At 35.5% G+C, this 144,179-nt stretch overlaps 1 protein-coding gene across 4 annotated transcripts; it reads right to left on the bottom strand.

The window, feature by feature from the left end:
- Positions 1-45,392: 45,392 nt before the first annotated feature.
- On the bottom strand, positions 45,393-143,872 carry LOC112604406 (zinc finger homeobox protein 4). 4 transcript variants are annotated; one of them, XM_025353434.1, is made up of 5 exons: positions 143,786-143,872; positions 108,509-111,660; positions 104,289-107,131; positions 99,913-103,105; positions 45,393-47,070 (listed from the first exon to the last, which is right to left on the bottom strand). In XM_025353434.1, exons 2-5 carry the CDS (start codon positions 111,591-111,593, stop codon positions 46,073-46,075), a joined length of 10,119 nt encoding a protein of 3,372 aa, XP_025209219.1. In that variant the 5' UTR covers positions 111,594-111,660; positions 143,786-143,872; the 3' UTR covers positions 45,393-46,072. The 4 variants fall into 4 exon arrangements, with proteins under 4 accessions (XP_025209219.1, XP_025209218.1, XP_025209221.1 ...); XM_025353433.1 differs by lacking the exon at positions 143,786-143,872 and adding an exon at positions 119,558-119,866; XM_025353436.1 differs by lacking the exons at positions 45,393-47,070; positions 143,786-143,872 and adding exons at positions 97,778-97,994; positions 119,558-119,866.
- Between the last annotated feature and the right edge of the window lie 307 nt (positions 143,873-144,179).

Below are 144,179 nucleotides of genomic sequence, written 5' to 3'. Positions count from 1 at the left end.
TCTGTGGACAACAAAGAATTACAAATTTCTGTCACTGCATGTGATGGTTTCGATTCTTCTTTATTATATTTTTTTTTCATCTCCGTCTTTTCGAGGGATTAATTCGGTTCTCCGGGGGATTATGTTTTTCAGATTTTTACGACAGGCCAAACTCTACCGTTTTGGCGATTAACGATTTTAATATACAAAAGGTGGGAGTCCCAAGGACCAGCTGCACACACCGCGAACAATAATTTTCGGCCAATACAATAGACGGACATACTCGGGGATGGAAAATGATTGATCAAAAATCGTATAAAATGAGCAGAAAAAAAAATCTGGAAAGAAAGAAAAGAAATCATATTATATTATATATTATTTATATTATTACATGTGCGAGCAAAGAACAAACATATATAATAATATATATATCGCGGTGTATATTATTCTGGTCCAGGCCCAGGCAGTATATTTCTCTTCTGCTCGACGATCGGGTGTGTTTTATTGCTCGAATTTTATATATGCGAACGACCGGAGTTTTAAAAATCGTAAAATCCGTATCGCGTGTACTTAAAACCGAAGCGGTTTTTATTTATGTCGTGAAGGGGGACGGAAAAAAAGAGGAGAGAGAGAAGGAAAAATGTATACTATAAATTTCACCTTCCGACGACCAGGTGCAGCAACGCGCGATGGAATCCCTTTGACTTTAATGTCCATTATGTCCTTCGCCGTGGGACGTGTTCTTCGTGTGCATATCAATGTACGCCCCCTCCAGAGTATTGTCATTTATAACATAACATATAGGTATAATTAATTTTTTCTCGGTCACCCAGCAACGATTGCGATTCAACGTTTATCCCATATTCCCATGCAAACACGAATCCAATTGTCGGTCGGAGCCGATCTCTTGTGGCGCGCGCGTCGTAAACACAAACATACCATATCTACGTTATACACTTACCTATATTATCAATACAATATGTTATATATTTATTTATGTTCGATTTTCCACACATCACCGCCGGTTCTTCGCTTCCAACATCTACCTTTTATCGTTCCTACCCCCAATACACGCCCACCCTAACGATCGCCGTTAAATCCTTTTCCGCTTTTGGACATGATAGATTCCGAACAAATTCCTGCAAGAGAAAAAAAAATTAGTTTTGAAACGTTGACGCGTTTATACGTAATATTCGTGTGGTAGACTCACCGTTGTCCGTGTCGTACATGCAATGCAACATTTGAATCGATGGAGGTCATAATCCTTCTTCTTTTTAAAAATTATTTATGCGTACCCTTTCTAATTTATCATAGCCATTTTCTCTTAAAAAATGAAATAATAATATAACAAATATATTTTTAAATCATATTATTATATATAAAAAAATTATGATTACTACCTATATGAATTGTTAACAATTACATATTTTTATAATTAAAGCATAATTTAGCAACAAATTAATAATAATTTAAAGAAGAAAAAAATTAGACAGATGAATTATTATTTAAATGTTTGTAATTTCCTGGAATTGTTTTTGTTTCTGCGACCAGAATAGAATCGGCAACTGGTAAAACACATATAGTGTGATCTCCCTAGCCTTACTTTCACTTAATAATTCAGCACACAACGCTATTATAATTTATATTGATGTCAGCTAAAATATCGGCTAAGTCCTTTAATATCTAGATAAAAATGAACATAATGTTAATCTAAAAAAATGTTTAAAGGACAACAGACCCATCCTTTTTTTATCATGTCTTAACCAATATTATTTCCGTCTATAACCTATTAAAATATTAATTGTATCGCGTACATCTTACGGGCTGGAGCCTGGAGCAATTACAGGTTGTGAGGTGCGAAAAGAAAACGGATAACACATCGTCGCCGTATTTCGCGTGTAACATCACTTGCGATATTCTTGGCGGGAGCACAGCGTGAAGACAAAAGGTCGAAAAGAACGACGAACCAAACGAAATGCCACAAATATGTAATATATTATGTAGGTATTAAAATACATACAATATTTACCATTCACTTTTGAGGAAACGCATCGTGTACATAGTCAATACCTACGTACACCTTGTAACCCATTTAAGCAGGTATTGTAGTGCTTACGCAGGGACTCGCGACGTTATTTCGACTAGTCATCGGACGTCGGCTGATGTTATCTAAAACGAATTGAAACTAAAATAACGTTCAATATATATATTATAATATTGCTCGTAGCTACAAACACGAAACAATCAACCATCACGTTTGTACAAATGGAAACCGTCTATGCCGTGTTATTATTGCTATGTGCATAACGTATAAATATATGTACCTATTTAGATACATAATATTTATTTTTAAATTTCACAGTTTTGTGTATAAACAAAATTTTAATTGAACATAAAACGAGCAAAATCGATTTTACTACTCAAAACGTTCTATTACATTAATAATATTTTATTTTTTAACGACTATCGATAAAATGATGCCGTAATTTGTATATTAAATTTGTTACGTATACAGTTTCTCGATACATTTCCGGCTTATATAACATTTGTTTTCAACAATCCTTTCTAGACAATAATAACTAACTAAATTCGTCGTTATTTATAGCATTAGAAAATATACATATAATTTAGGTATTCGTTATATTATTGTTATACTGGAATTCATGGCCGTTTAGAGTGAAATGAATTGAATAGTTCACATATTATACACATATAATTTATTTCGGTTTATCAGTATATAGGTACATATTATAATATGTATTATTACAATAGGGCATTACATAACAAAAATTGTAATGAAACGCGAACAAAAACAATTATCTCGAGTACTTTTAAATTTAAAACAATTATTAACAAAAAAAAAAAAAAATATGTATAAATTAAATAAATAATATGAATAAGTTATGATATTATTTTTGTCAATATAAGATGTACATATATATAATAATATAGGTAATAATATGGTATAGCCGCAAATGGCTCCACGCACATGACGTCACGAATGGGCGTGACTCATACGTAGAATAAATTTTATTATTATATTATTCCCCGCACAAATACGTAAAAAAATATAATGTATAATCCCATTAAACTATAATAAAATAAATTAATTTTCAATTTTAACACGTTCGAATTTATCACTTCTTTTATCGACATTAATACAAAACCAATATATACACATATACGGTAAAGCTATACGCCCGTGTTACATAATAGTATATCGTCTATAATATTACAGTATGTACATAGTACACCAATATCGTTTTGTTTGTTTTGAACCCTTTGTGATATCGAATAACCCGGGCCGAGCGGTCTGTGTAATATTCTAATGAGCCGAAACGCGTTTCCGTAAAAAAATAAGTATCGACTAGACCATAATACGTGTGTAAAGAGCGGAAAAAAACGAACTGCGAACACAAAAAACGGGCAGGGTTCGTATTTTTAAAATTTTTTTTTTCTTTTAATAAATCAAAGTAAAAATGATAACAATATATTATGATCACATATCATTATGAGCGTTGGAAATTTAACGCGCATAAATATATACATCTATGCGAGCGTACACATTACGCTCGGTCCAATAACGAAATGCGTCACGGGTATATGCATATACAATAGATATGTATGTGTGCATGTGTATATACGAGTGTACTCACATAAAAATATAATCCAATGGATTTGGGTGGAAATGAGCAAATAGTTCAAAGGGTCTACACACATCCTCCCCTTCGCGGCGTGTGTGCGCGTGGGCTCACGCGTGTGTGTGTATACTATATGCAGATATACACCATCATGGTTCACGGCGTCGTCGCGCGAGCCACCCTTGTCTTTTCACGCGCAGCGCTCGTATATAATACGCGAACTATACACATTTTGTATAAGTAATATATTATTATATTGTATTGTAATTCACGAACTTTTCGAAATGTCAACGATTTAAGTAATCATATTTTAATATTTTACTAGAAAAAAAAAAAATAAAACGGTTTTCTGTTTGCAGTCCGTGTGCATGTACGTATATAGTGCGTGGTGTTATTTTCGATACATAAATCAAAAACGTTACATATATTATATATATTATATACGTGCGAATGCATTGGTGTTGATAAAAACTGTGTAATATACAATGCCCTTGTTATGATATAATAATATTGTAGTTTTACTTCGAATACTCGAAGTCTAATATGATATTGCCGTATGTGAGTACATTGTTTTCTAAGGTCGTGTAAAACGAGCGAACCTACCATAACATAAACTGGTATGCATACATGTATATAGGTATTATTATAGGTTATAGATAAGATTTAAGTTCATATTAACTTTGTATATATATATGTATATGATGGGTAGATGGTATCTGGTATAACTCATGTCAATATTTAATCCAAAATGAGCTTATTTTTTAATTCATAATTAATAATGTACCGACTTTGTATTTTTAACTCGTCTGTAACGGTCTATGTGGCTATAAAAACGCTTACGCGCAAGCAAGTACACTAAATACTATAAATACTAGTGTACCACACACACGCGTATCGACGTATAAATACAATTGCAATGTTTCGTGCGAGAAACGATTTAAGTTTTAAATGAGAATAATCTCATGCAATTGGGACGAAAGCAAAAATGCAACGAGTAACAACAAGGTATGGAAAAAAAGCTACGATACCCTAAGCAATTTGGATAAGTGACTGGATACTATAAATATTTTGTCGGGAAAGGACGACGGCTGACAGTAATTATTATTATTATACGGCGTTTAAAGTTTTTAACGGTTTTTAGTGTTTTTCACCCTACAAGACCAGTACAATAATATGACACATTTTAAGTATACGAATATACCTATATCCAGTTGACGTTTATTAGTGAATAAACTCTACCTATAGGTATTATGCTTGCAAAGCGCAACTACTATACTTATTGACTATTAAATTGTCAAAAAAAAAAAAAATCAAAATCAATGTCGTAATAAATTATTTTTCTTTTCCGGCAATATGTATTATCTAAAATTTAGAGGTTATTAAATAATTAAGATACTAAGTTTTTAGACGTATAATTTTTAAAACGGTATAGATATAGCGGTTTTTTTTCAATTAATCAAAAATCAATAAACGAGCTGGTAATTCGAGCGCTAGGTCAGATAAACTTGAAACTATAGTAGTGTTTCACATTTTAATAACCAGTAAACAGCGTGTTTCTATAATATGTAATATAATAAAATGCATAAGATAATATAGGTTTAGAAAAACAGGAAAAAAATACGGTATTTTGAAAAAACAAATTAATAAAACATATTATTTTAAACATTTAACACATAAACGATTGCGTGTGTGCAGAGCCCGTGTGTTCGTAAATTGCTCGACGACAGAAATTTCAAACACGTTAAATAAGTATGTACATAAGTAGGATGTACAATGATGATAGTAAACAAAGATTGTTGTATGGAGACTTAATGCATGGCAGTGATGGTACACGGCGGAGGAGGCAAGTCTGTACTCGGTCGCAGGTGAGTGTTAAAAAAATAGTCATCGGACATGACTCGATTGGCAAACGTATTGAATGAAAATCCGATTTAATAAACGCGAAAATAATTCGCGTTATACACGAATAATCGTACGTGTATAATGACAAAATGAGATCTATACATGTATATAATAATAATAATAATAATAATATGTACGTGGAAAAACGTGAGATCGCGGCGAGAATAATGTATACATGTGTGATGTGTGTGTGTGTGTTTGTGTGTGTGTATTTGTGGAAGACAATGCGACAGGCGAACCGTCATCTGCACCAGGCTTTGGCACCGAAGAATGCTGTGCCGCCGTTGTCGCGCGTAATGAATGGGGACAATCATCGATCCTCTGGGTTTATCGGCTAATTATATAAAGGGTTATCGTTTCTCTCGATCGCGCGAAATTCACGAGGAAAAAAATTTCCTCTCCCGTTTATATAATAAACATTATAAACATCAATATAATATAATACCTATACAACGCACAGCGTTGTATTAAAAGCCGCGGGTGTAGGTACGCACTATAGAAGTGTGTATTTATATATATATATATATATATAGGTATATCCCCTACGCTATATATACTACTTAAAACCAGGTAAACGCTTAATACACGTCTATATATAGGTTCATATGTATATATACATACGAGTACATACATACTTATTACCTGTAACCAGGTGTACGAGCCAGTCGTGCCGATACCTCAGCTCTGCAGTCTCGCTCCAGTATAGTAATTTCCGTCCAAGTGCATATATACTTAGACACGTATAATGAATGTTTTATCCGTAGAGTGCAACCACCGTGCTGGACTTTTGCGGGCACTAGAAAACCGCAAAACGCAGTTCAATACGTCTAAACTAGATATGTATTATATTAATTATTAGGTACCTATATATTATAATATATGCGCGGTAATTCCGTTGTACACCATGGTTATAAAATACTCCCGTACGAATAACCGTTTAAATCAAACCTATATCTCATCTTCACCACTCTCGAAATTCATTTTTACAATAATGATGATAATGAACGCCTGTGCAAGATCACCAGCACATCCGTCCCAATCAGCCTTGATTAAAAGGTGATGAATACTTTTGAAAATATGTACAATATCGTGTAATAATGTAATATATTATGATACCGTAACTTACTGCAGCATTTTGTAGAATGAAAACATTTTTAAGCGGTTCTATAGTGTAAAATTCACTATTTCTACAGTTAATTTATGTATAAACTAAAGGGCTCGGCCAATAGCTCGGCCTCTCGACCTAAGAGTCACCCCACTTTATATCTTGAACTTTAATACCTGTTATTTAAAATATTAAAATTGCATGATTACTAAAAAAATATTAATTTTTACAAAATGTTGAAGATGTAAATATTTAAAACTTTTTTCATGTAATAGATATGTTTAATACATAATAAAGAAAATAAAGATTATGTATATTAAAAAAAAAAATAGCTAAATATTACACTACGACCAAATCACTCATCGCATCTTTATTAAAGACATTATCTCTTAAGATTAAAAATATTTTCCGTACTGTATAGTTGAAAATATAATATTTTATAGTGATCGTAGATTATAAATTGTTAAAATTGTATACTATTATGTCCTCCGTTAGGAATACGAATATACCAAAAAATCAAGTTGTTTATAATATAATATCTATTACCTATACCTATAGGTTCAAGACTGTTAAAGATACGGTGTATAATATTATTCATAGAAATCGCTAAGGTAACATTTAAATTTTCACCATGAAACAAAGTACTAGTTCATAATATATATATAGCCAAGGGGTAATTATTCATTAATCATAAGAATTCGTTTTAATCCAATATTATCACGCGATGCAGTTAAAATCGGTTCATTGTTGTAACGTTAATAAATGCACAAAGAGAGAGTTTATAATGAATCGTTTTATGTTTTCAGCCATTAGCTTCATTTTAGCAATTAAAAATAAACGGATTTGTTTCAATTATAGATTTTTTACATTGCACGCTTAAAACAAGATAATATAATATAATAGTTACTGGTTTTACTTACTCCGAATGACTATTGACGCACTGCTGTAAATCAATAAAAGTAGGTACCTGTATTAGTTTTATTTAATTTTTTTTTTTTTTTAAGTAAACGAGATGGACATTTAACTTGATTTATATTTATCTCGTTATGCGTAGACTTTAAACCATGTAAATATGTAAGATATATTTAAAGAGAGATTTTAATTTATTTTTTTTCAATTACTTTTTAAAATAACCTTTTATTAAACAAAAAAAAAAAAAAAAAAAAAAATGGCAATCTAGAAAATGCGACTGAAACTTCTGTATTTTAATGAATTTAAAACTAATGAAAAGGGAGAAAACTTTCTTGTAAATAATAAAAATGTTAAAAAGTTAATATTTATAAATACAGCAGTTCATACTCAAAAGTTAATAAAAATAATAATTTAAATTCAACGAACCTTAAGAGAATGAATATAATCATCAGAAAAAAAAATTGAAGAGGTATCTATACTGTAATAACAAGAAAGTTCATTTATTCGATGGAACGCGAATGTATCCACCTTTGAGCTATCCGACATCAGCATGGAAACTACGGCTTTGTAGTAATTTATACATGCGTAAAAGGTAAAATTATATAAGAAGTTATTCGTTAAATCGACGATGTAATAGTTTTTTTTATTTTTTTGAAATTAAAAATAATGAAAGGAAAACCCCGAAGTTCTAAAAATTACGAAATTAATCAACAACAGCGTAGGCATATAACCTATACCTACGTGGAAAATAATAAAAAATTAACTTGTAAGCGAGCCATTAATGTAGGTACACTGTATCCATAGGTAATAATAATATTATGTACACTTTGTTTATTACAATATATTGATAAATAATAACATAATATATAAATATACATGATGAGTAAGATAGTAAGTGTATATATTATATACAGTATCGATACCCACACATGGACCTACAGCGAACCATGAGTACATTTTGGTATAAAAACGTTTTCGGAATAGGCTATACGAGTACATATTAAAATTTTTAATAGTTTTAATAATAATGACGTAGAATGCATAGAATATAATCATCGTTCTTGTTATTACGCTTCCAAGCTATATTATGCATCGGAGACCGGCCGCCGACACAACCGCGCGCGCCTTTATAGGTATATTCTAATGTGCACTAGAACACGTTCGTTTAAGCGCCATCCCTGTAATTATTATCAATTCCGAATATATTCCATTTTGAGTATATTTTAAATCACATTTAATTACTGAAATTAAAATGCACACGGACAAATGATTAACCGGATATTCCAGTATTCAATGTCTCGAAACAATGATAGCAATAATTATCCGTAATTCGTCCGGTGCGATAATTAGCCGTTTGCACTTTTACGAGCGCTGTTATGTAATGCTATGTATAAGAATAAGGAAAAAAAAACGTGATCAAGTCCGCCTTTATTTCTAGGGAGAAACGACGATAATTATTATTCCAAAAAAATAAACAGCCGAAGAAAATAATTATAATAATAATAGTTGATTATTATTACATAACGACCAATCGGAGCACAATAAAAAAAATTTTGGAGCATCGATAGATTATAAATTTCTGAATATACTTAAAACATATATAAGTACATACATACACATACACATCACTACTTATGAGCATACGACGTGTAAGTATGTACGCAGTGTTAGTATGTAATATAATATTACACACGCCATTCGGTTTTAATTATCCAAGAATTTTATATAGATATAAGTATAATGTTATAGTGACGCGGATAAATATAGGTCTTCTAATGAATCATAATATAATAACTTTATACTGTAACGCATGGGCACACGTGACTTATGAATTATTCAGTCAAAATATATCCAACGGGTAGGTGGAAGTTAGTATCTATAGAATATAACATATAGTAGCATAGGAAAAAAACTCTATACTACCTTTATGATATCAAGCCTAGAAAACTGTGTGGTTTGACCGATTCGGTTGTATGGCTGTTTCCGCAATACGCATAAACAAACGTACCTATACCCTCAGGTCGGTGTTTAGGTTTATTCTCAGAGGCTCAGACTTCAGACCTAAAATTACAAGCGAACAAAAAGTGCCATTTCTATATTATTCTTTTTACTTTATTCTATAGTGATATCGACGTTTTACGTTGGTATTATACTATACAATGATTACAATGTAAGCTAAGATTTTTGTAGACAATGGCTATAGTCACTAAAGTAGTTATTATAAATAATAATGATAAAAAAATTAATATTTATTATATTATAAATCGTATTGTTTGAGCCTGTTGTCGGGTTCAAATCGTGTTTATCGAAGAGACGAAGAACCAAAAAGAAGTAACCTAATTTTTTTTCGTTTTCCAAAATTTCATTACATAATGTATTATGATGATCATATTATGATTTTGCAAGTCTCCACAAGCGTCTCTACGAATTATCATCTGATGACTGAAATATAACGCGACACGAAGAAAACCGTTTAAAATCGGACGAAACCTCCAAACAATGACGTTTTGATAAACGCTCGCTAGACTAATTGAAAAACATATACGAAGACGTAATTATGTGTATCGAATTTCCCATCCAAATGACGGTTTGCTTCTGCTGCTGTAGGTTATACATCGTCAGCCTGTTAACTCTTTGTTTGCCGGTCTCGAAAAACACTAAACATTGGAATCCGACTCGCAGTCGTCGGTGTAAATCCCCCGTCCTCTGTCGCTTGTTTCAATTGTTTCAAACAACAAAATATATTATTATTCGTGTGTTATAAGTCCCAAACGATTGTTTTTAAATACTGCTAATTATTTACTTGTCGAACACACGAAAAAATCATCTACAGCAGGCACGTGTCGTCTGAAAATCTCGACGAATAAATAAAATAGGTAAGTACTCGTACGTCACTGGCGCTGAAACGAAAAATGTATAATAGTTATTTTCCAACACCGAGTACGCCGGCCGTAAATCATTGAAAGGGTATATACCATACCAGCAGGCATCCGAATATATGTACACTGTATATTATAATAGCTACTTAAACTCGTATATTATTGTAAAAGTCTGAATCTCGGTGGGAAAATCATGTCATCAATGCTCAATAATATAATATATACCCAACCTAATAATAATAATAATGTACAATACCGAGAGCGATTGGTTTGTAGATCGATCAGGATTAATCTGAGATCATGTACAGCGTACACGTACCTATATGTGTCGTCCGAATTGTTCGGCTGCCAAAACTAACGTCTTACATGTTATAATAATTATTACTATATGTGTATGTAACAGAATCGCCTCGCACTTGTGGCGTATACCTCTTATACGTATATTATAAAGTGTGACATGTTACGTTAGAAATAATAATGTAATATATTGTGTTGACCGTGTGTGTACTGCACGTTGCGTAACACATGTATTACGCGCGTATAATAGACGCTCCAGAAATCGTCAGCAATAAAAATGCCACGAAACCCCACGGTTTCTAACTGTAAAATGATCAAACAATGGGATGGTTGAGATTATCGGATCGAACGGGTCTCCGTCATATATATAATGTATATATGTATAATGAATGTATTTATATAGGTACACGAGCGTGGGATCTATGGGTGTTTCAGTGAACGAGGAATCCAACGGGCTTAACCACACGATATATAATATTTATTATTTTTATTCACTTATATATATATAAGATAAATCCAGCGTCGCAGACATGGCAGCAAACGGGTAAACGATTTTTTTGCTATTTTTCCGTTATATGCACACATAGTATATATATATATATATATGTATTGTGTACATATACATACCTATATGGCTATAATTTCAAAACACAGCCTGCAACCGTTTACTCGCATACGATTTGTCATAAATTGAACTTATTTTAAGCCAACACGCTTGAGTGTGGAGTAATACGATTAAACACGATTTAATTTTTATAAAATATAATTTAATATTCTGTATACGATACGCTGCAACCGTTCTCTAATTAAAAATGACACAAACATTGATTAGGTATCCATATGATATACCTACTATTATAAGTAGCAGAAATAAGATAATATATTAAGTGTCGTGAGTTAATCGATAATAATTAAAAAAAAAATGGGAAAATGTATTGCATTAACGACGGTGAGAGTTGACAATTTTTCAGTGTGATGGGTACCAGTTGTAAAATCTACTAAAATATTTAAACATCCGTCAACTCAATTGCTGGAAAATATTAAGAAAAAACGATTTAGAGACACTAGGTTTTATATTATTGTCAAAAAATAAAATATTATACAGTATAAATAGAAAAAAGTACTCAAACATTATACAGGTATACCTAGTTTACAAATGTACTTTAAATGACCAGATAGGTCACATGGATTTCACCGATAATAATAATTATGGACTCATGCTACTGCTTTTAAAATAAATATGAACTAAAACTATTTATTTATATATATCATAAGTATAAATAGTATAACTGCTTAAGTGTTGTATAGTTGAAATTATACTTATACATTTATACAAAAAAAATAATTCAAAAACTTATTCGAGAAAAATATTTAGTGAATGCAGTTTACAAAAGACAAATAGTTTACACATTTTTTCTGGTGTAAACATTTCCAAACACCCACTTAGAGATTTTAGTTACTCGCGATAATTCATCTCAGTTTGTCATTTGATCTACCGAGCCGAGATCAAAAATGTGATCTAATGATTGACATTCTTGTTACTTAGCTCGAGTCTAATCAATTTAATAAATATAAAATGTTACCCTATTATTGCTATTTAAAGCTTTCGAAATTATTATTATTTTAATTCTATACATACACCGATAATTATTGTGAATAAAAAAAAATATAGTAGGCACATATTAATATTTATTTAGTGTTACAGCCTTTAAAGAAACTATTATTCAAATAAACTGTAAATGTTTATTCTAAAAAAATCTAATATTTATTTTAATTGAAACAACAAATTTATATTTACATAAATTAGTAATTATTATGATACGTTTCCTTGATATAATACAGTTGTTATCAACGTATATACTTTCTGATAAATCTTAAATTTTAATGACTTGCGTTTAAATAAATATAATTTAATAGAAAACAGAGGAATAATTAAGTCAAAGTCAAAAAATATTGAATGCACTTGAAAAATGATTACCAATAACTGCAACTGTAAACATTTCTTGGTAATAAAATATTAATTAATTTGTATAACTTATATAACTCATATTTTGTAATCAGTAAAATAAATTTATTACTCATTTTATAGAATTAAATTTGACCATAGAAATTGATGGTGATTAGTGATAACTGATTACAATAAAAGATTAGCTTTATGAGTTACAATATAGATTTAAAAACGACCTATTAAAAATATGTTGATAATTAAAATATAAGTTTGTCTAAAAAATCTCATTGTTTTTATAACTATTACTTAGTTTAAATATCTTACATAAAATTTTATTTCGATGAAAAAAAAATGCAAATATTTTGTCATCTTTATAGTGCATGAAAACCGCTATTATTAATCCAATCTTTTTTTAAGAATGCACCGATGACCCTTATCAATGATTAAATATAAATTCAGTATATACATAATAATATAGATATGCACGGACCACTGCAGGTTAGATTAGGTTTGGTTAATCATATGCGCTCCAGATTCAAACTTCTTTTGTGTAGTTTATATTAACTGATCAGGAAGTATTGGTTATGTTGCTAAAGTTTTGCGAAAATGTGAGTATGTGACATAGCTTGAGTATTCCGTGTTTCGGAATTGGTTCCAATGTCAAAAATTCTGACATTCGAATTTATTTAAAAATGTACAACCAAAAAGTTTCCACTGGTGTTTTTTTGACATGATATTTTACGATTATTATAAAGCGGTCGCCTTTTCGGAAGCATTGAGTATAATGAACGTAAAATATTCATTATTTACCTATTTACTATATTTTTTCATTTATTTGGTATATTGATTCTGACGTTAACAAGTCTTTTCGTATTTAGCTAAAAACTTTATAAATGTCTAAACATGTTCACAAAATTATAAACAGTTTTGATTTTTTATAAAATGATACAAAATATTTTTTGAACGACAAAACAAAAACGAATTATCTAAATTGTATTCATGTTTTGTTAAATTAAGAGACTATAGAATTGGTTTCATTTATTTCCTATACAATAAACACCATTCAGACAAAAACAAAATTGTTTTTAAATTGTTACGCTTAATATAATAATAAATATTAATTATTAATATAAGAAAAATGTATTAAAGTAGTTGCAATTTTTTTTTAAAACAATTTTTTTGTAATCTAGATATCTGTTATCTATCTATATTTATCTATAAATACATTTATTTAGAATACAATGTTTATGTGTAAACAATCAACTTTGTCTATCACAGTCATGATTTTGAAATTTGGTGCATTAGTAATGAATATACCCGAGGATATGCACCACGAAACCAAATTTTTAAATTTAGCATTTTAAAGGAAAACTTGCACAAAAACTAGTTGATTTACGAAGACCGAATATTTTTTTGTTTGTAGATAGGGTTACCATTGGTTACAGAAAATAAAACAGTTATTATAATTATTGGACATAATTTTAGATTTGTATTTTATATTTGATTAAAATAATCTAAACAACTATGTCAAAAATCTTGCAACTTATATTTAACGGAGTTTAAGAAAATAAAAATTCAATGGATTTAATTTTCACAGTTAATGCCGTGCAGGATTTGCTATAAAGTATTTAGTAACTGGTGTACTATCGAATAGTGAAAACTATTGATACTCGCACTACTTATATCTTTAAGATAACATAATCACAGGTTTTTATCAACAAATTTTTATGCAACTATTAATTTATCCTTAGGTAAAAGACTAAAAATCAATATTCCGAAGTACGAAAATCGGTGTCACGGACACATTATATTACGATACTACCATACATAATCGTCTTATAGCGATCACGAATAATATATATTTATTTTAGTTAACAATATACAGTTACTCGTAAATTTATTTTGAATTAGATATAGTTAATGTTTTAAACAATATTAGACTTCTGATTTATTAAAGGTAACTTTTTCAAGTAAAAATAGTAATATGAAAAAAAAAAGATCAACTTATTTTTTTTAAATATATTTAATTTTCGTAGAACTTCATCAATACTATTGTAAATTATTATTTTTATAATAATTACTAATCTACTACTAAGAAGAAAATGAACAATCATTTTGTTTGACCACGTCATACAAATTTGTTTTCTATAAATTAATAGCGAAGCACGTCGCTTGTGCTTTTAGTTATGAGCGTATAGAGATGTCTAATTTGCATGTACAAAACATATTTACTCCGATAAATAATTTTAAAATGTTACGAAAAATTTTGAAACTGAAAAACGCGTCTTGTGTTTATATAATAGGTTAGCCTGAGAAGATGAAAAAGCACAAGAGAAGGGGGGAATCCATCTCTCCCAGCCCAGATAATCATCATTATAGCGATTCGCTGTCACATTTTATTATGTACCGGTGTCTGACCTATACCATTATCGTGTAGACAAATATCATTAAACTTTATAGAATTGACGTTAATGAATTAAAATACTGACAATTACCTATTGCTAAAAAGTCAAACGCACGTATAATTATGTTGAGCAATGATCGTTTCTATATTTGTAATTATTTCGGTCACACGACTATTGCATCACCGTTGATTATAAATGCTATATATTAAATTGTCTATAATCAATCGCTATTATATATAAATATATATACATATTATATTATGGCCGATTTATTTCTTTGGATACCGTGATAAATTTTTGAAAATAATAAATTATTATCATGCCTCGAGCTTAAGTATATATTATTCGCATTTTTCGTATGACAGAGACATATTCAACATTTTCACACCCCGGTGTTAATTATTTTGTCACTACGTCGTACACATTTTAAATTTTGATTATAAAATAGAGTCACATAATATCGATTATTGCAATTTTCTGGCTACTATAATAACACTCGTATGAAGATATAGAGATTCCTATTTCTTGTCACCGCACAATTTATAATATGCTCTCTTAAATATAAATAGCATACATTTTACAATTTGGTTAATGATAAATGTGATTTATTTTTTTCATTTAAATTGATAAAATTAATTTGTTCATAAAAAAAAATAATAATAGTAGTGAGAAAACCCAGATAAGTCTACAAATGAAAAATACTTTACAATTGTAAAGTTTATTACAATTTTATGAAATATATTTAGAATATGATGAATTAACCAATAGTGTCTAGTATTTTCATGGAATAAAAATTATAAGAATCTAAGTATAAATAGTACCTATAATTAAAAAAAAAAAAATCAAACCATTAAAATGTTTTATGATCATTCAGAAAAATTTCAAAGACTGGAATTATCTGGTTTTTCAGCAAACTATTCGAATACAACATTGATAAATCAATAAAATTCTATTTCCAACATAATTTCGGTATAATATTATTCGATATAAAATATCGCTAAAAGTAGGAAAACAGCTATTTACCTATCTATAAGTATTATTAAGTAATATTAATAATAATCCAATAAGATCGTCATACATGAGTGTTTACATATTATTATTATTTATTACAACGCCGTCACGGTCACTATAACATACAAGTTATATATTAAAACGCAATAACGATATAATATATTATAACATTAAATATATATATATATTATATATATATCAAAATAGAATACCATTAAACCCTGATGGCGTCGGGAATTCATAGCAGTGACGGTTTCATAGAGAAGAATCGTGAGGGTGGAAGAGATGGAGGAGACGTGATCTGGTTTTACTCGGACCACATACACCGCGTTTACCAGAGTATTTAACTTGAATTATTGCCCGCGGATGGACGTTCCGACCGACTGACCTTACGAGGGCGGTGAGATGCTACCACCGCCACCGCCACCGCAAAGGTCAAAAATTTCGTGTTCGCATAGTAGCGACGACACACATTAAAGGCGGACCGGTCGAAATTAAAAACGTGCCTCGTACAACCCGCTTTTAAAAACGGGATCCATTTTTATTAAGCTCGCATCAGAGTCGAGTCGTTATCCACCGCAGTTACCATTATTATTAGTATCATTGTATGTGTTGTTTAGTATGTTAGCTAGCGGCCGCACACATTACCACACTGGACGCTGTACAGCACGACCGTTAACGGTCGTAAAATGTTAAAAATTCTCCGTCTCCGTCATATATATATGATATAAAATAATTTAAACGAGCCACCTCGTCTTCTTCTGCAGAACCAAAATGACGAGATCCCGAAAAACATTTCTCGTTATTGCGACCCTCCGCTGTGATATAGACCACCAAATACAAAACAAAAAAAACCATTTTCTCTCCATCATCATCGCCACGTTCTAAATTATATGACCAATCGTGATTCGTGATAATGTTATATAATATAGTGGTGACGAATCCTCGGATGTATGCGCATGATTCGGATATTTCGATTATTTCCATATAATGGATCTCAAATTTTGATTTTGAGAGGGAGGAGATGACGACGAAAAGCGTTAATATTAGAACAACGTACAACGCGTTTCTGAGCAAAGCACTAATTAAACGGTTTAAATTTATGGTGATTATAATAATATGTGGATATATGTACATAATAATATAATACGATAAACCGTTGTCCGAGACTTATTGCTTTTTATGCCGACAGCCCGTGATTGTTGTTCTCGGAAACGTTTTGCATTCGTGTGGTAAGCGCAGTTATATTATTTTACAATCGCATATTATAAGAGTTTGACTGGGCGGCAGCGTAGGGTTGGCGGTCAAACATCTCTCAAATAAACTATATTGCTAATATCATAAATTATAACACAAGAAGTATCCGAGTCTAGCCTAATCTATAAACACGGCGAAATCTCTCCAAAAGTCCGTCCGGTAAACGTTACTTAATAAAAACTGGTTTTGAGCAGTATGAACAATAATATATTATTATTACTATAATGCAACGATGGTATTATATCCTAACGTCATCCGAAGATGATATATAAGGTGATACAACAATAACACGATGCACGTCCCTCTTTCCAACAACGGAGTTATTCAAAATTTGATTTTTTGAATTTTAAAATATACCTACTCAAAACCAATATTTTTAAATTCTTGACAATTTTTATACTATTATGGAATGTCCTGTGGGGACAAATTTTAGTCTTTTATTTAAGCTCTCCTCTTTTTTCTGTTAATTATTTAATGAATAATTCAATAAGCATTTCAAAATCAAAATTTGAACAAGTAGGTAGTTTTTGACTTATTTAACTTTATAAATACTTATTAAGAATAACAGGTCCATGCTGTAATGGGTTTGGAAGGTTATAAGGAATGGGGATATGGTGGCTTAAAATGTGAGTAATTAATATTAATCTATCAATATTTATAGTTTGATTAAATAGCCTAAACATGATGAACACTTGATTAAATATTACATATTATATTGTATTTATTTTTAAATTAATTTAAAAGATTTTTATCCTTTGTAAAATCATTATAATAAATGAAAAAACACTTGGATTTTGAATTGAATATATCGAAATTAAAAAAATATCCACTAAATGTTTAACGATAAAGCATGTTGTTCTTGCTTAAAAAACAGAAATTTGGATCATCACAGGATTGTCCTTAAGTTATACACAAAAATCTCAAAAATTTAAAAATATAGTCTTTATATGCATATATTTAAAAATCCATTATTAAACGAAAAAATAAAGGTGCAGAGCATGCTAAGTGATTCAACTTATAAAATTTACGGTGTGCGAATGTGTATGTATTGTCCAGTCTTCTTGAAATCATATAGGTAATAATAAAAACACAAAATCGCATTATAAAATGAAAAATTGTGTTTTCTGAAAATCACCGGAACGTACGATTCGCATTTACGTGCACTTGGTGTTTGGCGTGGACATGACCGATAAATAATACATAATAACATTACTATAACCATATCCCGAATCTACGAACTTGTGCATCATACATCAAACATTAATAAATTAATATTACATAAACACATTACGTATAATATGTATTTTAATATTATATTTTGGATATAACGTCGCATTAACAAAAATTTATCGAACAGATGGTACGATATACTTACGTTATACCCCCAATATTAATGATATTATATTTTAATGAATCGAATGAACAGAATATTATCGAGAGTTCCGGAAACCGAAATATTGTGCCCACGAAAAAGAAGAAAAAACTACCCCAACCCTATGCGAACAATGGACGGCATTCAGATCCGAGACGCCTATAACATTATTTAGGTCAGCGTATATAGTAATAATAGTAATAATAATAATAATAATAGTAGTCTTAAAAGGTTGAGAATACCTCAAATGATGAATATATATATTATGTACAATGTGTATACAATATATACGCATGCTGCTAAACAGCTGTTACAAATATTATCTATTATTGTTTCAAAACCACAGTGGAACTATGTACACAGTAAAAATTATGTTATAAAAGTATACTCATAGTTCAAAACTTATATATTTTATGAATTTATTACATTACAATGATTTATATTATGTAGATTGTTTTTCACGACGAGAAATGTTCAAAACTCATCTCTCGTTTACGACGACCACCAGCTAACACCAAAACGTTATATTATGACGATTATTTGCTCGATTGTGTGTTGGCGCTGATACGAGTGCGCTTGTATACTGGCCAACTATTTATTATTATTAGGATATATACCTACACATAATACACATTATATTAAACAGCACAAACGAGTAGCTGACCGCCGTGTCTTACCGTGAACCGCGATTGGTATATAGAAAGGTGTACAAGTACATATATAGGTATTAGGTATATACACGCAATTGACCCTATTCGATGATATTAATTATTATTGTGTTATTCACTAGACAAGTTTTAATAATGTTCTTTGACATTTCGCAATAACAGCATTTTTAATTTTTTTTTTTTTTTTTTAATACTTAAATTACCGAATGTCTCTCTTTCTTTCTATATATATGTATACAATACGTTTATTTCTGTATGCGGTTATTTAATAACCTGAAACTCGGCGCTAAATGTCAACGTACCTCCAATATCTATAATTTTATGAAATCACAACAATTATGAATATTATTAATTATTATTAAACGATTATACGCTCAAAACATGAATAATAATTCATGAAGTGAATAATTAATGACTTTTAAGGTTTATACGTATATAAAAACGATGGTTTTTGATGTCCGTTATAAACTTTGAGAGCGGTTGAAAAAAATAAATTTAAAAAAAAAAACCGTTTAAAAACTCTTTTAAAATAAAATATATTATCGACAAATAACAAACTATATACTCGTACTGCAAGAACGATATTACGAGTTAATGATTTTTCTCTTCTCATTCCCTAACCTAACCTATGCCGTACATAGTATATACGATTGGCAAATAATAACGTCATGGCTATATTTTTTCTTGTGAAGTCTCTGCCGCAATTTGATTTACACTTTACTCATATACAATCATCATTCGTTAAGCTTTATCGAACACACTATATTATATTATATCGTCCGTTGCTCGCGACATAATTATTATAATTTTGTATAGGTATCACGGTAAAAAGGATACAAACATGTGAGAAGAAATCCGTCCTCGTGATTTAGGTGTACCATTTAGGTCACCGACGTAAACAAATCATTTTTGTTCCTGTCTTTTTCGCTGTGTAATTTAGAGTGCGAATTCTTATTAAAAAAAATAACGTCGTCGTTACAACGCGTTTCATAATATACCTACATGTCCGTTTATATTCGAAAACTTTATCGTCAACCGTAACAGAATTTTAATTTATTAACAGAGAAAAAAATTTACGACACACTGGTCTTCGTGGTGTGTACCTAATGTGTATTATTATCGTCAAACGTGGTATCTCGATTCGCGACTCTCTTATTATCATTATTATTATTATAAATGTATTACGAGAGGTACAATCGTTACACTTATTCGCCGTAGACCAACAGTGCACAATTTATTTTTATATGAACTCAAGAAATATTCTCTTTGACAACGTTCGATATCAATTATTATTGCTATTATAAATTACATACATATACGTTGGCGGACAATTTGAAGAACAATAATGCGTATAACATACAATGACATTTTTTAGTTTGACGTGTACCTAATACGCGCCGGCGTGTTACGTAGGAAGGACGATAATCCGATGTGTATATGTGTGTGTGTGTGTGTGTGTAGATATATATATATATATATTTTCACATTTATTATAATTATTTTCTTATATATAAAATCCTTATTACTTCGAAGTATTCCCAATGTACATTCAAAAACCCGTGACCAATCGGTAATTTCGTGCCGGTTGATTTTCTCAAGGCACAATTCATGAAATCATCGATATCGCGGTATTTGTTGTATTTATTCTTTATTTTTTCCCCGGCAAACCGTCCGCCGTCGATGTGTGATCAAATTTTATGAAAAGACGTGTAACGATGAAAAAAAAATAGATATAATAATAATTGTTTGTAACGGACAATGCTTTGGAGAACAAAACACGAGTTAAATCCCTCCCCTCTCTCACTCGCTGGTTCTCTCATTCTATCTCTTTCACTCGGCACTCGCGCTTACCACTATCGCTCGGTGCCGTCATCCCTCTCACCGCGGTTCCTATATGCACACAGGGAAGTTGAAAAAAAAAGAAGAAGAAATAGAAGAAAAAATAACGACGGGTAAATTATAGTCCGGTCGGATGACAGTAAAATTTTCGGACAAATTCGAAACAATAGGCCGTGCATCTTGTCACTGCAGCAGCCGGGGCAGACAGCGTCCCGACGCGGTATTAAATTATAATATCATTATAATGACAATAATAATAATAATAATATCTCGGAGCAGGGACATTTCTAACCTAACCTAACCTAACCAGTGCAAACCGGCGAAATTAAATCATAACATGACAGACGGTAAATAATAATTCTATTTGTAATAAATAAATATTAATAATAATATTCGTACAATAAGCTGTGGTGCGTGTTGACCGCGCGCGGCACGCATGACGTAGGTATACACGAATTATCGCCCGAGTATCGAGTATAGGTACCACCTATAAAATATGTACACGAATGTGTGTACTCTGACAGAAAACGTGTTTCACCGACGATAGGATACGTTAAAAACCTAAGCCGATAATTCGGCACTAATGCCGACAGGTGATCTCGCGCGTTTTTTTCAGACGGACTCGCGCGGAATAAAACCGGTAGCCGACTGCTGCCGCCGCCGCGCTTCCAGTGGTCGATGGATGTCCCGTAAGACTTGCAGACGTGTCTTCGATGACGTATGATAATAATAATAATAATATCATGTTTATGAGAACTAATTTTTTTCGTGTGCGCGTGTATAGATATAGGTAGTGGGTGCCGGTATAATATAATAATATATTATATTGTAATAATTTAGAAGTACAATCGCCTCGGTGTAGTTACGCGTGTTTTTCGATGACCATTACAACGGTGTGCCTACGCACATTCTATAATATTTTATTAGAATATATTACACGTTACCTACTGCAGTGATATACAAAGACTCGCGGCCGAGCGATAAATACGTAACTAAATACGATAACAATTATTATTAATATCACCGGACGGTCAAGCATACGATTTACATATTTTATTTTAATCCGTATTACACAGTATAACGTATTATATTGTATTATAATAATTAAGACGCTCGATTTAACACGTTACCGGGCTGAATTTTAAACGTTATTTACATCTGCAGAAGTTATTACTTCGACATCGCACATTGATAGGTCGTATATATCTATACCCGCGCCGAATATTCGTGTGTTTATAATAGATAACAATAGTCTTGTTTTTAATTATACAACGTAACGAACGTAATGTAAGTCTTGATTTTTTGACTTATGAATATTTTTTGCACGCCTTTGATTTTGACCGTTGTAGTTAGTGGCTTACTGTTAAACGAGTTACAACCACAATATTGGACTTTATTAAATCGTTTATTTGTCTGTCTGCAATAACAGCAAGGTATTATACGTGTTTTGACTGAGGTTCTGCTAATTCGTATGAACGTTTACCAGCTATATATACCTACGATAATATTGGTTGTGTAATAAATTTATTGTTTCAGACAACGAGCCTAGGTAGGTAATTCAGTTTGTAATGACTATTAATGTTGTACGACGGTAGCTCGGGGAGATCCGCACCTGTCACCAACTATTTTGTTTATTAGTTTCTTAAAAGACTCTAGTCGGCTTTTGACTACTATAAATATTTGCTTTTTTTCCTGATGATCAATAATTGTATGCACCTGTATTATAGGTATCTATGCTATTATCCTATAATCTTATCACTATCCGAGATTACAATCTGATTGAATGAGTTGAGTTGAGTAAACATTTCACTCGTTCATTTGCATGCAAATTATTTTCAAGAACATGCCAAAGCGCATCTTTTTATAGTTCTTTTAATTGTTCACATTGCATAAATTATTAAGTTAATCAAGTAATTCATGATCGACGTAAACCTATCAGTTAATCTCATATATATATATATATGTATATATTGTAATAGGTATTTGATATTCATATATTATTTTGTTGTTTTTTTTATTTTTTTTGTTACTGTTCATAATAATATATACACAGATTAGAAAAATTTCTTAAATAGTGACTATTATAATCCAACTCGATTTTCGAGTTTCATAGGTATGTTATTCGTATACATTCATTAATATCGTCTGCGAGTTTTAATTTTTATAAATATAAATCCGATTAAAATGATTCGTCACATAATATACATATATATAAAAATATTTAATGTTATAAAATTATTGTTCATTAATCCAAAGTATTATTTTTACGCGTAGTTCGTTAATTTGATGCTATACAAGATGGCATTTAATACATAATAATTATTGTATAAGAAAAACACGTTTTTAAGTTGTAACGTTTCGGCCATTAAATTGTGTTAATCAGCTGTGTACCAAAACGATTTCGTAAGAAAATTTGACCTTAAAAACATTATCCATCGCCGTGATCTGAATTGATATTATGGTTTATATTTTTTTTTTAAGTATTAGATGATCATCATAAACAATCAAAAATACAAAAATAAGAAAACAGATATTTAAAATATGTGAGAAATATTTTAAATAAGAATATATGCAGATATTACAAGGTCGTTTTCTAATTTCTAAAAATATAATAAATAATTATTTAAACGATTTTATAAAATAATATTATCGCCTACGTTACTATTTAAATTTTATGAAGTAGCGCTATTGATTTAAGATAAGTACCAATAACCAACATATGTTTATTAGAACAGGATAAGTTAAGTATTAAATTTATTTAAATCGGGTGTACGCGGCCGGTTACAACTTACAAATAACTGCTTTGTTATTATTACATGTAATCAAATAAAATATAACACATATTCTGAACGTAAAAGTCTACTATAATAGTTCTATTGATTTGGCCTTTGTACTAGTATGTATATATATATACGTCAGTGTAGACTTTGGTTTCTGTATAGGTAGGTTCTCTCTCACTTTCGTCTACTCAATCTATTCATACTTATTCTTTTAACACACATGCTACCTTAGCTAAATCATTATAATATACTTCATACCTATTTGATTAATACTTTTAATTAATTTAAATTTATATTAGACACACAATTTGTCCTATTACGTAATTACTAAAGCATGTTCTATTATTATTATTATTACTATTATTCTGTAATGCAATACCATGATGTATAAACATTTCATACAATATATATACACAATAAACAACGGCCGCTTAAAGAGCCTAAAAGGGATTTCCATCTGGCAACTTTTAATACTTAATATTATTTTAATCGATGCCCATGGCGCTTAAGCCACATACAATATACGTATACAATATCAAATATGATATATTATATGAATTATGAGGTGATTTTTATTTTTGTGAACCTGTAGGAAATATCTTAAAAAGCATATGAAATTTTAAACTTTATGTGTAAAAAGTAAGAAAATAACCATTTTAAAATTGTCAATGATTACATCAATATTTTGTGTTCTTAAAATTTAAAATGAAAAAAATTGCTTAAACTTATTTCCTAAGACAGTTGACTGGTTCGAGAAAACAATAATTACTCTCTATAAAATTTATATCGTGTGTATATTTATATTGTGTGTGTGTGTGTGTGTGTGTGTGTGTGTGTGTGTGTGTGTGTGTGTGTGTTAGAGAGAGAGAGAGAGAGACGGTATATGACAAAATACTTATATATGTATGTCAGTACGTGTATTTTTTCTCAACTCTCGCCTCCTATCATTATTTTGAAGCATCCCTCAAGCCGTTGGAAAAAATCACTAAGATGGAAGTTGTAAAATATTATGTTTTTATAAACGGTGTAGTGTATACGTATATTATTTGGTTGTTATGAATCATACCAAAAATATTGCACTCTTGCACTTTTGCGCATATAAAACAACATTCCCCACCCATATAATTATAATTATGTTAATACATAATATGTTTATAAAATGTATTAAATTTCTGCGTATCATATTATTAAGTTAATACATACGTTGGTCTTGGGATGTAGATTTTCGTATAATTAGAGAATTATGTTATTTGATGTACCAACCATGGTTATTGCAGTTATGTGAGAAACGCTAATTGTCCATTTGAAGATATTGACGTTTAGTATTAAAATATTTTATAACATATAATTGGTGCGTAAAGGTCGTTATGGTATAACAATGTACGTGTATCATATTATTTCGTAGAGATGACTGCGTTATTTGTGTTGGAGACTGGTGTCGTATAATAGTCTAGAGGCGGACTTCCCTTGTGGTTTGCTGTCTCGAAGATATAGTGTTGATTCACTCCGTGGCCTAGTAAGCAAAATTATAATTAATATCGTATGAATGTTTAAATTCTAAGGTCAATATTATTATCAGTATACTGTCTAATGTATGTGTTGATTGAATCATTTAAATAAGGATGTAGCACAAATGAATGACTAAAAATTAAATTTATACGACATTATTGTCTTCAACCGTGTCCACGCGAGCTTCTATACATATATACTACACATATTGTTACAAGGAGCATGGTAGGAAGAGATCGAAAAATATTAGCGATAAATTAGCCATGTATAGTGGTATACAGGCAAACAGAATTGCACATAATACGAAACAGATAACCTACTTTATCGCCTGCCAATTTTGTTATCAAAGTAGTTATATAATCCTAAAATATAATAAAATATTCGTTTATTTGATAATTGAATGGCTTGAGGGGCATTGGTTACATAAGTTTAAAATAAAAATATACAAGTATCAGATAAGTGGAATGTCGTGAGACTATGTTTGGTTAAGTCAGTTTAAAATTCTATAGAATGGTTAATTGTGTCCATAAGAGGAGCGGTAAGACGAAATAGACAACAGAGATTGATTTTCTTTGTATAATGAGAAGACGCACGAAAAGAAACAGAAGCAAATAAATCGTGGACATCGATCGAGAAGTTTGGTAACGAATACAAAGTCCGTAGTATCGTGATGTAAATTTAAAAATGGAATATCAAAAATAAAGCAAATATGGGGTGTAATCGTGTAATGGGTACTCAATTTATGTTAAAAAATTAAAAAAAAGGCTGTAAATTAAAGGAAATGGTTTTAAACTCATTCAAAACAACTACTGTAGTTTTAATTCTTACATGTTAGTTTTTAAGGAGGTTTCTCAAATTTTTGTTTTCAATTTTTGTTGAAATGCATGTGAAACAAAATCGATGATGCATCAAATTAAGTGGTCAAAAGGTCGATTTCAAAAATGTCATTGGAACTTATGATAAATAAAAGATTCTTTTTCATTTTTAATAATCTCAATTTTAATCTCATCTTAAATGATTATAATATGTACAATGTCTATACTTATAACTGTAAGTTTTATTTCTTAGAAGTATATAAATTATTGAGATACTGTAGGTATTATCTATTTGAAAAATGTTTAATTTAAAATACTGCAATACTAGACCTAGAGACAATATTAAAAAGGGGGTATAGATTAAGATAAAAACAATTTTTTAAATATGATTGCTTTTATTTAGGCTAATGTATCAATAAAATATTTAATATACTCAAATGAAGGTGAATACCGCACATATATGACCGCAATGTAGTTATATTTTTCTTATTGGAACTGAGGTCGAACCTCCAAATTTTTTTGACAGTGGGCTGGACTTTATCTAGTCTGCCTCTAAAGTTGTTAGTAATCGCATTATACAACAAAAGTAATAATTTATATAATACGTACCTGCTACATTATTTTGTTTCCTAAGGTTACCAGTCACCACCACCACTACCACCGCCACCACGGTCATTAATATATTATTATTTTTTACCGGACAAATGATATAATATTTTTGTGTGCCTATGTCCTGTTTGTATAATGTATATACGTATTGAATTAACGCGCGTTATTTCGCGCGGCTTAATTAGTGCGTGTTTTTCTATCGTTATAAATACGCCGCGCGTATCACGCCGTCATTATTATTATTTTTTACCATTACCAGTTACAGTACATTATACCTACCTACCGCTGTAATGACTTGTGTGACTACCTATATTTGTGCAGCAGCAGCAGCACCGAATAGTAACCCTCTAGTGAATACGATAATTATATTATTTCGTTTTGTTTTTACCCCTCGCGCGCATTCGTAATATTACAACAATAATAATAATATTATTATGTATATACGAACCGAGTGGATCGGTCACCACAACAACGGTCCGTAGTCGTCGTATACATAATATTGTAATAATAGAAAATAATATTATTACTTATCACACAGCAGTGACTACGACAACGGTATATCTATCTATGTATATAATAAATATACATATATTTATATCCAAAAAGCATTCGCTCGGGGCCCTTCGGATTGAGTAGGTGACTATAGAGTGGCAACAAAATGCCCTAACGATAATCGTCATGATCAATTCCAACAAATATTTTGTATTTGTTTCCTGACGCTCTCAAAATATGATTTTTTATCTTATTTAAACATAAAAATTTAGCTTTAGCAAATATAAAATATTAACAGTACCTAAATATTTTTTACTTATTCGATACTTATAAAAAAAATTATATGCGTCATAAATAAATATTTACCTAGGTATGATTTTTAACAAAGTTATATTACCATCAAAACTTTAAACTTAAATAATTCAAAAACCGTTATTTCCTATTTGTTTAATAATAAAAACTATAAGTTTATAAAAAAATATAATTTAATATTGGAAATTTATACATTATTACCTATAAAATAATATTTTATTGCATAACCTTAGTATTAGCAATATTTATTTTTGGTAATTAATTTATAAAAAATTGTTTACAAAATATGACAAGAATTTAAGAATTTAATATAGGTAGATAATAAAATACAATATATCACACGTCATTCAAATATGATATGTATATTTACTGGGGAAAAAACCTTTATTTTATTCTTGTTATTCGTAGAATCAAATGTAACGAAACTTTCTTCAGACCTCAAACATTATGATGTATGTGTATAAATGTATAATGTACACCCATATTTAATAAATTAATTATATAAAAAAAAATATGTATTATTGATATCAAATGTACTCAAACAATCGTGTGTCATATCAACATATAGTGTGCACACCTCTATAATGCGATTTCTTTATATTTTTGCCAGTATTCTATCTGGTACAAGATATATATCACACCCAACCGTTTTAGATTATCCCTTATAATCTTAAACAACAAAACACTTAAATTCATTCAACAATGTCCTAAATTTGTATATAATGATTACAATGAATGATATATTTCTATTTTGCTATTGTGGATTATAAGTGATTTATGAAGACATACATTTATAAAAATAATAATGACATTTTTGTATGCTTAGGCTTTATCCTATAGGCACAATTGGTGAGCTCGGTAAAAATCAACAATAAAATAAATAAATGTACTTATTTGGTTGATAAGAAATTTATTGTGTCAATACATAATAAATTGAAACACAAACCATTATTGATGTTCTTTGCGAATTCTCGGCCAAACATTATCTCTTTATCCACGTTTTAATTTTTTTTCTGTGTATCCGTTCTGGTAATGGACACCGTCCAAGTTGGCGAAGCGTCATTGCAGAACATCACTAGCAAAAAGGGAACCGGAAGTACGCTGACGCCCGCTGAGATGATCGCGTAAGTTAAATTGTATAACGAATTTCAATGGTAAATGGAACTAAAACGGAACTGCTGCGTTTTAAATCGATGAAGCGGATGCCCACCAAGGTGGTCAAGTCATAAAGCAAAAACGATGGATTAACATAATAATAAACGATAATAATTCGATTAATATGTTCTGTATTTTATTATAATAAATTAATAAATTAAATATTTTTGTATTTTTTTTTTCATTTCGTACCAATATAATAAATATAATGATATAAACTAGTACAGTCTATATCAGAGTAGAAAATGTTTCCATATTTGTTCGATGATCATATATTATAACCCTAAAACGTGCAAGTCTGATGGTTTAAAAATGTACAATATCTGTGTAAGTGACTCCTGTTAAAAACATAAAATATTTACAATCCTCCAATTATAGTTCTGTAGCTAAAAGAATAATGAGACTATGTAGATGCATTTAAATCTAAATAATTATCAACATTTCAGTTCATTACAACAACGAGTAATTTACGTTAATCCATAATTTATAAAAAATACGAAATGCACACTACTAAACGTATAAATAGAAAAACCTTAAAGCTTGCAATAATAATATTTTAATATATTATGAAGACAATTCCGAGAAATCGTCCTGACCATTAAACACGAAACCTTATTATTTTCATTGCGTTTCAAAAAACAATAAGCACAATATTATCAAGGATTTCAATTAGTTTCGATTATTTTATTAATTACGTTTACATAGTGATGTATATACTACCCCTGAATGGTGTTATGACGCACGTGTTTATGTTCTTTAAGTACCGAGTACTATTAATTTTCAAATATCAAACTACTAGATATAAAATTACGAATTTCGCTATGCGACACACTTCCCCGAACGTTATAGTCGACGATGGTCGTCCCACGCACAGGGGTATGGCATGAGATAACATGTACACCGAAAAATTTAATAATAATATAATAATTATTATTGTCACGATACCTGCCCGGCGCACATTGTACAACACAATGTAATGATATTATATGAAGGTATAGTAGTATTTATCGTGTCGTCTTACGCGTCGTAATCCTCCGTAGAGTTGACATTTTTAAGGGATTGGGGAATTATAACGATTATTATTTTTCATTATTCGTCGGCGTGCCCATAACCGTTTCGAGCGTTACGTGGATAATAATATACATAATATATAATATTATGCGTACATTTGTCTTTTGTACGGTGTTTAAACACGAGAAACGAGTACCTATATCAAATTTTAATCGCTTACACGGGACCAATAGTGTTACTGTATAATATGTACATCATTGAAACGTTTTTTGATGATTATATGTACATTATAATATTATGTATACTGAGCTCATTATTATTATACGGCTTTGTACGATTTCATTTAGTATGTTTATTAGTTATTACATCCATACATACATAATATTGCGGGAATTACAGCATTTACGTCATAGGACTGTGCAATCGAATTCACACGAGTTTCGTCCGATTTCGGCTGTTTCGGATAGAAATCGATTTTCCATCTATACACGTATAATATTATAATGTTATCGTTATAATAATATTATGCAGTAGCAGTGATGGTATAGTAGCATTGCGACCTATGCTGCGTTTACCTCACCTGGCTCACCGAATCAATTCAATCGTCGATTTTCTGACGATAATTCGAATATTCAGAGATCTATAATAAAACGTACGCATATCATTATAATATTAAATAGGTATGTTACATTAAACGCTGTATAATATCTTCTCACCAAGATGCGGATCCGCTTCTGCGCGGTATTTACGACCGAATCCGTTTCCTCCTAAATTTATAATATTATAATAATATGTGTGTAGGTATCTGTAATAATAATATATTTGTGCATATTATTATAAATATGCATGTGTGTATGTGTGTGTGTGTATGTTATATAAGACGAATGTGGTTTTTCTGTAAACTCACGCGTTCGACGATGACAGACTGGTTTTTTGGGGTGTTCTCGCGGGTAGGTAGTCATTTCTAATCAAACCTGATTACATATTATATATATATATATATATATATAATAATGATAATGATAATGACGAAAAATAATTGATTTTTTTCAGTACGGCGGCAGTGGGCAGTCGTGAAGTTAATCAAATTAACGGCGTTTAATTGGATCGGTTTTTTTTTTTAATTAAACGGATTGTTTTTAATGGAATCAACTACATATTATATAGTATATATATATATATATATATATATATATATATATATATATGTATATAAACGTAGCAATGTGGGCAATAGGCTCTGACTATATGGGTAACGATTAAAAACATACACTGAGTTTTTATTTCTATATTAATTTACGGTCTACGAATTAATTACTTTATATATAGGTACGGTTCGTAAATTACTATCTTGGTCTACATGTATGTGCTTTGGCCTGGGAGAGAGAATTCATGTGTGTATCGAGTTGAAAATATTGTTGCTGCCATGGGCGTTCTATTATAGAATGTACCTATACCAAACGTTTTACTATATAATAATATAATATTTTCACGTTTTGCGGTAGAGCAATAACCCAAATTGTTGTTTTGTCGGTGGGTTTAATCCGCACGTTGAATACTATTGTATTCATTTATAATTTATGCCATCTGATTTTATATTTGCAATTGGCATTTAAAAACCAAATGATTAAAATTTAACGTTAAAATTCATAAAATATACAATTGCGATAGTGCGATAAGGATAAGATTCGAACGCAAAATTGTGGGGAAAAAAATGTCACTAACCTATTTCAGATGTCTTACCAAATCCATTACGTACAACTGTTAACGACATGCTATTAATGTTGCGCTGCAGGGATGAATAATTTTATATAAATAGTACGTCTGAAACAGTGAGAAACGTTAACGATTACAATAATAAGCTACCTATAATTGCCGAATGAAATCAAATTCCGTACGCTGCAGCATAACGTTCGTGATTGGAGTATGGGTGTTGTATACCTATAATAATAATTTATACACGAAAGACAATGAAAACAAGCCAAACTCGACGTGTATAATAATTGCATTACGATTTACATAATATGTTATTATAAGAAAATGTGCTTAAGCCTCACATTATGCGCCGAATGTGTGCATGTTTTATTTATATATATATATATATTGTAGTTTAGATACGTATATATAATGGGTTTGCTCTATCATATTTCTTCTTTCCTTTTTTTCTTTCATTTTTTCTTTTTATTTTTTATTGCAATCCAATTACATCAATTTATTATATTAAACGCCAGTCGGTATAAAAACGGTATTGCTAGACGTCGGAAATAAAACGGCAATAATTTCGTATACATTATTTTATTATTATAAAATATACCTTAAGCAGTGGTGCAGTGTATATACGTATTGTTATTATCGTCATCATCATCATCATCATCATCATCACCGTCGTCGTCGTGACATAAAAATCGCGCTTATACTTTCGCGTAATATATATATAATTACACGCGATGTATGACTTTATAACCTCGCAATCGTATTACCGCGATAATTGTACACGAACTTGCGGCACCGTACTAAAAGCGGTATTACCGAGCTTTTAACGTTTTCTCTGGTTCAATGGTCCACGTCCCGTACATCCACGAGAACTATAGAATCGCCTTTCGACAGTTCATTACGCCTAACGGCGTTTAATCTGTTGCGCCCAACCTCATATCCCATACTAACAGATGTGGTTATGCAACAATAGGTTTTAAAGCTCTAGTTCTAATATAACTCTAATGACATGGGTAGGGCGTACTTTAATCTTAGGTCTACTAATGTCGTAAAATGTAAATAGTTGTCAATGTTATTTGTTTTGTTTTTTTTTTCAATAATACAGAAAGGATTAAATTTTAGTAAGTAAGATATTTTTATTAAATTAGGTCAGGCCTATGAAGCAGATGTGCTGAGGCAACAAAAATTGTACTGGGGACTCCGGGTCAGTCCGAGGAGTCTTGGTTAGTCCGTGGTCGTCGAAGTTTTCGACGAGATGTGGAAGGACTACAGAAGTATTTTTGTAAACAGTGTTTTTTTTTTTTTATTAATAAATTATGTATTCAACTAATGATCGAATATTTTGTTTGAGTAACCACGCTATTTTGTCTTACTTTTTTTAATTCAGTAGAGGTATATCACACCGATAGGAGGGTATACGACACTATATATTTATTGCAATAGTCAAAGGACAGTCTATATAGTTATGATTTATTAAGAATTATAATAAACACATGTTATTACCTGCCGTGATAATGGAAATTACTGTTATATATTTTCATTATCATCACTTGATTTATGTTTAAATGTATATTATTTAAAAATATTCTTAAACTAATATAACCCTAGATTTCCATATGAACTATTTTTAGTGAAACCCAGCTGTCTTTAAACATAAAAATAATTAAAATAATTTACATTTAGTATTATTTTGGACCTGTTTTGATGGTATAATACGCTTCAGAACTTCGGTTAAAATAAAGCTCCTGTAAAATCGAGGATGCGCTGTTTCAGTGTTAACACCAGTTTTTTTATGGAATTTAATTTACATATAGTAATGATTATTTATTCATAAATCATTTCAATTATTGGTTTAATCAGTGAATATATCAAATTTAAAAAGCAGGCATAAATTTAAAACAATTATAGCACCATATCTGTTTAAGATTTTTTGATAGTAATTCGTGTAAATTCGGTATATTTTTTACATAGTAATAATTTTTTTTTAATTCATCTTGTCGCATTTAATTGATCACATTTAGGTCCTCTAAATTCTTTAAATTCCACAAAGAGTGGTCCACCTCAGTGCCGTAACTGCCAAAACTACGGTCACACCGCAAATTATTGCCACCATCCTCCGCGGTGTGTCAAATGTGGGAGTGACCACCACACCGAAGTCTGCACCAAACCCAAAACCAGTCCAGCCAAGTGCGCCCTATGCAAGGGTAATCACACTTCCAATTACAAAGGATGTCAAATTTTCAAAGCTCTTCTCAAACGATGCAAAATCACTCAATCAAAACCACAGAATCCGATTCCGGTACCCACTTCTCTTCATCTCCAAACTCCCCCTCTCCCTCCAAAAACTTCTTACGCCTCCGTTATTAACTCCAAAAATATACCTCTACCCAATATCCACGCAAATGATAATCCACTAACTACATTTTTATCAGAACTTTCCTCTTTAATCACTATTCACTCCCCTCATTACGTTCCTTTCAGCTGTTCTAAATAAACAGATTATTCCATAGTCCGATACTCTGATTACCTTTCTTATCATATAATTAAATTGATTTAAAATATTTTCAATTGCCAGTATGTAAATGTAATTACTGCACCTATAGGTCTTCAATTCATATTATTACTGTAACATTTTATTATATATCATATAATTGTAATGTTTAATTTTGTACCTGTACAATTGTAATTGTCGAGCTATCATAGTTTTCAACTAATAGCTAATTAAAAAAAAAAAAAAAAAATTCTTTAAATATTATAACACAATAATAATATATTATGGATTGCACGAATCATATTCCCATCACAGTTCCTTGAAAGTTTTACAGTTCAAGGGCAGCTACGGTGAACTTAATAAAATAATAATATACATTATGTTATTTATGTTGCAGGAAAAATTTCATCCTGGTGAATTACGAAGAATAACGATTAACAAAAGTAACGAAATGAAATTGGTAACTATTTTCCGGACGTTCACGCATAGAAACAACTAAAAAACATTAAACTTTAATCTAAATAACTAGAGGTGTTGGAGTATACGATGTTGAAAAATTCTAAAAGTAATATACTAATATATGTACGTTTATAGACGAAACGTTAGCAGATTTCAATACCATAGCGTTTGTAAAGCGGGCGTTGCTGTTTGGCGGCACCGTAGCGACTACGGCCGTATTGTATTTAAATTTTGTTGGCCCCCGAAAAATTCTCTAATTCCCAACGTGAATTTCCAAAAATGTTAACCGTTGATCTCTGTTATGTATCCATACAATACAATACATAATACTTAAATATTATGTCATTTTTTTTTCGATTTTAGACGGCGGCGTTCGTAATGATTGCACACATGCACATACAAACACACGCTGTACGATTGGAATGAAAGAGTACATTTTTACATTATAACATGACGTTTGTCTATTTGTCGATGACTTCACAAAAAACACACATTTTATAAACAACTGCGTAGATCATCGATACGTGGGTTTGCCGTCAAAAAATTACACACACACAGGCATGTATTAACGGCAAAGTGGTCGCCGGGTAATAGTCTACTAAGAGCGTTATTGTGGTGACGTTATCCGGGATGAATAGGGTGAAAAGGCCGTGGTGGACGAAACGTGGAAAGAGGTGTTGGATGAAGAGGAATGGGAGGCGGAAAAGAAAAGGAAAACGATCTCGTCCCCGCATCCGTTGAATCGTTCGCAGCGCTCTTCGAGCAGGCTATCGGCACTGTTCGTTTGACGTACGTTATTTTTACTATTATTATTATTAATACGGGGCGCATAATTCCTGTGTGGTTTGAGCCTTTGAACTGATAACATTGCGTAGTGGCGTTACCATGGCGAACGGGGGCGGAGTCGATACGGCTAGTGATTGATTATGATTGATACGAGAGAATATTACTGAGAAAATACTTATGCGATATTATATCACAGCTAGTTTATACTGTATGTATGTATATATATATTCGGCACGCGCGTAAATGCATACACACTCCGACACCCACCGCTGCTACACTATCGTGTTATTATACTTTAGGTTAGGCACTGTATATATACATACATGTATTGGCGTTTGTGTTATTGTTTATTAGATATCTCCGTCTTGCAGCTATATACAATATCCGAACACCTTAATAGGAAGATAGGTAACATCGGATAAGCACGCGGTATTCAAGACTAGTGCGACTGAATTTTCGACCAAATTATATCAACACGAAATGATTTGGGCACTTCTGCCGTCCGCTAGCGACCTAAAGATTGTCGCATACTGCTTTGGAACGGAACTGAATCGAAATCTTTCAATGGGCACCGAGATGAACTTTATCAACACATAGCCCGAATAAATCGAAATTATTGTTTTGAAAAAGATTAAGTGACCACTATTAGAACAGAGTTTAACGCATTTGGTATAGGTCGTTTTAATTTTTAGTTTATTGATATACCGCGGTTATATGTTATGCATGTAATAAGTCAGAATATCGTGATAGTTTGAGTTATAACGTCTTAACAATATTTATTTTAATTTTTTAAATTATATAAAATATAAATAAGTTAATATTTTTCCTATAATTTAATAGTTTCTTAACAACCTAACCGTGTGTATCGCTCATACACACAATAAAGAACAAAACGTTCGACTAAATCTTAAATCACATATGCTTTAAAAATGTACGGACTCCCATCTAAAGTATAGCCGTATAAGTAAGTACACATTTTTTTTGTTTACTCCGCAGTCCGGTGGGGTCAGTTTGATTCCATTCTGGATCTATTGTGCTTGTGACAACGTTAAGAGCTTGACCGTTGCGCGTGCGTTACACATCGTTACACACTTACACAGCGCGTCCTCCTCCGCCCGTGCTTTGCTGTATTATATTCACCACATCAGCCAATATAATATATGTATAAGCTATATTGAGGTAATACGGTCATCGATGCAACAAGTAGGTATATATATATATATATATATATATGTTTTTAGCTATGAATCTCAGTCTCCGTTTCTCTCTCTCTTTCTCTCTCTCTCTCTATCGCGTCTATCTCAAACCTACGAGTGTCTTAGATACGTTACACTATATTATACATGTATAATATTTTATTATACACGTATAGATGTAGATGGACCGCGGGGAGGATCGTGACCGCTGTACGCGGGAGAGGCGTATAATTAGACGTAATTATAAGTAAAAAAGAAAGAAAAAAAAATCAAAAGAGAGAAAAAGGCAAAATGTATAATAATACGTACCTATATAATAAAATAAGAGTTGCGCGCGCGAGCAACGGAGACGACGGTAATAATTATACCCGGCGTCGGAGTGTGGACACGGCGTAGTTAGAGAAAGAGCGAACCCCACCCACCCTGGCCCGCGGATCACCTCCGCGTTTCTTGTCACGTTTATATTATACACACACACACACACACACACACACACTAGTATAGGGTACACACTAATTATCCACACACACACATACACAAAGATCGATCCCCAGGCTTAATTTTTTCTAGATCTCTTTCGGGTCATTGTCTTGGTGGCGGCCCTCTCCGCGGCGCGGTATAATATACGCACATCGTACTATGTGTAATATAATTATTATAGATGGTTCACTATAATGTATATGCATATTGCATAGTGCTCTGCGATTGTACGTGCGTACACACACACAAACACACAAACGTGTGTAATTATAATTATTATTATTCGGAAAAAAAAAATGATAATAACAATTAACGGAGTGCCTATAATAATTATATTATACACAACGACTCGACGTAACACACTTACGCACGAGAGAGATTACAGGCGTTGCATAACATCTACCTATACCACTCGCCTCTAACCGTAAATTGGTTATTTTACTCGACCGTCGTAAAACTTATCGCGTGTATGTGTGTTATCTATCATTCAAGCGTACGCCTAACATCTGTTGATCGGCCGGTCGATTCATTGCCAAAACGAAGGACCTCGCAATCCTTATCCCCGGCGATTGCGCTCTCCGAAAATCGTCGAAAAACACCCGGATACACGGCGGTCAAATTTTATGGGGGAAGGGGGTACTGTGTTACTATCGTTTCATTCCGTAACCAACTCTATGACAGGTATGCACATCGCACCTATATTTGCGGTACGATAGCATTGACGATGCGTACAGAGCAGTGTACGCCAGAGTTGCAGTTATTCGCGAGATTTGTGCGTTCTCTCCGAGTGCCGCGATGTCATAATATATCGTTAGTCAAAAAGCCAAATAATATTTACTTCGCGATAACTTGAATGGAAATTTGATTTTTATCAACACGCATATTTTTACATGACGTATCTCGACGATTCATTGATGAAAATATTAAAGTATATTATATTTCATGCTTTTTAGTAAGAAATATTGAATGTATACTAAATACGTAGTATATAGGTGTAATCGTAACTTTGTTGTTTTTCTATATTATATAAGACTAATCAATAAATTTAATATAATGTATTTTATGCGCGAGTAACTATCGACGAATAACGAGTTGTGTTGACATATATTGTGTGTTATGGCTCGTGTAATATAACGTAGTACATCTATCACGTACCCAAATGAGAGTTTGATTTATATATATATATATATATTCTGTATGCAAGGCGCTTACGATTTCCCGATCAAAATGACGTATAAAATACTTATACTGTGTATCGGTAACGGATGCTCGTAATGGGCCGGAGATTATAAATTCGTAAACGGACTTTATAGCATTATATACATTAGCAGACTGGTTACCTGTACGGTGGCGTCTTTTTGATGTATACCTCAGCGGGCAGTCTTTTGTTTTGCCCAGACTAGAACGTGTCTTTTCTGGTAAATGTGCTCAGTTTGTTTTAGCATTTACACAACGTACGGATCTGTACAAACCATGAACAACAGTGAAAATCATAGAAATAATATCAATACACAAGAGCACATACGACATAATAGCAGTCCTTTGCAGTTGAATATCCACGTGGCCGAAAAAAAAATGCATCGTCGTAAATTTTCATTTCAAAGCAATACATAATAATTTAATATCGAGTTTGACAGTTTTTAATTTGATACAGATACCTGTGCCTATTGTTGAGATCCCTCTTGTTGAAATTATATTTATTTCTTTCAAAATTTGCACAATATACTCAAATCTTAGTATAATGTCCTGTAGACACTAGACACACATCATCTCTACCTACACCAACTTATTCTGACCCGGTAGGAAATGTCTGAATGGATTTGTGTTTGACCGACAGTTTTTGCACAAGCCATTTTCTTCGACTTCTCAGACAAAGAATTAAGTATAATATAATACTGTAGGTAAGTTATATATATTATTGTATAGAACACATAGAAATTTGGAATCCCCGTGGATCGCCTTCACACGTGTCTCGTTCACTTCAACGTGGACAGATGAAATAGAAAAATTACAAAAAATGCACAATATAATATAAATAGCCATCATTATTTATAACCGTCACAGATGAAAAATGAGCGTAAATAGGTTAATATCAAGCATTTCTTTACATATAGTATTTTGTATTTACTTTTATACCCATGTATATAATATTTATAAATATATATATATACAGACGAAGAGGTTTATAAGTTTTTTTCCAATACGTTTGCACGCCGAAACGTGCTGGACCTCTTATTGGCATTTGGGTCGGATCTCTGCTAAGACGACGAAAAAAAATGTATATTTTTTTCCTTTTTTTTTTTTTTAATTTCTATATACGTGATAATAATAATTCATAGTCTCAGACTTAATTATATATAATGTACGTCACTGCATTGCGGTACAGTTCATCGTTCGTCTTGCCAGTTTAACCGAATGAAACGTACATACCTACTTAATTATATTATTGAAACGTCGATACAAAACAGCTTAACTATACTATAAAAAATAATTTAAAAAAAATACCAATACACGCATCAAATAGAAGTATATAACATGATATAATATATACGGATATTGATATTCCGGCCTATTATATTAATATTATACATGTGAGATGTGAATATTTATTCGTAAGCCATTCGTTATAATATTATCCACACAACAACTGGTCAACACCATTCAGCGAGTGTTTATATATAATTAGTTTATATAATATTATCTATTTATACGAATATTTGATGTACTCGGAACGTTGGTAACAAAATAAGCATGCGTAAAACTAAATTAAATTTTAACTAACTTGTCCGCAGATACTGCCACCCCTCAAAATTGTTCATCCACCGTCAATATAATTCGACAAGTGGAACTCTAAAGTGACTAATAATATAAAGATATAAATCTTTTAAATTATCAAATCAATTTTGTGTATGCACAAGAGTTAATTTTTCTGCTTATACTCATTAAAGTATTATGTTTATTATTTATAAATGTACTTCATAAGGTATATACTCATATAGTATATAGGTTTACTAGACTTAATCAGCTATGACTTTAAATATTATAAAATTATGAATGTTCATGACCAGTGTTTATGATTGATATTAGGTAAGTATAGTGTAATAATATGTTATTAACCGAGACAAATTTAAAAACCACAAAAGCTGTAACAATTATTCTAAAGATGTATAGGTACTTTCAAACAAAGTTGAAATTTATTTTTTTATATTATAGAATACCTGGCATGAATAACGTATTTCAACGTACAACAGCAAATATTTAAAACAAAATTAATAAATAAGAATAAATAAAATATAACTTTGGTCTCGTATAATTTAACTGATTATGTGTGTGTTTTTTCGACGCGTGAGAAAACTAAAATTCGTTATTATATTGCACGCACTGTACGATGTTTATAGACATATTCCTTATATAACGATATTATATCTGAAGAGACTGGGATAAAAGTTACCATTATAAGTAAGACAACGGTTAAAAAAAAAATTAACTGGCAGTCGAGGTTAAACGTTACTTTTTATTATATTGATCAAAAAAACTAAAAGTTACTTTATATTTTAACAAGTCGAAAGTTTATCGAAGATGAAAGTAAGTATAAGCCAATATAGTTATCTACAAAAAAGTTTTAAATTATGTTTCACCAAGCCAACTTTGAATTTCCATTATATTATTATAATACACTTAAAATTATTATAATGCAAATATTTGTTATACCTATTATAAAAGGCTGCAATATGATGCAGTATATTATACCTAGGTTTACCAAAATAGAATAAAGGTTTATTTGGATTTGTAGGTCATCGGACAAAAATATATTTTTGTATTAAGATATAGTTACAGCATATAGAATATTATAGACGTACTGGTTTGCTATATACATGTGTAATCAAGTTTGATTAAAAAAAACCGCTTAAATTATTATTCTTATTATAGAAATAAAATATTAAGTATTATGAGAAATTTCACTAATGTTAGTTTTTTAAAAATAAATCGTCGAGTATTATAACTTATCCAATATGGCAATATGTATATATAATGTGTATAATATATTGCATTATTTACTGTATTTGTAGTAAATAATATAAATATTTATATGAATTATATGATGATAATGATTTAACACGTTTTAATACTAGTGCACTAAGTATTAATCATGATTAATGAGTCTATAATGTAATGTCTGACTTACCTTGATTCGATTATTTTTATACAGGTCGTATGTTCACTGCTGTACTTTTCGTACACGCTCCATGTATCTAGCTGAACGAGAATGGACGATTTCGACCGTCAAATCAATCGTAATGTAAACCCTGTATTTTATTCATTGGATGTCGGCTGATATTCATAGTTTAACACTTACTATATTTTATGAACACTTTATAAGTAGATGGTACTACACTCAAATTATTGATGGTTCACTGTTTACATACCTAAAGTTCAGATATCGATAGTAAAACTCATCTATCATTAATTATTATTTAAGCAAGAATAACAATAATAATAATAATAATAAAACTATAAACTCGTGATGGAGAGAAGTATTAGTTACCTATTTATTTTATGGCATCTTCAGCGAATATGAAAATGAAATTATTATGAATGTTCGTGCAGTAATATGAATAACTGCAAGTTCATATGTCCATATACGTATAAATTCAATAGGTGCTTTTTTACTTTCTTGTTCTATACTGCCTACAGGTACAGTAACGCAGGCAAGGAGTCTATTTCATAGATATGACCGGAGTCAAAATCTAACTTTTTCAGAAAATTAATACTCAATTAGTTACAAAGCGTAAGCAAATATACAAAATGTATAAACCAAATTTTATCACCAGAAAATATTTTTTTTCTATTCTTCGAAGTTCCAGGCTGACGGGCTTGTGCACGTAGCATACCTCTAAACATTTCTAATTTACACTTTTGTGTGTATATACACTGCGCAGTATTATCGTCCTTCGACTACTGCAATCGATGATGGTTACATATTTTTACTTTGCTATACGCATCCAACACTGCAGGTATGTGAAAAGAATAATTGTAATGACAGGAATGGGAAGCTTAAAAGATAGGTAGAAAATAAAAACACTTGTTTAGACCAAATTTGTAGACTACAATTTTAATACAAGAATCGTGTAAAACATTGTGTGATACCGCAGTGGGTTTTTATTTTTTTTTTTTTTTTTTATTATTCCGTCAAACGACAAATAAATACATTAGTACATAATATAGGAGCGTACACATAGGGAATAGTCGGGTGACGGGGAGGAGAGGTTTCGTCGGAGGGTGTTGCGAGTGATGATGTATATACACGAACCGACGTACAATATTATTGTAACTGGACTCGACGAGACCAGCACATTGTTCGTGTACACACACACTCGTTGGGGCTACAGAAAAACAATACACAGCGGCGGTTGACGTAGCTACTTACAATAACAACCACGGTGGAAAAACAATAATCACAATAATAATACATTATAATATTACTTAGGCTACGTACATACACAATTCGTACATTATTGTAGGCGGTGATCATAATTATTAACATATTATAATTTCTATTATTTCGAATAGGAAAAAAAAATACAAATGGAAAAAAAAAACAATTCCAAAAATCAATATTGCGTTTGTCCTTATATTGCGGTTTACAAAACAGGCTAAAAAATAGTTAAGACAGAAATCAAAAACATAACATGATAATAATATGTCCGAGAGACAATGTCACCGCCACCGTGATCGGGAACCAGATATTACACTTAATTACAATTTACAATATATATTATTATAATATACGCTACAAAATAACCGATTTTTGTGATTGTACACTGTTTGGGGTGGTGTAGAGGGAGAAGGGAAGGGGTGACTGTTACATGTATGCGTACGAGGGCGGATTGTATACGGTATTATGACATACTATAAATAAAAACAAAAAATAATGTTTAAATAAAAAAAGAGAAACAAAAACACCAACAATGCACACGTTTAGTATAACTCTAATAGTAAAATGATACATTCATATAATTGTTTGCCTTAGACGTTTAATAATAATAATAATAATAATAAAATAATACTACTAAAATAGTCGTAATTAATCAAATATTAATCGTTATTATTTTTGTTTTTTTTTTGTATAATTTTTTTTTTTTTTAATTTTAAATATATATTTTTATATATATTTATAGAAAAAAAAGCATTAATATTAATTTTATATTTTTTTTTTGTTTTTATGTTATAATTATATAATAATAATAATAATTATTATTATTATAATGTATAATATATAATATATAATCATTATCATTTAATTAAATTTATTCATTATATATTAATAATAATATTTTTATATAATAAAACAGGAACCTTAGTACATATGTCAGCTAAATATAGGAACCTTGAATGCTGGGAGTGGATATCCGGTTGTCGCAGAGGGCGCAACAATAGATATCGTTTTTAAAGATTTTTTTTTTTTTTTTGCTTTTTCGTGGTTTTTCTCGTTTTTCCGTTTTCATCTTGTCGCGCGCTCGCGCCCACGAGGGGGGATGGGGGTGGTGACGAATTGAACGGCGAATACTCGCGAAAGTGCCCAATGTGCGGGCGGATGGCGTGAGTGTATGTGTATGTGTGTGTGTGTGTGGGGCGGTGCGCGCGCTTAAAACGTTTTCCGGGGACGGAGCGCGTCGTCTCATCCGCCGTCGCTGGCCGTATTGCAGCCGCGCCAACTACTGGCTCCTCCGTGCGTGGAGAGTATGTGCGCGGCGACCGCAGCGTCGGCGGCATTGGACGGCGCCGTCAAGTCTCGCTCCCAGCGACGAAGACTTTACCGGCCTACCGGCTGCTGATCAATGGAATGGTGGGTGGGTCAGGGGGAGATGGGGGGGAAGGCAGGGGGGAGTCGAATAGAGGACGGAGTCGGATTCTTTCTCTGTGAGGGGGAAAGGAGTGATCGAGAAGTGGAAACGCGTGTCTCGGAGCAATGGGACGATTGTATTTTTCGTGTTTTGACTCGATTAGTGGAAACCTATAATAATATTGTAGGTGCATTATGTATGCACGTATCCCGCCGGAATACTTTCAACTCAAGTTTCTTGCAGTCGATGAAAATAATATGTAATTATAAGGACCGGAAGTGACCGAGTCATTGGATTCGACAAATGGTTGTATAATAGGCAGTTCTTTAATTATCAAGATAATAAATAAACCTTATATTCTTGTATCAGATATTTAGGAAATATAGATAAAAATGTTTGATTTTTTTTTTTGAAGTTCCGGCGAGTACATTTATGATTATAGTGCGCGATCGGATAGGGGGAATAATGCGAGGGACGATTGGGGGGACATATGGGAGTCACCGGGGGGCAACGGGGATCGTGGGCCCTTTGGTGCCAACAATTCAAAGGACACTCGATCCACGCCCCCCGAAATTTTTAAAAATTATAGTGTATACATTTTATTATGTATACGAAAAAAAAGACAGTATATATATATATATATGTATATCGGTCTGCCGAAAAGAAATCGGTTCTAGTAATCAAAACCGTTGAGGAAATTACGTTGTTACGTTATAATTTTTTCCGTTCCGAAGAAACACAAGAATGCCGAAACAAGTGAATAAAGAAAACCATATTAGATCGGAGAACATGTCATAAAATAAGTTTGTTAATATGTTAATTTTTTTTTCTCTTTTTACACATCTAGAAACACTGCCTTAACATACTATAATATTATTTTATTTTGTTTTCAAACATTAATGATATATTATATATAATTATGAGTTTATTCAATTAAAATAGGGCATATATTTAAATATATTTATATATTTATATAATATTTATCGATTGCTAATTCATTAAATTAATTAAAATTATTACAGCACAATTATAGCGAGGTGTTTGTTACTTGACTTAATATCAATAATAATTTTGAATACAATAAATATTCATTAAATAAAATTACCTACCTAAAACGTATAATAATAATAATAATAATAATTGTAGAAATGCATTACAATACTTAAAACCTAATGATGATTTTTCGGTTTAATCTTTCCGTACTCTCTTTTTATATTTACACAAACCTATATATATATATATATATACGTATTTATATATACTCTAAACATATGCTAAGAAATGCTAAGCGACCGTAAATGATTGCGCTAAATTTTACATCATTTCATAATAACTCGTGCAATCGAGTTTAGAACGTTTTCTTTTAATATAATTATATTTTCGTGAGTAGTTTCCAAAAAACCGCACGTATCTTTTTTTTAACGGCGTCAATAAAAAAAAAAAAAATAATAATAATAAGAAAAAACCTATATAATACTATTAAATAGTATAATAATAGTAATAATATAATAATAAATAAATAAACAAACAAACAAACAAACAAACAAACAAGTAGCGTAAAGGAACTTTCAGTTATCGTATTTTTTTGTTTTTTTTTATACACACATAAATAATTAATTCTTTTCGTATGGTTAGTGATTTTTCTTAATACGAGGAACTACGTACCTTTATGAGATGAAAAAAAAAATTAGTGAGGAAACGAAAGACCGTAGAAATTGTTTGCTTTATACACAACTTTTAAAGACGGGATGCGCAAAAAAGGAGAGAGGCGCGATACTGTTTTTTTTTTTCGTTATCATATTTTATCAATAATTGTTTATCCAACGTGAAATAATACGCGTAGCGTGAGATGGCCCGGATAATATTGTATTATTATCATATTAAATGAGTGCAGGAAAATCGCAATAATAAAAAATCGATAGAATAAAAAAAAAAAAGAATAAAATCCTCTCTCCAGGAACATGAGTGTGTCGAAAAGGAACTTTGGGTAAGTTTTACACAATAATATTTAAATAAATAAATAAATAAATAATAATAATAATAATAATAATAATAGTAATAATAATATACATACACACATTACATACGTTTTACATAACATATCTGTCGTGGTCATCGTCCACGGCGAAAGCGGAAATGTCTGCGGCCGCGTCCCGACGGTGGACATTGGGGTGGCGGCCGGACTCGTAGCGGATAGGTCGGAGTTATTGGCCGCTGCTCGGCACGGCTGGCGCGACGTTGCACGCAGCCGGCGGCGCGGTAAATTTGTGCATTTTGGCAGTGGCGGCGGCGGTCGCGGCGGCGGTCGCAACCGACTTTTTGTCGGTGGACGGCGAGCAGAACAGATTGGCGTTCGAGTCGCTGTTCAGGTCGCGCGGCGACGGGCTCCGGCCGACCGCCTTGGCCGCGGCCAGTGCCGTGATCTGGTTCACAACGTCCTCCATCTCGTCCGAGAGGTTGGGCGACGGTTGGAGCTGCTGCATGTGCAGTTGCTGTTGCTGGTGTTGCTGCTGCTGCTGCTGTTGGTGTTGCTGCTGAAGGTGGTGGTGGTGGTGGTGGTGCTGGTGGTGCTGGTGCTGCAAGTGTTGGTGGCGGCCGACCGTCGAGGTGGCCGCGGCGTAGTGACCGCCCCGGTGGGCCGTCTCGATGTGCGCGCGCAGTGCGTGCACAGTGCCGTACGTGTTGGTCTCGCCGTTGGCCCCTATGCCGCACGACCGGCAGCCGTACGCCGGGTGGGCCAGGGCCACGGAGCCGGTGGTGCGGCAGTCGCGCTGCTGGTGCGCAGCCAGGCCCCCGTTGTCCGGGAACGCCAGCTGGCACTTGGCGCACGCGTGCCCGACCGTCCGGCCGCCGTCGATGGCGTAACCCTCGGCCGGCAGCTCGGAGGCCGGCACGGTGGCCGCCACCTCGACCACGGCTGTCTGGTCCGGGCGCACCGTCCTGCACCGGTCGGCGATCGCCTGGATCACCGACTGGTCGAGTTGGAGCATGCGCACCGGAGTTCCCGACGGGCCGGTCTGCTGTTGCTGATGTTCTTGCGGGCCAGCGGCTACCGTCATGGTGCCCGTAGACGTGTTGTTGTTGTTGTTGTTGTTGGCGGCGGCTGCGGCTGCGGCGGCGGCGGCTGCTGCTGCTGCTGCTGCGACAGCCGTCGTACGCAAACCGTTGGTCGTGGCCGCCGTGGTGCTAGGTACGCCTGCGGCTGTAATCATATCCGTCATATTAGAACTTCTCGCAGTCGTACAAGTTAAATAAGTTATTTAAGTATGTATTTGACGTATAAACGAATCATTGTAATACGATGGATGTATAAGGTCGGGCAAATTAACTAGTTTAAAAGTTAAAGAGTTAATTTTATTTTAACGTTTTGCCTATAATAATTACTTTTGGGCGTCCGGTCGTTTGACTAGTAACTCACTAGAGACACACACTTCACTACATAATATTATTATTCCGCAGCAGATGTAATATTGGGTTTTTACATGGTGTGTATCGTTATTCAATTCAGCGTGTATAGAAAACGAACGACAATCGTAATTTACTAAGAATTAGTAATTTATTATTAATCCATGTAATTAAAATAATTATTAATGTAATATGATACACACGTGTTTGTAATTATTATTTATAGGACTATTTTAACACACGGTTGTTAACATAAGCTTTGCTCGGTGCGGCCTGGCACTTTAATCGATGCACATCCAATAAATTTTTTTGTATAATTTATCTTTTTGGAGGTACTGAAGGGGAAGTAAATGGACGCCGTGAAGTAAATTACGGCACTGCCGACTACGTCTTGTTATCCATACATGAAATTATTAATACGCCGCAGAACATATGGCAGAACACGGTGTAGTGTAAACCCGACTTAAGTTTTCAATTTAATTTACACAATGTATTTATATACGAGTGTAGGTATATATTTATGGACTGGACTGACGTGATTTTCCGTTTTCCAATGCAACGTCGACTATGATGCATTAAAAACGCGAGAAAAATGCACCGAGACCTGCCCCGTATATATACATACATATACGTTCGAGTTTTGAGTTTTAATCGGGATAAACGATATGGACATATTTTGCGACAAAGACAAAATTTGGAAGACCCTCCATACATTATGAACAAGAGTGTAACGTTTCGTGTGCAATATATCATAAACGATACGGTAAATGTATTCAAACCACATTGTTTCATTATTATTATTTCTTTTTTTTACATCACCTTCGTCGGACTTTGAATAAAATCCGTCTTTGGTAGTAGACTGACAACGGATAGGTCAACCGTATTGGCATTAGGCGCATAAGTCGTGTGTCGGAACGATCTTATCAATAATAATAATAATAATAGATGCAATATATGTTTATATAATATCATTTGTGTAAGTATTGGTAGGTGCGTATTAAAATACTCGTATATTATGTAGATGGTGAACAGACGTTTGGTCAATAATAATTTGTCGAACACCGTCTGTGGTGATTTTAAGAGACACGCTTAAACGTTATCTGTCGTCGGAGAACGACGAAATGAAAATAAAAAAAAACCGACAAAAACCAGTTTAGTAGTAGAGAAATAATAAAGGACCAAACAAGTCTGCCGCCGATAAAACGCGAGTCGTGTTAAAACACAACACAGTCGGATAATGGACGCGACGAGTGTGGCGTACGCGGCGTATACCTGTAAGCGATAACAACCGTCTCTCCCCTACATATAATATTATGTACTTACTTATGACACACACACACACACACACACATACACACTCTCAAGCAAACTGTGTAATCGTACTATTAACGCATATAATATGTACCTACAGAGTGTATGTATATTATATTACCCTCAATCACTGTATCACTCTTTCTCTCTCTCAGTCTCCGAGACGACACCTTTCCGGGCGGACGGCCGGTCGTCGTTATCTACAGCACAGTGTTATAAAATAATATCATGTCATTGCGACGGTAACGGTTATCTCGAGGAGACCCGTGTACGTCTCGTGCCCAGCGTGCAGAACTCGTAATAAAAATGACATTGCGGTGCAATTCCTTATAATACTTGGAATATTCTGTGTAATATATATATATATATATATCAAACTACGCTATAGTGTTATAATTTTCGAAAAAAAAAAAGAAACACACCGCTCGCGACGACCTGCATCCTCAAAGGAGGGGGCACCGACCCGCGACTGCCACCCGATCACCTCCCTAAATGTAACAACATATAAAACACACACACACAGACACACATATAGATACACACGTATAGTAAACAGTTATTATTGAGCGTACAGTAGTTACATATTAATATCATTAAAGGTACCGTATAGAAAATGCATAATAATATATTCGTGGGGCGTATCGTCGGTCGAAAAAACCGTATTTATAATATTTATGTGACAATGTTTCCATCGTTTTTTAATTTTTCTCGTAACACATTATTTTAGTTACCATAGTTATAATAAATTATTATATTCATTCTCTGCGACTAGGTATGTGACGTGTGTATTATCATACTAATAATACAATATACTATACACCCGCAGCAGTGCCTACATGGCTGGCGTCCGCAGCAATAGAACGTTTTCGTTACGTTTCTATTTCATTCGATGGTCCAAACGAATTTCTCATTTACCCGATACGCGTCGTACACAGTGTATTATTATTATTTGACGAGTAACTCTCCCAAAGTGTACATTTTTTTACGCGCGTGTTTTAATGACATGATCGATTAACAACCGAGGAAAAAAATACGGACAAACGCGACAGGCGAGGCGAGGCGTAAAATTATTATTAGGGTGATCCTATACTGTCAAACGGTCCGAAAACGATGGATAGAGATGGTATATAAACTAAGCGGCGTCACACGATGTTATAATTTAGATCTATATTAATCGTACCTTTACGTAAATCATTGTCGCGAGGACTTATGTGAGTGTTTTTTTTTTCAAATCTGCTGTCGTACGCACGTATATATAGAAATCTTATTACGCGCTAATTTACTCGTTTTTCCATTAACGCGTTCGAACGGCCGGAACGTATCATTAAATTATGCGAGTCCTACGAGTTTGACGCACGAACAGAATTCCACTATCCAATTTTTTTTTTTTTCGAATCGCGCGTTTCCAATAATGCAGCAACGGAAAACTCCGACATAGAAGACGCTAAAACGTACAATACATTTATGTACAGTTTTTATACTCACAAATCGAATCCTGTGAACGATCTATAACTATCACACGAGAATTATAGTACAATATTAAGAAAATCACGTCTAACTATGGATGTATTTATAGTTCGGACTAAATAGCATTATACTACAAGAAAAATTATGTTTAAAATAATTTTTAAAATAGTTCACTAGTTCATCTTTACACGATAAATCATACTCAATAAATGGTAATCCTCCTCAACAGTAAATGTTTGGTCTCCGCGAACAATTTTACAAGGTTTAGTACCGATTACTTAAAAATTATTACCATTAAATAAATGATATGTAATTGAAAAATTGTAAGTAATGTATGCTCTGCATTTTGACGACGACTACAGCATACGGTTTATCCATAATATCTTCCGTTGGATTTCGATTCAAAATATGATAATTATTATTGAACATTTTAAAAAAATTACACAAAACACTTTTTGTTAAATTGAACGAATTATCATCTAACCAGTACCTGATAAATCATATGGACCGTAAAATATATTTTTTGGCGTGGATTTGTCTAAAAAGGTGAATCTTGGTTGTTGACGAAATTGCGATGAAAAAGCTATCATTAAAGTTATTATTTTTTTTCACCTACATAGAATTCGATCCATTTTTAATACTCATTATTTTTTTTCCACACATACAAATAAATTGTTTAAATAATAGTTAACTCATGTATTACTACGTGAAAGTAAAATGTAATATATTTTAAAATAAAATGTCCACAACAATCGTAATTTAAAAAACTTCTATATATGCACTATTTACTGAAAGTCGCGAGAAGTAAGATTGGCACTGTTTGACTCAAACCATAACTGATTTAAATTACAATTAGATGCCGTCCGATGAATTTTTATTATTGAAATTTTTGTCTGGGTCACGTGTCGTCACAACATATTACAGTCGCGGGGTATCGATTTTTCACTCCCACTCCTGTCATGGCTAACATATATTATACTAATATATTATTATAATACATATATAGTATGACACTATACTGTTGCTCGGTCATTGGATTCGATTGTCTTTACGGTTTTTTTTTTTTTTTTGTCGTCGTCGTCGATGTCGAAGGACGTCCAGACACAACACACGCATAAACACCGCAGACACAATATACGCGCGAAGTTTTTTCAGCAAACATATCGCACCGACCAACACACAGGCGCTCTGCGGAATATTCATTGTTGTGGCGGTACATGATCGGAGTATAATATCATTCGCCGCGGTCGGATTTGCAATAATAATTAGCGGCGGGGACATGGTCTCCTCATAATTTATAATTTATACGAGCACGTAGTATAAATTCCCATATACAATACAAATATATATATATATATATATAGGTACAAAATATATTATATTAACTGCGCCGATGTGTAATCGGAGTAATAAACTAATAACATACGTCCGGGAGGGTGGTGATGTGGAGGGGAGGGGAGGCAAAAACTCATTCCGAAAACGAATAAGTCCTTGCCGGCAGATTATATTATTACAACGACAAAGATATTATATTATACATACGTATTATGCTAATGCGACGGATCGACTCACACACACACACACACACACACACATCATGTACATAATATTATGTTATATGTTGTATATGCGAACGATTTTTTTTTGTATAAAATAATGTAATACGTTTATACGTGTATGTGTGTGTGTGTACACAAACGTCGCGACACCGCCGTCGGATGGCCTTTTTTATTATTATTATTATTATTAATGGCTTCCAGTTTTTAATTTCCAAGAAAGTAATGTGAGTGAGAGAGCTCGGCGAGCACGAGTTCCTTAACGAACGCCGCCGAGTCGCATATATTCTATTACATTATATGTGTATGTATAGTGTATACCTACAGGTACGAGCAGCGGCGTCGGTGGATAAAATAAACGTATATAAAATGTGTCAAATGCAAATGAGCGTAATAATAATAACCACGTGAAAGAGTATAAAAATTAAAAATTATAATAAAAAATAATAAAAAATACAAATAAATAATGGAAACTAATAATGAAATATGGTCGGACGAGGGGCCCACGTTCGAACCGCCACAGTATTATAATAACATTATATATGTATAAATATATATTATGTGATGTGTGTGTGTGTGTGTGTGTGTGTGCAGTGGACGAGATTGAGAATAAAAATAAGAAGAAGAATTAAACGCGGTGCGCATGCGATGTGCTCGCATATAATTATAATAAGAAATCTGAACGCGAGTGTGTGCGTGAATATGTGTATACGTATATACGGAAATCCCCCTGGAGGTGTGGTTGTTAATTTTAACATCACTTTAATATGTAAATTAGTAACAGTTACTAATGAGCGACGACTCCGTTGCGAGTAAATCTCCTCGTCTACCGCCACTATATTATACCTGCGCGCTGACCACCGACCATATACCCGGCCCATACCGAACACCGCCTCCACCACGTACACCACCGCGGGACCTATCATTCGATTATGTACGAGTAGAGATACAAATATTATTAAAAAGTAGCCGCCGCCAACCGGGAGGTATAATATTGTAGTGCGTACGGTGTTGTGTATAGTAGCATTAGTATATTGGTGCACCGCGTGATTCCTAGAAATCCGATTTGCATTTAAAATTGGTAAGACGTTGTTATAATCGTTATTAAAACACCACCGCCGCCGACGTCACACGCTCATAATTTTATGTCTTACAATTATATCACCGAGTGCCGCACACAACGCTCCCATACGCGCCCGGGTCACGTACCGCACACGGTTTTAGTATGGTATAATATATATATTATATATTTTATTTTTTTTTCATTATCGTCCAAACGAGATAAATGACATTAATCGTTCGACATTTTTGTACATAAAGGACAAAATATATATAATATACGAGTCGAAGGTAGGTGCGGCCATACGTTATATCTTCTGAACCTACATTACTATTATTATCATATTGTACGCATGTGACATTTTTTCGTCAAGCCGACCATTGTGTACTTGTACACAACGCGTTAGGCACATAATATAAATATCCTAACGCCACCCACCCGCACACTGTTTACAAAGATTTTTCGACATAACATCGCATTTCGAAATGTCTCTTTTATTATTATTATTATATTATTATTGTGCGGATGAGCAATGTACTACCACAGAATGTGTGTGTATGTGTGTGTGTGTGCGCGCGCGTGTACATACATAGGTAAGTACATTTGAAAAAGGTGTAATATATTATTATGTTATACAAATGATAATGGTAGAACCCAGTGATATATTTTATTATTAAAACCCTGCCGGACACTATTTGGGTCGCTCTCAGTTTTTCATCCCTCACAATGGACGTTATGCGTTGGCACGAGTGATGTGGTATGTGTGTGACAGTACTCATTCCGTGTACACACAAGGTAACGACGATTTTCTACCTGCTGTCCGATAATAAATAATAATATGAATAATACGGTTATCGACCACCACACGTGAACGGGTACAAAAGATGTGTACATAGGTACGATGTTAATATTTATAACTCCTCTGTACAACGGTCAAAAACGATTTTGGCGTGACACCAAAGGGTAGTCCTGTTTAACTCATCCTAAACAATAACAATTGAATCGAATGAGTACGTGACACATTGCGGTTAGAAAAGAATCACTCCAACTAATCCGTGTGTCTCGTCCATTCTAGAAGCCAGAAAGTGTCTTTAGAAAGAATAACTCTAAATGCTATTTAAAAATCGTATTTTTGACGGTGCTGTCATAACCTAACCGAAATCTCGCCTCGGACTATTGTCCAGCACGCCCCTACAAAACTACAGGCATATGTTATTATTGTATCTATCGCGAGCGCAAGCACGAAATAATCGGTGTCGTCTTTTCCCCCCGATTCGAATGCGAACGAGTAACCTAGGATTTTCGTCCGGGATTATATTATACGCGTGAAATTTTTTTTTTAGGGGTCCCAAAACAAACAGGAAACGGACTTTTATCTGTGAGCTTCCCGTGCGTCCGCCCCCGCAACGGCACACAGTTGTTTGCGGTCGCACGCTCCCTCGGTGTAGTGTGTGTACACAGCGGGGGCGGTGCGCGTTATCTCGCGGGCAGGACGGTCGAACAGGTATTCGGACACGGACGTGGCGACGGTGGTATTGTCGTACACGCGTGTACACTGCAACCGAAGCGGAGGGAGGACGAGAAATCGCCCAAAGGGTCGATCGTCCTTTCTGTTATTTTTTCTTATACAATAATAATGTTGTACGCTATCCTTCCACTCCCGAAACGCGTCTCGTTTACACTGCCCCAGGCACGTGCTACGCGTTTTGTTTTCTCGCGCGTCTTATACACATACATTTTATGCGTATGTGCATTATGTTATAGTATTTTTTTTTGTCGGACGACCATGCTTTCCACCAGTGCAGTGTCGTAAATCGTCATCGAAATCACGTTGTTTCGAGTCCTTGGACCGTCATCGGCGCCGGACGATTTACAACCCATGTATATTGTGCCTAAATATTGTACGAGACGTGTTAAGACTCTGGCGCGTATACTACGGGCACGCCACCGCCCATATTATACGGTGACCTTATTTTTACAGCTCTCCGCACTTGTCAAATTTCAACCCTTTTCATCCGTTTATAGCGCGCGCTCATCGTATACTGCAGGCTGCCCAGAACAAAACACCCAGTCCATACCGCAGCTTCCAGAGCACAGTATAATAAAATATACATAAATATGTGTGCCGCGTGATGTGTATAACATAATAAACTATATTTTTTTGTTCCACGCCTAATGTGTTTATACACCCGACCCTAATTATTTTATTACGCGGCGTGGAATTTTGTTTTTCTTTCATCCGGCGCACAATAGGTCAGAAAAAAATTTTCCTGTCCTATATAATAATATAATATACTATAATATATGTATTATGCGCTCATCGGATGACGGCGGAAGGGGTTCGCCGATACCGTAATTATTGTGACATCTGTATTTATTTCGGGCGCGCGCGCGCGCGCGCGGGAGAGAATGTGAGAAAAAAAATTGTTATTCAAATTATATCGTCGTACATATATTATTTAATGACGTTGCAGCGTTTTGTCCTGCGGCGGGTGCGTGCGCGATATACACACGGGGAAAAAAATGCACACACATAAAATAATATAAACATAATATTACAATATGAATCGCGGTACATATTATACAGGTGGCTCATCGCTGCACACACATTAAATATGCATATAAGTATTACATAATGTTATATATCTATATATAAATAGATACGTATGGTTAACAATCCGCGCGTTAATATATTGCGCACGCGCGTATACGGTGCACACATAACCCATATGCATTATTCATACGCGTACACAAAATTATACATATGTATATGTACACTCGCGTACGTGTGCATTTTACTAAATCGGAATTAAGACACAAATTGTAATCGTTTACGATTCAAAACTTTGGCGCACGCACACATGTACACACACACACACACACACACACACAATGTACTTACAATATTTTAACAGTTTATACATATTTATTATGTATACATGGCGTTAGGAAAGGGATATATAGTAGGTTGGAACATGTAGTATTGGTCCTGTTTTTAAGTATTTGACCAACGTTAAATAGTTAAATATTATACCGTATAATACAGAATATAGTTTCTATGTATTTTAACGCAAACCTGTATAGGATATGAAACAAATAGAGCACGTGTTTTGTTACTTTGAAATCAATTTATTGTCTGTATTCATCGATTGATCAATGATCATAAAGTTCAATTTGATTTTATACCATAAAGATTTAGTATTTCAGTTAATGGTTTTATACACACTACAACCACTGAAATTCTTATACGATGTGAAATTACGACCATAATAATATAACATTCGATTATCGTTATACTACCATATATTATAATATATATGTCATAATTCTCAATCGCTGGATTTGATCGGGTGCAAATTTGGCAGCTCAAACGTCTCTCAATATAAATATTTATTTTTTTTTTTATATGCTACGTATAAGTTATAGACGATGTTATATATATTCAGATTTAATTCGACTATAAACCACGATGACGTGGTCTTGTTGTCGGTGCACTTCTACCCCGCATTTCGTGCGAGGCTCTTTAGAATCGTACGTATAATAATATTCAAGTAGGAATTGTCATGCGATCTGAAAATGAAATTAATGGGCACGGTGCACCCGTACCTGAGTTTGCCAGGCAGACGAGCACCGTGCCCGCGATTACATTGTCTTCGTGTATTGTTTTTACCATCCTCGCAACCGTTTTTATTATCGTTTAGCATTTTCTATTTCACGTTTTTTTTTAAATTTTTTATTTATTTATTTTTTTTTAATACGCTTCTCGTCATATACTTTTACGCACGATAACCACCGACAACCGATCAAAACATAATCGTTCCGCCACAATAGCGCGCTTCTATTTTCCCATTTATTAGTTTTCCAATATATATCATGAGTATTTTTTTTCCTCGTTTCCAACGATCGTCCATTACGAAATGATGTAGCTGTTGATTAATAGTACTTTGGTTTAAAAACACATATACCTACACATGTAGAAACCAAACTGTAAGGATGTTTAGCATCTACTAAATTCCCAACCTACTTTACTTATAGCCTATACCTACCTAGATACATAATGATTTTAATTTTTAAATATATTTTCTGCAATCATGGTTAACAAACAGATAATAACATTATTGCTTACTAGGTTATGCTTTGAAAATGTTTATTTTAGTTTAGAAAAAGGTATGAAAATAATTGTAATGTTGCATCTAAGATCATTCTATATTATACTTTCCAGTTGTCTATATAGATCGTAATGTTGTTTAAATGTATATGCGTGTGTGTGTGTGTGTGTGTGTGTGTGTGTAAAATGTGCTCTTTCGGCGATGTAAGAAATTAAAGGGTTCTGTGTTCTATATACGCGAAGTAATAAGTGGACGATTCCGGAAATTGTGTTTTTTTTTCATTACCTTCCACCCGGCCCGCGAGCCGTTTACGCACAGCAGCCAGTGGTTGTATATAGTAGTTCCCCTCTTTTGTGTTACGTCGACGTCAAACAATTAGCGACGATTATCCTACGGAGACGGCCAAGTATACACATATATAAATAATATATATACCATAGGTATGAGGGTTTTAATTGCGCGCACAAGTCTCGGGAGGAGGATATTAAGCAATTATCGAAAAGAATAAAAAGAAGACTGAGAAAAAAAATACCGAAAAAAACGTAAGAAAGGGAGTCGTCGTCGTTGTTGTTGTAGTTACTGCCGAGCCATTGCATCGTAAGCATTCATTAACTCAAAGAATTCATGTATAATAAACCTGGCACGAGCTAATAGGATCTTTTGTATACGCATAATTTTTATACATATCATTATTATTATATTTAATTTCTCGTCCGTTTTTATATTAAATAATATACACGTTATTGCGTCTTTTCCCTCGTTTCGCCATTAAACCTCACTGGAATATTTAATTAACCCGCGCCGCTTACCGCCTGTTGCTTGCTCGTGCCGCCGCCGACGCCCGAGGGATCGTTCGGACCGATTAAGACCTGTCGCAGTCAGTAATTAGCACCCGAAAAAAGGGGAAGAAACTGGGTCAAGTTTTAATTGCCGTCTGGGTAAACGTCACAGTTCAGGACGGTTTTTTCTTCGAACAAAGTTACTAGCGAGCGGCCTTTGATAGCGTATTTTCGACGGTTTATTGTGACGCGGACAGATGTGTTTATATTATATAAACACTAAACGGTGTTCTATTATTTATTTTGCACAGCGATCTAAACTCTACAGAAAAACACATCAGTCCCATACTCATTTGTATATAATAAACGACAAAATAATAGTCGTTTAATCGTAATCGCGACAGTATTATTATAATAGTATTATACGATTCATCATTATACCTACCCACCTATCGAGTCGAATATAATACACGGTTTTTTTTTGTTCTGTTTGTTTCCTCCTTATTCTCCGGTATGAGGAACACATAACTCTACCGCGGTATATCTCACGGCGCGGATTTTGCGATCACGATCAACCAAGTTCGCGAAATATCCTTTTGTAAACTTTGATTTCGGCCACCGTCGTCGGCACCCGGGGGCCGAGCGCCCCGCCGGCTTTCGTCGTGCGAAGTCATTAGCGCCCGATTGTTTGATTCGGAAACCCCGTTTACTATATATATTATTATGTACATTATAATATACACTTACTATTATTATATTTTACTATACGTGTATACGCGGCACGCTAATGATTCACACGGTGTGTAATTTTTCCTTTTCACCGTACTGCAGTGTGGTGGCGGCAGCAACAGCAGCAGCAACATCAAAAGCAACAGTAATATAATAATAATCATTACGACAACCCAAATATTGATCTACCCCGGAAACGAGACGTCAATAATACGTTTAGGTACACGTCGTCGTGGCATTATGACGTCGGTCTTAGGTGCGCGTTCCTTTATAATATGCGTCATTATTATTATAGGCATATACTTGTGTAGAGTCGAGAACGGGCTAACCTGGGGAATCTGCAGCGGCAGTGTATCGATTCGGACCAAAATCAATAGATCGGAAACCGTCAGCCGTTAAAAAAACACCGTGCGAACGGGTCGATATTATAACAATAATTATTATGCAGCATACTATAGGTTAGATATATGTACGCGGTCCGGATGACGAGAGAACAAAACACGTGTAGGTTAGGTTATATAGAAATGATTACGCTACGCGGATATATATTTTGATGACGTTGTGCAAATAATAATAATAATAATAATAATAATAATAGTCAAAACCGTCGTGACATTTTCGGCGTGGAAAAAATATTACGCAAGACTTCCTGGGGGCGGAAAAAAAGAAAAAAAAAACCAAAAATACGAACATTAAGATATCGTAACTGTTATTAATATATTATAACAAAGTAATAATATCGATAATAATAATTGTACGTGTGTAATAATAATAAACATGTCCCAGTGAGACTTATATGGCGATCGTATAAGCGGGATGATGATGCTGTACAACGGCGACAACGGGTTTTCGGTCGAGTGTGAATTTTTTTTTTTTTGTCTTGTCTGCGCTGCACCAAACCTGATGAAATCGTAGTCATCGGTCGGTTTTTTCCTGTTTATTCTGTCGGCCGAAAATCGTTTACAAAGGACAATGCGACGAAGAAAACAATGCGCGAATATTAAAAATCGACAACGAAACAAATGAAGAAAAAAACAAAAAAACTCGCATTTCTCAAACCGGACGGTAATTAGTCGTTTTGGATGCGAATCATGTTAAGCTCAACACATCCGGGCGGTGGTTACCCAAACTGGTCGGTGGCGGTTCATTTGAGTAAGATTTTTTTTTTTTAACATTATTTTTTAGCACGTATATTATATTGTATACTCACGCGCGCCGTACGTGTGTGTATTATACCTACACTACAACGTCGACGGCGGCGTTCGCCATTAACACCCGATACCATCTCCTCCACACCAACGCTGCTACACCAACTAGGTGTACGCAGTATGCACGGTCGGTTTTTTTTTCTAAACCACCGAAAAAACAAACACAATTACAGAAGGACGCGCTACCACGTACACCCAGATACCTATTTGCAGTGTTCATTCTTCATATCATCCAAAGGAAAGACGTGTATAAAACTATTACCGTCTCGTTGATAATCGACCCGCCAGCGAAGGTAAATCATCATCGAATAGACCGCTCTGCACGTCTGCGTGCATCTATAATATTGTACACGAGCGTACGGTCTAACCACCCGTACATAGATACAGCTTATATACATAGCGTTTTTAGAAACTACTTTAATAATAATGACGATATTATATTGAGTAATATTGTGATGTATAATAAACTTATTATCATGTTACAATAATGCACTCACTATGATCAGAATTGGACGCATTTCGTTTGTTACGGTTTCTGAACCATGCGCGATAAATTATTCGACGACGAAGGCGTGGAATCGTTTGACATCATAATGTAGTTGTATAATATTGTAGTGAGCATCTAACCAACTATACCTAGTACCTATTATACGATGCGATTTAACTTCAAATTTTAAGCAGCAACAACATTGATTTTCTCGAACACCTGCAGTTTCAGCGTGTATTATATGTGTTATGTAAATAAGAATACGGTAAGTTCAGAACAGACGGCGGAAATAGCGTTTAATTAACGCGTTAATTTCTAGTACTTAACAACGAGGTGTTGAAACGACGAGCAAAGTGGATATTTGGTAAAAAAAAAAAATCATAAAAATGTGATATAATATATATATATATACATAAATACATAATATATACATATTATTACGTATATATAACGGTCGCGTAAGAAAGGGTGGGGAAATGCGTAAGGCCGGCTGTTTGGTTGTGAACGTCTCATCGCGCCCACGCCCCGTTGTGTTTTATGAATAAAACTCGTCGAGTGATTTTTTTATAATTTAAATTTAAAGCGCGCGTTTCGTAGAGACAAAAAAAAATACAGTAAAAATGACTGGCACATCATCGCCGTCCTCTCACACATACACACACACACACATGCGCGCGAGCGCGAGCGTAATCCGTTCGTCGTCGACCCGAACACCTGCCCGAATAATTATTTTTAATAAAAGAAAGGTAAAAAAAAAAAAAAAAAAGATGAGAGACAACGGCGGCAGCGGCAGCAACAACAACAGCAGACGCGTCGCATACCCTCCGATCACAAAACTATAGAGTGAGTTTATATACATAGATATACTCGGGCGAACGTGTACTTCTGTTATAATATATACACATACGGACAATAATAATAAAACGAGGTATTACAAAAAATAAAAAAAATAATAATAATAATAAATAAATAAAGAAAAAACTTCCTACGCGTTCATAACAACGCTCACGGAATACTAATTGGGATAATAATATTATTATTATTATTGATGTATAAAAAACGGCGTAATATATGCACAGACGACGACTCGGAGCCACGCCGACTACCGAGGGGAGGAAAGCATATTATTATTATATTATTATAATATTGACCTATGGTACGCGGCGGCGGTGCCATAAAATACTGAGTGGTTTGTTTAAATGGACTGCATGTTAATTTTCTCGTTGAGTTTTCACGTTTTTCAGTAATATTTTGTTTTTTGTACTGTTTTAACTTTACAGTGGGAGCTATAGTAACTGTATTTTTACGATTTCTTATGCGGGAGATATACTAAAGAATCTAAGAGGTTACCACTTATACATATTGGGCATCGACAATTTAAAACCACAAACGGCTTTTCATTATAAAAAAAAACAATTTTCTCAATACTCACTAATTTACATAATATTATCTGCATCATATTTAGTTTCAGATTATAGAATTAAATAGGTTACCGTTGTAAAACTAAAAAATCCAGTCGTAAAAATAATGTAATCATATGTGTATTTCAACAGTGTAAAACCGAAAATCAGCTAAAAACTCAAAGAAGTGTAGTCGATTGAAAGGATCATATTAAAATCCTGGGAAGCGGTATGGTCGTATAGGGTTTCTTGTTTGCGAAACGTGACTGAACCCGTCAAGTAATAATTATTAGGCGCGGCGTTAAGACGAAAGACTCCTGCTGAGAGCGAATAAAAGCTGTATAGGCTGCGCAACGATAAGAATATACAAAACGCAGTACTCCTGTTAAATCAGCTCGTTTGTCAACAACTCCGACGGGTATGCGCATTTATTTTTTATTTTTAATAATACACGTGGTATTATAGTTCTTATTATTATTAAGCGCGGTGTATGTATAGAGTATTAAGTATTGCTCTGGTTTGGAATATTATACTTTCGCCAGAACGACATAATTAAAATTCGTCTGCGCGCCCTTCTGCGGCTCCGATGCAACGACGCAACAACCCTCCACCCGAGATTTCCTCTCCCCCGCACAGCCGCTCCCCGTCGGTTGTTTCTTATTATTATACCAGGCCCGATGATTCATTTAGGATTCGATTCGCGCGCTCGACTTTCATGCTAATGCTACCGCCACCGCCACCACCATCACCTCCGCCAGATTGTGTACATATTATATTTACGTACGGAAAAAAAAAAAATTAAGAATAGACCCTTTGCGGTTTATTTTATTTTTACTTCTTTACAGTTTGTTAAGTTCATGTCTTGTTTGTGCACCACGCACACACACCGCTACTGCCACGGAAGAGTGAAAAAAATAAGGGCTCCTTAATTAAAAAAAAAAAGGCAAAGGAAGGTGGGCGTGAAAGGCAACGGTTATTAAAAAAAAAAAAAATCCCCCTCGTGACGGTGTGTGGAACGAAAACGAAATGATCTGATTTATATATATATTTTTTTTATAATATTCTCCTTGTTCTCGCGCACCGTTGCAGCCGCTCTCTTATTATTAAATATACGCACTCTGCCTTATATATACGGCACACACCCACCGCTGAAACTACTCAAATAATTCGAAATATACTGACGAAAGACGAAATTTATGTGTAAAACGTCCCTTATTAATTATTATTATTGTGAAATTCGCTGTTTTTATTTTGCACGAATTGTGATATTATTAACGCTTCCACATCAATTCAAAATCGGTACCAACATAAAATAAAATCTTGATTTGCTGATTGTTGGATTTTAAATGTTTTTCGCAATATTTGCATTAATCATACATAGAACCTTAACATTTTTTCTCGATCAAATATTTTTATTTACAATTGAAAACGGCTCGATTTTATAGTTCAAGAGATCTCACCACGATGGCGAATAATAATGAATATATCTAATACGGTTTCTTCCGCGCCAACCCGCTTATCTACAGGTTTAAGTGTGTTGTTGTTATCAGTACATAGTTAAATACGATAATATTTTATATTATTAATATATGATTATACGCATATACCGGATTAGACATGCAATAACAATGTAATCGGATTAATTAATTACGGGGGTTCCGATGAGTTACATCATAGGTTTTAATTATTCGGGCAAAGCCAATTTACGCCTTAGGAAGCCTTAGGCGATTACGGTTTATACGTGGATCTAAAATATACCTATGTTACAGTTTAATATATACCTACATGACTTTGTGGTAAGGTCACAGCGGTCGGGTTGGAAAAAAAAGAAACCGAACATCCGGCAAAATGAGAGAAACATCGAAAACACGAAAAAAATTTTGTACGACGATGATGACGATATAGTTGCATGAATATATTATAAAGCCTTGCGGATATATGTGACGTAAGTATATATAAAATCTAAATCCATTTAGACAGGAGTCTCGGCCGCCACCGCCGCCGCCGCACCGTACCGATTCCCTATAAATCACGAGGTCGCGACGGTTGTTTTACAAAATCGCCTCTTGTTCCGCCGTGCGCATGTGTGTATGTGTGAGTGTGTTTAATTTGTATTCCGTACCACAGAGCAGAACCGGTCTTGGCGAGCCAAACTCGAGAGTAGAAGAACAAAAAATTTTCTTTAAAAAAATCGTACGTATGTACCTCCTATAAATAGAAGAATATTATATAGAGAATAATAAGGAACACGGTCGCAAGCGCGCGAGAGCTTGTGTGTGTGTGTGTGTGTGTGTGTGTGTGTGTGTGTATGAGTACGCACGTCTAATATACATATTATCATATACCTCTAAGAATATTAAAAAACGAACGCGTCGCACAAACACACACGACTTATACGTATTCTATATCTACACATAATGGTCGACGCGCGTACGAGGCGATATTACATTTCAAAATATTGTGTACTGCAGTCGTAGGTTGTATGGTTGTTGTGGTGCGTGTATACTGTATAGTCTATAGACTATAGACCATAGAGAGATGTGGTGTATACACATCGTACATAATGTCGGGCCGGGAAGAACGTGGCGATAATTTTTGGGGGAAAAATAAAATGAAACAGGAAACGGCAGTAATAATATTGTCGATACGTCGTATTATACAATATATTTTATTATTGTATTATGGTGGCTATAATATTATATATAACATAGTGCAGTAAACCACATCACGTTGAGTTTAACTACGATATTTAAAAATTGTAAAATACTATACAACCGATGCGGGCATGCGACTAGTTACACGCACGGCGGTACGCTGTGAATATTATTGGTAGGTAGTTATTACACTTTACGACCAAACACTTGGAAACCCAGAGAAATGGGGGGTGGTGGGATATATTGTCAACGGGAGCGATCGCCCTCTGCATTACGCAGTTGACGAAAAAATAATGAGGGTGCTCTTAAAAAAAATCCAATTCAGTTGGCGTTTTTAAAAATATCTCGTGCGATTATTTCCCTATGAACTTTGTAACCGAGAGACATTCAAAACGCTGTGCAATGTACGAGACGAAAAAATCGAAATTTCTTCCGATCACTGTACACACGAGTTTTGACCAGAGCATCTGTGCTGTAAACGCATAGAGCGTATTTCTCTACTCCGACTGTCGTTTAATAAGACATAATGACGTGACAATAACACGACATGGTCGTCGCCTAGCGGATTACAATAGCGCCGCGACGAACAGAAGACTATACGTAATAGTCAGTATATAATATAATACCGTTCAAAGGTTTCCCACTTAATAAATCACTGTTCTCTCACCCGATCACACTCGTTCTGTTTCTCTCTCTCACTGTTTCTCTCTTTCTGTCTAAGCCCGTATACGCACAATACTAATTATAATAAAAATAATATGTATCTATATACGTACAGATATATGTGATCGCCACCGCAGTCGGAAGTATGCGGTCGACTAATCACGCACGGTAATCCAATTATATTATGAAATATACAGAGGTTTCAGTTCCACCACACACACTTACACCCTGTAACCGATTACACACTGCCATGTCGAAACGTAAAACTCAACTTTTTTCCATATTATTATCTGACCGACGAGTGTCCGTGTAAAATATTATAATTACGGTAAGACGACAATATTAACATGATATTATGATTACGTCGTCTGGCGTGACGATATTATACAGATTTGAGTACATTGTATTGTGAGTATCGGCCGATGATTGTAAACTCTTTTGTATAATAGTATGTATACATGTACAATAAATGTAAATATTTTATCGTTGGCGAAAGGATTCTCGCGTATTAATCATCGGAGGGATAGAAAGAAATGCGACACGTCTATAAATCCTGTAAATTCGTCCTCGACGAAATATTGCATGTTATTTAATATTTATACGTTTTTCCGAGCCGGGGCGCTTTCGAAAATAATATTTTAATATCTCGGCCCGCGCCACGCCGGGGTGGTGACACGCTGAGCAGTAGTCTCAAATGCTCGTCGATACAGGCCCCGTTTTATTGATTGGTTCGTGAGCGCGAGAGGCGGCGATGGTGTTTACATCACTGGGGATCGGCTTTTGGCCAGAAAAATAATAATTCGTTTTATACATTTTTTTTTTTTTTTTATTATTTTTATCCCTCGGGCGAGTGTCGTCGTCATTCTTTAGGTTTCTTCGCGCGAGAAAGAACGAGAAAAAAAATGAAGAAAAATATAATCAAACTTGTCCCTTTTATCGGGAGGGAAAAAATCGCCCTTCTCATCGAGTATATATATTATATATATACATAACACCCCGCTCGGAGAGGTTTTCTCGATAGACGAAAAGTAGAAACAAGCACAACAGCTCTTTCACGGGTATAATATTACACAGATTAAATATTATTGTCATTAAGTTTCTTACGTGAGCAATGTAGGTACTTTGATAGGTACCACAGGCCACGACACGACTACTACTAGCTGTTCCGTGTTTTCGTCGTGTAAAAAAAAAACAAAAATCAAACTTAAAACTGTAAACTAGTCACCGTCTAAATTACAAGCAAAACAAAAACGATAAATGAAACAAAAATGTAAAACTCATTAACCACTTCGCAAGATTACGATATCGGACGACGAGCGCGGTTGCCACACAAAAGCGAGTATAATTTTATTACTTATTAAAATCTTCGCAGCAGACGCACTCTTGGGGCAATTTTACGATAGGGAAAAACACATAAAATCAAAAACCTTCGACGTTGGACGGCGGTGTGTTATGACTTGTAGATAGCACCGCGTACTATAGTTTATATAACATGATATTATATTGTAATATTGTTTAACGATATTAATGGACGACGACGGAAATAATTATATTTTAATCTCGGCGGTTATCATTGCAGATATTGTCGGATTTTTGATTGGATGGAGCCTTTTTGGCTGTCGTGGTGTATACGATATTATTTTATTATATCGACAATTTTTTTCTTTTTGTTTAACGCGGCGATAAAAATCGATTCGCCACGACCGTGCACAGCTCTCTCGACCGTCGCCATTTCGATGCGATATTATAATAATGATAATAACATTGTACGTAAGGTAATTATAATCGTGTTTAACGACTTCCGTTCGATACTTTTGTGTAAAAGTAATTTTATGATATTTTACACACATTTACACTAAGTCCAAAATCGAATGATAACTGCTCAAAAGCCTGCATTGCATAGTATAGATGACGGCGACGATCGAAGCCAACTTTTGACGAAAAATCGAGCAGCTTGGCCTGGTATATATCTACAAGTAATGTCAGTTACAACTTACCTACCATTATAACAGTTTGAGCTCGCTATTACAATAATATAATACATTTATATACACAGGTCTATTGGTATCCATCAGGACATACCAATATATATACATATATATGTGTATGGTATATACCACGGCATTTGATCATGGACCGTGACCGGTCCGCGGGGGTACGCGCGGCTTAATAATAATTCGTTAACTGGCGATAGAATGAAAATTTATATAAAAACCACTGTCGAAACAAAAAGAAAAAAACAAAATAGAGAATGAAAATAAAACGCATACCGTCATAGTAATAGTACTAGTAGTAGTAGTAGTAGGTAGATAATGAATAGAGTAAACCGAAAAACACACCGGAAGTCGGTCATTAACCAAACACGGTTTTTTTCTCTCTTTTCTTTTGCTCTCTCCCGCCCTCTCAATCTATCTCACTCTATCGCGCGCGCACACAGCCGTCCGACCGACACACACCGTAAGACATTAATTACGGGTAATTAGTCGTTTCACACTTTTTTAGTCACGGGCTCACAACGGATATTGTGATGAGCCACGGAGCGTCGGCAACTACACTCGAGACTGGCAGCTTCGTATAAACTATATTACATATTAATATATATATGTATAGTGTATACCTATATGCACACGCGTATTACGATTAGTGTTATTATTGTCATTATTATTACAATCATTATGATTATCGTGGTCGTTGTTGTTTTAATATACACGCCGGGCTTTCGCGACGCGGAATCACGAAACAGGATATGCGTTAATGGGACAATCGGAGTCACAGCGCCAAGTCGTAGTCCGAGCTGCGGCGGCAACGACAAAACGTTACACTACATTATTATTATTCGTATCATAATCATCATCGTCGTCGTCGTCGTCGCAGTCATTATTATATTATATACGAACGCGCGAGACAATAATTAATACATCATAATGCATATACAGCAGCAGTGTGTACAAGCTTGATGAACTTTTTACGTACTTCCTAATTAACGGCACTTAAAAAACAAAAATACCACCGCCTACGGCTAGCACTTATGTGTGTTGTGTGTGTGTACGATCACCAGACATCCCGCGTACTATTATAATATATGGAATGCCGTAACTAAGATTTACAAGGCCTACGGCCAATAAAGACTAGTAGGCTCTAATTTTTTATGTGTTTTTTAAAACTTAACCCTCAACAAATAATTGGTTTGTAAATTATCAAAACATTGAAAAAAATGAAAAAAAATTTGAAAAACCGTGTATAATTTATAAGTGACATACATTTCATGATATAGTGTCATTCCAAAAGTTATAATGTGAAATATATTTAAAATTACTTCTTTCAAGTTTTTGTTTCCATAAAAATACCAATCATTTCTTTAAAATTCACTTTCCAAGCTGTTTCTTGTTCAATTGAAAGTAATTAAAAATAAACTGTTAATCCACTCACACACGTTTATTTATGTAACATTTTGTCTTTAAGTACAAATAAAGAATGATTAGAATAGTAAAAACCTAAAATTCCGATTATTATAATTAGATACACGTGCATTAAATTACAACAAACAAAAAATCTTAATTTAAAAATGAAATAGTTATTATTTATTAAAAGTAAATATTATTAAAGTTTCTTACCTAAATACAATAATATATATATATATACAAAAAACATTTGTAACGTGTTGTAGCTATCCCTTGTATACTCGTAGTCTGTGGCCTTTTTCCTACCGTATCGTCCTATTTTTACACCACTAAATTTATACGGTGTGTGGACGAGATGCCAAACTATTATTTTAAAAGTATTATGATATTATTACAAGTATCATTTGCAAGCTAATTACTCTCAACGGGTACCATCAAAGACGCTTCCTATGTATTTGTGAGTGTTATGTATCGTGTATATTGTGATGTCGATATGGCGGATTTCCGATGTATTTTTTGTCTACTTCGAACGCGAGTAAACCTTATTTTACGAGCCTATTTTGTATGGAAAAAAAAAGCGCAACGAGTTAGCCGGGCGTGTAGGTTCATTAGGAATGCAACGCGAGCCGCACGAGCCGGTTACAAGTGTAATAATAATAATAATAATAATAATCGTAACAACAGCAATGCGTCGACGGTGTCTGCAGAGCTAGCGCTAAGAAAATTTTAGAACTGCCCAACATTTTAATATTTTTGTACATGCAGATTAACTAAATTTGCCGTTCGCTAAATTCGTTTAACAACCACTATTTACTATAAAATGACTACACATGTAAATTCTTTATTCAAAACTTTATTCATTACATTATTAAAATTAATAATTATAACAAATTAAAACATTTTTTTTTTTTTTAACAATATTTAAACATTGTGACAGTTATGTATTTAATATTTATCACAGATATCTTATACTATATAGAAATCAGCTGTGGTATTTATTACCCGTTATAACTTTTAGTTTTTACCAAGTATGTAATTCATATACTATATTATACTATATTGTTCTGTGTTATTGGTAATTATGGTCGGAGTTTAAATATTGAATGGTCACATTATTATCAGTACTGTATTGCTCGAATTGCTTCGTGTTATCATATTAATTATACAATCTTCTACATGTATATGATAATAAATGTTATGGAATGGATTCATGATTGATAACATTTGTGGTGATAAAACCAAACAAAAAATATTAAATAAAATACATATTATAATTAAATTAAACAATATTACATAATATGCCAATAATACAGAAAATTCACGATTTTTGGTAATGACCAAATTGGTTTTTAGAATTGCCCATTTTAATTTAGAACTACCCATATTGGTTAGAACTACCCATTAGCGCAAGCTCTGGGTGTCTGTAATAATAATATTAATAATAATAGTAATATTGTAATGTTGTCCGAAAAAAAACACGACCATTGTTTCAACGATATTTTCCTATATATTAATATATAACCTTATATACGCACATACATACAAACAAGCGTGCAGAGGAGGTACGTGTGCAATTGCGCACCGTACAGTCGTTATTGTTCGTAACTGTCTATACATATATATTATACCCAAACCTATAGGTGTTAATCCACGCTCACCTGTGTTGTAGTGCGGGTGGCGATATTATATTATATATAGGCGTATAACTGTATTATATATGTATACTTATGACGAACGATAGCTACGTGCTCGTCGCTGTGGAGAAGACGGGGGCACCTCCCTTTTCATAAATTATTATGGATCGGACATCATCACACTTTACATGCGATGACGAGAACGGGGTCATTAAGATTTTTATCCGTCGTCGTATATTAAACATACGTATATAATATTATATTATACTATGTGTGCACGGCTGAGCTTCGACTCGTCTGTAATTAACGTGTGTACCACGTGTAGTACGTACCTATACCTGTGTATATATATGTGTGTGTGTGTGTGTGATCACGAGTATGACGCACCAAAATTATTATATTATAGACGAGATAACAACAAATATAATATTACAATACTCGCAGAGTTATGTATAATAGTATTATCTCTCACTATTGCCTTTCCGCGTCGGGAATCGCGTTTTGAAGATCACGGATACCGAGTAAACGCATTTACGCAGTCCCGCGGATAAGTCTTGTGGAACAACAGCGCTGTGTTCAGGGCCGTTAAGGGATTTCAAGTTTCGTTTTCGGCTGTATACATTTATAGATGACATAATAATACGTCACACTTTTACATTATTAACACGTACCTACTATGTGCACGGCCAGCTAGACCATATTATATATATTATACACTCGTAATAATGAAATTTAGGTGTGGACTGCGGCAGTAATGTGACACTATATGTGCATATAACCCTTTGCGATTCCGATCGTCGAAGTTTAACGACGATAAATGGATTTTTGGAACGATTGCGGGAACAATGGTTCGTCAAAAACGCCCATTATATTAAACGGGTGAAAGCGATTACAACGCGCGTATACGTATATTATTTATAATTGTCAAACCGTTTCACCACCCCTCCCCGCCCCTCAGAGCCCCCTCGGACGGAAAAAGTCCGAAACTCCGGGAAAATTAACGACCTTTTTTTTTTGAAACGACAAATAATAATAATTTTTAATAAAAATCAGGAACAGGCCCCCGGGAACCACTACAGAACAAAAGGATTGTGTATCGTTTACACCGGGGTCTTTTGTGACAACCCTAACACACGTTCTATATAGATGCGTTTTTATGGAAATGGTGCGCGCTCGACTTACATGGGGCGGAAAAATAATGCAAAATGTATTAAAATACACAAAACTAATATATTATATACATATTACATGTACACGAGACGCGTCCTCGCGAATTATATTTTCACTGCATTTCAACGCGTGGCCTATCCGCTATTGTGTGCGACCGTTTTCATATACATTATGGTATTGCCTGTGATTGTATGTGACTGTGTGAGTGCGATAGGACATGTATGATCATAAAAAATTATATTCGTTATATGTATTATTTTTGTCTTTATCCCCTTTAATGTTTTTTTCCGGGTTACCGCGGAGGACAAAAAAATAAAAAACAAAACGCACACGCGCTCCGAATTTGCACGGCCAAGCCATAAATTTTAACTTTTTATTGTTCCCGGGTTTTCGTTAAAAATGTAAAACATACATCACGGGCGAAAATAAATAAATAACAGACAAAAAGCGGTAACCCTTCTGGCACGGGCAGCATTCGGCATTGTCGCGCGCGCCTTTTTATTTTTATACTTATTTCGCGTCAAATGGCCCGTGATTTTAATAATATATCATGCTATTCTATTTCTATGTAGATATACGTGTAGACAAACGACGAATTGATAACCCGATAGTCGCGGTGACGTTAGCGATGGGATTGAGGGAGAGAGAACCTTTTTCGACAAAAGTCGAGACTGAAAGGAAATACAGTATACACACAAATAACATTATACACGCATATAAAACAGACCACCGGCCATGTTGCTGCCGCAGGTGCCGCAACCACCGCCTTAGGCTTCAAAAGATTCGTAGCTATTATATTGTATATAATGACCTTTAAGATGCGCTCGCGATAATGATTATAAAAAAAGGGGTTGTGCTGCAGCTTGTGTTTTGCGCCTCGATGACGTTATATTATTAACCGGACAGGGTTACACAAAAGACGCGACTCTGCGCCCTCTCATTTCTCACTTTCTCTCCCTACAACATAATATACGTGTCTAACTTTTTTTTTTCTGTAGAAACGTTTCTTCGCCATCGACGCTCGACTGGAAAACAGCTATAACACTACTCGATCGTTTTCCATCGTCGCGAAAACCAACTGAATACATACACGAAACTTCATGCGCTGCATGTATATATCGCAGAGAAACCGAAACAATATTTATTATTATTATAATAATAATTGTACAATATAAAATATGTTCTATCCCATAATATTATTATACATGTAACATATATATATATATAAACATTCGTCGAAGAATACAAGCGTATTATATTGTCTGAGACTTCTGGTCATAAATTACCATAACAATGCGCGTTCGCGAATCAGATTAACTCCTTCTTCTATACTTCAGAGTTTCCCCTCCATGACCAGCTAGCATGATATAGGATATAATATAATACATGTACTGGACTCGTGTATACGTACATATCATTTATTTATATAGATACGTTGTACACGCGAATCTACCTATATATAAATTTGTATGTGTGTGTATGTGAATATACGTGCTTTTAAAAACGTATAAATCGTTTATCGGCAAAAATTATTACATTCGTAAAAATAAACATGAGATAGGCGCGGCGAGCGGGCCATTGTCCCTATACTCGCTGCGCTTCGCGGGCATATACATCGCATTGTAGTATCGTATATATATATATGTATGTGTGTGTGCGTGTGTGTGTGTATAGGCTCTTATAAAATACTTCACGTGGCCGTTGTAGGATTACAATAAGTAATAATAATAATAAATAATAATACGTCGATGATGAGGAGAGATCCTTACGCAGAATCTCTGATTATGCGAAATTTCATACATTAGCCCGCAAAGCATATATCTATATATTTATATACGAAATTCGTTTTTGTGGAGAACGGACACGACTGCCACCGCGCTAGTGTATGATGGGAAATATTCTCATTGTCACCGGCCGCCACCCTATATATTATATGTGCGGTACCCACCAGCTGGGGCGGTTTTTACCTGAAAAACCGATTGTTTTGCCCGATATTTGGCTAATGTCCCGTGATCTGCAAAAACGGCCAGCTGCATATTTGTGCGTGTTGTTGAGCGGGAAAAACAATCGGTGAGGGCCGTGCGGAGATTTTCGGCGGTGTTTAATGTATATAATAATGTGTGTAGGTACCTATGTGTGTGTAGGTATATATAAAGAGAGGATCGAGATGCAGCTGCGCGCACACTACACACACACGCTATATATATATATATATATATATATATATATACCAATATGACGCCGAAGAGCTACTGCGGATCCGAAACTAATTTATCTAACCGAAAAACGACGAGATTTGTCGACGTGTTTATGTACACACACACACACACACACATACAGACAGGAAAAAATTACTTGAAAAACGACCATTGCGCGCACGGCGAACCAAAATCGCCATACATTTAAACGCATATTATGTAGGTGATAGGTTTATCATTCGGAATAGACTCGAACGACTTTCAGTTTGGCGAATACCACTCATTGGGATGCGTATTTTATCAGACAGAGATTTATTGTGACACGTACGTAATCAAACGGATGCGACGAATTCTGCAGAACCTCTGCAGCTGAGCGCAAAGGCGATTGTCCCGAAATGCCGCACACGAAGGTTTAATATAATCCTCAACTAATATAATATTATTATAGATACGTACGCGCGCATGAAGTCTATCGAGTTTTATCATCCAAACAACTTTTTTAAGCGAATAATTTATAAGATGTACCTACCTATTCATTTTTTTTCGATACGTCTGATTCGTTTCAACGGAATATATTTGTCGAGTTTTCGAGATTACGCCCTGTATACCTGCATATGAAGGTAACTACATCCCGAGCTCACGGAACGCGTTATTGTTATATACATCGTTTATTATCGTCGTCGCAAGTATAAAACGTATACAGCTGTCGTAGGCGTGTTTTTTTTTTTTTTTTTTTGTTATCAGAAATCGCGACCGAGTCCTGAAAATCGAGAACGTTGTAAATCGCGACTACAGTTATCCATTAACCTGCGACCGCTGAACGGACTTCGATCGCTATGTATACTTATGTACCTACATACATATATTTATATATACGTAATATAAAAGTATAAATACCGAGTCGGGATCGACCAAGTCAACGACGACGATGACGCCATTTTTCGCGTAGGAGTTTAATGTCTTTCAAACGCGCTTTCCATTTATATAATAATAATAATACGGTATCCGTGTTTAATATAATATTGTTATTCGTTGTCGCCGAGCATATATTTAAAGTATACAAACGTAATTTCTGTCGTCTGAGTCTAGCTGAACCTCGCAATACGCTTATCGAAACGCGTCTCTCAAAATCCCATTGTTTTAGAGCGCCCGGAGTCACCGACAACACTAATAGCACGCAAATGACCCGTCCAGGTTATAAAAAATTCTCGAGTTTGATTTTTATTCATGTTTTTTCCCGCTGGTTTTTCTGCGCGTTATTAGTTGTTTTCACCGGCTAAAACGATTATTACAGTGCGTGCACGTATCGTCAAATGAAAGAAACGATATTATTCAAATTACAAGTACAAAGCTCAATATTTAGCCCTAAATAACACGCATTATACTATTATTGTTATTACCGGACTACGCCGTTCGCGCGCGCCCAAACGTCATCGCGGCTCTAGCACATAAAATCACGTTTCGGTTGTAAAACCGACCGTATATATAATAATATTATATTATATTACACGCATGTGTGCGTCAAGAAACCTATATATACCGTGTATATGGCACACGGGGAGAAACGAAATAAAAATGTATTTTTAATGAACCGACTTTTTTACGCGTCGTTCGACTTATAATTAAAAATACTAAAAACCTCTCGCTCCGGGAGCCTCTATTCGGTGCGCACATACACACATAAACACGCTCACACACACATACACCACATGCCCGTATTAATATATACGTGTACAATAATAAACAATAATTTCGAAACCGAAAAAAATAAGAAATAAAAGACCGGAGACTGGAAAAAAAATTTAATATATATATATACAATCTCAATGCTGTACGAGCGAAAAAGAGCGGGTCGACTGTATACACAGGTCTGCGCGACTGTGCTTATAAGTTATAATAATAATATATAGAAAGAGAGAAAAACATCATAAAATATCTAAATGAATGTGTGTGTATATATAAAGCGTATATGTCTACGTGTCGGGTTGTCGCCTCCGATCTCGGGCTTGCGCGCCGGACAATGGGTTTTAAGTCGGCCGTAAATATTTTTTAAGAAGAAGAAAAATAAGTATTATTATTATTTTTTACTCGTTTTAATAGCGGCGGGGAAAATAAAAATACGAATAAATAAAAATATTTCTTTGTATAAATTAACCGTAATTTATGATTGTATCGGGAGCTCCGCCACCGCCGCCAAGTATCGGTTTTTATGACCCGGTATATTATAGTATATTATATACACGTCGTATATACCATCGTTTGCGCGCGTATACCCGTTATAACTCTTGTTTATAATAATGCCGACTTTCAATATTATATTATATTGCACACGCGCGCGCGAGAACATATATAATATCGAGACGTTTTTCTGTACCTACATTAATTTTCGTTTTTCTTGAAATTAATATCTACCGCGTTCGCCACTCGTCTGCAGATCGATATCTTTGCAAGACTTTGCGCAAGACAAGCACGAGCCGGGAACATATATAAGTATGAGTGTGTGTTTATGTGTACGTATATGTGTGTGATGTGTGTGACGTGTGTAGGTGTGAGTGAGCGTACGACGGGGAGCTGTCGGGATTATAAAAAAATATAAAAAAAACACACACATACTGCTGTGAAATGACAGAGTGTACGGAAGAGGGCGACTACGAAAAAAGGGAGTAAAAGAAAAATCCAATAGTGAAAAATGTTGAACGGCGGAGGGTGTTTGATTTTAAATTGGCGTAGTCGCAGCAGCTAGCGCTTCCGAAGAGGGAATTTGATTTCTTTTCCACCCCCCTTGCCTCCATCACTCACGACCAACAGTATATAGATACATTGTATATGTGTGTGTGTGTGTGTATGTGTGTGTATACGGTCTCGTTATTATTTAAAAAGTAAAATAAAGGGCTACACTACTATGTATATATATTATATATATATATATCTAACGCGCGAGCTGCATTGAAGTGACAAACCGGAAGAAACGGTCCCCTTCGGAGGGACGAGCATAGATTTTTTTTTAAAAAAAGGAAAGAAACGTTATAAAGTTAGGGTTTGATCCCTTGCGCGAGGAGAGAGAATGTATGTATACACGAAATGTAAGTTTTTTCTGCAAAGGCGGGGGTGGCGGTGAGTAGTACAGTGGAGACGGCCCGAGGAGTCGTTTCCCTCATTATAAAAAGTAAAATAAAAAAAAACTACCGTCTCCCGGGTGTCGTCAGCCGATTAGTCGGGGCGAGTGTCGGAAATGGGTTTCTTTTTTCGCAGATAAAAGTTGTTACCCCCGTTGGGTTAACGCGTGCTCGTTTCTCACCCGTTTTCTTCTCTCTATACACACAGTGACTCTCACTCTATCTCCCTCTATTTATCTCTTTCCCCACAGAGATCAATTTGTTGTTAAAAAAATAAACTTTACGCCCACTCGCATGTACTCCAAATACCGTGCGCACATCAGTATAATCGTATGTTCGGCATTATCATAAATTTCTATTTTTACTTTATTTATACGCCGCGTTTATATTATGTATTTAAGATAATATTGTAGTGCACATTGTGCATGTCTCATCATAATTTAAACTGTCATCGGTGGTACCCATTTGTACAATGCTAAATCCATCCGTATCCGTATTATACACATCGATATATTTAGTATATATTCGACTACAGACGATGTAGATTTTAAAATTCCCCGAAATTTGATTTAATCAAACACATTGTATATGTATTTTTAATTTATAAAGTTGTTATATGATTCTTATTGAGACAATTTTCATGGTCCCGTAATCCCGTAGATATATTATAATGCATATTATATTTAACATAAATTATGGTACCAAGTTCATTATAAGCGTTCGATCTTTCATTTGTACGACATTACCTAATTAGATATAGGTAGTAGCCGTAGTTAATCGAAACAGCTACAAAAAAAAAAAATCAACCTGTAAACAGATTGAACTTTGTTCGTTTTTCAAAAAAGTATTATTATGAAAAAAATCATAATCGAAGATAATATTTTTAAAAAAAAAAGCGCATTACTCGTACACAAAATCTAAAACGTTAAGTCCATAATATTTTCATTATATACTGCAGGTACTATTCAACGAATACAGTAACATAGTTTTCTGCGACAATAATTGTGAATTATTCGGGACGTACAATACAGTAGTTTCGTTGTCAAAATATATTATACGTAAGTATCCACCCGTTTTTGTGAACGTATTATAACAAATAATATTTCAAAAATTCGTATTGTATTGTACATCTACTATAGGTGCATATCAGGAAACGTACGTGTGTTATGTTTTCAATGAATTCGCGTACACGGTAAAAAAATATGAAACTACCCTCGCTGGAGTCGTATTTTTATTTCATTTTTTTTTTTCATTACTGAGCACACCGTCAACGATAGCAGAATAACTCTCTCAATGACCATTATAAGAAGAAAAAAATCGAACGGACACATTTATCACACCCTCGGACACTGCAGGAAAACGGCCATTTTTATTTTATTATTATTATATACATTTTTTTTTATTCCACACACGCCGGCGACGATTACTATAATTCAAATGCCCCTTTTGAATTTTTACAGTCAGTGCGTGTTCGTCCCCGCGCATTATTGTCTTTCGGACGCCATTTTGCTGCAGCGGTATATACTATATTAATATTATATATTTCCTATGCGAGCGCGGCGAAAAATTCTTCCACTTGGACTCGTGGGCCCTGCTTTTATCCGTGGCTCTTTTTGCTGGTTAAATATTATATTATTACATACGTGCAAACCCGATAGAACTTTTCCGTTTTAAAATTTTAAAAGTATCTTGTCTTGTAATTTATAGGTACACATATATGTGTACACACTGTACGCCGAACATATAATATCGCACATAGGTATACTAACAATATATATATATATATATATATGTATAATATAATTGAATTATCATCGCCCCTCTTGCGCACTCATACACGAATGTGCTCGGATGACGAAGTGAGAATGGTATGGAATTAAACGTTCATATATATATAGATGGATACGAATACGTGTCGACGATATCACAGATCATTGGGCGTACGCGTGTAATAAAGTTAAACTAACCGAACATTTTTCCCGATGCTGCACACTATATAGCGTCTTATCCGCCTGCGTTATCGCACGGGCCCCCGTCTTATTAGTCGAGTCCAGATAACGAAATTTCGTATACAGTGTACGCACACCTATATACAGTGTCTTATAACCCCTTCTTCGGCGAAGCGTTAAAAAGCAAATGCAATTACTCTTCCGGCGCGATATCTGTACTATATACATCATATTATATATAATATCTGCTCGCATATAATACACATATATGCGCCAATAGTTTTCTTTCTCTACACCATATTATATGTAGTGCGTGTGTATGTGTAGGAGGGGGAGGATGTGTACGTTTTGTTCTACTGCCACAGCGTCCGCTCCGTCCGGCGTGGTTTAACGCGTCCAAATTTTGTTGTTTCGAGAAGAGAAATTCGCGTTGATTTCTAACTAGGTACGCGTATATATTATTACGCCTTCGATACGTATATTATTACAGTATATATTTATATATATATGCGTAATACAATTGTCGGAAAATCTATATACCGTATATATTGTAGCATTTTCTGTACACGCGAACGTATTGCACAATTTCACGGAGAAATTAACGCGTTCGCGTTATACATCATTACATAATGCGAAGTGTATAGGTATACGTTTACAAATAAGGTGTACATTGCTATAACCGATGATAATACGAAACACGCACGCTCTTGCCACCGCGGACGTTGGCCAACAACGTCGAGAAAATCGTCTTGACTAATTTATGCACATAATCGTCCGCTTTCGATCGCACAGCACGCTGTAGAATATTAAATATACCTACTGCATGTGTACCGGCGAATATGGTGTACTCGTATAGATAAAACGCTTGGTGTCGTATTATATATATATATATATTATAGGTGTATCGTGTACGAAAAGTTCATGACTAAAATATGGGTAATGGGTAGGTGTAGAGAATTTTTTAATGTACTTCACTCTAGCGGTTGTGCCGCGACGTTTGGCTCGAAATGGGGGGAAAACGCATTTGTAAAATATAATGGGTATGCGACACATAAGGCAAAATCGTACAATTATATATATTATATTATAATACAGGTATAATACATGCATTATATTTAAACGCGATGCCGCAGGCCTCCCATGTCGGTGCAAGTATATAAGTGAATATATATATAAGTATATATATACATCAACGCCGAAATGAATCAGTGCCTCGCCGCTACGTGTGCGGATCGAGTTTTAATATTTTGGTAGAGCATGAGCAAAATAATATAAAAAAAAAATTCCTTTAACATTTAATAACCGCTGAATATACGACGTGCCTGCACACACATTTGGCGTCACAAAGGATACAAAAATACTGACGTGCGGCGGGTACCGTCGAATACGTGTGTATTTATATTGTGCTTGTGTGCGTGCACCTATATGTTAGTGTGTGTCGTATGGGGGCAGGTAGTCGGCGGCTATCGCCGAGAGGGTGGAGCGGGGTGGATATATGGTGAAAAATACCTTAGGCCCGGATGAATGAATACGAAGAATGGGACACGGCGAAGAACAAACATCACCGTCGGAACGCATCGCGCGGAGAAGCACCAGGCGTATACACTCAGATATTATACACACACTCACACAAACACACAAGCGCGCGTGTGTTTGTATACCTACACATATATATATATATATAATACCCCCATCGAACTACGTGTACCCACGAGGTGCACCTGGAAATCCTATCGCCGCCCATCATTGTGTTTTAAAAAAAAAAAAAAGCGCGAGTGGTCGTCGTAAACGGGCGCGTGTGCGTTTGTGTGAGTGCGCGCGAGAGTTAATGGCATCGCCATCGTTGCCCCGGTGCCGTACACATTATCCACCCCCGTGCGAGCGTTCCAAGGTCGTCAAGGTTTTATATTATTATTATTATTATTATTAATAATAATATTTTTATACATATTGTGCACGTTTCACGGGGATGCGATGTACAAATGCATGCATATACGACGTATACTATATGCGTTACATTATAAAGGTATAGCCGGTATAGGTATATATAATATTATCTGTATACAGTACCATACATCCCTGTGTAATGTGTATACAAGTCGGAGGGGTCACGCGAACGGTGGCGGAGAGGAGAACATCTTTTCGTTTCAATATTACGACGATTGTATTACGTGTCGTTCCGTATCCGCCGCACACCTACCAATATAGTAATATTATATATATTATATAGCCCAGTATAGGTGTATATAGGTACAATTATTATTGTTATAATAAGCCTGCACCTCTGCCGCTTCGAATTGGCAAACATTTGCGCTACAGTTATCCGCTTTTAACCATTCGACAACAAACCTTTTTTTTTTTTTCTTAATTCCCACGCGATTTTTGGGAAAAGTGACACTTTGTCGGCACAGATTTTAAATTGAACACACGAGCTCGCAGTGTACCGACATAAATATATACATTATGCGAGTATTGTTATAATATAAATATCTAGAAAAGTCATTAATTCTATATCTCGCCATCTCCCGGCCGTTTTGCTCTGCTACGGTCAGACAATCGTTAATGGCTTTATTATGACATAAATATACTGTATGTGTATCGTGCTGGTCATAAGATCGTGCCGCTCCGACAGAAACTGATAATACCCGCGTAAACGACACCACGACAAAAACGATGGTGCCGCGCGGATATTTATACATGGTTATCATCACATAAAATCGCACGAAATCACAATGATATTGAAATTATTTTTATTGTTATTTTGATAAAGTTTGGTCTGTGTTACGTAGGCAATGTCCACAGTATACGTAATAATATTATGATATATGATCTACCTGTAGATAGGTAGGTACCGTGAGCACTTAAGGCCAACGTTGAAGCAATGTTAGCGGTGTACGCGACGCGCGCGCGTTTAATCAAAACGCGGACATGACGTAACGACTCGAAAACCGACGGAGTAATGATCTGTGTCCGATCGATTAAATCTGATCTATAAATATACAGGTATAGGTATATGTCTATAATTTTTTAAATACTGTTTTTTACCGATTGTCTGTTTTGCCGCCACCATGGATATCCATACAGCGTCAATTATACTCCCCTCCTACCACGAAACCGCCACGAGACCATCGGTTAATTTATCTCTTTATTTCGTGAAAATAACCGGACACGCTATATAACGTCTAAAATACAGCCGTTATACATAATATATTGTTTTCGTTAATTATCATTATATTGTTATTATACGCGGAAATCCTTACAACACCACTTCCACGGAGGTGCGGTTTAGGTACAAAAAAAAACGCGACTATATAACGACTAGTCGCATATTATATGCATATATTTCGCCGTCAATAAAAATTTAATAACATAATCACTTGTGAGAGGGAACGTGTAAGACAATATAATACATCGTTTATAACATTTTTTTACTCAGTCTAATTTTTTATTTTTATTTAAACTAACTGAGAAAATTTAGGGGTTGGACATTTTTATAGTGCAAAATAGAAACACGCATCGACGCCAGTAATATTGTTTATTTATTTATCGTTGGTTCATGTTTATATTAGGTATCGGACTTTAGTCAACTTGATGTTGACCTTAAATGTGTGGACAACCTTTTCAAACTGAACCAAAACGCAACTTTTATAGATGTCCACACAGGTACGAAATTAACTACAAGAAAAATTAAAGCAATAACTCCAGATAGGTTATACCTGCAAGATTGGAGGACGCACGGTGATATTATTTTACTGGGCGGTCGCGCTCGGAGGTAATTTAGCACCGTGTCTCATCTGTTTATATAATATAATACGCTATAGGCAAATTCCTATGTGTATGTACATATATATGTGTATGTTCGATATTATATTATATACCCACACGCGAACGATACATACACGACACGACACGGCGGCGGCGGCGACTAAAAAGAATATTATATAAAAAATAAGAAAAAACCGTACGAGGGGAGAGTAAAAAAAAAAGCTTTATTAATTACACAAATAAAGACGTCCGACACGTGAGGCGGCGGCGAGACACGTTTATATATTACGTTTAAAGGTATACATGCGCGTTTCCTCTTCCACTCGCTCGTTCTTTCGACCCGTTTGCCATAATACAGGCACCACTAACCCGGTACATGATGTATATATGTATATATGTGATACGATAACACTGTGTGCGAGTACATGCATATAATACGCGAGGTATAAAATAAAAACGAGTAAAAACCTATTTGTTCAGTGCGATCGACCGAAGTTGGCCAAAGTCCAACGACGAGCGGTCCACACGACTCTCGGCGGACACGACCGCCGCGCCGGCACATATACGACGACGGGGCGCGAACACAAAGTCAGGTCGAGTTTTTTTTTTTTAATTCAACACGCGCAAAACCGGACGGCGGTGGCTTCGAGTTTTCATGAACGACTTTATATGTAATAATAATAATAATAATATGTACCCGCGAGTATCTATAGTTGTATTTATATGTACGTCGCATGTATATGGTGCCCTCATACTTCCACACCTAAAAAAATCTCATCAGGAATGTTTATTGTATTTTTATAAATATGTTATACATACATACGTATGGTGTACGTATATTGTAAAGAAACGCGCTACCTTTCCGCGAGAAAAACATTCGAGTTTAAAAACGACGACAACTTTTCCTAATGTCCATAACACGGGGTAACACCCCACATCATCGTTACTGTTGTTCAGTTGTATCATATTTTGGCCACCAAACATAGTATTATACAACATTTATGGCTAAATGTACTTCAATAGCAGATGGAAATATTATATACCAATATTTTACATTTTTAAAGACTTAATATGAACTCGAACTAAGGTAACGATAAAAAAATCATTGTATTTTCTAAAATCAGATTTCATATTTTCTTTATATAATTTATTAAAAGATGTATATTATAATATAGTAGTTAGGTTAGTGATTATTATATATACGACGAGAATTGTAGTAAACGACTTGTATAACGCCCGCGCCGCCGTGAGAAAAACCGTGTTGAGTGTGAAAAACGTGTGCGCGCGCGCGCGTTCACCGGAAGAGAAAAAAATAAATTTAAAGACCACCAAATCGCAGTTATAATTTATATATATTATCAAATATGTGTGTGTGTTATGAGAGCGTTCCAAGGGAAGAGGTGAATGACGAAAAAAAATTGAAGTCGTGGAAAACCGTGCGACTACCATTGGGCGGAAAACAAAAAGAAAATCATGAAAAAACCTGAACGCCAATGGCCGACGACGGCATTATTGTTTTCGTGAATAATCATTACCGCGTAGCTATATGCCTATATTTATATATATATATATTAAATACATCTTGTGTCGACGACTGCATTTTTCTTTCTTTTTCATACTCGGGTGCGATGATGTCTGCAACAGTCGTCAAGAAAAGCGGGGGCGAATAATGAATAGAGAAAAAACACAAAAATATGATCGCGGTATACCAATGGCAAACGAATCGTCGTCATGAACCTATTTTATATACGCTGACATATTATAATAATATATAAAAAAAGACAACCACGTCAGAGCAACGATGAAAATATTATAGTCTCACGAGCCGAAGACGAAACGATAATGAACAATGGCGATGACGGAGGAGGCGAAACGATGATAATATATATATATATACTATATATTATATACGTATTAGCGGGGGCCGAAGGGTTGGCCAATGAACCGATGCCGTGCTCTATGTTTGATCGAGCTGAGAGAGTACGAGTATAATATGTATAATGATATTATTATTGTTGTTAGTACCTAATGCGATTTGTTGTGCGACGGAGAATTAAAAAAAAAATAATGAAAAATACGCGAAACGATGTGTAAGATATACACATAGAAATATATTCAAACAATTGGTTACAAATGATGACGAGCACATAATATGAAAACGTACTATTGTGTTGGTCAAACCTATCTTGAATATTATACGATATACATACGTATATGACCGATCCTAGAAGTGTATCTAGGTTTTTTTTTTTTTAAGAATGGTATTACCGAAATATTTATATATAAATAAAAGTAAAACTAAGTCAACTAAGGTATTATGAAAGAAAAATATGATCGGTCAATTAAGATATTCATATAGTACACGTAGAGGAAAAAAAAACATCAATTTCATTAATATTTTTATACCTAATTAGAAAATAATTTATACACAACACGTGCTTAAAGGGGGGTGTCATATCCCCTAAACGTATCCCTTGTATGCGTTACTGTTCAACCCGCAGTCTGCACGTATGTATCCCGCGGAAAATAATTATAACGGTTGGAATATTATGTAAAAATACGATCGCGAGGTATATAATACTATATAAGTACCTACTTTATCCGTCTTATGGTAATAATATTAATAATATTATATTGTGTGTATTATAGTATGAGAGTGAACGCTTTGTATACCTATGTATACTATATGGTTGCAAGTGGTCACGCCGAAGACAGACCGCGGTTTCGTTCTTACAACCGTCGTATTTTATAATATAAATTATAATATTATATCGACGGTGGTAATATAAAATAAAACACAAAAAATTATAATGATAATATTATATTATGTAGATCATCGTGGACACTACGTTATTGGCAGCGGTTTTTCTGGTCCGTTGCGATCAAAACGAGACTGTTTTATCATCAGGCGCTGCACAAGAATATTCTATACGAGTATAATACATAAATACCTATTATTTGTATTATAAATAATATAAAGTTTAAATATATTTATATATAACGGTCGCTTGTGGTGCATGCGCGGAGGGGTACGTCAGAACGTACCTATTTTATCGCGTGCAACACTCGGTTTGACTGGGAAAAATTCGCAGAGAAAGTGCGGCGTTTTCGTTTCTAACGAAAAACGTACATAGGTATGCACCGTGAAATAGATATACGCAATATTATCATAATCGTTATGGCTTATTATTACGATTATTATTATGAATGTTTATTATAGATATTTCACAAACGTCAGTCGTATTAGTTGAACAGTGTATAATATTAAATATGATATATACCTACATGGCTACTTACAAGGTATATGATGTATAAGCTTTATAACATATGATATTATGGGCTTTATTTATTTTAGTTATAAACAAACTATCACACTAGCTCTTACCTACGTCGCACCGAATACCTTATGGTTAAACCTCTGTAAAATATAATAAATGTACCCTAACCTCTATATAAACACAAATAATAAAGGAAATTTACCAGTAAATTCGTTCAAAATTACAAACTTTTCATTCACGAGTATATACAACAGTTTATTGTGCACTCGAGTCATACAAGTCAGTAGTCGCATACAATTATTATATTCAACGATAACTACGGCGGTTTGACATTTTATCGCTATACTATTATATTTTTCACATTCAATTTGATGATTATTTTGGAGAGGTGTGTTGTAGAATGTAGATAACTTGATGTTATCGCTAGTATACGAGACTTCGACGATCGAAGCGGAAGGACACGAGCCCATTTATTACAACCATGTATATAAATATAAATCGAATACCTGCAGAGCATATCACATATTATATGTATATTATACATAGACATAGACGTGTAGTTTTGCCCCACTTCCTTCTCCGTGCACTGGCTTTCAAATATAATATACTTTTATTATTATTATTATTATTATTATTATACAGTTTAGCGTATTGTTTTTTTTTTGTTTTGCTTCATTTCTGACTTGGCTCGAACGCGTATATATATAAGGTCATGTATTAATCTATATAATATATAATACACACACATAAGTACATACATATATATATAATATAGATAGATAGATATATTTGTATTAGGCGTGCGTTTAATAACGACTGAGTATGTAACAATGTATAATATATTTACCGCACAGACGCGATTCAATTTGACCCTACTTAACCTAATTTTGTTTGAGCGTCGGGTTTTGCGTACCTATGTGTATATTATAATATACGACTTACAGTGATTATGACAACGGGAAACGAACGTGGGTGGTGCCGATTGAGTAGTTTTGATTTATTTTTTGACTATATTTAAAATATTATAGTGAAATTGGTGAAATAATGCAATATCAGATAATAGTGACGATCATTTTTATCAATTATAGTCGTTAAACGGTATATTATATAGTTGTACATGTATAAATATAATATAATAATATAATAATTATGAAAGTCAGTTATTTCATTACGATTTTATAACAATATAATTACTCAAATCGGACATTTAACAAGTAAAATTATCGCTTTTAAACGACCCCACGTTATTCACCAACGAGGGGCTAACTTTTTCTTTTTAAATAACATATAGAAAGCGGTAATTGTAATTTAAAGATTTAAACTTATCGATTATTAACTATAGTATATTGCTTAATAAATAAAACTAATGATGTTTGAACATCGTTTTTAATGCACAATATTTAAGGACGGTGGAAAAATCAGAATTGAGTAATTGGGTTTTTTTTTAGAAGAATAGAACATATTTTCAATTGGTAGTTCGATTTTAACAAGTATTTTGAAAATTAAAAATAAATACAATAATATGATAGACGAATGATAAATTCCACCGTCACGCTCATACACGTCATAATGTTGTATTTCAATAAAATACTATGATATGGCTAGCTTACAAAACGCCCTGTCACCTTATTCGGCGGATCAGGGAGTACATGATGATACTGAAATAATAAATAGGTAAAGCGTTTTTCAGTCTTATTGAAATATTAGTATTTTTTAACGACAAAGTCGGATGGACAAACGTTTGATAATAATTAATATCGCACGTATATAATAAAAACGCCATCGACCTCGTCCACGATTAAAGAACGCGTTTTCCCTTCGCGTGCATATTTTCAAAGACAAAACAAAAAAAAAAAAAAAGAAGGAAAAATATAGAAAACCGAATTAACGTCGTCGTATCCGAGACGCACTAATTTATCACGATTTATTATTATTATTGTTATTATCGTGTACCTATATTATAATAATACGTATAGAAATCGGGCGCGTACAATGCGACAGCCAAGCCGCCGTGTAGCGCGGTGACACCTTTTGTAATTAAACCAAGGCCACCCCCTCGTATGACCTTTAAAGTGAAGTTTTTATATACACGCCATTTGTCTTCTGATACCCCCCCCTCATACTCCCACGACGTACGTTAATATATTATAAATATATTTTCGAACCATTGTGACGGCGGTAGAGTACAGTGTAATGATATACGCGTTATATTATTTATAATATATGATATTATACACAGTTATCGTGCGCAGTAAATACCTATACCTATATATATATACAAGTACCTCTACCTATAATATATACGCGTCCGAGACACTTAACCGTAATTAACCATTGGCCACACGGATTTCTAACGTCGCGGAGGACGCAGAATAATAACAATCATATACGATGTACAATAGTTGTGTTGAGAAGGTACCTTCCAAAATAAATAATATAATACACGAGGCTCAGTGCAGTACCGATTTAAAGGTACTATATACGCATAGTACACGTTAGATGCGTGTGCGGGTCTTGGACGACGACGGTTAAAACTCGAAAAGTCATCACCGCAACACCGTCATTATTATTATTATTGTTATAAATTAGTATAAATTCGATACGATGTAATATTTTATTATCATAATATAATATGTACTATATAATACAGTATACCTATAAAGGTTTTTTATACATTATATCCGAGCAGCGGCACTGCACGGTGGTTTAACTATTACTTATTTATTTATTTTTCCCCACTCGGAATTAATCTAATAGACGTGTGTCGACGCAGCTGCGGGACCTGCAGCGACTCAGCGGTGGTAGTTATGAATATTGGGGGGGGGGGGGGGGAGATAGAGAACATGGGCGATAGCTGGATATTCATCAACAACTCTTTCCCATATATATATATATAAATATAAATAAATGCGCACGATAGTCTACGCGTATAACCGATATCGTTCATTAAACACTATTATCGATGCCGAGACGAGACGACGAGATTCACGTACAATCGAAGTCTAATTGGACGGTGCGACCTCTCATCCATCGTCGTTGATTAATATATATTATATGTTTGTGTATTTTTTTTTTTTTATTCGTTCTATATACGGCGAGCACTCCGTATTCACAGCCTCCGAATTCGCGATCGTAGAATCTGCACCCACATGCGCAATACGCACGTTGTATATTCGCATGTATATAGTCTGCTGTCGAATTTATGTCTAAACACACATGATATCGTGGTCTGTCTCGTGCTTGGCGAATACTTACGTAACTATAAATCGAACTAAATTGAAACCGTCTCAAAACTTTACCGCCACTCTAAAATACTATTGTACCAACTTATGCAACTAAAAGCTGATGGTAGCCTCGAATTTTTCTGTGTACGTCTCAAACATTTTTCCTACCAGATTTTTCCGCATTATATTGAACACGTTCGCGTATGGGTTATTTCTGCAGCGCAAAAATATAATAATACAATGTACGCCGTACATACACAATATAGTATATAATAGCGCAGTAAATAATATATATATATATATATGGGAAGTGTTGTTTCGCGCACTGCAGCAGGGCGAAAATAAAAGCACGCGGCGGCCATGTTTGCGGGAGCGGATAATCGAAATTTCATTATCAAATTACATACGAGCCCGCTAATGTACTCGTTTATAATACGACCCCGTATGTGTGTAAATATAGCAGTATATACATCACGTAAGCGCGACCCGTTCGACCGACGACGTTAACAAATGAACGAAACGCGTTCATAATATAATAATATTATACGTAGGTATATACATACACATATATAGGTTTACAAAATCAATATGCGCACACGATTATTATACATATTTTATTATTATATATGGTGTAATGATATATATATATATATATATATACATACCGCGATATTATACGCGCAGTGGGAGGAGGAGGACACGCCGCCGAACTTTGGCCTCGAAAGGATATTGTATTATATTTTTCTCTTACGGACGGGCGAACGGGTGTGCGAGTGTGTGCATACGGCGCACATGAATGGGCGGCACGCGGCCATTTTGTCCGTCCTCGTGTAATATTATATTCGCGAGCGCGCACACACAGCCTCCGCTAGGGATGTATCTCTGTATGCGAAACACCGTGTACTACTCACGCCTAGGCAAGTGTACCTAACCTGTATAACCGTAAGACGATGGCGTTAATAACGCATCGCATGTGTTTATCGGGAAAGAGATGTGCGCGAAAGACGAAAATAAATATATTATTGTAATGCGTTCGAACGCGAACGGTATTTTTGCGACGACGGACGTCACGATGTTATATGCATGTACGAGAGATAATAGGTAATAAGTTATAGGTACCTAATTGCAGATAATTGATGTGCAATAATATGTGTAACGGACTCAGAGACCTGCAGCAATGGCCGACTATCGCGTGGAAAGCGGGCGTCAAGATCTGTGAACGCGATCGATCGATATTATATTACGTATTTCGCCTACGCATATTATATAAGTATATATATATATTTGATAAAGGATGTGCATTAGAGAAATAATACTCATCGACTTGCGGCGCATATTAAACATGATATATAATAATTATAATCGCGTGGGTCCGGGTCGCACGCACAGACCGCGCCGATCGTGTGTTCTGCACGAAAAACTCGTTGCAATTATGACGAATTACGCGATGGGTGTAATTACCCGGTTTTATTTCATTTTATTTTTTTCCCCCGATTTCGAATAGACAGATAGACACACACACACATACACATACACACAAGCACACTTATAAACAAATTGCCCATTGTTTGTACGGTTATATGTATAGGTTGATACTGTATACGTCGGAGCGCGTGATTTACTCGACTTGGCGCGGGATGCACGTGATATTGTTACAGGAAAAAAGGAACGAATGAATTGTGTGTGTGTGTGTATGATGGGAACGATTTCGGACGGCCGACGTTTTTACGATTATTTTATTTTAATCGTCCGACACGCGATTATTTGGAATACGCGATAATTTCTATTTTTTTTTTTTATTATTTTTTTGTACAGCTATATTATTATTATTATTATACTTGTCTCGTTTACGAATATAATATATATCGTGTCGGGTGAAATCGCTTCGACTTTTCGGCGCAGTCAATGTTCGGAGGGAAGGGGCGCACTCTCACGGGCGCACAAGTAGATACAAATAACGCGATATTATATTATAATAATAACATACACCCACACTGTACCTACATAAATTACTAGGACACATAGGTATTGAAGGCGGTTTTTCGAAGATATTAGACATAGAAATGGGTAATTAAAAACAAAATACGATATAACATCATACATTATAATATGAGCCCTAACCTGGGCAGAGGTACCAAGGAAAAGTCAATCCTCAGCAGCGGTATAATTATGTCACGCCGACGACGGACTGTTATTAAAATCCGTTATACATATTTCCGCCCGCCATGCCGCCGCTCGTTACGCACCGATATCTCTGGCTATACTGTGCATAAGTACACTTTATAATATAATGTATATTATGCACGATGACGATGATGGATTGAACGCACGAAATTTCCGGGGCGAAAATTAGCGAGCACCGCGAGCTTATAGCGCGTGTCTCAATGTATACAACGTGTACAACGTATGACCACGAGTCGACGACTTTCAGTGGCGTGCAAACGAGTTAAGTTAGGCACATGTATAATAAAATATGCGAACAAACGTGGTTTTGACGGAATTCGTCAATACAGGCAATTGCGATCGGTTAACGATGTGAAACCCTATTAACATGTATATTGTAATATATAAATAAAAAACGTATCGTTGCGGTCGACTCGAGCAAACATGTAGTATAGAATACGTGTCAATTAGTACCTAAATATCATTCGACTTCTTTTTTACCGTAATTAACCGATTTTTTTAATCGCATCCGTCAATCGTTCTATACCTCCTTCCTCCCGCTCCACTGTTGTTCACTGACACGTCATCCACAACCAGCCACCCCATGCATATACGAACCGACGCCCCCGCCCGATCGACACGACGAATCGTTAGTGACGAATTCGTCACAGTTCGTGAATATATTATACATATATTAAAATATTTATGGCGGACAGAATTAAATAGATACGTCGCATATATACGCTACATTTTCAAGTTGGGTGTATTCAACGCGTAAATCACAAACTACCCTCTCGCCAGACCCACGGCGAGTTCACGGTTTCTCGACAGTGGGAAGGGGACGATAATAATTACTGCAGTCTGCAGATAATCCTTTTTTCTAGTGACTAAGTCGAAACAAAATATTATAGAAACCTGCACGCGTGCCTAAAGGACCCGACGACACAAAATGATGATCCAATAAACGGAACGATATAATATTATATTACGATAATAATGTATAAGTAATTACGATTTTTACGACTACGCGACATCGGCGAGTAGATCCGAACCGTTTTAAATGAAAAAATAACGAACCAGCGATGATCAATAATATGCACACGAGCTCGCGCACAGACCTTGACCGTTGCGGAACGTCGTGAATGCGCTTATGTGTGTGTACAACATAATATGTAATAGGTAGTAGACGACGAGACGTGTTGCAGCAGTAGATCATGTGTGCCGCCTCCGTCGTATGAATTTTCGTGGTCGGTCGACTTGAAATTATTTCTCGAAATTCAATTATTGCCTAGACCGAATACACGGTGTTATTGCCCATGTATTATGTACGGATCCGATTACTGTTTTGAATTTGTTATTTTTTTTAATTCATTCCACCCGTCACGTATCTATATACCAATACCGGCCTTGAGAACAAAGGCGTCTAAAACACACCGACCGGATATCGAAACGCAATGTATATACATCACAGGAAACAAAAAAGAGCAAATTTTAGTCGCTCTTCGCACGTCATACCACCAAATCCTGCAGGTGGGGGTAGGTTTTGTTATGTAATGTGTCACTACTGCAACAGCTATAGATACAATATTCTGTGTTGCAGCCTACACACCAACCGAAACCTGAGGAGTATGCAACATGATCATAATATTTATATACAGTTTTTTAGTATCTCTCGGTTTTAATAAAAAGAACTCGGTGGTCCGCAACGTATTTATCTCTGTGTACCAAATGTTTGAAATCATCATGGTATTACTATCGGTCATCGTCATTTTGCGTGGCGAGTTTTGGACGCAAAAATTCGTTGGTTTTTTTTTAAATCATGCACTGTCTTGGTCGATTGTCTTCCATTCGAATCAAGAAGCCGTGAATTAAAACAAAACCAACAATTACGAACCCAATTTCTATACGGACTGTTGTATACATAATATAATGTGGGTTACATTATAAGCTATAATAGCGTTGCACTATATAACGACGAAACGCCGCGCCTATAAGTATATAATTGTCGTACAGCGTACAGGAGAGGACGACAGTTGGTAATTAATTCTTGAAAAATGTTCGTCCCGAACGAGTCTGAAGAACGGTCATTATACACAACGACGGTTATTATTTATAAAATTTGTAAAATCCTTATTTTTCATCTTTCCGGCAAACCGGGGAAAGGAAAAATAAAACGAAATTATAATCGAGACTCTCCCGGGCTTTACGGCGACGGTGTACGATACACCTACCTACCCTATATCAACCAGTAGGTAGGTACATAACATTGGTACCTATATATGCCAGATATTATATCCGTATATAATTGACGTGATGGTGACCGGCCGGCAGACGCTCATTAGAGAGAAATTATTATTACTATTATTATTATCATTATTACTTTTAATCGTATATACTGGTAAATACGGAGTCATCTGACTGCAGTGGCGGCGGTGGTAGAATTAAATTCCGTCTACTACCTTTTTTTTTTTTTCTCTTTTCTTTTTTTCCATATAATTTCCGTACACACACTCGTCGTCCGCTTTTTATCTCGCCCGCGCCGCGCCAGCTCGGACGTTGTTATTAGACGCGGACGAAAACCCAAATGCGGCGGATTTCTAATCACTCCGGTAAACATTAAGTACATGTGTAATTTCGGTCCATTACCCGGGCGGCGGTGTCGGTATACGGTCGCGCGCAATCCTCACAACCGAATATAATATTATTATTATGACGTGCGGCGAGGAGACGGAGAGGAGGTCTCGTTTAAACGAAACCGAACTCGTAATAATAATTAGGGTTTATCGGGAGATTATAATTTCCTGCACACACGAATACGACGAGACTGCCGCGATATTCAACAGTAATAATAATAAACACGGTCCAGCGTCGTGTGTGTGTGTGTGTGTCGTTCTCACGTATTACATGGTACACCTATAACCGATGATTGTCTACCCGCGGCGACCGCAACACACGTAAAATATTGTACGGCGGCCGTTGCGGTTTTCGTCGCGCGGAAAACCCATTACACCTTGTACATTGATATCTGTAATTATTATTTTCATTTATTTTCGTTCGTCATTATTATACCACTCGATTGGTTTTCTGACCGATTAATCGTCGCCGTCGCCGCCGCCGCCATCTTTCGACTGTAATTTAGATTCGTTGTCTTAATATAATATGCATATCCACCTGCGGTTGGTTTCCTAGACCGACTACAAAATTTCCAAAAAAACGAGACATTGTTCGGACAACGATTCAAACATTTCAAACCATACTTGTCGTAGTTATTGTTATCATATAGTTATTTTATAGGTGCTTAGACCTGAAAACGTTATTGTCTTAACGCGCGATTTCTCCTTGGTGCGCAAACCTCTCGCGTTGCTTTTTTTCGTCATCGATTTATAGTCGCGGAAAATTCCTATCAAATTTTTACCTCATTATATCCTAGGTTAGGCGTATATTTTTTCAATTTACGAGACCGGCTGGTCGCGATGGTAGCGGACTTCGTCGATTCATGACTACGGCGCGACGGTTCCTGAGAGAAAGAAATCACATTGCTACAGTGGTGTTAAATTATTATACGTGTTGTTCTTTGATATTTTGATTGCCGTCCTGCGTTACATATTTACGGTGAAACGATTATATATTTTTATTCGATCCTCCGTGGCTAATACGCAGAGAAGAAGTCCTCGTCTCGTAATTGTTTTTTTGTCCCGCCCGGCGACGAAATCCTTGAATACGATTATTATTGTTGTTATTATACCTATCCGATATAATATTTCGGGGAAAATGACGGAAAAAATAAAAACGAATGTACCTATAAAAACGACACGATCGCCGCTTTCACCGGCCACGGACCACGTTATAGATCGCGGGAGCGTTATATAATAATATAATAATCATAATAATTTTTTTTCTCCCCAAATTCCTGCTAGTAAGTACGTGTTACATATTATATTATTTTTATTTCTCTTAATTTTTACTCGCGTTTAATATTATATACATTTTTTTCCGCTTCTCTTACCGCACACCGCCGAGGTGTGATACACGACGACGTAACGCACAAACGATTAGTTCCCCGTGCGCGCATACGAAATAATATTACTTTTACACACACACATAGTATACCTATGCGTGCGGGAGGAAAGACATATTACGTGTAATAAGTAATATTATGGCGGCCCAGTATAGTATACGTGTACACAGTTAACTACCAGCAGATATATAGATACACCTAGTAGAGTATCACGGTTCAGTTATTTCGGTTATTATTATTATTGTCGTCGTCGTCGTCGTCGATGCAACCATTATTATTATTACCACACTGTCGTCGTTCAATATCATATGTGTAATATTATTTCGTCATCGTACATGCGTATTATTTCGTCTTCATCTTTAAAACCAGACCGCCGCCGTTCGTATTTCTCTGCGATTTTCCCGAAAACGAAAATAAAATTACCGCCATTTTTGCATCCACCTAAGGGTCGAACTGGTTGCGCGCGTGCGCTCTGTTCCGTTCCCCGTGCATACATTATTTAAAATTTTACATACACAATAAAATTGTCAAACGCATAGTAGTACCTAATGTAATGCGCAACACGAGCGCCCCATCACATAATATTATACCTAGCGACCGCTAATAATAAAATAAATTATAATATTATTAGTCGGTAATATTATAATATATACCAATCGTATATATAATGTACGCGTAGAATATGTATAAGAATAATCGTCGCGAACGGAGGGTTTTCCCGGTATGGCCGACCCCTTCGGCCCCGAGAAGTGTTTTTCCGTTACGTCGTCGACAGTATAGGTACACACGCCCGCAGCATAAAGAAATTATACATTACTACGACGATTATTGTGCTGGGGGGTTCCTGCGATATGCAAATTTCGTGTTTATTGCGCTCGCGCGCGCGCGCGCACACATCCCGCACTACTACGACGGTGAATTATTATTATTATAATTTGTATTTATTATTGTTATTTTTATTTTTTTTTTTTTATACCACACGCGCTCTCATTACAATAATATACACACCACGGATACGATATAGTATTGCAGAGTGTATAATATTATATTTTTATAAACCGAGCGGTAGTGGTGGTGACGGCGACCCCTACGAACTTCCCTGCTATATGGTTCAGCCAGCCACAGCCACAGCCAACAATAGCAGACCCGTGCCGGACCTTTGCGGGTGTCGTCATGCAAATCGCGGGCCCAGCACGAGCCAATCCCAAGACTCTTAGCCATCGCCGCGGTCCGACCCCTTTCCCCGGGTGTGTCACACGGGGTGGTTCGTCGTCCACCGCCAGCTCATGGATTATACTATTTACAAAATGTATAATGTATTTTCGTCGTGCGCTTTATTGTATCGCTCTGTACCTATTATTATATACTGTAGTACAAATAAGCAGCGGCAAGATGGCCATTGGTCGTGTAAAAAAAACAAATAAAAATTATACATATTATTAGATATTACCTACGTAACATAAAAGAAGCAAAAAACTGCTGCAGGCATCATGCAAAATAAAACAAAACACATGTGTATTTTTTTAATATTGAGTATATTTCGTTTGTTCCTTTTTCATTCATTTATCTTGTTTGCAAAAAAAATCATCATCATCATATAGTCATAATAATAAAATAATAATAATAATAATCATATAATGTACACATACAAAACGAAAAAGGCATAATAAATAAAAATCGCGAAATAATAAAACGTATAAAACTATACAAAACGTAAAAAATAACTTCAAGTTATAATATGCGACATTATTTTTTTCCTCCATTATTTGGATTTTTTTTTTTTTAAGTATAAAATTAATACATAATTATTTTAAAAACTATAATATATAAAATGCAACCTATCTAAAATTACAGAATATCATAAACACGAATGACGCGAATCGCCAGGGTAAACTCTGTATATATATATTATATGAGTCTATAATATATATACTATATACACACACGCATATAATAATAAATAATGTATACGTTTATTCGTTATAAGATTAAATTAAATTTATATCAGATATACATTACACTTATATTGTATGCGTATATATAATAGGTGTATACAAGTAGAACGTTCAACGGTGAGTTTGCCGCCGAAGCGACTGTTTTTTAAAATTAATATTAACAGTCAAAACATAAACTTAAGAATATATAATATTTATATTATGTCTAAAAACTAACATGATATATGCGTATACAAACATATATATATAATATGTACAAGTATATATGAATACTTATTTATATACATATATAAATATATATATATGTAGATAAATATATATACATATATATATTTATTGATTTTTATAATATTAACATTAACGTGTTTATTTACACCAACAAGAAAAACAATATTTTTCTTATGAAAAACGTTTAAGGAAAGGCACAAAAATGTAACTAATTCAAAAAATTTTCTACAATGGGTGTAAAAAAAAAATAAGTGACATGATGGAATCGAATCAATATGATGAAACCAAAAAAAAGGAAATTTTATGAAAAATGTCTTTTGAGTTATAAACACACATATATATATATATATATATATGCTTATACAAACAGTCTTATGATTAGGGCTTCGCCATTTTGCAGTGAAGAAGGTATTGGTGGGATGGTACATCTCTCGGATGAGATTCGATTATAAATTTAAATATAGGGAGACAAAAGAAAAAATATCCTAGCGTATAGTTGACGACGATGACTAACAGGAAAAAAAAATACTTTTTTGGCCCTCCATTTCTTTTTTTATCACTTAAAGCTTAGTTTACCCTCTCCGCGTCGTCGAGGGTGGCAATAATGGGCAACATATATTGAAGTCTTTAATGTATTGCGTATACAGGCGAAGCCTTTTAAATTACGTTACAAAAAAGATAAAAAGAAAATAATAAATAACAAGCATACTCAAAATGCTAAATAATTATAAATAACCTAAAATATCACAATTTTGTCTAGGTAATAAATAATAACTAATACGGATCAGACACTTGGAAAATTATATAATGTTACGTGTATAATATCTGACGGCAGATTCGTCAATTTTATTATTATTTTTTTCTTTATGATATTAAAATTGAATTAACAATTTCATAATTTTTAATTGAATAATAAATTAAAAAAGACAATAATTATGAATCACAAAAAGATATAAACATAATATTAATGCGTTAACAATTTGTATACAAATAATTGATAGGTATAATTTATACCTAGGACTAACCTCGAAAGGTAATTTTAATATATTATCTTATATATCTACAAGGTGTACACTCGCAATCCGATCAGAATATAAAACGGTGAAAAAACGTCGTCGTCAGGTCTCCTGTGTTTTTGTGTTTTTGGAGAACAACATAATGTTTACGATTTTATAGCTCATTTATCACTCATTTCTATCCTACAAAAAAAGCGCAAAACAAAAGAAAAAATAAATAAATATAAATCATAAAACAAACGGCAAAATAATAATAATAATAATAATAATAATAAATAATGCATGCAAAATAATATTAATGGTATAAAAACAATATAATATGTATAATTAATTAATATATGACGAGTCAGAGTCGTAAGTATATTATAATATTATGTACGAGACGATATACGAGTGCACGCGCGATTTCTACAACGTCAGAGTAGTTTAGGAAGACCGCCGAACGATTATCGTCGCACGGGTGATGTATCGCGGACCGTGGTCATTGTGTGCGTGCGCGTTTACCTACGACCGCGTTTTTGTACAACGGTCGTAAAATATTTATCATTTTTTTCAATCTTTTCACACACATAACGTTGGTCACGAACGACGACACTTCGTTATGAGTGAAAAGAACGGAGTAGTGCATGTGTTGTGGAGGCAGACCTCTTGCGTACATCGTTTGATGAGAAAAAAAAACTCAATAATATTATATTAATATTATGTGACATCGCGGCGGTTAACGCACGTCAATTTCACGTTTGTAGGCAATATTATATTATTATGATATTATGGACACGAGCGCGCCTCCGTGGCGAGCAAACACGGCAGTAAATCGGGTAAGACTGCTGTTGTGCGGGTCAGGGGGCCATTATATAATAGGTACACGAGCAGAATTAATATTTCACCCCTATGGCGGTGGAAAACCACAATATCACCAAACGAAAAACGTACAGGCGACGGGGACGTAAAGCTTTCGCAGGTGGTCGCTAATTTTTCACGCCTATATATACGGGCGGTTCGGGGTGACAAAAACACGCAAGCAACGGACGCACTCGAAAACTGTTCTCGAGAAGCTACTGCCGAAGACAAGCCGTGCAACTGCAGAATGTATAGAACAAATATAATATGATATTATATTATTATATTTATATATAAATGTGTATCAGATCGGTCGGCCGCCGTTAATCAGAGCACTCGAATTTTATATTTTTAACACGGGGCTGATAACAATGAAAAACGAACTACACACACACACACACACACACACACGCATCGTACCGGCCCCAAAATATCAGGGAATCCTTTAAAACACACTTACACACATATAAATACAGTGTATAGAAGCGTTCTATTATTTCGATTCTTTTTTTTTTTTGTTCGGGGAGATGTTCTTTTCTCCGGTTTCACGTTCTACGTAACGAATTTTTGTAATAATCTCCGCCGCTTGCACACATCACCGTTGTCGGGGAGCGGCGGCAGTTCGACATTGTTTCCAAAATATTAACGTACCCCAAGCGAATCCCAGAGCGGCACAATGTGTGCGCCACCGGAGATGGTTTACGTTTGATACGGAACCCTTTTCATTAAAAATAAAATACATATATATATAAATATATCAATCGGATCACGAAAGAATTTGTATACACATTCGTGTATATGTTGCGTATTTTTTCATTTATACACCACTCAGCCGTTCTTTTGGTTTTAATGTCCTCTCTCTGTCTCACGCACACGGTCCCCAAACAGTATTAATAATAATAAGGTATCTCGATGACGCGGTGTGCGGCTTACGAATCACACACTGCAAACAGCGAACAATTTGCACGCTGAATGAAATTGATTTTGATTTTGGTCACACCCCTATAGGCATAATAGCTGTCCGTCCCGTCACGTTTTCTCAAACCGTGAATGTCGTTACCCGAATACGTATGACGGTTCGTCTTTAATATATGAAAGAATTGTATTAATAACCAATCGTAATTGCGGTTGTTATGGAACGCGAAGAGTTTTTGTATTGGTTGGGTATAATTCGTGTACGAATAGAACACTATACGTCTCATACTACCGATAATAATACTAATACTAATACTAATTATAACACTGATTTATGACTACTGACCTGGCGACGTCATCATGGCTGTGCCCGGGTGCATGAATCCTTGTTGGAAACTCACGCCCAGATTGTAAAGATGCGGCAACAAGGCCAGCTCCTCGGCGGTCATCTGTGACTGGTCTTTGCCATCCAGCTTCGCTATGGTGGCCATGGCTACAGCCTGTGCTACGGGTGACTGGCCAATGAGCCCGGCCAGCTGAAGCATCTGTAGCTGGTTGACTTGCTGGTTGGGCAGGTTGTTGTTGTGCGGGTCGCCTGGAGTGGGCGGCACCGTGAAGTCACCGTCACTACAGTTGCCCGACATGTCGGACACCGACATGCGACTCTCCACGTGCTGCTTTACCAGGGCGATGTGGCGACTTGTGAATATGTGGTCCTGGACGGAGTACTTGTGTGTATATTTGAATCGACAATATTTGCATTCGTCCGGTGGACCAGTTAGGTCTTGGTTTTGCTTCGTCTGCAGTTTATATTTCTTCTCCTTGGCCCGTGCGTTTTGGAACCACACCTGAACCACGCGCTTTGCTAAGCCGATCTCACGACCCAGCATCTCGCATTCACCCATCGTCGGAGTTTTGTAGTCATCAAACAGTGCTTTCATCACTTTCACTTGTACATTGCTCATCTGTGTCCGGTAACGTTTGTTTTGACTGCTACTGCTGCCACCCGGAGCGTTCACCCTCTGCTGTCCACTCTGAGTGCTCGACGCCGGCGATGCCGGGCTTTCGTCATCCATAATATCCGTGCACTCTGACATGCTGTCTTCGTCATCATCCTGTTCTTGATCCATACGTAAATCCACAGGCTTGCTTAGATCCAGCGGACTGTCTCCCTCCGGTTTGGTTTTCTCACCACCTTCGGACAGAACACCGTTCTGCATACTCGACTGTTGCATCTCCTCCATGTATCTTTTCAACGACTCCTGGTACATTTTTCCTAAATTTTCCACGTCATCCGAATTCTGATAGTACGGATTCGGTGCATACGTTTGGTTTTTTTGTCCAATCTCGCTCATTTGGGACGACGCGAACGAGTCCATACTGACATCTTCATCTGGAATATTATCTACGTTGATGTATCCTCTGGAACACTGTTCCGGATGTTTGGTCTGTAAATGCGATTCTAACGCTGATTTGATTTTGAAAATAGCAGAACAGAACGGACATCTCTTATTAATAGCTTGCGAATGAGCTCTGAACTGACCTTTTCGCTCTCTGGCCCTGGTATTTTGGAACCACACTTGGACCACGCGTTTCTTTAAACCCACTTCTTGTGCAATACTTTCTAACATCTTTCTAGATGGATTACTCTCGATTTGATATTTTTGATACAAATAATCCAACTGTTCAGGTAAAATAGTGGTCCTCAGGCGTTTGTCTTTAGTGAATTCGGTTTCTTTGTCACTATGGTCATCAAAGTCATCAAATGATCTTTTGTTATTCTGTTGCATCATAGACAAAATTAACGATGTAGGGTTAGCGTTCATTTCGGATGTACCGCTCATCTGTTGTGACTGAGATTGTTGTTGCTGGAGTTGCTGTTGCTGCTGTTGTTGTTGGTGTAATTGTGCTTGTTGTTGTAAAATTCCGAAAGCACTCTCTGGATGATAGGTAGGAAACAAATTTGGGTTCATTAAATGAACTTGTTGGTGTTCTTTCCACTGGTCGAGTTTTGTAAACACCGAATTACAGTGTTCGCAGTTGTAAACATTTTCTTTGTCGTGCGAAGAAGACGTTTGAATCGGTGATGTCGGATACGTCAAACTCGGAGTCGGCGTCGGATTTGGGGTCATCGGATTAGAATTTGCGCTTTGTCCTTGATGATTTTCTATAGTGCTCGAATTGGAATCTTCAGAACTCAATGCAGCTGCGATGTGGGCGGCCGCTGCTTGAGCTTGAGCTGACCTTTTAGCATCCTCTTCTTTGAAACAGTGCGTCTTTTGATGTCTAATAAGTTCATAATATCTCTGGAACACTAACAGGCATTTATTACACTGGTAGTTTAACCCAGGTGTTCTTTGAAATCGATTTGATCCCTCTTCAACAATACCTGGTGCAGGCTCTACGGCTGGCTGGTTTTCGTATACTTTTCTAGCTTTTTGACGGGCGTTTTGGAACCACACAACAATCACTCTAGGACTAAGGTTCAACAATTTAGATAGATACTCGAGATCATCGTCTTTCGGATAGGCGTTGTTTTCAAAGAACTCTTGAAGCACTTTGATCTGACAGTCTGTAAAACGAGTCCTATTTGCCCGTTTACCAGATGAAGTAGAACCACCAGAACCACCGCTGCTCTGGTTCATCATAATTGAATGCGGAAAACCATCGGATGAATTAGGAGATCTACCAGGGCTAATGCTTCTCGGGCCCGATTGTGTGGTCACCGACATTTGTGGTGGTGACGTAAAACTCGATGCAGATATTTTTGGTGGTAGCATATTGCTTGTAGAAATCGCATTAGACATATTTATTTCTTGATGTTGAGAAGTGAGTATCGAGGACAAAGTGAGATTTTCGGCCGCGTTTAAGTCAAGCGGGGACCCTCTATCGTGATGGAGGTACAGATTTTGTTTTTCTTCAACCGAATCTCTACGTTTGGATGGAGACTCAGGATTGCCCCATGGAAATTTCGTTTCAGGTTGACTGGTTTCAGCATCTTTCAGTTCTGGTTTGACTTGTGATTCCATCTTCACTGGAGACTCCAACGGTTGTGTAGTGAACGGTCTCGAAAAATTTTGAGCAAATGTTTGTTGTTGCGGAAATGTGGGCGTTTGACTTTGTGCTCGCGCTACAGTGTTATTATTCGGAGTGCTGGTCTGTAGAGGCTTCTTTTTAACAAACGTAGGTGTCTTGGGTGTTTCTTTAATGACAACGACGTCAGTGTTTTCGATTATTGGTATCGGTTGAGTTAGAGGCATTACTTTCGCCTCACCGGTTTTCTCGTATTCTTCCAAATTTAATGTAGTCGACGGTGGATTATTGAAATTGTACGGAGAATCTTTATTTCTCTGTCTTTCCTTGAATAATGTATTTCTAAACCAGTGTTTGATGACTTTAGGTGGGAGACCACTTTGGCTAGCCATTTCTTGGATTTGATCTTCAGATGGAGAATTGTTTATGTCAAAGTGAGCACGTAGGATTTTCAATTGATCATCAGTGATGCGTGTCCTCGCTCGTTTTTGTTGCGAATTTTGTTGCTGTAAAAAATTAAACCATGACAATAAAACACTAATAATAAAATAACTAACCATTGCTTAAACATAAAATGCTCTATGAGAAATTAATGACGCAACATGGTTCAAGCATGAAAATTAAAATCAAAAATACAGGTAGTAAAAAATAATAAGCACTGTACCTATAGATTAAAAAAAAAAAGATTATAATAATAAACCTATTGTGAAAAATAAAATAATAGTTTCATATTGTTTTCTATTATTAAATATATCTATAATATATGTTATTTTTTTCTATAATAATTTTCACACCATTGAATATTGAAGTGTAATGAGTTTATTTTAATTTAGCTATACCATTTATTTTACATGCAAAAAGAAATCGAACTATAAAATACAATAATTTATAATAATATAATAATTTATATATTATAAATATTTAATAGCGTATTAACATCATATAAAAATTATTTTTCATATATGTTACTAGAGAACTCTAGATTAATAATTATTTCATTTAATTGAAAAATAACTCATTAAAATGATAACGTATTAATTTATTAACATAAAAGATACGTCACAGCTAGTAAATAGTTGGTATTTTTTTCAGATGTCATACATTTTTAATTTTTAAACATAATTTATTTAATTAAAATTTAATAAAAAAAATAAGATGCCTATATTTCCTTATTATTATAATTGATTAAATATTAAGTTCATATAAATATTATTTTTATAAAAATGTAATTTTAATAATTTGTTATCATCACAATTTATGTTAAATTAACTTATATTACACTGTTTATTTTTTTGTTAAATTAATATACATTATACAAAATATAATATATATAAGTAATTTATATTAATATATTAGAACTATTAAAATTTAATACGTATTTTATATAATATATGCATATTGCATAATGTATATTCTATATTCAATAAATAAATGCATTAGAATCTAACGATTAGATTAATAATTTGATTTATAAAACAAAAATATGTCTTTAGTGTCTAATATTATATTACTTATTTTTGTTTAGGCTATTGAATTTAATTCACGTTGAAATATTAGTTGTACCCATATAATTACTTTATAAATTATTTTTCATTTTTTATTAATAGTTTATAAGATGTATAAATATGTATAAGTTATAATTCAGTCTATTTAACGCCCCAAGATACAATAATTAAAATCGGTACTCACCACTTGTTGCTGTTGTTGGAGTAACTGTTGTTGTTTAGCCAGAATTCCAGTCGGATCTATGGCGGCGGGTTGTTGTTGGAAAATTGTATTTTGTTGCGAATTCATCATGGACTCAAAATTTGGTGGCGGCATCATCATTGGAACCAACGGCGGTTGAAGATTCATAGCGGCGAGCGCTTGCATGTTGAGGCCCAAAGGTAGCCCCATACCGAGACCAGCCATACTGGCTACCATCATAGGATTAAACTGTTGTAGTTGTTGAGTAAGTTGCGACGCGGCCATGGCATTGAACGCCGCTTGCATTTCATTTAAGTGTTGTGCGACTGACAGAGGGATGTTCGGTGGCACACCAGACATGTTAACGTTGGACGGTTCGCCAGTCGACGATGTCGCCGCGTTAGACATGTAATCGGCGTTTTCTGTTTGTGCTTCGATGTCCTGTTCGTTTTCCGTTTTCACGGATACATCCTCGGACGGCGAACCAATCCTGGCTGTCGGCGTTGTAGTGGTGGACACGGATGTCGATGACGGCAATGACGTGGTTGTGTTGACCGTCGGCGGTTCGTTGCCCTTCTTTTCTATCTCACATTTAATTTGTTTAGCGTACTTTTCAAGAAAATCGAAAGGCACTAGATCCTTGTGTACTTCTTCACAATGAGCTTTCAGCACCCACACGCTGGAGAACTCCTTGTTGCAATGCACGCATGTAGACTTAGCAACTTCTGGCAAGTCACCGGTATCTTCTTCATTAATTTCATTAATTTCCTCCTTGACAGCGTTTGCCTGCTGTTCCATTTCTATCTGGGCGGTGAGCTCTTGCAATAGCTTTTCATTTTCTTTCCTCTTCTGGTGGTTTTCGTTAAATTGCATCACCAAATCGAACCCATAACTCTCCAAAAGCTTGTACATGTGCGAGTGCTTTTTACCTTGCAGCGCCAATGGCACTTTCAACAGCTGTTCTTCGGTCAATGTTAACTGTTGGGACGGCGATTTTGGCCCCTGCGCGGCAGCACTTAAGTTATTGGCCGCAAACGCTAGAGTCGGATTCATCGGCAACATACTCATTGGAGTTCCGAACATACAGTACAGCTGTTGGTGAGTGTTGAGTTGATCTTGGTTGGAAAATAAAGCATTACATCGTTGACAGCTTAGCTGGTTGCCCTTTTGATGGTGGTTCTGTTGTTGTGGTTGTTGTTGTTGTTGTGGTGGTAGTTGTAATTGTTGTTGTTGTTGTTCATCTTTACTGGACGCTTGGCTTTCGGCATCCTGTCGATTTTGTGACGGCGGTCTACTGCCTTGTTCCGGTTGCTCAATTATTGGTTTAGTCAAGTCCACCTGTCCGGCCAACGCGAGATCGTGCAGCTTTGAAGCTCTAGTCTGGTGCAAAACTGATCTCATATGAATGTCTAGTGTCGAGCCTTGGGTATAAGCAACTTTGCATATGTTGCACTTGTATGGTTTTTTATCGTCGTCTTCCGACGTCGAACCCGATGTCTTAGACGTATTCACAGCGGCAAAAGATGAATTGTTTGATACGATAGGTGTGTTATTGTTGTTAAGTTGTTGCTGTTGCTCTTGCATTGATCGCTTTAACTTGTGTAAATGAAGAACAGAGTTATAGTGCACCAACAGTATGTTTTTCTGCGTGAATGACTCTTTGCACACTTCGCACTTAAATGGCCGGTTGGGGTCGAGATATTTTTCCATTGGATAAGTTTGTTTTTCACCCTTACGATGCAAAAGCGTTTTGTTGTGATGCGTTAGGTACTTCTGGTTGGTGAATGCCACTTTGCATCGGTGACACTTGTACTTTCTTTCCGAATCATTGTAACCGTCTTCAGCTAGTGTCTGCCCGTTCATGTAATCTTCAATTAATTGCTGTTGCTTGAACGCGATAGAATCGTCACTATTGTCACATTCAGGTTCTTCGTCCTTTTCTTCTTCATCGTCGACAGACTCGTCGATTTCCATTTTTTCGTCAGCTGACTGTTCAAATTGGAGCATAGAGTTTTGCTTCAACGCTTCAAGGTCAGATTGCGCTAGATCTGGATGAGCGGTCTGCAAATGTTTTTGAAACGTAGCAACAGTTCTGAAACTACGTCTGCACAATATACACTTGGTCAGGTCTCTTATGGCGTGATACTGGGAATGCGCTTGCAATTTGTCAAGTGTTTTGAACGCCAAACTGCACTGATTGCACCTGTATTTGTAAACGTGTTTTTCGGACACCAGAATATTTTGCTGACCGGCGTGCACTTCGCGGAAGTGAATATGTAAATTCTGAACTGTAGTAAAATACAGGTTACAACCTTTTTTCCAACACAAGTATCCCGGTCCATTTGGCGTTTGTTTGATTTCGACATGACCAGTATCATTTTGATGTTGACACAAGTCGTCAATATTTTTGCACACTTTTTGACAAGTAGGACATTTATTTTCGTCAATATCTTGATCTTGAATTTCGTCAGATTTTTCAATTGATTTGTCTAAGTCGGGCGACGGTGGACTAGTTGAAGTATGAGGAGGGCTCTGCTGTGAAGATTTTGAAGAATTCAACCAATGTGATTGGTTGACCAAACTCAGCAATCGTTGGAGACCTTCGGAGTTTACACTGTGAATATTCATTAAATGCTTTTCGAAATTAATTAAATCTTCGAAAACATCTTGGCAAAGTGGACAATACAATTCATTTTTCTTTTGGTCGGTCGGAGTTAGTTGTTCTTGACCTTCAGTAATTTTTGGCGAATTGAGATTGGAGTCTAATTCAAATTGTTCGGAACTTTCTGCTTTCATTGCGTCCATAGACATAATTGGACTTTCGTTGTCTCCTTTGTTTTCACGATCTAAAAATAAAATGAAAAAAAATAAACATTTATATAAAATCTATATCCTACTATATTAAGTATTAACTGTATTAAGGCGGCGTTGTGGGAACCGAAGTCAACGGAGTATGAAAGCAACAATGGGCGTACCATACTTTGAATGAGTGAGCAACAAGAATAAGATTTTTGTTACCGTACAACCCGTCACTTTTATACAATTAAAGATAATTTAAAATGTAATCAAGTGTTCAGGAAAAATAACATTAAAGAATAGAAAAATAAAGACGCAACGGTTTATGTCATGTCATTGTGAGGTGGAACTTAATGTTGACTAATTAATGCAATTATTATCAAAACTTCATTTCGTGTTTTTTTTTTATTTCTTTGATAGAAATTAACCTATAAAAGAAGTAAAGATATTTAATAATCATCGTGAAGTTCTCAACCAATGAGATCAATTCTTTATTCCGTAAATGGCACACAATGATACGCGTCTTCACGTTCAGTGGTCTTTGTGCTGTCTGATAATTAAACGTACAATACGATAATGATTTACATTCACTTAAGTCTGGTTGTCAATGGGGTTTTAATATGAGATATTGTTTACTGTGGATGGAACTAGCACGATTCAATTCAAAAATATTTACACATAAAATAAAACGACAGAATATAAATTATTTACTTATAACAAATCAATATTAATACACAAACTACCTACTTCAATTGAGCAATGGTATTTTTTTTCCGTTGTTATATAATTAATTTATTCTATAAATTTCCTAACTTAAATTAGTATCTTAATTACACAATTACGTATATTTCAGTTATTAAATAGGTATTTGTCGACATGCTGCGAAATATTACTTAATAAAAAAATAATTTATTACGTTAAAGTGAGTAGTTTTGTAATAATAAAATTACACGGTAATTGTAATAATTGGATTCTATTCTAAATTTTATAACTATTTAATATTGTATAATTTCATTATTTTAAAATTATTATAATTGTTATATTAATGTACGGTAATATAAACGAGACGCGTACTGTACTTTGCATCATAGGTATAATAAATGGATAGATTATTTCTAAAACACCATATTAATTGATATGAATAATTATTTATAACACAATCAGTAAAATATAAAATATAATTCCATTGTATTGAAAAAAAAATGAAAATTAATTATTTTTTATTTTCGCGAATATCTAAACATATTTTATACGGTTTAATTATTATTCGACACGTTTTTTATTTCTGCGTAATTTTGATATCAATAAATTAATATAAAATATAATGCTTATGCCTTTTTATCACTATTAACGATCAGAATTTATTAAAAATAGTTTTGTGTTGTATAATCTACAGTTAATAGCTATATTATTATGCGTGTAATTACCTTGTTCTTGGTCGCTATCGACAGACATGGAGGTTTGCGGAGCACTGGTCACTTGGAACACCATGTTAATGTCAGTTTGTATGTCTTTGCCGTCGGACCGCCTTTGCATCTGGTGCAATTGCTCCATTTGCATGTGTTTCACGGTCCTGACGTGTTGCAATAGTGGTAATTTGTCTTTGCTGGAGAACTCGCACAGCAAACAGTGATAGACGGAAGCGTCACCGGCGTCGTTGTCCCGCAGGTACCGGAATAACAGCGAGGCGGCCTCGTGTCTCTGTCCAGAACAGTGAAGTTGTAACTTGTGCGTGCTGTTTGTATAGTAATCGCACGCATTGCATCTGACTTGAACGCCACCGGGCGATGACATGTACTTGAGTTTCCACTCGTTCTGCGGTCCGCCTTCCTTCACATGGTTAACGTGCTGCAGCCTCTGCAAATGTTTGTCGGTCTTGCAATGTAGCTGAAAGTTTGCTTTCAAGTTCGTCTTGTACGTGCATAGGTTACATATGTAGTTTCCAGCAACCACAGTGAGTATTTCTTGTTCGCGTACTTTGGTCCGGTCGGTCGACAAGTGATGCGATAGCGTCTCCAACGAGTCCGAAACAAAAGTGCTGCACGTACTGCACTGGAACATGCAGTTTGGATTTTTGTCTACCGGCTCAGGCGGTGGTTCCATGGTTTCTGGGTTCAGTCCAATGTCGGTGTCGACGTGAGGAGACACGTCGCCCGCGAAGTGTGGCGGCATCTGTCCACCGGTCATCATTTGTATGAGTAACGCCTGGTTGTAAGCCATGTCGGCAAGCGCTGCTTCGCTATGCGGCGGCGGTTTATCTCCCGGTAGCGTGAGCCCCGGGTGAAAATGCATTAGCGACTCGAAATTCATCTGCTGTTGGTGATGTGTCTGTAGAGCGTTGAGCGTTTGCATATGTTTTACACTTTGCTGCAAAACCATGATATTGTGTGTATGCTTCTCGCTGGTCATATGTATGCGAAGGTTTCGGGCTACATTCGTTTCATAATTGCACACCTCACACCTGAACGTAGGCTTAGGTTTCTGATTAATCATTGGACTGTTCATGGCTGGATGTTGGCTGCTTGTCGATCCCGGGCTCATGGCCGAAGACTGTTTTGGATGCTGGGACGGCGACGAAGCCTGGTGCCTTTGCATCTCATTACCGGCAACACCGCCGTTCTGTAACTCTTGCATGTTGTTAAGATGTTTATCGGATTGCATGTGTATGCTCAGGTTGCCTTTAGTAGTTGTAGAGTAGTTGCATACCTCGCAGCGATACGGCTTATAACCACACGTGTACGTTTCACCTCTAGCCAACCGCGGGTGCGGTTGTCCAGCGATACAATATACGCACGATGTCTCGGATTCGGGGTGTTTTTCTTTCATGTGTATTTCTAACGTCTCTTGATATTTGTAGTGCCAATTGCATTTCGGGCATTTAAGAGTCTTACACGAGTTTCTAGAGTGCATGCCGACCAGCGACCCACCAACGCCACCTAGCCTCGAGGAACTTAGAATGAGCTCACACCTGGCACAGTCCACTCCACTAGGCCTACCGTTCATGTGATCTGGACACACACCGATTGTAGTGCCGGTCATGAAGTTGGGCGGTGGTTGTGGATACGATAACGGAGCACTGCCCGATATGAGTTGCGGGCTGAGTGTGGTGCCCGGCGACGGGCTAGCTCCCGGCGATGCGCTATTGCTCCGGGCTGACGTGCCTGACGACACAGCCAACGCGGATATTGGACTCTTCCTGGTCAGGTCCATGATACAATCGTACATATTGGACCTGCCGCCAGTTGCAGATGCGGCGGCTTTATTACTACAATTATTGTTTTTACTTATACTAAACGAGTTAACATTACTTCTAGGACTACCAGATTGAGGTAGGGAGACGGACGTCTCAGGAACTGTATTGACACTCGGAGAAGAAGTGGGCGGCGTGGAGTTGCGCCTGTGCACCACCAGGCTTTCCGGGCAACCTTTCTGGTCGCCACCGCTGCCGCCACCGCCGTCGGAGGAGGAGGAACGATTACCGTCATTAATAAACGCATTAGGAACTTTGTGAGCGGCGTTCGGCGACGACGATGACGACTGGGACGGGGACGAGGTCCGAGTATGAGCTTTGTTTGCGGGCAGTGCCAACGGCTCGAGAAACGATACCAGCGGCTCCTTTTCCTTGCCCACGCATTGCACGATGGCTGACGCGTTCTTGTGACCAAGTATGTTGTACTCGTCTTCCTGAAGCGTAACGCCGTGTTCACCGGTGGCGTGTGCTACGAAAGACTTGGCGTACCCAAACGACAGTTTGCATATGAAGCACATGAGTATCGGCTTGACGGGCACCGTCGAACAGTCATTGGACAATGGCGGCGTTCGGTTGTCCGTCGCGCCCGCCTTGTCACGGACCGTATACACCCTGTAGCTGTGCATCACAGGCACTTCAGGAACTATCTTCTTGTCTTGGAACACCCTGTTGAGGGCCGCGGCAGCGGGTGCGCTGTTGGTCTGCTGCTGTTGTTGCTGCTCGTATAGGTCCCCATAATTGGCCCGGGACACGTAGAACGCGTTAGCGATCTGCGGGAATACCTCAGCTTGCGATAGGTTCACGCCCCGACCGTCTACAATACTTCCGGATCCAAGAAGCTCAGATGGAAGGTCTACGCCATCATCTTCGCTCAGCTCACTGTTATCCTCAATTATGTACGCCGACCCATCCGGGTTGTACACAATCTTGCCGTCGAACTTTTCCACGTCGCTGCTATTCGCCCACGACTCAGACTCAGCATCCGGTTTGCTAGCAACCGAGTCGAATTTACTGCCCGACGGTGGCGAAGTCAGGCGGCGCTCCTCGTCGTCCCGGCCGGCGATCACGCCCGTCACCGGTGAGCTCGATTGCTCTTCTTCCGGGCTCATGTCGGCCACGACAACTGCTGCGGCGGTTGTGGCGTTGCTGCTAATCGCTGAGCTGTTTATCTCGGGCGGTGTGTCTGTTGTCCATCCGGCGGCACGGTCCACTAAGCCTCCACCTGTTGGCGAGGACGATTGTACTGGTATCGGTGACGGCATTTCTGGTTATCAATCATCACCAATGTATTCGCACCACTGCCTTGACATACCCCGCGTACACCACAATCTATTACAAAACAAAAAAACAAACACAAACCGTAAGTAACGTTTTTTGGAGAGGTAACAATTTTTGTTGAAAACCGAATAAAATAAATATAAATCAATTAAGACGCGCGGGGTCAAACATCATCATCGTATTATTATTACAAATGGCAGCTATAGATAACACTACTAGTAATGTTAGATTTATATATAATACACTTATATACATGATATTACCTACATGCATTTTATTAAGTATTTTTTTAACTAGATTTTTAAGTCGACGATCTCGGCCACGCCTCCTCGATATGCGTATATTTCGCACTATATTATACAAAAAACCGGTAGCAAGAAAACAGGTACTTTATTACATTTTTTCTGTTCTTATCCATTATCATTATTCCTATTATTTTATATAATATACTTAAGCGTATTATATAGTCTCTGTCTATAGAAGGTACACAATTCCGACGAAACGAAAAAAAAAATGTAAAAAAACTCGATACGTGTCCGTCTTAATTCGCGTTCGTCCGTCGTCCATGAAGAAAAAGGTGATGTACAGCTGTTGTCGCGGTATGTGACACTAACGCTTCCATTGTTCGGAAACCGCCACAGCTAATCAAGCCCGTCCAAATATACATTTTTATACTCGGCGAATCGTTAGTTAATATTTCTCAGCTATTTTTATTTAGCCCCGCATTTATATATGCATGGTGTATACTTATACCAGTTTCGCGTTCGCCGCACACAACCGGTCCGCGAAATGTATAATTCATTCCGTTCACGAATTCGGATAAAAACAATGCTCTTTTGTGTTTTGCAACAACATTAACATAATTCCCGAACGAAGAATATAATCATATAATAGGTATTAGGTACGTGTGCACGCAACGACGTCTTCTTTATTTTTTATTTGTATTTCGTTTTTTACAGAAAACTATTTAATTCATTTTATATTATATTTTGTATATTCCTAATTACTTATAGAGAGAAAAATATTTTTAAACGTAGCAAATAATAACCATTAAGCAGAAAAACGCCCGCCGATGTGGGACAAAGGAAACGACAACGACGGCGCACAGGAAACAGTCGATTTCCTACGCTGAGGACTAACTTCGCGCGCCCAAACATCCAGGTCGACATTTCCGACGTTTTGACGCGGCCGTTTATATGAGTTCGCGATATATCTATATAGAACACATAATACTCTTTGAAAAAACAACCACCTTCGGATGCGAGTGACGCAGAGGTCTTTTCGGGGGTTAATTGTTGGCGCCAAAACACCGCCTACCAGGGACAAATTAGAGGATAATTACTGACGGCGGCGACGGTCGACCATCGGTACAAGGTAATAATTACACATCGAAATAATAATATATATATATATATTATAGGCGTATCTACGGCGATTAAAGACGCCGAGAAGTCCGAGCGAGGAGTTTGAAGAGGCAGCGAACGCGGCTTCGGGACATTACATACAATTTTTTTTTTTTACTAATCACACAAAACACACGACTTAGGCAAAAGCGGTAATTTAGACGGTATATGAATACATGGTAAGTAGATATTAAATATAAATATACATGTACCTAACGTTAATAATAATAATAGTAATATGAATTTATATGTACCCATACGTGGCGGTTTTATACAAGTCATTTGTCAATATTTTAATTAATCGAACGAAACAGAACACGTGGCCGCGAGGGATCGAAGAGTTAGCAAATATAGTCGAAATACAATACGAGCGGAAAACGGCTCTTGTATCTAACAAAAGATATCGTGTATTCGCGAGCCCTTCCTCCGATTTCCCATTGGCGCCGCCATTTAGCGGGAGGAGGAAAAGTTCGCTCGACGCCGAGAGCCTGCGCGTGTTCATTTGCACACAGATGACCGTCGCAGAGACGGCGTTTCCAGTGGAAACCGATGTAGTAATTTACACCGAACGCCCGCCTGACACACGAGACGTCGCGACGTGTTAAACAAAACATTTCTCGGACAGACTATTTTTACTGTCCGCAATATTATACACGGATATATCTATACTATTTATGAAAGTATATACATTTAACGGTTTTTGTTAGATTATTCTCACCTCGATCGAGGCATAAATAACGTGATGTAAAAAGCCCGAAAATATGGTGTACTTACGCGCATTTTCAGATACTTGGCTAATGTATCTATGTGCGAATATGACGAAACATAAAAAACATCATCAAAACGCGTTACATAATACAACGGACACACGCATTAAAGTTTATATCGGCGATTTTACATCATTAATTATTATAAAATAATAGCATTTACGTTTTTAATTACTTTGTTTATATCTATTTTAATTAATGTATTTTTTGAACACACTATAATAAATGACGTAGAACGCATTTATCGAATAGAGGTACCTAATAATAACGCAATAAATTTATTTTTTATTTTATTTTTTTTTACGGTGGTACGAGATCACGACGTTACAGAATCATTATATTTTCGCAGTCCCCGTAAAGACATTTTTAGTTCAATAACGAAGTTATTAATGTAATTAATAGAAACGAGCTAGTGCAAGGATCATATTTGTTCGTAATCAGTTATTATTTTAATATTAAATGTGATAAATTTCATGAACGAACGTAGAAAGTTAATTATTATTATAATTATGACTATTCGTTTTGTTTATGATTTCCATCGGTTTGTTGTAATTTAATTGGCAATAATACATAATAAATATTAAAGACAAATATAGTTTTTTTTAACACAGTTCATAATATAATATAAGCGGGTCTACACACGCGCTAACTAAGTTTTATCTATGAATATTTGTGAACGATTATTTTGTTTTTAATTATTATTCTTGTAAATAATACTCGTAATAGTAATATATTTTATCTAATGTATTTTTATAGGATTATTTCATTTAAGATAGTTTTTACCGCTTTTTTGTTACCCATACGCAGCATATACTCTCGCATACGCCGCAATGAAGACGATATATATATTTTTTTTAATACACATTATAATAATAAGAAGAAACACACCTGTTCAAATGATAAATCACGCTTCCCGAGAGCGCGCGCGCGCACACTCAAGCTCTCTTGAGCGTTAATTACGTATGCATGCGGCCTCCGGGTACCCGGCATACCTATATAACAAATATTTTTCGTTTTCGTTTTTTTACCCAGTATTAATTAGTAAACATCCCCCGGAGCTGAGTTTTTCGAAGAACAAAAAAATTCGTTCGAGATTTCGTCGACGATCACTTGAAAACCCGTAAATTTATTACCCATGCATACCTATTACAAATATCCGACTTACCTATGAATATACTTCTACATAATATGATATATATGTATGCAAGTACTAATACAGTACAATACGTACGCCGAGCTACGGCGGTTTTCGCGTTTTCTCCCGTCGGCGACACGACGATAATATAATTGCTGTTTTCCTATTTATCATCCGACCAGAACAAGACTACTACCAGCTAACGAAAAAAAAAAATGAAATAGAATAAAACACCGGCACATAATAATAACCACCACCCGCCCTCGCACCAGCCCGGCGACACCGGCCATCTTGAATTCCAAATGAGGTCCGTCAAACGCGCGCACAACATACACACATATTATATTATAAATATATATATATATATATATAAATGTGTGTATCCATAGGTACACACAACAAACGACACACGCACACGGACGCGTACAATCGTCATTGTTCTCGGGACCAGACGTCTCGGTTGAAAACAAAACGCTCGGTAGAGGCCGAATTTGAATCTTGCAAAAACACAGAGAGGAAGAACGAAAAATCGCCCGGACGTGCGAGAAGTAGAAACAAAATTAGTACACCGACTAATCTGTGCATACGTGTACATCCATGTTATCAGTATATATATATATCATTATGTGTGTATTAACAGTCGTCTACAATCAAATTCGAACAATATATTATAATATAATTTATGCATCCAATCTGATAATAATTATTATCGATAAGCCAGGAACACGGCCTTCACGCGAAACAAACGCCTACCTACCTATATAATAATATAATAGTATTATAAACCTACTCGAGAATTCTGCAATAATAATAAGCTGTATTCGAACACGTTTTGTATATACGTAATTATAATTAGTACGCGCAATAATTATTATTTACCCATGTATCCGTCATCAATATATTATTATTTTAACATTATACTAATAGCAATGATTAAGGGGTAGAATGTATATATGATTTTTACACAACATTTTCTTTCTTTTAATCGTGCAAATTGCCAACAAAATCATAGATCAGTTTGGTTTATAGTAGTTATATCTACTACTTAGATACATTTCATTTTGCACATTTTTTGTTATTTTCATAGCTATTAATATACTTTATTATATTTTACAATATTAAAGATTATTTCATGGTTAAAATTAAATTTTAGATAACTCTTTTTAAATGTTTAAAAAATAAAAATGTTTTATATTTATGCATTTATCGCATACATGTACTCGTTCACGATACAAACGTATCATACAAGATTTTACAGACATACGTGTAGGCAATACCCTTATTCTAAGTAAACGCAAGTGTCTCAACTGAAATTCATAAAAACGAAGCAAGTTTATATTTTCTATAAATGATCTGTCAAATACATTAAGTATATTTTGAAAGAACGATGAAAAATTAATATTTAATGCATTTTATAATATCTTATATTATACTTGTCTTATATTTATTTGTTGTAAGGGCATACAATGATATTATTTCGGCATAATATATCTGCATCATTCTCTTAGAGTTCTTAAGGTCATAAGCATCCTAACTATAATAATGACTAACGATACAGTTAGAACGAACCCTCTTCGAATATTATTATCAGAAGAAATTAATAAATATACACAATAGTATAGGTATGTACAACTATAATACGAGTGTGCACCAACCACATATTATCATTGTGCCGTTTATAGTATTATATTACGATATACATCATGACGACGTCAAAATATACGCTCGTTTTGTGCATATAAGTGTAATGGACGAGCTGTCGACGAGAGTGGCTGTTACAGCGGCGGCAACATAGAAGATGAAAATGGTACGATTTTCTAAGAAAAAAAAATTTAAAAACGCTACTGGAATATAAAATCATCGGGTATCCTAATCGCGGATAACGCGGAATAGGTGTACTACATATACAAAAATAATATGAATATATGACGTATACGTGCGTACACACAAACCAGATAATAAAACACGACGAGATTTCGAGGCGATAACATTGTCTCTGACCCGGCAACCCGCTGCGGGGGGGAAACGTGGTGGTCACCGAAAATATAAAAAAAAAACCAGTAATTCTCGTTATTCAGTGAGAGGAGACGACCGTCCGCCGACGAATACGACTACGACGATAACCGATATATTATACAGGTATATGTTATTAATATAATATAATATAACATTATATATGTGTGCATATACATTATTTTTTTTTAATTCTTCCCCACGCATGTCTATTAATTATATTCGGTTCTCTCGCACGGATTCGTTAATTATTCATGGTCCTTGGGACCACGGTGGACGCAGACTTGGAGAAAAAAAAATACCCAAAGCAAAGAAACCGACGATGAGTGGAACGTTATTTTTTTATTTATACAACCGTTTATTTTTTCGATAATGTTGTAAATGAAATAAAAAAATAGAAACTAAAATAAAACAAACAAACAGTTCGATGGCTCGCGCCAAGTTCAGGTGAAGAGGGGAGGTGCCGTAAAATGTCGAAAATCGCGCGTAGGATACCACAATAAAATTGTTGTTTTTTATACAGCACGCGTTCGAGTACACATTTGACCGTGTGCGATATCAGCGATAAAAGACAAGTATATATTATACAATATAGGTAAAATAATTACAATGCACGGTATATTATAGAGGTAGGCAGTAGGTATACGTGTATGCAAGCGTCAAAATGGGAAAAGAATGTCGTAAAAACCAAAAGTACTTTAATAGTATACAACAACATAACAGCCGTCCGCACACGGTCAAGAGTTATTATTATTATTTATAATTACCCTCAGGACATTTTTCATATACATATATGTTTTTTTCGACCGGTACTATAATATATCATATTATTGCTTCAACTAAAATCGATTTGCACCGAAAAAACCGGAATGCGCTGCAAGAGCCCTAGCCGCGGCGCACCGACTGGTTCGATTGTCCAGAAACGATTTTCCCTATTGTAAGTTTTTAATTGCGTTTAATTAATTAAAAAACATTCGTGAGTCCAATTAATCATATTATTATACATTACTATAGTTTTAGTTAGTCCGCCGGCCGCTGCGCGTATATAGTAATTACCGCGGTTTTGTTCCCGGAGCGATAAACAACACGACAGGCGAATAAAATATAATATTCGACATAAATAATTTCAAAGCTGTTTGGAACCCATATTTTTCCTTCATTAATTAACACACGTTTTAATAAATATATATATATATTTATTTATACAAACGTTTATTTATACACACACAAACGAGTATATTTTATTATTATTTTTTATATATATTTATAATTTTTTTAACACAGTAATTATACTTTATTACTCATTAGTCATTACCGAGAACCGTTTGTGTGCGCTTTTATTTATAAGGAATTAATAAAGATTAAAACGCGAGGCTCGTGTGTTGCGCAATTATTTTTATTGCATGACGTGGTTTGTACGTAGCGCCTGCTTATAGCTTCGAAATGGCCAAAACATGCACATTAATCCCGTTTCGAAAGTATAATTAATAATAATATATTATATACAATATACATGTAGGATTCGTTTAACATGAAAAAAAAATACCAAACATGTCATTGTCATAAGTTGAGTAAAATTTCATTTATTATAATATTATGATATATACATATTATCTACTATGTCACGTGCCCGATAAATTTACATAAGCGCGGTGTTCCCCCCCGATGCAGCAATCCACGTGCGCGCGGGGCCCAGCGTCAATATATGCATTATATGGTACCACGAAGCGCGGGGATAGACTTCGAATTTTTGTCTCATTTGAATTTCTAGTGAAACTGGTTCGGCACAAGCGTCTCGTCCACGGGGAGACAATATTATAATATGCAAAGTAGCGGGAGACAAATATATATATGGTATTATTACTACTGTCGTAACAGCGGGTAATAATATAATAATAAAAAACAAACATATTGACTAACCATAATAAGAGGTACAAGGTTGAAAAAAAAATAGAAAAAACTTTATTAATTAATAATAGGTATATACGCCGTAATATGTAACAATAACTTAATTAAAAATAAAAACAAATAAAACATAAACTTCCGGCGCACAAAAAATTTCTGATTTATCTGCCGACCTATACACCTCCGCACGGAGGATTGCAGATAACGCGCGTAAATTATTATTGCGCGTGAGTGCTTTTAGATATTATGTCACGAGCACGTGGTGACACAAACTCTTTGTTTTCGTTCATTCGTAGGTACATATGTTATGTACACTCACTCAACACACAATACCGTGGACTTTTAACCGATCGAAAAACTACGCGCCTAATTACCTTTCGTACTATTGATACGCATGTATAACATAGTCAGCTGCACATGCATCTCAGCAGTAAGCTCGGTGTTCGTATCGATTGTATAGATATGTTATTTAGGTACACGAAAATTATACAAAAAGTATCAATAATAATAAGTTATTAACCAACGAAATTTTTAAAATATATTATTTTCACAGAATTGGCCCAAGTCAAAGTTTGGTAGAAAACCTATAACTAATACATACGCAACAAAAAAATACGCGAAAAATCCTTTACAAACTATACATTTACGCTGTTCATCGCGCCTATCTATTATGAATTTAGATTGGAAAACATTAATTATAAAATAAATCGCGTCGTTAAAAATACCTCTAAACATGTCGTTTGGACATCCAAAATGATAATTCTGCTATCCTCTGAGTAAAAAAATCAAGAGACGACAGAATATGATATAATCACTGCCCGTCGAATCAACTATTACACGCACTTATACACTTGTTGTAAGCCGACATTAATTATTTAATCGAAACTGCAAATGTAGCGACGGTGACGAACTAATTAATTACGGACCGGGACGAACGCACACGATAACGGCTAGACGGATTAACGAATATTTAATAACATTTACCGTCAGACTGACGGTATGAAAAATATTATAATTTATAATACAAAAAACACACGTTTAGCATAAGAAAAAAAAAAAAAATTATAAAACACAAATATTATGCACGCGATAGTAATTGATATTAAACTTACGAATATTAATTAACTATCTAAACATTATTATATACAACGGTCGACCGAAACGGAAAATAATTTTTAAAAAAATAATGCGTTCTAGTGTTTGAAATGGAAAATAAAAAAATCACTCGACACTGGCAGTACGTGAGGGCGCGCTCTGTGCCGGGAGACTGGTGAGCGACGTGCCGGTGCGCTCGGTTCGGTTCCCCTGCAATGGGCACGGAGGGCGGAGTCCCGACCGGTCCCCACCCATTCGCGCGCTCGGTGGTGGGGATATTTTGCATGCGGCACGTCAAACCGTCGCCGTCGTCGTGCGGGGCGGTAGCGTCGGCGGGTCGGAGGGGAGTGGGCTGCGGCGTCCTCCGAAGGGTGACGACGGAGACGACGGAGACCGAACGGGCCATCGGACTAGCCGAACGGCGACGGCGTCGGCGGAGGCGAGGGCGGGGAGGGGTGAGCGCGCTCCTCGGAAGGGTGTGCGCGACCGAAAACCGAAAGTAATTACGATCGCAGAAATGCGTAAAACGAAATACGAAAAAAATATTATGAGGAGAAAAAAAAAAATCGGAAGGGAAGAAACGACGAGAATACCGCGGCCCCCGGAGGCGGATAAAAACATATAATATTATAAAATAATAATATCGGATTCGCTAATCGTGCCTGAGGCGTCGGCGGTGAGTTTCTTTTTCGCTTCGCTTTTGATGATGTTGGCTGCACGTAAATTAATATTGTAATGTATACCAACGAGATGCGAATTATCGACTTCCTAAAATTACTATTAAAATTAAAAATTATTATTTCAATCTCGCACTGTCCCGTCCGGGTGCCGTGAAAAAAATCATTGGCGGCGACAGGACACAGAACCAGACGATATCCTTAATAATTGTCATTCATCATTCATTTACACGCGTTAACAGTGCAACTGGCCCACGAGTGTAGCCCGTTGTGCGCGCGTTCAGGCGGCGGACGACACTAGTTGACGGCGCGACCCAAAGATAGCACTGCCGGTTACACGCCGGTCACCTCTCTTTTACTCGCCCGCTGACGAACCGACGCGCGAAAACCGAAACATAAAAAATTATGATATTGAGGCGTCTTTATTGATCGTTCTCGATTTAGATCGTACAAAACGTATGGCTCTGCCGTGATTTAAAACTACAATAATTATTTCTCGAAAATCTAACACTTTCAAAAACACGAGTGCGCGACCAATATTGTTCAACAATTGTATTATATTGTCACCTCGCATAATAAATATCATATTTTATTCATGTACCTAAAATACGATGCACAATAAAATCCAAAAATCGATTAATATTGAAGGATCATATACAAAGAACGAATCCGAGACAGATTCAAAGAATTATCTCGGCGTTAATGCTTGGCGATAAATAATAGGTTAGGGCGGAAATGACTATTTGTACACTAAATATAAATATATATAGAACACCTTGCACGAATCCCGCCTGTACGCTTCTCTCGGTTATACTGTAACAACAAAAGAGTCATTGTCGATTTTAATGTTCCTCACTTCGGGACCTAAACGCTTTGGTTAAATGAAAATAATATCTTTTCACGGTACAATATGATTTTTAAGTAATACACAATAATATTAACAATGTATATAAATGTTGTTGAATAGTAAGAAAGAAATAAATACATACGACCGAATCCGTCGATAAGTCAACGTCACGTCAATGGTATTAAAAAGGATTTCGTTCGTCAAAGAATTATTACACGTTGCAGCAGCTCACACGTGCAGGTACCGTATACCGTCATCATATTATTATCGATCGTTTTTGACCACACACACAGGTAAAAACCGAATTTTGACATTTCTTTGGAAATCACATTGTCAACCCACACACGTTCATTTCAAATCGTCGCCTACAACAATAGACGGTATACCACCGCAGTGGTTTTTGAATATAACATTAGGCGGAATAACGATTCAATGATTTATCTAAAATATATGAATATATATATATAATATGCATATGTACTGTCATCGGTGTATTATAAATCACGCATAGGATACACGTTGTCAACCTACGAAAAATGTTCAAACGCCCTAAAATTGTTGTTTGGACACGTCTTTTCGTAATGACTATAACAGTCTAAAAGTTTGTTGGTCGATCGCAGATACAATAACACGATTTTTTATGCGTCGGTTCGAATCATCAATGAAATATAAATTCAAATAAAGTATTATGTATTATATTGTATACACGCAAGTAAATGCAACTGAGATATACCTCATAGAACTGAAATCTGGCTACCGCACATGCAAATGGCGAAACGCGTGTGGCTATATGTAATATGTAAACGCGTCATATAATACATTAATATATATATACGTATATTGTTGTAGGTTGTAGGTTCTCGGTTTACGAGCTGTTGGAGAAATAACTACATACATCGCCTCCACGGTTTTGCGGTGTGCGGAAACCAAGTGCGACGGACTTTTACAAAGTGCGTATAAAACCAACAAAAAACATACACACACACACACATTAACATTACACAAATACACCCTTTTCCGGTTTTCCGGTTTGTGTGTACAAGCGCACAGCTATTTGTGAGCGATAGTGTGTGTATTCGTACCACTACGGCGTTTTTCAATGGGATGACCGCCGGCCGCGAAGGCAGATGAATGGAAGTCCGCAGGGACTCAAGCCCCTGATGACGTCACCTGTGACTAGGTCAAGGGCTAGACCACCAAACATATACACACGCGATCACGCGCCCGCGCACACGAACAGGCGTCTATACTATATTGTACATGGTCAACTCGCAAATAATCGTCGTAGTGACCATATTCAAAGTCGTCGTCGTTAATAAGTCGTTTGTAAGATTACATCGTTTTTGTTTAGATCACATTAAATGACGCACTACCGTCATAACCATAGGAAAGACGAAACGCGACAGTCATATATAATTTTCTTTCGAGTCGATAAAATAATAAATATATATATATATAAATATACACACACATTAATTAAGCGACGGCTGGCCGTTATTAATATTGACCCGAGTCCAGCCATTATTTTTCATTTCCTAACCCAACACCGCCCCCTCTTGTCTCACTCCGACCATCCTCCCCATCGACACGCACACGCGAGCAAGCGCAAATATAACACACACGCATCCCAAGACTGAGTTGCAGCAGTTTACGCGATGGTTTACGTATACTGCGCGAGGTTTATTCCTTTTTTTTTCTTATTTTCCTTTTCTCCGTCTTCCCCCTCCCTCACTTCTCCGATCATCGTCGTACCCCGTCCGGTTCTTTGCCGAGGTCTTCAACAATTAGATAAATTGGATGCTTACGTTTCGGGTCCCGGGCATATCTCAGAGTCGCCATTCGCCTCTCCCTCTCTCCGCGCGCACCAGCCACTGCACACATACCACGGGTTTTTCCATTAATTAAAAGCCTAAACCGAGTGGGGAAAAACTTGGCTCCTCACCACCGCCGTCATCCCAAGTCCACCGTCCGTCATATATATACATACGTATATACGAATAACACACACTCATGCAAAGGCGGGCGGTCAGGCGGTGGCGGCGGCGTTGCCAGAATGAACGCGCAAAAGCTCATTAAAGACCGCGTCGTTTGTCCGGCCGGCGCCTGGTGCCCCGGCGATTTAACCGCCCGCCCGCTTGCCCACCCGCCAATCCGCCCGTCGTCAATGCCGCCGCTAACACGCTCGCCCCGCAGCCTACCCTACCACCGATCATACGCTCTTATATATATAAGCGACGACGTGAGCACTGCGTGCATGAGAAGCACAGACGCGCGGTGGGTTTAATTGACCGCCCGTTGTTTTTGCCCGGACGCCCGCAGAAATTAAAAACGACCATATACCAGAGAAACTTGCAATGTACGAGTGTGCATGTGTGCGAGAGAAAACTGCCGCGCCGGTCGATGGTTTTTCCGGAATTTTCGCACCAACGCGCGCTTATAGGTCGTATATAAGTAACGACTTCGGTACGAGCGTACACACACAAATGTACATAAATACAGTCGTGCGGTTGTAGTATTACTGTATTAATGGTGTGTGTATGTATATATATATAAATATATATAAAGCAACAGCGGCAGTATTAGTAACAGTAGTAGTATAGTCGTAGAATAGTGTTGTGGCCGTGTGTCGTAGTAAATAGCGGAAAATCCTATCGTACAATGTTTCCTATTTGCACTGCGTGTTTATAAGAAGAAAAAAATAAACCGTCTAGCCAATTTATACGTTCACACTTACATTCTCGCACATGTAAGCTTGGAAAACCCTTTCGCAGACGTAGCTCTAGAATACTATATACCTACCCTTTATGCGTAACGGATTAGACACTAGGTATACGTATAAAAATCATACAGGTAAATAATGAGTGAATCACGATAACTTTTAAGAATCGACAAACTTTTAAAAACTATAACGAAAACAAATAGCTATTTTTTGTATTCTTTAAATCCACCGAAACACCACAAATTCAATACACGTTACTACTATATTATTATTATATTATGTCACATGTGCACTAAAGTGCAATCACGTCTGACGAGGGGAAGCAACAAAGCCCCTTTTTCTGTCTTGTTAAATAACGCAGCTTTTAAGTCACGAAATTATAAGGACGGAAAATATGGAAATTTAATTAATTCATTCTTGATGGTAAACTGTTGCTGCGTTAATTGTGCTTGTAAAACCGCGTGCGCAATTTAATACCACTTGATACCCAGAGGGGGAAAACTGTCGTACCGTTGGAAATTCGTGTTTATTATAGCAATTAAAAACCGATGTAAACAACAACGATGAAAAAGTTTAATGTAATAAAAAAAATTAGTTTAGTATTTTTACACCGAATAATAATAATGATAATAAAAAAAAAGCACTGTTAACATCTTAAACAGGGAAAGTATTTTGCAATGGGGGAGATTTTTTTTTTTTTTAATGACCATTTTGATTTTATTCAACGATTAATTAGTGGTATTTTATGTTTAACAATTGTGTAAAAAAGAATTAATTTCAACCTAAGAGGGGAGCATTTTTTTCCGAAATAAACATAAATAGGCATAAAAAAAGATTATTAAAAAAATGAGCTTTCAAACATGAAATTTTTTTGACCTTCGATTTGTGTATAAACAAATCCTTCTGAACCCTTCTTGTCCGTTTCAACAGAGCAAATGCCGGGGATGAGAAATCGGGTAATACATTTTTTCATTAAGCCCAATATTTTCGTAGGGTTGCATTCCTAAATATATTAAATATTATCGAGAAAGGACGTCTTTAGGGGGAAATCTTCTCTATACCCATCTCTACCTTATTCTATCGTCCTTCTTCGGTATAATTGAAGGATCGGAGCAATATGGTCCGGAAGAAAATTGAAATGAGTTTATGGAGACTTTGTGCTATTATTATTATTATTCAATATTGAGAAAAATTCCACTGCTAGTTGCTGGTCAATAACAAATAGCTTAAATCGATTGAAAACAAGTTATTACGTTTACGTTGTTAAAAATATATTTTGATTTAAATACTTTAACTTAATTCCAATACTAAAATTATATTCGAACTAAAACATCTTTGCCATTTTTTTACCACATACTTGGAAATAATATGCAGAACACTAAAAAACCTGTTTTACCGCAAGTATATTTCACATTTTAAATATTTTATAGAATAAGCGCACTTGTAGATACAGCCAAACAATATATAACACTGTATTTTATTAGTAAATTTATAAAACCATAAACTTGAAAATGAGTTGAAATAAAAAAAAAAAAATGTAAAGAATACATAGACATTTCAAAAATAAATGAAAACATTTTTTATGAGTTCACTAAATTTTTTTTTTTTTAACAGTAAAAACAAGCATTATTTTGTACGTACCTACATGTATAATATAATATAATGAATTTTTTTCATAAAAATTAATAACGAGAAATTTTGTTGCTAACAACGTTACACGCCGTGTAAGTGAAACGCATACGGGAAACAATTTGTAAGCAAAATCATAATAATGTGGGCAAAGAAATGAGCTATAATTCTTTGGCCGGCTGCCGGACGCGTCAAAACGTAAGTGGGCACTTGACATCCGTCAGCAGTCGGCCACCAACTATCCTCCTTTGATTTTCATTACCAGACACAATAACGACAGGTTAGGCAGTGGAACAAATCGTTGAAATAATATTCCACCTGCGAATTTTGCCGGACAGATATGCTTAATGAAATATATAATGAATGGAAGAATTATATATAGGTATATATATATATAATTATAAAATAATCGACTACTATACAAAAAGAAGAAGCATCTAATTTTCATATTCCCACAAATGACGGTAACGGTGGCGACGGCGGCAACAACGCTATCGAAATGACAACTTAAAGTGTCGGTTTTAATCACCTTCGCGGGGCCCCGACGGGGTTAATTGAACCGGAGAAGAAACACAAGACCCGCGTTGTCATTGAGGTTATAAATTACGCACGATGCGAAATCAGATAGGTATTGATGAGTCGCCCACGCTAGTACCTAATGGCCCGATCAATCATATAATTAATTAAGCCCCTTTTGTCCGAGCAGCCGGAGAGAATGATAAAAAATAAATACGAAAGAAAGAAATAACAGAAAAACACACACCGTCCTACTGTTAATTAAAAATCATTCCAATACCATTTATAATTTATAAACACGATTTTCGGTTCTCTTCTACTCTCTTTCTCTCTTTCACTCGGCTCCAATGTATCTGTTCCTCTCACTCGTAATCTTTCTCTCTTACTCTCTCTTTTTCTCTCTCTGTTTCTTAATTCACTCGATACAACCATGCTGACATTTTTGCACCTTTATACACACAGACAGACACCATACTGCAGACACACACGTGTGGCTGGCGGGGCAATTAACACGGATGACATTAAAACGAAAAAAAAAATGCAGGCAAACGGGTTTCGGTGTTGGTAATAAAAGACAAAGTGGAGAATGAAGAAATGCGCGCGCGTGTGCGTGTGTGTGTGTGAACACGGAGATAATATTTTGTCTGCGACTCGTAAAAACCGGCGCGGGCTCAAAGAAACAAGGCGGTGGTGGTATTCGGAAAACGCGTCTAAAAATTATCCTCAAAAGACCTGTCAAGTGCTAATAATTAAAAATAATAATAATAATAATAATAATAAATTTACATTAAAGCAAAACACACGCCGGCGAATTCGTCGTCGTGACGTTTTCTATTTACGCGCGCACGCGTCCAATCTGCCGCATTCGATTACACAAACCACTTAGCGTTTGTGAATCATTATTATTATTATTATTATTATTTCATATATAAGTGAGTACCACTATAAAGTATATCGTAGGTATAATAATATATATTAAAATATTATTATTGATAATAATAACAAAATCCTCCTCGAGTTTGCCACTATTATTGCGACAGCGCACAACATAAGTGTAGCTGTAGATACACCTAAATCTAATATAATAAAATACGCATATGAGCTAGAGCGCCGCTTTTTAAGTACGGACGCACCGGGCCACAAAAACCGGACGGGAGCATATAAAGGAAGAATGAAAACGGTTTAATAATTCAACGTTCGTCTAATGGGGCGACGGTGAGTAGCGGGAGGGCATTAATAAAATACGTACGTCTTGAAAATAGTAGCCGCGGATGTGACGGGTTCGCGGATGTTCGAAGCACTGAGGTGGGGGATGATATGGTGAAAGGGGATAGATGGTTAGCAGGGGCGCGACGGGGAAAAGTTTTAATGGAAATGGGCACCCATACATATACATTAGTCTGAATGCGGGAAACTGAAAGAACACGTAATAATGAAAAACGGGAGCGGAGAAACTTAACATGTATGAAAAAGACAAAAAAAAAAGGGAGAAAAAGAAGGAAAAGACGGTAGAGTGGGAGAAAAAAGGGAGATTTCCATAAGAATAAGTAGACGTCGGGAAAAGGCATACCTTCTTGTTCGCATATATACCTACATTATATACATATATATATATATATATATGTATGTATGTATAATATTTTTTTTTTATTATTTCTTATATGAGAACAGTTTTATAGGAAGAATTCCCATACATACAGTACGCATATACGAATAAGATGAAGAAAAAGTCCAAGAAGAGCGAAGGTGGGGTGGCATATGTTCTCCGAAAAAGCTCCGTGCGATCGACAGACGAGGCCCTGCAAATACGGCTTTGGCGATACGTTTTTATTTCTTCGGCGTACAACATTTCTCAGTATAAATAAATAAAACGGCCCAAGTGTAGAGTAAAATAAAAATATATATACATATTATATATTTCCCATTGGATGCTAAAACGTGCACAAATCTTGAAAAATTGATTACTTAAACAGCTCGAATGTATACGTAGTATACTAGTATCAGGTATAAGTACACGGCGGTGGCGGCGACGGTCCGAAAGACAGATGCGATAAATCTATCCTAATAAATCTTTTGATTTATCTTTTTTTTCCGATAAAGGTAAAAATATTCGAAATTCAAACGGTTTTTGATTTCAAAGCAATTTCGTGTAGTTTATGACAATCTTATACCTACAAACGTTCATATGCAGCAATCGTTTATGCACGCACATTCTTCTACCTTATATATCTTTGTCCTTATTCACTTTGGAACTTTTTTAACGGTCGCGTGTCAAATGAATAAGAACGGGCGAATGAAGTACACGGATCCCGTTGAATAATAAAGAGTAACGAATTATTATATTAAATATTGAACGACTCCACGACGAATATAATAATATTGATAGACGTGTAATTTGTGCGCGTCCGAACAAACGGATTAAAACGGATTCCAAAGGGATTTTAAATATTTGTATTCAAATTATTGTCTCATGACGTATACAAGACCATTTTATTATACTATAGGTAAGCGCGGGTGGATACAGTGTACTCAATAGAAAATATATCGATCGACAACCAAACATGGAAGTTTGGAAATCAAGAAAAACCAACAATTTTGGGTGTTAGTATTTTATTGTTACCTGCTGCAGTGGCGACCGTATTATATTGTATTAAAGTACAAACGTCGGCGGTTTGAATCAATGTATGGTTTGAAGTTATTGAAGCAAGTATTTCATGCATTTTACGCACGCTGTGGGGTTAAGACTTCACGGTGCCGTTCAATAGGATTGAAATAAGGTAATGGCGTCTACAAAATAGGTTATATGCACAAGAATAATATACAAGGGGAAACAATATATATATATTATATATATATATATAATTCCGTAAGCCGAAATCCATTATTTAAGATTTATCAGACGGGAAAAAAATAAAAAAAATACGCACGGCCAAAGAAGTGTAGATTTAGTGGCGCGTCACATATATATTATACATAAAAGCGATGGCCATCGCATTGTTGTCATTTACGTACCTGTGTCCGGTTAATTGAGAACAATACGAGCCTTTTAAAGACAGTTGACACGTCGCCGAATGAACACACACATAACGTCAACCCCGTTGGGGGCGCCATTAATTTATTATTTTTGACTATTTACCAACTCTCACACTCTCTTCCCACCCCCCACTGTATTTCTTTCTGCGTCCATCCAAAAACCGTCACATTAGTATTATTGCACGTAAATGTACGCACACCGTACACACCCACTAAAAGATAATCTCATAATGCGCGGAGTCGGCAACCGTCGAGGACGTGGGCGTTGTCGTCGGTCGGTCCGGATTGTATATATATATATAATGTCAAAGCAATAATTAACAGTTTTTTCTTTCTTTTCTACACACACACACACACATACACACATACATAAAAGTACACTAATGGCGTTGGTGTTAGTATGTATAATAATGTGTAGTCGTCGCTAATTTGAAATCAATGTATTTTTGCGCGAACAGAGTCCAAGATGTTCCGCGGTGGGGGAGGAGGTCGCACACGGAGAAATCTTGTTTTGATATAAAATAGGTATCCGTGAAAGCCGAGACGCGTACGCACGCAACACAAACCGGGATTACCGTGTGTGAAGAAGCGAGAAAGAGACGGAAACTGTGCAGCAGAGAAAGAGACAAAAACACGGTTTCTCGTATATAACGTACAAGCACCTTATATACATTCTAATTTTTTTTTTTTATTATTATGTATATACATTTTTTCTTTCTTTAGATTCCACCTCCCTACCGCGGTCGTCTTCCGTTGTACTTTATGGGCCGGTTATAAAATAAACGCATTAATAGAATACTTAATTTCGGTCACTCCGTTTACGGCGGGTCGTCGACGGTTGGAACTGCAATCGCGGTGGCCTAGTGTAACGATAAACAACAACTGCGAGGCATGGTTTTGTCATAACACTCGTAATATACTACAAATTCTCAACTTATACACACGAACCGAACACGACTGTTTTCGCGACGATGAGACGAGAATGGAGGAAAACGGATTCTGAGTCATCTGCACGATAAAAAAGTATAACGTAAAACCATAATCGAACATAACAACAATAATGTTAATATCTATAATTTATACATACACCCGATTGTGTACAACACACCGTTTAACATTTTTACTTTTTAACGACGTTTCCATCGGTATCAATGTATACGTACCAATTATACAACATCGTTTACGATGAGTGCGGCATTTGTACTGAGTAAACTAAAAAAAAAACCAACCTCGTTCACACGATTTGTTCTTTTATGATTATCGCGATATACAAAACATATAGCAATAGTACCGGTGATATTATTACCGTAGAACGCCGCGTTAACAACAAACGAGTAAACTCGGTGCCCGGGATTCGGCTTTTTAATCGTGAATGCAGACTCGTTAAAGTGAAAAAATAATAATAATAGTAATAATAATAATGATAATAAATAAACGTGTCGGTGCTATATTTAAAAAGATTTTTTGGCCTCAGCAACCGGGCTCACGCGTTAATTAGCCGGGGACGTTTTCTTAGCGCGCGCGTTGTGTTGTTTAATGAACTCGCCGCAGCGGTTGGTTTTCTAATGAAATATGCGAATTAATTAAAAACCGTATAGGAGACAACGGGGCCAATAAAATAAATACATGTGCGTGCATGCAGGGGACAAGTATGTCAAAGAAACGGTCATTAATTTGAATTAAAATAAATAGAAAAAACCGAAATAGCGTGGGTTCTACAATGTTTTATAAGTATAAATATATATATATATTTATTTATTTATTTAAATATCGCACACAGTGACTGCAATGGAATTCAGTGTCGGGGCCCAACCCAAAGAGTGTTTTATTATTATTATTATTATTATTATTTATAAGGATTCGGAGAAGTTTGAAGGAACGCCAAATGAGTTAATAAAATATAATTTACTCTTATTATTACGATTGTTGTTCGTGTATACACACATATGTGATATTAATTTATTTAAATGTGCATATATTTATGTGTGCGCTAAGAGATTATACATATGTATATATATATTTTGTGAGTGTTTAATTGTTATTGCTGAACACACCAGAAATAAAACTGGTCTCGGGAAACGACCGAAACGATGATTTATTCGCATAATGTCTTTGTCGAGCAAGATGTCTCCTTTCACCCTCTGGTATACACTCATCTCCACACTCTCTCACCCCCCTCGACCCAACATACAGATACATCTATTTCTCTCCCACACATACACACGCGTATGCGCGCGCTCATGTTCGGTTGGCAAACGTTGGTGGTATGTATTTAATCTGCTTCTGATGCTCTCAACTGCTTCTAACGTCGGATCATATAGAAGGAGACTATAGATTATAACATTATATTATAATTGCCGTTTGTTTCTCGCTATATATTGTGCCACAATGAATTATTTTTGAAACACTAAAATCAGAATACCGCCGACACACCGACTAATCATCCGTTTGCCGTAAACTTATACGCGACATGTTGTCGTCGCAGAGAAAAAAAAACGTGTAAACGAGATTTATAAAAAACAAAATCTATTTTTATTATTATTATTTCTTTTTCTTTTTTTTTTTATCCGATTTAATTTTGAGAGTGTCTGCAGTTATAATTGCAGCGGTCGGAATAAGAGACGTGTTTTATAAAAGATCAAATAAAAATGTGTTTGAATATCTTTTAAAATGCGTACCTACGCGCTTTAGTAGTACCAGCTATATATATAAAACAATTCGTTTTAAAAAAAACTCCCCGCAGTGGGGTGTACATTGTACATTAAAACTCAAAGACCAAGAACATTAAAGTGTTTAAGTAAGTTTGCCACGTCAATAATATTAATAATTAACATTACCATAGCTAGGTACATCAGCTATCGTCGATAGTCACACACACACATACAGGTATACAGGTGGTAGAAAATTTTAGGCAGTTCCACTATGCGTTTTTTTATCGCCATCCAATCGAACAATGATAATTATTACCTTGTGAAGATCTATGTCGATAAAAAAAAAAAAAAAAAATGAAACATATATCTATCTAACCACTACGATATAATATATACCTATGTGTGTACATAGGATATTTGTAGTGACGAAATTAATATTAAAAAAAATATGTTTTTGAACGATATAATGATGGTTAATAACTACTTTACGTGTTCTGCGGCAAAAAAATAATAATAATTGTAATAGTTAATTACTTTCGGATACGCATAGTTTTGTTAGCGTTTTTTTTTATTATTATTATTTTGGAATTAAAATAACTATTTTTATTATTATCATTACACTGTTACGATAATTATTATTTTTTTTTATCATTATATTACCTATTACTGCGTGCTATTGGAGAAAAAGCATAATGTAGTTTCCTGTGTGTTGGTGTGTATACAATATGTATGCCGGGGCAACGCGCAAAATATTATGGCTGCCGTGATAGCAATAGGGCACGTTATTACACTGTTGTCTCTGTAGTAATTCGAAGTGTATAATAATGGGAGGTGTGTGATTACAGGCAATTAAAGTAAAGGACGCCGCCCCCTCCCTTGCACGTCTCTCCGCACCCACACACAATTCCAATACCGGTTAATTAAACATTTTTCCTCTCTTTTATTTTTTTGTTTTTACCTAGGCAACGTAAAAATTACACTAAATACAAAAACACATAATGCGACGACACATGCTCACCGCCATAGATGGAAATTTGAAATAATAATAATAATAATAATAATAATATGTAATCGTACACACGGGCCGGGAATGTGATCGGACGGGGAAAAAAATAAACCGTCCATAATAATGGTAATCCATTATTAGATGAATACGTTTCGGTTTGACACGAATTCAGGGACATCGATAATTCACGTGGAAGAGAGGGCGTGTGTCTTGTGCGTATACAATGCGCACATAATACAACGTGATATTGGAAGAGTATTGGAGGAAAAAAAATATGTATTATTTCGTTTGTTTCCGTACAGGTAAAACCGGCGGCAAGGCGACCGCATCGAAACACGTCATCCAGATATACTGATGTATATTGTAGGATAGGTAGTACAATATCATACAGAGCGTTTCGAGTGGCGAATGTGGTAGAAGAAAACTCGCGACGCCCGCGGACTAATAATATTATAATTATTTATAGATAATACCTACGTATAATAATATTATCATAATGACAATAATTGGACCACCTACCGCATAACACGTTGCGAGTTCATAAGGACGGTTTACAATTCCGCGTGTCTTGTAACGTAAACGACGCTTGGGGGAGTTAATTTTTATTCAATCGTCCAAGTCATTAAATTTTAATAAATATTAAAATATAATATGCGTACACGCGCATGATAATATTATATATTATACATGCATGCAATATAGGTATGTTTGTAAGTTGCGTGCGTAATAAATGTCAACGTTTGCCAACTATTCGAATGCCATCACGGACTATAAAAATAACGCGGAGATCGGATAAATATTAATTTCTAAACTAGAACTATATTGAAAATTCAAAAACAAAACGGACACCACGCAGGGCGTATAATGTAATGGATATTAAATAGTCCTTACGCGGGAATATGCGTTAATAATTACAATAAAACCAATAAAACGTTATTCATTAACATTTTTACACCATTACAATGTTTAATATAAACGGTTATTGTCGAATATTTAGAAAAAACTCGTAAACTTTTCTCGCCGAACGCCGTACATGATACGTACGTATGTAAATGTACGTAATAACATAACATATTGGCTGACTGCACACGCTTTTTAATATATGTATGCACACACGTGTGTAGGGCAGAAGTAAAAACGCTGTATAAACACGCCAGTGATATTCATTAGGTTGTTTTGTTTCTTCAGATTGTATAATAAACGCAGTTTTATAGGTTTATATCGGAAAAATTATGTACGACACCGGATGAGCGTCATCAACACTCTGTATACTACAGTGCGCACACATATTTACGCAGGACCCGAGGCTTCTGCAGAGGGGTTCACCTGACCGTCAGGGTCGATTCATTAGGGATTTATGCCGCGTGAGACGACACCACCGGTCGGAATGTTCAACGCATTTATACATATAGGTACGTCCCGCGGTTTTCGGACACACAACAACACACCGGACGACCCATGATGTGCAGCACACACAATAATATAATGATACATAACATAATATAATAATATCCAAATGCATTTTTTTTCCATCTACAATGACCCTGCACGTACCTACAATTCAAACAGTCGTTATCGTGAGAACGCCGCCCGGTCGACCTGCAGCACAGAACGATATTTATATACCTACCATGTATAGTAGTATTTATTGTGTTAACGTATCGACCGCAAATTACTAACAATATTCGAAATCGTACACATACCTAGCTTATAATATAATCTTATAATATTATTATGTACTTTTCAAAGCGGATCCCATACATCAACGCACTTCTGTGTTTCCACAAAAATCGGTTAAAGATAATGTGCAGCTGCGAGCAATAATAATTATTGTAATCGAACAACGTTGCAGTCAGGGTGTAATTTAAATATTTTGAAAAAAATAGTAATTAATAAATATGATATACGTTGCGAAGAAGAAACAGTAATGTATTATCATATTATCATATTATACTTAAATATAGTCATTATTATAAAGTCGACCAAAACGAAATAATTATAATATATGGTTGTGACGGGACACGTTTTTTGTCTGTGCATAGAAAACCGAGTATTTTGCAAATTGTTTTCGTTAAGAAAAACACTGTACAATCACCAAATTCGTATAAAAAATGGGATAAGGAGAGAGCGGTCGTTGTCCACGATTATGGAAATAATGACCTTTTTAATAATATTCTATTACAGCTAAATGTGCATAATAAAAAGAAGTTGAGAAAAAAAACGTGTAGATCACAACGCGCTATGTTAACGAGTGTGTTTAACGTATTAAACGTAATGAAAGTAATGCAGTTTAATAGCTAGTGTCGGGGGAAAAATCAGCTGATAGCGATAGAACAGTGAAATTAAATGACAAATAATAATAAAAAAAAAATAATAAAAAATAGTCGATAATAATATAATTGCAACCTCTGTGGATGCAAATTATAATACGCGCGTATCGGCATCCGAAGAGGGGAACGACGACACAACGAATTATTTTTCTTATTGTTATATAACATCACCGGCTATAACCGAAATCCGTAAAACCGTCGACGAGCTCGCGTTTTTACCGTCCGGCCCCGATGACGACGACGACGACGACTCGGAAATCGAACGATCACGATTACGACTGCCGCCGCCGCCATCCACCGTCGTCGGTTATTATTATTATTAAAGACATCGTAACTATATATAATAATAATATTATGTGCACTGCAGGTAGATGGGTACGCGTATATATTATAATACCAAAATGCACGTCGTCGCTGGGTCGTCAGCAACATATTATACACATATATGTTATTATATACATGGAACACGGGCATATCTTTTCTGGGGCGAATAATAACCGTTCCAATTGTGAATCGTTTAACACGATGTAACCCTTTTTACACGGCAATACTGCGACTGGACGGGTTACATATGTATTATTTACGACTCGAGGGGACGCGCCCGCGCGCGAGAGCTCGCGCGCGTCGATATCTTTTACCCATTATATTCTCATATATGGTACACCTATATACGTGCGATTTATATAATATGTATACGAGGAGATTTTCTTTTCTTTATTTTCTTTAATAAACGGTTAATTGTCAACCATAAATTTTTCGCAGCCGTGTACATGACACGCACACCACCTAGGGGACGTAGATACGGGATGGGACGGTGGTGGTCGGAAGCCGTAGAATTTGCGAAATCGTCGCGCATCACTTCAGACCGCTGGCTCGTTGAAGGGGACCCGTGCGCACCCTCCTCTTAAAATTGTCGTCGACGTCGAGACGTTGCCGCCGCGGCCACAACCACCGGAATGATATTGCACACTCCCATACACACACACATACTTATACACCACACACATACGGTGACAACGAAACCAGCCTGCAGGTCCCATTAACAATAAACAATATGACAATATTTCCCCCGTGCATAATTTGCATAATAATTTTCTCACTCGATGTGCAGCTAGGTGGTGCCTTCTGTGGTGGCGAGAGTTGAGGAGGAGAAAACGACAACTATCGAATTCGCAAAATCGCGAGCATAACCGTTTTTTGCGTTCTATTATACAGTTGTTATCCGCATTATTGTCGATAAAATTATTACTATTATTATATTATTCTCGGATTTCGTTTCCGTTACGTAATACGATTATAATACTGTCCGACTTCGTACTGTTATAATTTGGGAGCCGCATATAGGGACATCTGCAGTCGCGATTTAAAAATCTGTAACACTACGGTTTTACGTGACGTTATGAGTATTTTCACGATGTTATATTGTAATAGAGTTATAGGGGGATATTTGTTTAAAATAAAAACTACCGCGAATAAACCGCCGAAGCGTAGGAGGCGAAGGAAATCGGTATAACCGGTTATTATTATTTTTTTCTCTCGATCCTCTGTGGAGTGGGGGCAACCCGATTTATTGAAATGACAAAAAATATTATCGTTTCGTCTTCGCTGACCATTAATGGACCACCTCCGCCGCGCACACCACCTATACCGTCGTCGTAGCCGCCGAAGCCACAAGTCTATGTACCCGACGACGATGACGATGGTAATGATGATGATGATGATGATGATTTATGCGTTGTTCACAAAGAACTTTGAAACCAGTTTGCGCGTTTATACATAATAATATACATTTGTATTATAATTTAATAGCATTATATATAGATAAAAATTATTCTCGTCTAAACGATAATCTGCGACGGGCTCTCACTCTCGCCGTAACAGTAATTATTACCGCCGCAAGCATGCAGATTTTCGAATCGTGTGTCACCGCCGCCACCGTCAGTGCAGCGGATCCCTATCCGTTTAGGTTCGCGCACGTGTGCATACCTAAACACACACGCACACACACACGGCAGAATTGTGTGCGTGACATTTGAAATTCAAATTCGTTCGAAAAAATAGCGTTTTGCATAAACGCGTGCGGGGGGGCCACCGATATATGGCCCATTCAAATACAATGTTCCGCGTGATGTTAATAAGGCGTACACGGCTCGCGCACCGCACATACCTATAAACTACATGACTACGCTACCCTATACACAGAGGTGGTACGGGGCACACGATCATATTATCATTATTATGGACTGCAAAATATTTATGAAAAAAAAAAAAAACAGAACGTGCCAAATGCTTTATAAGTATATGCAAATCTAATGCACACGCCATAGGGAATTATATTGTGAGGGCACGTCGAGGGAGTAGACATCTCTTCCCCCCCATACCGCAACCGCAGTTGTGCGTTACTCCGATTACACAGCCTCTTCCGCGTAGGTACGACATGAATATTTTCATAGTATGCAAATTTTACTAGATAGTAGGTACATGTATGTATATTATAATATATACATTTATAGTCATGACTTATTTTGATTTGAACAAAAACTTAAAAGAGGTCTACGTCATATTATGTGAGTATTGTAAACAACTTACGTAAGTTCGGACGTCACAATTGTGCAACACGACGCAAAATGGGCATATGGCTCAGCACGTGTTTGCGAAAATATACTAAGCGTAGGTTTCAAAGGCAATTAGTCGAACTGCCGATAGCTGGGGCCCCGGAAGTAGGCAGTTTACATACAATATTTGACTTTTGAAATAATTTGGGGACGTTTTAGAGTTGGGCGTATCAACCGGCATTTAATTAATGTGAAAACGTTCAGTATCATAATGTATTGACCGAACGAAAAAATAATTCGTATCTGTCAAAGCGCACTTTTAGAACCACTCGCAGAACACTACAGTTATAAATTATATTCATAATATTGAAATGAACGAATTTCGGCCAAACTCTCTTTCGCCATATCAATATTAATTACGTGCATAACGTTTAAAATATATGCATAATGAGACATTTATAATTATTTTAATAGTGGATGCCGAGTTAGAAATTGATCGTTCACGAACGAAAACTAATATTAGAAGAACAATACACATGTAATCGAAATAATCCGGAGCTAGTATACGTGATTTGCGGAGGACAACGATACACACTAAAACATAAGCTCTCTGGGCGACGGAAGGCGATCTAAGTGTTTTAAAATTAGATTCTAAGAAAAAATAAAAAATAATTATAACAGAAGGCATGTTGTCTGAATTGCTATTTTTAAGACGAAGAATCGTTGTACGCCGCGGTAATAATTATAATTAACGGGCGGGCCAGAAAACACGTCGTCGAAATAATTAAACGCCAGCGTTGATCGAAGAGGGGTCATGTCTCCCTTTCGGGACCGCAGCACGACTCGCACGAGTGTAACGTTTTTGCATGAACGGCATTTGAACGGGGCGGCGGAGCACGGCATCGGAGAGTCCGTCGCAAAGGTCCCGTGGACACACGGCGCTGACATATACGACCAAACGAACGCGGCAGCCGCGGCACTTGAGGACATTTGTTTTTACGGGGGTGAACGATAAAACTAATAAAATGTCCATTATTATAATATTATGCATGGTCATTTTCACACTAGCATTTAAATATTTTTGATGATAATCGACTAGACTTAGCCTATTATTTGGTGAACACTTAAATACGACAATAAAACGATAAAATGTTTTTTAATCTCAAAAATCTTTTGTTTTACTGAATTACAGTACATTTTGAAAAAAAACTAGCAATCAATTTTAATAATGTACGAACTACGTAGCTGGTGAGGTTAAATTATAGTATTATGTAGGTCAGTGCACGAGGTGCACCGATATTTGTGTGTATGTGTGTGTATACAAGTATATCGTGTACTACGTGGGAACGCAACAACACACTTCTCCACCAGCGCCGCCACCCCTGACTGCACCGGACAACCGGCGTGAGAGGAGTATGGGCGAAGGGGTGACCAAACAGCTGATTTCACGGTTCACTGACCGCATCATCTTCCTGACGACGGCGACGACGACGACGACGACGACAACGACGACGATACCGCTGCCGACCTTGACACCCCCGCGACAACAGCAGCAGCGGTAAAAATAAATAAAACTTAAAACAAATTGCTAGTCGATTTTTTTTCTCTTTCAATTTTTGCATTTTACATATTACAAACACGGACGGCGTCCGTCCATATGGCACAGCGCTGGACTCGAGCCAAACGTGCGATTAGTGGATCCTTGCTCGCTCCGTTTTACCAGAGGTCGTCGTCGTCATTCCCCGAGAACGCATAAATTACAATCGTTTTTATTGGATTTGATTACACGAGTTAACCCGTTGCTCGTCGCAGTGTTGTATGTACATGATAATGATATGCGCCACACCCCGAGAGACAAAAAAGCAACGCGACGTCTTTTCATCGTAAACATAGGATCCGTTTCCGTTTCGTCTATCGACAACGACAAATTTAGACGTGTTTTATTTTTCATAATATCATTCGCGAGACGACACTTGTTGTAGTAGATTTCCGGTAGCGGTAAACTCCGAAAAATGTTATGGTAATAGAGAAACGCTTTCCCATAAAACGGTCTAAAGTGCGACTTATCCACCGTAATTGCACCGTTGTTTTTGACAACCAAACGGTTGCATGATTCACTAAGTTTATATGCATATAAATATATATATACATCTACCCTATAGTCTGGATGTATAACGCCACGATCGGCGGCAATCGGATTGGGAATGAACGAAATATGTTATTAACTTTTTACTTTCGACCTCGGAAAAAGTTACTTTTTATTAGCATCGATCAAGTAATCATTTCAAGTTTAAATGAACCACCTATGGAGAATCGAATACTTAGTAGTCGGTATACTAATAATATATATTACATTTGTACAATACCTACCTATTGATTTATAGGTACGTTTGTACCATTACTATTACTTTTGTAATATACTTTTATATTGTCGGCGCTGCGGGAATACGCACATATACATTATCTAGTACCTACATCATAAAGAAGTTTTTTTAATGATATTTACTAATGCGCAATCAGTGTAGGTAAATATATTATGAAATTACCAAATAAACCGAAATACGTGTTATTGGCGACGACGATTTATGAAATATTAATAATAACTCGTTTGCTATAATACTTGGATTCAATATATCGAACTGTGTAAAAATAAATTTAAACCGAAAATCACGAGCCCACCAATTCATCTATATACACATACACGATACGCCTACCGTATGTTTGGTACGTAGGCAGAACGTAGAAACGGTATATTTATATACCTACACTAACGTGTAAAATCGTCACAACCAGCACGCGTGTTTTCCGGTCATTTTCGTGTAAAAAAGTACGAAAAACGAGCGGCCGAGGGAAGGACAAACGCACAGACCATCCCGAGAGCGCACCAAAAGCCATTTATAGTCTTTAATTTCACGGTTGAAGAATTGACCAGGAAACAAAAAATACACACCTCTATACGTAGAACACATGTTTAAACGCGTGTCACTATCGTATAATATCCGTAAAACAGATTTCTATATAAAAAAAGTACTAATCGACTTGATGGTATAAATATATAATATATAAAATTATGATTATATAATCGACTATTTATGTTATTGTATAGTGTCACCGGCGCGGCGGTTGCACAACGATAAATTTGTCATCTAGCAAATGGCGAACGTCATAATAATATATTATTATGTATATCCTATATACACACTATATTACATTATTAGATTATACATCGTGACATGATTTCGATACTTCCGAAAAGGTCATTGCGGTCGTTAACCATTGCACTCACCAATGTTTATTTTGGCCTGGAAAAATATAATAATAATACTAAGAAAAGAATAACATTTTGAGACGCACAAACGCCCGCATAATATTATATAGTGTATAGAATACGCACAAGACTGGCAGACGAAGACAGTGGTTTTTAGAGCGCCGTCAGCCGGTCGCCAACAGTAAAAATCCTAAATGCTTTGAGAAATTTTTTTCTCTCCCTCTCTCGCTTTATACATAACTCGATCTTCAAAAATCATGATTTATAAAAGTTCTGGCCATGTAAATCCGTTACGTACGCGCCGAGAGACATAAACGATTTTACGATTCAAGAATTGAGGACGAAAAACCCAGATAGGGTGTGGATTAGGTTTTTATACGAAATGGTGGTTTTTACAACAGCGGAGCGCTTTTGATTTTACCCCCGAAATCCTTACGACGGTCGTGGTTAGTATTAAGCACCCACCAATTGAATAGCCTCGAAGAAAACCGCGAGTGTTTCGCCGCTTCATTGTCCTATACTAACGATGATGTACCTATATATATATATATATAATAAATATTAATTTATCCAAAAGAAACATTATCTTTTTCTGCGCGAACCGCGAGCATGCCTAACCACCACGCGTCTTATATTTATACATATATGATTAATGATGTGCGTACATATATATCTATATATGTGTATGTGTGATACACCCTTTTGGGGCGAAAATCCCCACACACACACACACACACATACAACATGATATATAATAAATCGGATAGAGAGAAAAAGCTAATCAGCGCGTGTGTGTATCATTTGTAATAACACCGGACTTAAAGTTTCATGAGTAGCCGAGGCGAAAACGGATAATAACATCGGGCGACAATGCGAGCGGGCTGCAGTAGTGGTGGAGGAGGTTACGGTTTACAACGTATGTGTGTGTGTGTGTGTACGGGGGTGGAAAAGAAACAAGAAAAAGAAAAAAAAGAATGCGTCTACCAAACACGCGGTTCATCAGCCACATGCACACACACATACACACACGCACAAATATACATACACACATGCGTATATATATATATACGCGCTCATGATAGGGAAACAGAGGGAGACGGGCTAGGGAGCGGTGAATAATCAATAGTTTTACAACAGCTTTTCCTTTTATTTATTTATTTTTTTTTTCATTTCCTACGCTCTTCTAACCGTTTATATTAAATAAGTTTGCCAGATATATTTTATGCCTTGCGCGTTAGTAATGGATTCATCTTAAAGTCTTACCTAGCTATATAGCTACAATATTTTATCCGCGTGACTACTGGTTTACACTAGACACAGACACTCACTCGCGAGAGACTGCACTTTTTGACTTGATGCGTACACAACACGATATTATATAATATATGCACACATCAGTTGAGTTACTGTAAAACCGATGAGTTTTAGATAATATGATATTATATATTTTTCCCCTTTTTAAAAACCAACTGCCCCGTTGCCAAATTCACTCTGATACAACACACTCTCAAACGCATACATATATATATACTCACGCGCGTCATTATGTAATGTGCGGGGAAAAAATCGATATCGGTTAATAGGATTAGCGCGAACTAACTAAGAAAAACCCCGGAGACCCATAGCGGGAGGAGGTGGAGGCAACAGCGGTGGTGTCTAAATATACGAGGGTGGAAACGTGCTTAGACGAGAGAACACAAGGGTGCCAACACCGAACCACGCACGCTATGATTAGGATTTCATATTTTCACGTTGTCTAATAATTGTTAAGGTTTAAAGATAATGATTACATTATACTGCTGCTGCTATAATTTCCAAAAAATGGGACACCAATCATAATAATAAATAATAAACTTGTATTAAAAAAAAAAATCTGATTTTGTAACATCGGATGTTGAGAACAACCAATAACATACTACGTAACAGTCACTATACATATATATTTTCAAGGAGAACTTAAAAGTCAATTTACCACGAGATCGAGCAATAATAATTATGTAGGAACGGCTTTAATTATATAAAATAATATGACTTGTTAATTGAAACTGTATAGTCATTGCATAATAACAGACATTTACGGTAACGGCACTGGTTTACTAGTCTTACAAATATAGAATTAAGCAAAAAACCGGGCGACCGACCCACCGACGTATAATGGATATATTAATAAATTTCTATAGACAAACGATAATTGATGAACACTTATTTTTAAACATACCATTAAAATTAAAATTAAAACAAAATATTTAAACGAATTATGTATAATGTATACAGTCTGAAAAAAGTGCCGATAGGCTTAGATAATATTTCAATATCATATAGCTATCAGAAAAAAAAATTGAAATAATTCAAAAATATAAATTCCCTTGATGTCTATATAATTTATTATATCGTTCGTAAAAATGTACTGATTTCACATCAGTCAATAATCGAAAAAAAAATACTTCAGTTTTTTTTACACGTATATGAGACGGGCATTTTTTAGTCGCGCTGTCAACGATTTGTAGCAAAAAATAAAAGGAGAAAAACTAAAAAAAAAAAAAAAAAATAATAATAATGATAATAAAATAATAAATAAAATGTGCAACAAACGAGAAAAATATATGTGTGCGTTGTTTAGTACTCACGATAATAGTCAATAGTGTCCGACTGCGACGGGACCGCGAACGACGTCGGCCCGACGGGAATACAGTATATCCGCGCTAGCCAGAATTCACTCGCGGAAAATGTTTATTAAATATATATTATTAATATTATTATTTTTTTTTTTTTTTATCTCGTTCCGTCGTTAGTACCGGCGGCGTTTCGCGGATGAAAAATCAAACACTGTCCATCACGGACGGCGGCCGTCGTGGCCGTGACACCGGGCGTGATCATTAAAAAGAAAATTTAATTTATCATTAATATACAATGAGATTGTTTGCGAAAATATTATAATAATAATAGTCCAAGACGAGAAAAACGCGACGAAATAATATGTATTCGAATGAAAAAAAAAAAAATAAAAATGAAAAAAAAAAT

The sequence above is a fragment of the Melanaphis sacchari genome, unplaced genomic scaffold (genome assembly GCF_002803265.2).
Source record: "Melanaphis sacchari strain LSU unplaced genomic scaffold, SCAv2.0 Contig11_pilon_pilon, whole genome shotgun sequence".
Classification (NCBI taxonomy): domain Eukaryota; kingdom Metazoa; phylum Arthropoda; class Insecta; order Hemiptera; family Aphididae; genus Melanaphis; species Melanaphis sacchari.
This window is presented reverse-complemented; position numbering and strand designations above follow the sequence as displayed.

Bases quoted from the DNA above. Each gene is read 5' to 3' on its own strand.
- LOC112604406 (XM_025353434.1), bottom strand. From the start codon at position 111,593: ATGCCGTCACCGATACCAGTACAATCGTCCTCGCCAACAGGTGGAGGC. The intron at 107,132-108,508 runs GTAATTACACGC...TTTTATTTTTAG, and splicing joins CGATAGCGACCAAGAACAAG to ATCGTGAAAACAAAGGAGAC. The intron at 103,106-104,288 runs GTGAGTACCGAT...AATTTTTTACAG, and splicing joins TCCAACAACAGCAACAAGTG to CAACAAAATTCGCAACAAAA.